Source organism: Mytilus californianus, unplaced genomic scaffold (genome assembly GCF_021869535.1).
Source record: "Mytilus californianus isolate M0D057914Y unplaced genomic scaffold, xbMytCali1.0.p SCAF_10, whole genome shotgun sequence".
Taxonomy (NCBI): Eukaryota; Metazoa; Mollusca; class Bivalvia; order Mytilida; family Mytilidae; genus Mytilus; species Mytilus californianus.
The window spans coordinates 7,965,825-8,106,285 of record NW_026262582.1 but is presented as its reverse complement, the minus strand read 5'-3'; the positions used below and the strand labels follow the sequence as shown (position 1 = coordinate 8,106,285).

General features: G+C 31.9%; 2 protein-coding genes and 1 long non-coding RNA gene across 3 annotated transcripts; all 3 read right to left on the bottom strand.

The window, feature by feature from the left end:
• Positions 1–21,132: 21,132 nt before the first annotated feature.
• On the bottom strand, positions 21,133–56,552 carry LOC127717549 (uncharacterized). Its single transcript, XM_052223234.1, has 10 exons — positions 56,500–56,552; positions 56,241–56,265; positions 54,120–54,380; positions 42,386–43,090; positions 42,066–42,172; positions 38,778–40,022; positions 37,868–37,898; positions 35,918–36,186; positions 35,140–35,167; positions 21,133–30,040 (listed from the first exon to the last, which is right to left on the bottom strand). Exons 3-10 carry the CDS (start codon positions 54,280–54,282, stop codon positions 29,727–29,729), a joined length of 2,862 nt encoding a protein of 953 aa, XP_052079194.1. The 5' UTR covers positions 54,283–54,380; positions 56,241–56,265; positions 56,500–56,552; the 3' UTR covers positions 21,133–29,726.
• Positions 56,553–77,348: 20,796 nt separating this feature from the next.
• LOC127718661 (ankyrin-3-like) lies at positions 77,349–133,121 on the bottom strand. Its single transcript, XM_052224712.1, has 15 exons — positions 132,830–133,121; positions 130,908–131,111; positions 130,353–130,405; positions 128,798–128,866; positions 126,235–126,259; positions 100,972–101,018; positions 100,364–100,450; positions 99,736–99,834; positions 91,876–91,974; positions 89,995–90,093; positions 89,631–89,732; positions 87,392–87,490; positions 84,975–85,073; positions 82,150–82,248; positions 77,349–77,414 (listed from the first exon to the last, which is right to left on the bottom strand). Exons 1-15 carry the CDS (start codon positions 133,077–133,079, stop codon positions 77,349–77,351), a joined length of 1,497 nt encoding a protein of 498 aa, XP_052080672.1. The 5' UTR covers positions 133,080–133,121.
• Positions 133,122–137,546: 4,425 nt separating this feature from the next.
• On the bottom strand, positions 137,547–140,051 carry LOC127717550 (uncharacterized). The gene is made up of 3 exons (XR_007989230.1): positions 139,920–140,051; positions 138,511–139,089; positions 137,547–137,638 (listed from the first exon to the last, which is right to left on the bottom strand). It is a non-coding gene; the product is annotated as an uncharacterized LOC127717550 (long non-coding RNA).
• Positions 140,052–140,461: the final 410 nt, after the last annotated feature.

The following is a 140,461-nucleotide window of genomic DNA, read 5'->3' as shown; positions in this document are numbered from 1 at the left end:
GAGATGCACCACCGAAGAGATATTTATTGAAGAAATGTGCATCCGCTGCAGTAAAATTGGTACCGTTAATGTACCTGTGGACTGATAGTCCTCGAAGATATCACCAGTCATGTAGCCAGTACTGTGTAACTGGCATGACAATACAGATAATTGTTGGATTGAAATTTGCTGTTATCTCATTTTGAAAGTCACTAAAGATTAAGTAAAAGCTCCTTCGTACAAAGCTCTGCTTCCTTTTCCTTGTCCTATACTTAAGGGGCTTTTCGTTTAATCAGGTCTCCAACGTTTTTATAAGTTTTGGTTTTCAAAAAACCATTGGTTTCGAGCATCACTGAATAATCATTTATTGTCGAAAAGCGCATCTGGTGCAATACAATATGGTGCCATTAATGTTATTTGAATGTAATTAAAATTTGATCCAGCAATTCAAATTATGCACAGACAACGAAATTTTGAAATTATCGAATAATGCGGCTATTATGTTAAAAAGTGAATGTAAACTTTACACATGGTTTTAACATATATGTTCGTCCTTAGTTCTCAGATTCAATAAGCAACCTCCGTACGTAATGGCAATGAGCACCCCCTATTTAACCCTCTATTTGAATTTCCTATTTCCTGAGGAGAAAAAAAAGCAATATGGAACTTAGCTTCGCTTCATTCCATATACTTGCAGAGACTTAAACTTTCATATGATCCTCAGTCCCAATAAATATTTATTGAATATAATACAGAAATTCCATTGAATAATATTTTTGTTCGTGACATTGCTGTATGAAATCTACTCTGAAATTAAGCCAATGATTTGTGTATTAGAGTGTAAGACATCCTGTTGACATATTAGCAAGTTATGGACTTTGAAATTTCTTTTAGTAACTGCCATCATTCTTTGGTTGGGTATTGTTTATTATTGTTTTGCTTGTACTTCAGGTTTTGTTTTCGATTAAACTCTTTTTAAATCTTCCTTTTCACCTAAATTAGTTTGTTTCTTGTGCAATTTGTATGTGTCATGTGTATGACATATGGTTCATGTGTATTACATATGGTTCATGTGTATTACATATGGTTCATGTGTATGACATATGCTTCATGTGTATGATTTATGGTTCATGTGTATGACATATGTTTCATGTGTATGACATATGTTTCATGTGTATGACATATGGTTCATGAGTATGACATATGTTTCATGTGTATGACATATTTTTCATGTGTATGACATATGTTTCATGTGTATGACATGTCTATGACATTTGTACAGAGGGAATGACAGGTATATGTCAATGAAAAGCAACTCTATGCAAGACATAACACTTAAAAAAACTTCAATTTGATATGAATTAGTTTTTGAAACAAGACATGTTTAATAGCAAATATCATTATTACCACGGAATGACACCAATTATATTTAATTGAAACCATCAAAGACCTTTTTATAGAAGATATTTCCCTTGAAAGACAATTTTTGACAAGTTTTGTTTTTTTCTTTTATTATAACTTTTATGAATAGGCAGAAACTGTACAAAAATATCATCACGGCATCATACCGATCTGATGAGTCGAGCCATATCCATCTGATTTTTACAGTTTGTTATTTTGTTGTGCTGTTGCACTTATCTCCTAAGTTAGGGACAAATTTGAGAGCTCTTAAATATAATCAACACAGCTATATTCTATTTATGCCTGTTACAAGTGAAGAGCCTGTAATTCAGTCATTGTCGTTTGTTGCTGTCTGTCTTATTTGTTTTTCGTACATTGTTTTGTCAAAAAACAGGCCGTTGTTTTTTTTTTTTTTTTTATTGTTTGAGATTTTGTCATGTCGGATTTTTTATAGCTGAATATATGGTTTAGCTTTGTTCAAATTTGTTATATAACTTTTGAAATTAGTTCGAATATACTTTTTTGGGAAATTACAGATATTATTCAGATTCATAATAATTGAATGGAAATTTCAGTACAGTACGTACGATTTTGGTTTTAAATATTATTTCATGATTTAAATCCACTATTCGTTTAATTTTAATTTTCGGTTGTTTCTTGTAAATCATTCAAGATAATTAGGTGCCACTAGTTAATATTTGAACTAACTGATAATAAGGCACAATTAATGAAAGAACTAATTTTGAAAAGACGTCTCAACAATAGTTTGCATAATTGACACAATGGATAAGCATGGTTAGTGGTATCTTTTTAACGAACCAATGCTTATCCAATGTATCTACATTATATACATTCCACAACAAAAATGTTTTATTAGACATGCATCTTATTATCCAAATAAACATGGTAACTATTCTAAAAGTATTATTGCTCAGAAAAAGTTCTTCGTGATCTGATTTTAATTTTGCATTAGTAAGTCGCCCGATGTTTTCTTATCCTTGGTCAACTTGTAACTCCTCAATTCTAAAATTAAACATACATCGTTCATGTTTTCTGCAATATAGTTCCGATGATGAAGAACTCATGATGTATAGTCTATATTCTGAGTGATATATATAAATCAATTTCTGGAGAGGAGATAATCTGTTCTCCTATTTCTAAAAGTTGCCTTTAGTCTCTGGTGGATACAATTCAAAGTTAAATAAAAGAGTAATAATTTTCCTTTTAGATTTCAACGACAAGGTTAAAAAAAGTGTACTGTTACAAAATTCTGAATCTCTTTATTCCATATAAATTCTGTTTATAATATTGTACAAATATTGTTTCTTTGATTCAACATAGATATCACCTATTACCAATGCTAGTGTTAAATTTGCATATAATTGTTTGATAAATCATGAAAGTTATTATTTCGCAAGGGAGGCTACTCATTCAGCACGAACATTTCATTTTCAGAGAAGAATGTTTGTCTTATAAAAAGAATGGCACAATCCAAATCAAAACTTGAAAAGAAAAAAATACAAACATCATTATACAACACAGCCCATTGTACACTTTACACATGATAATCTGCAAATATGCAGCTATGATACTGTGAATTTTAGTACGGGTTGAAAAGAACTTTTTGAAAAACTACAATTCCACAATAAATCCAGATTAATTTACCCACCCTCTTTATTTTTTTTTGTTTTTAAAATAAGGGACAAAGTTGCTGCATGTTTGCTACATGAGGTACTGTTAAGCCCTGTATATCACATCTGAGCACTAACACTTTTATTCAATGTAACAAGAGGACAATAAAGAACTCAATTTCGTACAGGAGATAGTCTCATCTCCACATGGTAATACTTTATTTTTCTGTTTGGTAGTTGAAGTGGTCTGTTTCGCTCAACAGCAAATGAAAACGATTAACACATATTTATATATATAAACGAAAACGTGACAGAAAGTTCATTATTTCAGAATTTCAAATATTCTCATCATATAAAAAAAATTCACTCTAATTTTGAAAAAAAAAAAAAAAAATTTTTTTGGATACTGAATATGTCTGACATATTATTCAATATATTTTGTAAGAATAATATTCAATTGTCTGATTAATATTTTCTTTTTTTAACAAGGGACACTTGTGTGCAATAGAGGAAGAGGTATGATATAGCACTTGAAATGGAAAAATGGTTAAAGTGCCTATCCTTTCAAACTAGTGTTAGTTTGGATAATTAATGAATAAGGAGATATAATATTTGACACATCAGATCAGACAGTAACATGTCGGACTTGACATATTTGTTGAAAATGGTAATTTAACACATAAAGCGTCTTGCAGCACAATGTTATATTTGTGTAAAGTCTTGAATGTTGTTTTTTTGGGGGGCAGAATCAGCAACTTTGCATCACATGCAAGAACTTTTTTATCTTTATTCATGCAAGATATTGAAACTTTAAAGCGACTGTGTACGACACGATTAAGGCAGATTAACTGTATACCGCCACCTTGGATTGTACAAAAACAGTTCACAATCGGTCTAGTTCTTTGCTTAAATCTTCAAATATTGAGACAGATTGGCTATTATGTGTAAAACTGTTTATTGGAATAAAGAAAAATAAGTGATTTATTGCATTATCCATACTGATTTAACAAATACAAAATATGTTTAATAAAATTGTCAACTTAGCCATTTAAAGGGAGATCACTAAAATAGTAAAATTTGTATACGGAATGATAGAGAAATTTTCAATTTTTACTTGTAGCAAGAAAACAAGGTCGGTGACACCACATTTTTTCTTTATTTTTTTTTCTTAAACCTATTTCAAAACCTATCTCCTTATATTTAAAAAAAAAATTTCTATCTCATAGATTCCTTTTTATTCACAAAAAAGTTTTTTTTTTTAATGAACAATCTATGCAAATTTTGGCAATTTTGTACGACTTGTAGCTTGAAAAATAGCACGGTGACTCATACCTTTTATTATGTTTTTGAAAAAATCTACATTTTGGCAAAGTATAAGAAAATTCTATCCCATGAAATAAATACCAATGATACACCTTAAACAGTAAAATATTGAAGTCTGACAGACTATTGTCTGTGAACATTTAAAGGATGTTATTGGATATATTTATAATACTAGTAGATTTTAAAACCGAGCAGGCCAACACTGGCCATGTCATACTTTTGCCTTAATTTAACAAGTCTTAGACTAATTCATCCTTGCTGTAGTATATTTAGTGTGTCCTGTGTAAATGCACTTGATATGTCTGAAGATTAGCGGTTTTGTGGTCCCATCAATATGAGTTCCTTAAATGTTATATAATAGTCAGTTGTTACTTCAAACGTAAAGGTCAATGCAAGTGTATCGAAAAGGCCCGTTTTACGATGTGAATTATATGATTGAATTTTCTTGCTGTTCCAATTTGTATTTTGGGGGTGAAAGGATGATCTAAGCGGCACACTCTCAGACAACCTTAATATGTCAAGTTATCCCATTTTTCCGTCCATAACCTTTAAATGAATGATTTCATTACAAAATGACAGATACAAAACATTTCAAAGATGTTTTGTTTTTTGATTTGTTTCTGATCAGAACTTTATTTTAAAAAAGTCGATTTAAATAGAAACTTTGTTAATTAGAAAGCAATTAGACATTTGACTAAATGTGTATGTGCTATTACGTGCATGTTCCTAATGTAGGAAATCACGAGAGCATTCTTTTTGTTTTTTTATTTCTAGTCGATTTGGGATTGCTCCGCGCTGCATATTGATCTATTATTTCGTGTCAGAAATTAAACGACATGAAAGTGCTGACAGAAAAACAGATTTTTTTTTCAGTTTATAAGGGATACAATTCTCCAAGGCAGAAATAACCGTTTTGACAATTTTGGAAGACTAGGTCGTTTTCGGTTTTAGGCTCATAAGTGTTTAATTTCTCGAGCGTACCTGATGAAGTTACACATGTAAGCATGCCTTTTAGAAAACTTACTGAAAGTAGCATCACACGTTTGTATTACATATCACGTATACATATGTACATATTATGAATCAGATTTTAGACAAAATATATATTTTGATATTCACAATTTCCACACAATATGTGTTAAATGTACATAGTATTTTTGGTAGCAATCTTTTTTTTTTCAGAGATTAATTTCGAATAAGTGTAGTTAAAGGAAAAAGGTGACAATATGTTTTAAAATTTATGAAATCTTAAAAAATCCATCGTTTTCCAACAAAAGGACCGCATAGATTTTCTTCAAATATTTTACGAATGACCTATATCTCAGATATCGCCACCGTATGCATATTGGACTTAATTCTCAAAATTAAACATTTTAAACAGAAAACGTCGACTTTGTATATGAATTTTATCTTTGACCACAAAATATGTGTAATTGCAGACTATAATATATTACACTTTTAAACATTTTATTTTTTACTCAATCTATAGCGGTTAAAAAAGGAATTGTGACTGATGGACCCTATGTCTATATACAAACGGGGTTAACACCTATTCCGGTGTTAATAAGCAGACGTGCATTTCGGAAAATGTTGTTCCTTTAGCAGTTCATCGTTGCACAGGAGATAATCTAACCTCCTTTTTCTCAAAGTTATGTCTATATATACAACCTCTGTTAAGGTGAAGGTCACACAAATATTTTACTAGAGTTGTTTAAAACAGGATGACACAGTACATTTTTCACAAAAATTTTAAATTCAAAATTTTGATAACAAGGACCCTGTTTTCTATCGAATTTGGTCTGTTAAAGACTTAATCCATAGACTGAGCAAGAACCAATTGATTGCATTGTTTAAATTGGATTGCTAGTATGTTATACATTATGTTTTAAAATTACTAAAGGGAGATAAATCCTTATCGATTATTTTCTACCTTTGATTGATTGATTGATTGATTAATTGGTAATTAACGATACTTTCAACACTATTGTGCTATTTCGTGACGGTCAGCTTTTATTAATGGAGGAAGCCGGAATGCGCGGAGAGAACCACTGAACTTTGGTAGGAAAACTGACAATCACTGTCAATTTAGATTGGAGTCGAGTGCAGACGAGTGCACCTGCCAAGTGCAGGATTCCAACTCACAACCTCAGTGTTGACAGGCTAATGATACAGTAGTTCGATTACTTAGACCACTCGGCCACCGAGGCCCCTTTCTTTTGAGCTAAACAATACAAGACAGTCCTAATAATTTCATCATGGCTTAATTGACTAATCACAGTAATTCGGCGATTAATCACAGAGGCGGATTCCGGATTCTTTTTTTTTTTACAGAGGGGCGTAATTTTATAAAACTTAATAAATCCCATGTAATTTTGACGTTTTTATGCAATAAAAAAAAAATCGATCAAAAGGGCAGGGACTTTCGCCACCAAATCATTTTTATGGTATATTTTGTTATTTTTGAAGTTATAACATCATTATTTTGATACAGATATTTTACCGACATCGATACAAATTATAATCAATCGAATACTTTTGCAACGATTATGCGAACGAGTGGTGAACAATCAAATAAAATGTTTTGTGCTAATCATAATTTTTGGTTTTAAATCTTTCACACAAACAAACTTTTATTTGAGAATAACTACTGTATTAAAAATGAAAAAGAAAAGAAAGAAAAACGAATTGACTGACTATGCAGTATTGTTTTTTTTTTCATTGTTGAAGGCCGTACGGTGACGTGAAATTGCTATTATCTTCCGTATTTGAACTCAAATGGATAGTTGTCTTATTGGCAATTATACCATATCCACTTATTTTGATTCTTATTAAACATTGTTTTCAAGTCCTGACGAGGTTTCATTTACTTATGTCTTTCCCATTTTAGCTCGTCTTAGCGCAGAAAGAATAACGTGCGTGTGTGAGAGAGTATATAAGGGTTCTTCATTTCTGTTTTCTATATTTTTTTAGCTGATTTTTCTCTATTTTTTATTTTTGGGTTCTTTATTCTGGACTTTTTGCCCATTTGCTCTATTCTCTAAACCCCACCCAGACCCTCATGAACCTTTTCAGTACACATATCATCACTGTCTGCGTTTTAAGGCAATTAAAACACTAACATTAAAAAACTTATAACATTATTTATTTAAGTTAATTAGTAATTTAAAAACTCTTCTTGTTAAAGTCCTTATTAATATAATGATCATTATAAACACCTAGGAACGAGCGGCATTGATGTAAATATTGTGCCAAGTACTATCCCTTACAGATATAACTGGACAAAGTAGTCCTGTGTTCTTTTCAAAATGTAATCGAGAGTAAGTTTACTCCTCTCAAACCTAAAAGTTCTTACTTTCTTGGTATGGGTTTTGCTCGCTGGCCTGTTCAAATGACGTATGACATAACTATACTTCAAAGGTACACTTAAGAGATTCGATTTAGAGTGCAGAATTACTACTATTTCAAATGAAAAAACATTTTGCTTCCATTCTGCAACTTAATCATTGCTCTATATGCTTTTCTATTATAAATAACTAAAATCCAATGTGGTCTTTCTCTTAGAATTGTAAAGAACACAATTCAACAAAATTTTCAGGGCGATTACTAATGAGTGACTTGTATTATATATATAATTATTTCTGCCTTTGTTCTAAAATGATATTGCAAAAGTGTATACACAGCTCTGAATAGATTCAAAAATTACTGGAGTCGATTTTATGTAAGATGACGTCCATATTTATGCCATGATTTCAATGCTATTGAGGAGATTATGTGTTCAAATTAATGTGTAATAAATGTAATAGTTGTAGGAACATCACTAGTGGACCCTTCAAAAGCACCTGTGTTTTGTTGGAGTTTATGTTGCTCAATCTTTTGTTTTTTTATGTATTGTTTTGTGGACTGTTTCATCGTTTTTATTTTTGCCACAGACGGGTGTATATGAAAATAAGGAGATGTGGTTTGATTGCCAATGAGACAACTATCAACTTAAGTTCAAATGGAATGGATTTAAGCAATTATAGGCAACCGTACGGCCTTCAACAATGAGAAAAACCCATACCGTATAGTCGGCTATAAAAGGTCCCGACTCGAAAAATATGAAACAATTCAATTGAGAAAACTAACGGCCTAATCTATAACAAAATAATTTACGAAAAACAAATATGACAGATATGAACCAACGATAACCACTGAACTACAGGCTCCTGACTTGGGACAGGCACATAAAGAATGTGGCGGGGTTAAACATGTTTTTGAGCGCTCAACCCTCCCCTAACCTTGGACAGTGGTGCAACAGCACAACATAAGAACAAAATATAAAAATCAGTTGAAAAAGGCCTAACTTATCAGATCGATACAATGAAATCCATCAAACAAAAACACAGACAGGACGTGGCAGGGTATATATACATCCCTCATCCCTAACAACAAAAAATACATTAAGTACAGATCTGAGAGTACTTACAGTTACTGACAGCTAGTTTAAAGCCAATACCAACTAATAAAAAAAATCATATATCTAAGACTAAAGTTTGTTTTATATAATGACTTAAAATATAACTTTAACACGCACATGAGAGTAGTTATATTTTATAAATTCACGCAATATTTTGCTAGAAAAAACTAGTTTTATCCGGCGCGTACAGCCATCCATGTAAAATCGGATGCTGATAAGAAATTATTGCAGCTTATCATACATTTCGATTAAACGTATTTTTGGAGCTTTTTTTAATTTGCACATTTCGTTTAAAAGATCAAAAACAGATTAATTGTGTTATTTAAATTGTATGAAGTTTAAGTTTTATTACTTTGATTTATGATAGAATTGTTTTTCATCTCTCTCATTCAGTCCATCAAGTTTAGTACGTAGAAGCTGGTGCACCCAACAAATCTCTCTCTCTCTCTCTCTCTCTCTCTCTCTCTCTCTCTCTTTTGTGTCCCAATTATGGTTAACCTCTATTATTATTTGAAAGATGATGTTTACAAAAAAATGTCACGTTCTTAAGAAGAAGTGTTTCGTGATTAGGCAGTTTCTTCCTTTTGTATACAAAAGTAAGAATATAAAAACTTGATATATGCATTAGTTTTTTTTAAAAGTGAATGACCTGTAGGAGATTTAAATCAGCTTATATCCTACTGGTTATAATATCCGGTGTAGCCTATGACAAAGACCTAAAAATAAACACTGTTTTCAACTGTTTACACCAGAATTAAAGAGCGTTGTGCTCATTTTGATCGCCTTCACATTATAAACAATATGAATAACAATTATATTTCATTAAATACACATACGTATGGTTCAAGAACGTAATAGTTTCTTGATAAACTTAAAGTTATGAGCAACTTAAACTGGTCGCCATTCCATCTAAAGCTTCGCATGTTAGTGTAGCGAGAAGTGAACACAATAGTTTACCTTTTGCAATTTCATTGTTCTTGTTTACTTATTTCATGTAAAAAGATAGCATTTGAATTAGTAGTTCAGACATATATATTACAGTAAAATGAAACAGAATCCTTATTAATTTGTCTTGTATATATGAATTAAAGGAGATGTAGGTTATATGTGAATGAGACAGTTACTCGACAACAAAGATAATCGAAAGACATTTAGAGGGCAACACACATGTTTAAAGGTAGCCATGTGTCCACACAATATATCTAGCACAAAATATTTCCGAGTCTTTAAAAGATGTGAATAAATTTTAAAAAACAATCACATACCTGCCATCAATAGGTCATTTCGCTATTTTTATACTTGTGTATTATCATTACATTAAAACGGTAAACTTTACAAATACCAAACTTTCATGCCAGCTTTAAATCATGGTTTGTTTTATGTTTCGTATTCTGTTGCTTTCTTCAAATCCTTTTCTTTTATTAAAAGTTGACACCATAAATAATTTCATAAAAATTTGATAAATTATTCGACCCAAAACTAAACTTAAAACGATCTACCAGACTTTAGGAAGTGCTTGCAATGATCTGTTATAATGCTTTCGTTCCTGTTTAAATTATTATTAGCACCAATCATCCACTTTTCTATATACATGTAAGTACTTTCTATGTTTACAAGTTATTCTGAGCTTATGTCGATTGCAGTGACCCTCAGATTTAATACAACTGTATATATTGAACCATAAATGGGATTGAAAAGCAGACAGATGGCACCAACTCTAAAATGACATTTTGTGTAACCTCTATACAATCGAGTGGGTATCTAAAAAAACACACAATCTGCTTAAACGCAAAAACCCTTGTCCAGGCTGATAAAAGAGAACAACACAACTTTCTCTACCTTTGCTGGTGCTATTTTCAAGGTTTGGTCAGCTTCTAGTATTTTGTTACTTATAGTATAACATGTATAAGGGTATGAGATAAGAAAGTTGTGTTCAAAAATGGTTGAAACAATTTGCCAAATAACCAGTCTGACTTAGCCTGTAAATCTAATTTGTTTTTCATTTACTTTGTTATAGATATTTCATATCTTTTGGATAGTTTTGTGGTGTTTCGTAAATTATACCATAGTTTTTTGTTGAAAGCCCCGGCCTTAACCTCACGAGACCGAAGGTCGAGTGAGGTTGCCGGGGGTTTCAACAAAAACTATGGTATAATTTACGAAACACCACAAAACTATCCAAAAGATATGAAATATCTGTTTTAACCTATAGCATCTTTTCATGTTTAAAATTTTATACTTCATTTTTTTTTGTATGTTTAATTTAAAAATAATTTTGATAAGAATCAGCTAAATAACCCTTTTCGGGCCTTACACACAAAGCTCCGCCTACTTTCTTAAATAAGCACGGGATTCTGAAACCGCGGGAATATCAGTTAGACCTGAATTTTTGACACCGAAGGATGCACAATTACATTGGTGGCGGATAACGTTACAGATCTAGACGAAAACATGGCGAAGGAATTAGATTTTCTGGATATGGACGCAGGATAAGTCACAGATTTTCTGATATTTGGAAGCTCTCTTGAATCCCAGATTTAGAGTTAGTTTTTATTTATTTCATCTCAACGATCGAAATGTTGAATTGTTTTTATTATTAAGGATTATGTACCCTTGTGTTGATTCAATGCTAAACATATGGAAATTTTATAGAAAATCCACAGTCTTTCCACTTGTACTCTCATATTTGGCAATTCGGTGCTTGATAGAAAGAGGATTATTGCATGGAGTACTAGCAATGATTTCCTTAAAAAAAGTTGATAAATTTAGATATTAATTGAAACAAATATAAATATGGACAAATTCAAGTAAACCTTCTAGGGTGCGCCCGACTTTATTGACTCGGCACGAGGTTTTTTTTAAATTTAAAGATTGTTTAGGACTTTTTGTAAACAATTAACGCTAGCACATCATAGAAAAACAAGTGAGTAATTTATGTTTAAAATTTTATATAAATAATCTCTGTATTAAAGTCTGTGGATTTTTTACAAATATCTTGGTTTTATTTTCCACAAAATCCTCTTTTTATATTAATTGCAATGAATCAATAAATAATAATACTTTGCACGAAGTTACCCCTTAGTATATGTACAATATGACCCATCTCTATTATTCATTATCTTTGCTGTTTTGAGACTTGCAGTTTGAAAATTTCGTAATTCACATGGCTACAGAAGGGGTCATAAACCTTAATTTTTAATAACAAGGAAATTAATTTCACCAGAGCTTTTAAAGTCATACATTAATTAAAAGGGAACCCGGATTTCAAAATTATCACGATTATAATCATGCACATGTTGATTATAGGTAATTTATAAAAAAAGTTGTGCATTTTGAGTAACCAGTTGCTATCTAATTTTAACGGTCCAACATTATTGTTATAAATAGTCTAATGTATATATCATATATATGAAGCTCCTTAAAAGGGGCGTGCCACCTTTTCCATCCCTCTTAAAAAAAAAGCCTCGGCAAATTTAAATCTAGACACGTAGCTGTACAGTGGAGCCTATGAGGATACAATCTAAGTATATATTTCAATAACTGAAAATCAGCTGATATTTTCAAGTAATATAGATTATATATATTTTTTAAACTATTCGTTTGGTTGTTTTGAGAGGATATGTTTGTTTATTTTAAAATATAGGACACTGGAGTTGGTGTACGTGGATTCGATTCCCACCCTAGGCATTCATTTAAATCGGCTGGTGCAAAGTGGGCAGTTTAGCTTAGTGGCCCCGCACTAACTCTGTTGTTCTTGTGTCAAAAAATTCAAGAGACCAAAGCCAGGTCTCCCTATCTTTCTTTTTCTTTTCGAAGACCATATCCAACAAAACCATGGTATAATTGTGAAAATTATACCATAGATAGCTATGGTATAATTTTCGGTTATTGGGATTTATACTCTTGTTGCATTCCCATAGGTTACATTGTACAGCTATAGGTTAAATTATAATTACATAACATGTATGTTTCATTAGAATTCGTAATTTTGATTGGCTGACAACAATCGCGAGGCACTCCAATATCATATTTTATGTAAAAGTTATTAGCCGATAACAGTCCAATCTGTAAAATATTAAACATTGTAAAACTTGTCAAAGAAGCTGGAAAAGCAAGCAAATACAAACTGTTGTTAATACTTATTTTCATCTGGTGTGTTAATTGTTTTGAATAAACTTTATTAATTTTATCCTGCATGTTGGCCCCTTTAAACAGTAGCTTTACTTAAACAATAGAAAAAATAAAGTACAGTTGAAGGTAAACTATATGTATAGTTACATGGAGACACAGTACATCTGTATCATGCTTTTTGCGTGCGCTAGGACTACATTATATATTTTTTATGAATACCTTCACATGCATGTGGTGTCTCAAAATGGATAAAGACGATGAAAGTATATTCTAAATGCAAAATTCTTTCCGACAAGAAGATAGTGATGTCAAAATAGTGATTGTGTTGTTTCAAACTTTGGATTAAAATCACATCTGTGTTCAGATATATCCGATTTCAGTGCGTACAACGAGGAGTATTTAGTTATAGTAGCTAATAATGACAAGTTTTATATATTTTAAAAAATATAGTTCTCTCCTATTAATTCCCTTATTCTTGTGGGGTTTCATTTCTTATTAGACGAATGAGAAAGAAAAAAAATGAAAAGCACATGAAGCCTGAAGACAGGTTCACTTTGCAGAAAAAGGTTCAACCATATCGAGTGCAACGCAGCCGATTTTATTTGAAATACATCACTATAAAATATAATGAATGAGCACAAATGAAGAGATAGCAAGCGTGTAAGCAATTTAAATTCTTTTGCTGTTCATCGGAATTTTCCACTCTATTATTATTTCAATGATTTTTAAGAGAATTATGATCCAAATATTGTATCTTTTATTTGTAAAAATGAATTTATATCTTTTATTTGTAAAAACGAATTTATATAATTATTATATCAAAATTCATCGCCATGAAATATCCGGAGTACAAAAAAACGATCAGACGAATTCACCTACTATACATGAACAAAATGTATTCATAATTTCCCCGTATGACGAAGGTCCCCTCTTTCCTTCCTTGTTCACCGAAATTGACATTGACTCGGAGGTTGTCTTGTAAGTGACAGTTATTGTTTACCCAAACCGGACCATCTGAATACCACCCCCACCCCCTCCCCCTTTCCGATTTTTCTGCAAGGTTCATGTTGCTCTTCTTTTAAGGTTATTTGCGTATTGCTGTCCTTTGTGGTTTTTTCATGTTGTACCTAAATATATATTTTTGTCCCTCGATTTCCCTTTGCAAATGATGCTTTCTTTCTTTTTTTCTTTCAAAACAAAGCATTGTAAGTGCACATCCTTATTTCTGTGCTTAATGTATAATTATTGTATTCGATCAATTTAACTTTTGAGATATAAACTAAAGCGAAGTGTTTGAAACTGTTCATAAATACATAGGAAAGAAACAAATTTAATTTGTATTTTGACCTTATATATACATGTAGTAAAATTACTTTTAATAATAGCTCCCTCTTTTCAATCAATGCAATGCAGAAAAGTGTTTTATGTTCAAATTTATATAACACAATAAAAAACTATCTAAAAACTTATTTAACAAACATATGATTAAATCTAGCACCTCATTTATCTACTTTCAAGAGACTACATCGGTTTCAGTATAAAAAAAAAAAAAACAAAAAACGATCACTACCTGTATAGTGCGAATCGGACACACGATTGATTTCTTTAACCTGCGGTAACGTGTTCCTTTTATCTGTTTCTTATATTCATCGTCGTTGATAAGCGAATGTTTGCATTATATTCCTATACAGGCAATACTATCAGATTATTTTAAACAAGAAACTTGCAAATGAACGCCGACACCTGAAAATTATAAAAACTGTTGTAGCCCCCTAGTTCATGAAGCAAGTTCTCGATTTGCACTTTATACACAGGGTGAGGTTTTAAGGTTGTTAATCAAATTCTTTATTAGCTATTTTGTCCAAGGAACAATCAATGGCTTGCACATACACACTTAGTAAAACATCTACTTCAGATAAACGATTTTCTCCTAATTATGATAATAAAACTATTTCACTTGTGGTCCTCGTATTGTTGCATGATCTATCAAGAGTTACAAGCATTATTTTATCTTTCCATTTTAATTGTAGCTGAAAATGAGAGCACCTCAGAGGTCGAGTTTTATAACCAAAGACAGACGAGGATGTAAAAAATCTTATATGCAAAAAGAAATACCTTAAAACACCAAAAACAAAACTTACAACGTACATTGTCAACTAAATTGGTGCTAAATGAGAAAACCTAAAACATGAGAAAACCTAAAACATGAGAAAAATGGCCGTGAAATAAGTATTGATACTGTCTGTGTATAAATCAATTTGAAAGTTTTGAAACTGTCTTGATGAGTGACGAAATTATTGTATTGGAAGGTGACCTTAATAAAAAATGTTTTGTATAATTGTCATTTGTTCTTTCAAAATGAAGAAACAAATTGTGTGAATTGATGGATTTGTTTCAGTCCTTTTTGATTTATCATTTACTTGTAAGAATCAATTATGCTTCATTCAGCTGTCCAATATTTTTAAGAAGAAGTTATTCTTTAAAACTATTGGACAGTTAAAGGTAACATAATGGTTTCATACAGGTAAATGATAGTCTAATCACTGAAATAAAGAACGGGTACAACAATAGAATGACGTCACAACAATGTTTTAATTCAGTATTAAATACAGCAGTTATGACTGCACGTGCTATCCGTGAGACTGGTGAAATAATACATTAAAAACAAACGAAAAGCTTGATATAACTCTCAATTTCATGGTTGTAGCATAAAACTGAAATAACAATAATTGAATGCTTCTTTTTATAATTTTATAGGGGTGCAAAAGCGTTTATCGTGCGCACCTTTTAAATATGAGGCGATTTCGCGCTTCATACAAAATGTGCTTAGATCAACTCTTTTACACCCAAAAAAAATTATAAAAAGAAGCATTCAATTCTTAAATAAAAATAATTACTGTTAAAAAAACAAGCAAACAAACACACAAATTGTCCAGGATCTAAAGTTTTGCACACATAAAGTCATCAGCGAATAGTAGACGTGCATTTACATTTGACAACCACCAAACGACACAAAACCCAAAAGACATCTAGTTAGGGGGTCGATATACGGTCTTTAAAAAAGATAATGTCTAAACAATGTATCACGCTCTAAATCGACCAAATACCAGAAAGTTTATTTTTACACACACACATATATATATGTTTTTACAAGTCAGGCATACAACATCAGACATTTTATAAACATGCATACAACTTCAGACATTTTATACATTAAAAACGTACATCTTACAATAGATTACATATTTAAGACATGTATTCAACGCACATTTTAGTAGGTCTATAGCGGATAAAAAATTCGATGATAAACAGGAGCAACATTATATAGAAATAGGCATCTTCGAAGAGGTAACATTATGATCTAGTGCGTCTTAATTTTCTGTATTATGTACACATATGTAAAACCTCCGCCTTGTGAGTTCGTGTAATTTATTATTTTTCATCTGTGGTAGGATATATTACGTAAGATTTACATACATAAACAGTCGTTGCTAATTTTCTGTGTTTGAAAAATGTAATAGCAATATCCCTGACGTTATTGAATGAATCATTTCAACAATTTACTACCATCATCGAAGGTCTTTAAAAGTTTTTTTTTTTTAAATACAAATTTCAAAATTGAATTTTGTTGCAAACATGCATCTTTCGTTTCATACCATGCCTGATGTTTGGCATTGTTTAGCTGGTGAAATTAGTTTTAGTTGTATTTGCAATATCTGGAAGACTACTTGTCTCCTAAGGGTCTGAAGTTTTCCTCTACATGTCAAACTGTACGCTCCCACTCTCTCTACGATATTAACCAGAAACGATAAATTAAAAGTTTAAGTTGAAAGTTTGGTTGAGGTGACACACAAATCATATCTTACATCAATTAAGAATGTTATAGGTCGATTTGTTCTGTTTTACTCATCTTTTTTTGTATCATATGAACTAAAAATTAAAGTAAACTTAGCTGCAGTTTGCTGATATCTGGGACTCTACTTTTTTCCCCAAATTTATATCAGATGTTTTGTAATGGGATAAATGGTGTCTGTCAGATGGATTTTATATTCTAAAAGATGCTGATTACTGCTCATCATGACTGTGTCCGAATTTAGTGGAATAGTTTTAGAAAATAAATCACGCGATACCCACCTTACATAACATCATTTTCACAATTCTATACTCGTTTTTAGTAACTTTATTCTCACTGTTAGAACTCGATACTCATTCGTTTACTCGAAACTCACTTGTTCTCAATCGATACTTCTGATACTTGACAAAACAGAAATCCTCCCGACAAAGAGAGGCGGAAGATAACAAGGAGATACTCAATCTCATAAGCCGATAACAAACTGACAACGCCATGTCAAAAAACGAATAACGATGAAAAGACAAACAGTCTACAAAGCACAACATAGAAAAAACTAAAGACTGAGTTACATAAACTCAACCAAAAACCGGGGATGATTTTAGGTAATTCGAAGGGGTAAGCAGATTCTGCTCCTCAAGTAGGTCCGTAGTGTTGCTCATGTAAGTATATATTGAGAGAAAAACCTTCTTCGGTGATGTCAAATTCGAGGAAAAGAGGAAAGGGCTTGTGCTTACAATAATTTGGAACATATCCGTGATCATCCGTACCTCAGATGTTCAATAACAGTCAAGAAACTCGTGATAGCGTCCGTAACATTTTAAAATGAATTACTTCAACTTTACCCCTTGAAACCCTCAATTTATTAGCTTCATTGTAAACTAGCAATCCTCTATCATGTTAATCGTGATAGAAAACGTAAGCTCTTGAATACCGTATTAACAAAATTAGTCCGACAACTCTTAGTTATACTCAGAGCGTTGTTCGTTCGTACCTGTTCCTTGTTCTGAAATCCATCGATCCAAAACCATAAATGTCACCATAACTTCATGCTCACGAGACTTGAATCTTGACGAGTACATTGTGTGGCCTCTGCTGCTGTAGGAATAAGTCATCAGAACTTGTGATAGACCCATATGATAAGTAGCTTCTCTCTGGTCGCTAAATTGGATGGTTGGATCTCTCTCAGTGGTTATATTGGACGGTTGAATTTCTCTGGCCATTATATGGGACGATTGAATCCCTCTGAGCCGTTGAATTGGACGGTTGAACATATCCGGCCGTTATATGGGAAGGTTGAACATCTCTGGCCGTTATTTGGGACAACTGATCTCTCTGAGCCGCTATATGGGAAAGTTGAATCTCCCTGACCGTTATATGGGACTTTTGAATCTCTCCGGCCGTTATCTGGAACGGTTGTATATCTCCGGCCGTTATATCGGACGGTTTTATCTCCATGGGCGTTATATTGGATAGTTGAATCTCTCTGAGCCGTTTTACAGGACGATTAAATATCTCTGGACTGTTATAGTGGGCGGTTGCATCTCTCTGGACCGTTATATGGTACGGTTGAATCTCTCTGGGCCGTTATATGGGACGGTTGAACTCTCTGACCGTTAAATGGGACGGTTGAAACTCTTTTTACGATTTGGAATATAATTCATCCCGTAATATATTGGCAATTGTGAGATACAAGTTACACAGTGTGCTATGTACTATATGAAACCTTGGAGACCACTTCGACCGTTTTTATGGTAGGGATGAGCAGTTGAAACTTCAAGTAGCCCACCTTTTTCATATATTTTGAACAACAGAAAGACATACCGTATCATATATGATTTTTACCAAGAACATACCTATGATATTATGATCCAATCATCAATCGTGTCCTTTATTTCATCTTAATTTCTCGTCCTTGTCATATATCATGAAGCTTGAAATGAATATATATTGTTCCTACCTAGTTCTATTACACTACATAAAAGTATTGAAAGTAAAAATAATTCAAAGCCTTGCTTCATTCACAAGTAATCCAAAGTTTTCTTCGTCCGCTTTTTCGCTGACTGGAGGCCGAGTGAATATATATATGTGTGCAGTGAACTCTTTGTGGTTGTCCTCTTTATTCCTATTTATAGGCTGTCAGCTTTAGAAATGAAGTATTATAACTAGTATATAATGAGACACGACGTTTTGCACACACTGAATTTAAATTGGTTTTTTTTTAATAATTTTTATTCTCCGTGAGAAAAGAAGAAATGGAAACTACTGAGCATTTACATATGGACCTATGTAGTTTGTATTCAGAATAATATCCATATACATGTTTTATTTCGAAAAAAAAAACTTGAAAAAACCCTCTATTCTTATTTTCTTTATTACTGCAAGTTTACATTGGCAGGAACCATTTTAAAATCTTTTCTGAACATAGTAAAATGATAATCCAACAACATATATCGTACTGTACATGTATATGATATTTGCCGCTTGAATAAAACATTATATACTTCTTCATACCAAAATGTTTTTATTTGTTGGTTGAAACTGAAAAGCCTACCTCACTGTAAACAAACTTTTAAGCCCTTCTTAAAATTCTCTAAATTCATTTCACCAGCGATGTCAAAAAGAATTCACATAGTCGCAGTGCCATAGAATTCACAGTATCGCAGAGTCATATATTCTCAGTATCACTGTGTCATTTAATTCACAGTACCGCGATGCTAGAGTATTTACAATAAAACAGTGCCATAGAATTTACAGTATCACTGTGTCAGACAATTCACAGTACCATAGTGCCTTAGCATTCACAGTATCATAGTGTCATAGAATTCACAATATCACTGTTTCAGAGAATTCACAGTACCATAGTGCCTAAGCATTGCACAAGGCCATGTTTTTCTTTGACTGCTAATGACGTCTTAACACTAAATTCATTGGATGTTGGATGTGTACTGATTGATATTTTATTTTTAGATACATGATTTTTTTTAGTTGTTTTTGGCTTTGAACCAGCTGTTAGTAAATGCGAGTACTCTCAGAGCAGTACTTAGTGTCGTTTTTGTTATTGGGATGTATTAATAACCTTCCACGTCCGGTATGTGTGTTTGTTCGTTGTTTTTCGGCTTTGTATCGATCTGATGAGTTAAGCCCTTTTCAACCGATTTTTATATGTTGTTCTTATGTTGTACTATTATCATGATTATACCACTGTTCCAGGTAAGGGGGAGGGTTTGGCGCGCCTGCAAACATGTTTAACCCCGCCACATTCTGTATGTGCCTGTCTCAAGTCAGGAGCCTGTAAATCAGTGGTTGTCATTTGTTGCAGTATATCATATTTGTTTTTCGTTCATTGTTTTGTACATAAATCATGCCGTAAGTTGTTTTACATTTGTCCTTTCGGGGCCTTTTATAGTATGCTATACGGTATGGGTTTTGCTCATTGTTAATGTCAGTACAGCGACCTATAGTTGTTAACATCATCTGATGTTTATATATCCTATATGTGTAACCATGTTCTTTCACTAGACCGGTATCAAATTTCACCACATACTGGCGTATTTATTTTTGCTTAATTTAATAAACTGGGACCATCAGTGGCTGAAATCAATGATATGCTATCAATACTTTTTAGTCCCATTTAAAACCAAAAATATAATTACATTGAACTATTTTTTCCCAAGTTAAAGGATTTATAACTTACTGTTTAATCTACCTATGTGAAACCATACTAATTATGCTTTAATTTCTAACCTCTAACATCATACATGTACACGTCTCTCTTTTGCAGTTGTGTGTATGGAGCATAAATTACTGTTCCCTTTGCAACTGTTCCTATTTCTTACTATCGTTCAAAAATTTGTTATACTTTTATTGATTGTGTCCTATTTCCGATAATGGCATTTTGAATGAGTGTGGATTTGAGTGACGTGTAATCCATTCATTGCATGAGACTCTTACCTGTGTGACGCACCTGACGAAGCTCATTTTGGAGTTCAAACGATTATCTAAGTTGTGTTTGCAACCTTCGTTTGTCTTCTTAATCGATTTTATAAGCTTTGAACTTCGGTAAACTGTTGTTGCACCAATTTCAACCGTATAATGTTTTATATGTGCAATCCAGTTTGTTGTCATGTGTGTAACGCATTTTAAAAAAGATAGCAACACTTAGTAATTTGTTCACAATTGAAGAAAATATAGTTCATCCTTCGTCGTCATTAGAACACGTCCATTTTTTGAAGGTTGATGTACGACGGGGTTTGATAGTGCATATTTGTTTTTGTACAACGCCAAGTGTTCCTTTTGTCCAGTTTTAACGATAATAAAAAAAAAAAAAAAAATGAAAACAAAAAGCACATAAAAAGAAACTGGATAAACAACAATTTATTTCTAAAATGTGTATATTAATTTTTTTTAATCACTTGTTTATTTAGAGTAATTCTAAAAACTTTATCTATAATTCAAATGCTACACATCTGCACAAATACAATGTTATTGTTTCTCAGTATTGCGGTAAACATTAGAAAAAATATATGTTTCAAAGTAAAAAAGAAAATATAGAGTATTCTCAAAATTTCAATAATTGATGATACATTTATAAAAATATGTATAAGATTACTTAATACATATATATTGTTAAATAATGTTTCATAGAAATATGATAAAAAATGTCCTTGTTTGAAAACCTCATTGTTTTAAACTAACATCAAATTGGAGTTAACAAATTCATATATCTTCCTACTTTTTAGAAGACTTATTCAAACAAATAAAGAATGAAAAAACGATAAGGAAGCGCTAAATTTGTTGACATATATCTTAAGGAAGTTCGCTACTCAGTTTCAAAATAACAAGCTTTTCATAACATTAGTATAAATTGATAGGGGATTAATAAAGAAACAAAAACAGCAAAAATAAAATATAGGTCAATGTGCTTGTTTTCGAGATATTAGCCATTGAAATTTTGCCGGGACAAAATCCTCTCTTGATTTTTCATAGCTTTATCATTGACAAGTTAAAGTTCTCAAAAACTATTAAAAAATAATTAAGATTTTATAAGACTTTTACAGATGGCTTATAATTATACATGTAAAAGATTTTTAAAAAGAAAAATGGGGATAAATGTGTAAAATTTTTTAAGGCATTCAAATAGATAAAACCAGAGGATTCCGAAAATCTGACAAAAATTCCAAAACATGACAAGCAAACTTCCTTAAATTAATAAGTCTTTGAATTAGTTCGTCTTGTTATTTGATTATTTGGTCTACTGATTAAATTACATGTAAACCAAATGTAACGCTTAGGCCAAGTTCACCTCTTTTTCGATAAGGTGTGGATCTGACAATCTGAATGAATGTTTCAGTAGTCTGTTGTGTAGTTAATCACTATGTTAAAAAAAATAAAAGGAGGGAGTGCCTGCAATTACTTATAATACTTAACCGTTGATGGGGCTTTCTTGAAAAACAAAAATTGTCCAGTTAAAATATGTGAGAAAAGCTTTTATTGCGTTTACAATCATATGCAACATTGAAATCATAACTATTTGGTTAACATGGTTAACATGAACATCCTATACAACACAATGCTATACAGTTAGGAGAATGAATTCTGAACATACAAATCAAACAAGACAAAATAAAAGAAATGTACATAACAATTGATATTCAACAGCAAGTATAATTACTTGTTTAGACAAAAATACAAACATCTGTCAAAATAATGCAATGTATGTACCTTGTTGGTTTGGCGTTTCTTTTGAGATTACAACTTTGATATTTTAACAGTACAAATAGACATGGATAGCGGCAAAATTAAATTCTGAGGAAGACCCAAAGTAAAAAGTAGGGTTAGTACAAAATTTAGTATGAGTTAAAACTCTCAGAAGTTACTTTTAAATTTATTTTTTTTAAAAGAGATGCAATCATATAGCCCTTACATGCTTTATGAACTACTTTCCTACTACCTCTTAGCTTGTATTTAAATGTATTTTGTTTGTGTTGATTTGCTTGAAGTTTAACTTGTGCATGGCAAGAGCTTTTTAAATTAGCTGCTATTAATTCTCAGTTACTTATACATGATTTCCTATGCTCTTGGTGTAAATATTATGAAGTGTGTGTTCACTGCTTTAAAAAAAAAAGAAGAAAAAAAAAAACACCTGCAAAATGTTGGAAATGTTAACACTACATGAATAATATATATAAAGAAAACAAATCTATTGATTTAACTGAAAACCAAACATCTGTTTGTACATGTTGTAAGCAAAAACTAAATATACACATATTTCCTATCTCCATATATTGAAATAATCCATTATTTCTTTGGGTTTGACTCATTTGAATTGAAACAAAACAAAAACGTATTAAAACAGTTGATATTTAATGCATTTAGATTTTGATATGAAAACACATTATATAAGGGATATAATTTTTATTAAAATTTCAGTTAGATAGAATAATCTCCCTTTGTATACAATATTTCTGTATTAAAAAAAATTTGAACACAAGTGGATATGTTACTCTTCACTACAATAATAATTTGTTTTTAATTATTGTTAGATGTTTGTTGTTTACACTATGATCTAAAATTTTCTTTCTTTTTGTTTCTTTTATTTTTTATGTTTCTTTTTCATTTTGGCCCATTATTACTTATTGTACAGCAATTATGATGCATTTAGGATACAGCAGGAAAGTAATGCAGACAAGTTAGAGGAGGTCAGACATTTCAGAGTTCCTTTGTCACTTACTTATATAATACATTATTGAAGAATAAGGTCGAAATACACATCAAACTTAAATTTTTTGTTTAGCTATAAAAATAAATATTTAATAAATGAGTGATAATGGTATAAAAATTGTTTCATACAATTGTCAAGGTTTAAATTCAAAGGAGAAGAGAAGAGATGTTTTTGATTATCTTAAAGCAAAAAATTGCCACATATATTGTTTGCAAGATACACATTTTTCAGAAAAAGAAGAAATATCAATAAAAAATCTATGGGGAGGAGACTGTATTTTCAATTCCTTTGCAACAAACAAAAGAGGGGTAGCACTATTTTTTATCAAAAAACTTTGAATACAAGATACATAGAATAAAAAAAGATGATCAAGGGAATCTGTTAGGAATTGATATTGAAACTGAAGGAAAAAGAATAACTTTAATAAGCTTATATGGTCCAAATAAAGATTCACCTGAATTTTATTCTAGAGTTAGTGACACAATAGAAAACTTAAACAACCAATCAGTTATAATAACTGGAGATTATAATTTAGTCCAAAACCAAAATCTTGATACTTATAATTATCAAAATGTAAATAACCCGAAAGCCAAAGAGAAAGTTTTAGATATAATAGAAAATTATGATTTAACAGATCCCTATAGGGAACTGTATCCTGAACTAAACAAAATTACATGGAGAAAAAATAATCCCATTAAACAAGCAAGATTGGTTTTCTTTTTAATATCACAAGGCCTTAATTAACATGTACATGGTGTACACTTTTTTAACAGTTATAGATCTGATCACTCCCCAATAATGTTACACTTAAAGATGAATAACTTTATAATTGGTAAAGGTCTATGGAAATTTAACAATTCACTTTTACATGACATTGAATATTCAGCTGCTGTTAAAGAGACTATAAATAAGGTAAAAGAACAATATGCATCATTAGTATACAACAGAGAAACATTAGAAAAGATAAATGACTTAGAAATTCAATTTACTATAAACGATCAACTCTTTTTAGAAACTTTATTAACAGAAATTAGAGGAAAATCAATTTCATATGCTTCTTTTAGGAAGAAACAAAAAGATAAAAAAGAAAGAATATTATTAGAAGATGTTAAAAAACTAGAAGAACAAATCTTGTCAGAAGAAATCTTTACTGAAATTGAAAAAAAGAAAAACTGATCTAAAAGTATTAAGGCAAGAAAAAATGAGGGGGTCCTACATCAGATCCAAAATGCAATGGATAGAAGAAGAAGAAAAACCTACAAACTTTTTTCAAAATTGAGAAACCAAACATTGTATACATAAAACTATTCCCAAATTAGTCAATGAAAAAGGGGACACTATCAGTGAGCAAGATAAAATATTAAAGGAGGCAAACAATTATTACAAAAGGCTATATACCAAAACAGAAAGCTTGAATAATGTTAACCTTAATTGTGAAATCCCTTATACTGATATTAAAAAACTAAATAATACCATAAAAGAATCTTTAGAGGGTGAAATTACTTATAATGAATTAACATCAGCTTTGCGAAAAACGAAAAATGAAAAAAGCCCTGGGTCAGATGGTTTCACAAATGAATTTTTCAAGTTTTTTTGGATAGATATAGGGAAATTTGTATTTCGCTCTATAATTTATGGTTACAAAAAGGGGGAATTATTTATTACTCAAAGACAAGGTATTATAACATGTATACCAAAGGGAGATAAACCAAGACAGTTCATGAAAAACTGGCGACCAATAAGTCTACTAAATACCACATATAAATTAGCATCAAGCTGCATAGCTGAGCGTATAAAATTAGTTCTTCCTCAAATTATAAACAGTGATCAGACCGGTTTCATTCCTGGTAGATTTATAGGGGAAAATACTCGTCTTATTTATGATATTTTATTTCATACAGAACTTAATGATTTACCAGGACTGCTCCTTCTCATAGATTTTGAAAAAGCTTTTGATTCTGTATCATGGAATTTCCTTGAAAATGTTTTAGACTTTTTCAATTTTGGCCCTTCTATAAAACACTGGGTAAGAACCTTTTACAAAAATATAAGTTCTGCAGTTTCTCAAAATTGTTTTTTATCTGAATTCTTTGAAATTCAAAGAGGTTGTTGACAAGGGGATCTTTTATCACCTTATATATTTCTTTTATGTGCAGAAATACTTGGAATATTAATTAGAAAAAATAAAGAAATAAAGGGAATTGAAATAGATGATACCGAATATTTGATCTCTCAATATGCTGATGACACTTCAATTATTCTTGACGGTACACCAGAATCTCTTGATGCATCTCTACGCCTATTACATAAATATGCTGAAATGTCTGGTCTCCATATGAACTTTGACAAGACAAAGGTGGTGTGGATAGGGAAGACAAAATATAGTCAAGACACCAGGTGTGTAAAGTGGGGATTGGAATAGGGTTCCAGTAGGTTTAAACTACTTGGAATAAACTTTTCGGTCAATTTGCAAGAAATGGAATTTTGAACTATTATCCTAAAATAAAAGAAATTGAAAATATAATTAATATTTGGTCTAAACAAACACTTACTCCAGTGGGAAAGATAACAATTATCAAGACACTAATTATTTCAAAATTAAATCATCTGTTTTTAACATTACAAGCACCATGCTATACTACTCTTAAACAACTTATTCATACAATATATTCATTTATTTGGGAAAACAAGCCTGACAAGATTAAAAGAGAAATATTATGTCTGGAATATAAATTTGGGGGGGCTGAAAGTGCTAGATATTGAAGAATATATTAAAGGGTTAAAACTAACGTGGGTCCGACGGTTGCTAAAAAACAATACAAAACTCAAAAAGCTAAAAGAAAGCACAGAAAATATTAATATTGAAAAACTAGTTTTTCTAAGTCCACCCAACAGATGTAAAAACCCCTTTTGGAAAGAGGTTTTTCAAGCATGGACAGAAATGCAAAATAAACTTATACCAAAAAATGAAGACGAATTTTTAACAGACTCACTTTGGAAAAATGGAAGTATTAAAATAGGTAACGCATCTGTTTTCTTTAAAGACTGGGCTGATAATGGTATTTTGTTGATTAATGATCTGGTAGATAATGAGGGTAAATTAATGTCTTTTGAGCAATGCAAAAATATTTATGAAATTAAATCTAACTTTCTAGTTTATAATGGGGTTATATCAGCAATAAAATCATATCAAAATTCTCTTAAACATAATAGCTATATAGACAATCTTTATAAAATTTATGGACCAATTCTTCCAAATAACATAAGAACATTTTTTTTTATCAAATAAAGGGTCAAAAGATATGTATAATGTTTTATTAGAAAAAAATAGTACAAGGCCTAGATGTGAAGATAAATGGTCTCTAAGATTAAACAAAACATTTGATTGGAAAAAAGTGCATAATATGTCTTTTTACACCACAAAAAGCTCTAAACTTCATTGGTTCCAATACAGAATAGTATACAGAACCATAGGCACAAATGGATTTTTATTCAAAATTAAGATAAAACAAACAGATAAATGTACTCTCTGTAATGAAGCTATTGAAGATATTGAGCACATATTTTGGACATGCTATAAAATTTCAGATTTATGGATTGAACTTGGTGATTGGATTTATAACCAAACACAAATATTAATTTCATTTAATATAGATATTATTTTATTTGGAAATTTAAGTACCGGTAACAAAGGAAATAATATGATAAAAAACTTAATAATACTCCTTACAAAATTCTATATTTATAGAACAAACTCTGTGAAAATAAGGTAAATTTTACAGGACTTAAAAATTACCTGAAAGAATCTCTGGCACTAGAAAAGAATATATTTTTTAAAAGAAACCCTTTTCATATGGCCAATATCTGCTAGGACCCCTGGCTTCCAATATTAGAAGAATAATGTTTTATTATACAAAAAATAGGTACATTGTGTACCGGAACTACTTTCACTTACATTTCTTTACCTTATCCACATCACCATCCATGTTATGATTTAATACTATTATATGTTGGTTTATATGTATGCTTGATGTTTTTTTCTATGTTTATAACTACATTTATGTTCCTCTTAGTTATTGCCTGTACGAAAATATCTGAAAAAAATCCTTTGCAAGCTGTATTATGAATACTGTAAGTAAGATATATCTTTTTGTTTTTTGTTTTTTTCTGTTTTTGCTTTTTCCAAAATTCCAAATTTTTGTGAATTTTTATTTATTTATTCTTTTATTTTTCTATTCTATTCAGATATATGGATCATTCTATATTGATAATGTATTAGTTGGATATATTATAATTTATAAATGTATATATTACAGATAAAATAAACTAACAAGTACTAACCAAATTGATTATATACCACTAACGGTTAACGAGGCCGGGATAAAGTACCGGTATTTGATGTATCCACTAACAAATGTCAAAACTACCAATAAAGTATGATTTACTAAAAAAAAAAAAAAAAAAAAAATCTCTGAAGTTCGAGGCATTTATGTTGAAAATATACCCCACAGCCCTATGTCTTGACCTTTGAAAAAAATATTAGTGCATATATGAACTTTCCATTCTAGGATTTATTTTTTTTACGAAACTTATGATAAAAGTGGCACAGTTTTAGTCGTAAGAGTTCCTATGGAAAATTGCATTTTCTATATTTACAGAAGTGCAACCTTTAACGTTTGTAATGTCATATTCAAAATCATCAAATTTGGAGATTCTGTTTGTTCACTCATGCCTTTGTGCATGCATCTGTGTATTAAGATCAAATACAGCGATTGTTTTGTCTAAAGGTCTTACATTGTAACTGATACTGGATTTAAGTGTTTTAGTCCTGCCATGGAAATACGCCGAAAACTATACCAAAGGAATTTCTGGTTAAATATCATATGTGGAGTAGTGCTGCAGTTTTCCCCTTTGGGCAAAGTGATTTTTTGTATTAAAATAAGACTCCATCGAGTGGAGATTTTTTATTTCGATATTGCTTTTGCTCTTTTGATACCATGGGGTTTCCCTTAATTAATATCGAGAACTATTGTTTTGAAATGCGCTGATCGTCCATTCGATTACATTTGACATCATAAGCTTTCCATTTATCAAAATGTTTATAATCAATAAAAATAGATTGTTTTTAAATATTTTTACAAGCTTAACTAATTTTTGTAGTACACTGTATTCGAATATATTTTTCAAATAGGATATAATGCCTGTTGCACTCTATAACCCTAACATTTTAGATACTGTCTCTTAAAAGTCCTTGTATATTTTCCAAGGCTGCATACTCTTGAAATTAACAGTCGATGATGCTTCTAGCGCCGCCATTTCAAAGGAAAATTAAACAACGACTGGTATCTATTCATTCAGTGCGAAAACCGTTATTCACAATTAGGTTTTATGAAAAGTTGTGTAAGCATTACCGAACTAAATATTCAATCCAAACAACACAATTATTGTCATGTTGTTCTGCAACAAGAGTAGAAGACGGTAGTTTCCAATTGGAAAGTATATAACAGCGCTTTTCTAAAGTAGGGTTTCACTTATAGTTAGAAATTAATGATTCTCACTTTAATTTATTTTGATTCAATTATATGTATCAATACTATTACGATATACAGGTTTCTGGGAACTGCCTTTTCGTTTGAGATTCCGAATTGCATTTACCATTCGAACGGACTTAAACGAGAAAAAAAATAACATATTATCGATTTCTTTCGAAAAAACTATGGAATATTAAGGGAAAATAGTTATTTAAAATCAGATTTAAAAATTAGTCTGTGCATTACAATATATATCAGTCTTATAATACATACTTGATCATTCAAGATCCTTTTGTGGTCTTCAGCACTTTTGATGTCTCGATATTTTCAATCCTTACCTTACGAATATTATGTTTTGAGCGTTCCTGATGAAGGTAAATCCAGAAAAGCGCGTCGGACGTATACAATTTATACAGTGTTATTTCATTTTCTGTTTTGTTTTTATTGACCGAAACGCAACGTACCAATTGAACTGTGCCAGTATATAGTATATGCATTCCGATAATTACTGTTTCTTTTGTGATGATCTAGGCTAAATATTCTGGAAATGCAAAGCCTATAACATATATGAAGAGCTAATATAACTTACAACAACAAAATCATATTTATAGGTGATTAGCTTGGAACAGTTAATGTGTATACCAAGTTAAAATTTAGGTATTCTAGAATATTTCTAATATGATTCTGGAATGAGAAAAAGTCAAAACATGTCTGATAATGAATCTTCAACAATTTGTATGTGCTTGCCAATGTTCCTAAATGCCTGTGCGATTTTTCTCAAAGTTGGTTTCAGATTATGCATCTTACAAAAATTGGTTCTCCATTCTTCTAAGATATCTTTGTTAAGTTTTACCAAATCTCTTTCAGTTGTTTGCCTATAGCTTAACCGTTCCCACGTCTCGAACTCCATTTCAAGTTCAATCAGAAATTGTAGGGAGTTATTTCCAATTTTTGGAGCTAATTTGTCAATGTGTTTCTCTGTAGGTACAACGTCCCACTTCTCAGGTTCTCTATCTATATTTTGAAATAATAAGAAAGTATTGTTTTTCATTCGAGGTTGGAATTATAAGTTCAATAACAATAATATAATGTAAGCAATTATATGAAACAAGAAATAAACAATTTAGACAAATGAACACAACGTCAATAAATGTCGACATCAGAAGTCAATATACAAACAATGTCCATCTTTGTCTGGTATCCTTGATGAGTTTTTACCGAAATCACTTTAATGCTGTATTTATGATAACGCTATTGTCTTTGTACATGTATATCATATCTCAGGAATACATTTTACCCTCACTTACTACATCGTTCGTTATTCTGTTGTTTTTTTTCAGAAAATTGACGTCTCAATGACTTTCTGATAAAGTGTTGTTCATAGTTAGACTTATTGACTCGGTTACTAGAAACCAATTTTACAAATGAAAATGGTATAGTCTAAACCTGATGAAGCATGCATAAGAGGAGATTCTTACCATGTCGATGCACAAGGTCTAGCACCATTTTGAGTTCGCGCTATAAACTCAGTTATTGTTTGTGACACTGATTTGTATCTTCTAAATCGATTGATGAAATTGGAATATCGTACTCTTCTGGTGTCTACTGATGCACCAATAATTTTTCTCGAGTGTCCGATACAGGTTCGAATAGAAGAGAATTGCGGATCAATCAAAAGTTGATAGGTTAAATTATCTAAGACAATGGACGAAGTTGACTGGAATGCACTTCTTCATGATAGTAAGGATGTAGATGTAATTTTACTAAAACATTAAAAAATATCGAGAGGGCGTGCATTCTAGCTTAATAAGTTACTATACGTAATTCTGATAAACCATGGTTTAATGAAGAAATAAAAAGAGAAATTCGAAAACGAGACCGTTTTGGAAATTTTCCGTGACATATAAAAAGGGAATCGTATATATTATGCAGTAGAAGAAACAGTGAAAATGAGTTAGCAATTTTAAAAGAATCGACAAAGAAAGATAAAAATTTATTTTTATAATATTATATTGGAAAATCATGAAACGAATTGTTTTTAAACATGTATATAATAATTTACATATGAGTAACATAATTTATGAATATCTTTTTGTTTGTTTTGGTCAAAGTAATCAACGGTACATCAGCTAATATAAATGTATAATTGTATTCTTAACTCACTGTACATGCTTAAAAAGAAGGAAATAAATTGTTTTATCTATTGCAATTTTTCATGCTAAGGGAAAACATGGTAATCAACTTAACTTATTTGATAGTTATCTTGGTAATAGACAAAAATAAAAACTTGTGATTAATAAATTATAATTCTCATTTTACAGTCTTGCAGCTTGCGTTCATCAAGGATCGGTACTTGGTCCCTTGTTATTTATAATATATATATAAATGACATGACAGATAAACTCAAATCTTTGATCCCATGCGGATGACATTTTTTTTTAATTACTCGTGGCACGATGAAGGACATATAAAAACTGTTTTTGTTTTGGAAATGAGGGAGCTGAACGAACGTCAAGAAGGTTACTTATGTCTTTAAAAGACACACCAGATCTTGAATTTTCTTTAAATGATAAAGGAATCCTTGTTACAAAATGCCAAAATCATCCTGAAATAATAATTTGCTCCGATGTTCGGTGCAATTGCCATATTGACAATGTTATTACCAGTGTTACAAACCATTTAAATATACATAGAAAACTTTCTATGAAAAAGTTAGTATTCATCTGACCAATTTTTGAATTTGCAACTGAAGTTTGAGATAATTGTGGGATAGGATATGTTAATAAACTGGATTGTTTACAGCTAAAAGCTGCTAGAATACATTTGTAGTTACTAGTTTGCCTCTATTTACAAGAACTGGAAGTCTGTATGAAAAAGTTGTGTGGGAAACTTTAGCTGACAAAAGGAGAAGACGAAAATACAAATATCTTTCAATATTCAACATAAACAAGCTCCGGATTATCTAATAGTATGTAATCTTGTTCAACCCTGTGTACAGAGCACAACTATAAATCCTTTACGAAATGGCAATGATATTATTGTTTCTTTTTGTAGATGATACCTTCGTTAGAAATTTTTTATATCATCAACTATGAGACTATGGAATTATAATGATTCATCCCTTCGAAAACCAGAATCAATTAAAAATTTTACAATCCAATTGAAAAGGCTAAACACTTTAAATACAAATGTACCTAAGCACTATTTATATGGAACGAGGAGATGGAATTTAATTCTTATTCAATTAAGATGCTCCTCAAATGTAGCGCGCCTCATTTTCCCTCAATCATGACTTGTTTAGAGTCAATATAATTGTTTACCTATCTTGTCTTTGTGTATGCAACATTGAAACTGTACACAATTTCCTCTATGACTGCCCTTTATATTCATACCAGAGAGATATTCCGATGAAAAATCTTAGATGGCTACCTGGTGACCTTATATTGAAATTTAAGTTACTAACACCTGTTCATCCGAACCTCTCGTATGAACAAAACGTCTAGATATTTAAACTGTATTCGAATTTATCAACAGGTTTGATTGATTGATTGTCATATGATACCAAATACAAGTAGTGTATTCACATCATCATAATTACCAATTCTTCAGTTATCATTATTATCATCTTTTTTTTTAATAACTAGACTCGTAAAGTATTGTATATTTTAAAATATTGCATGCTGATATTAACATTTTATTGATATACATTGTAATTCGGAGCGGATTTCATAAGTATTGTTTGTCAAATCCATTTTATATTGAGTAAATCAAATATGTTTAAACTAAACTACTGTTGCCTGAACTTATCCCTATTTTTTTACAACTTTCTGGATTTTGTAATATTTTCAATGCTCTTGAACTACTCTTCATGGTATCTCTGTTAATTCCCTTCTGCCATTTCCATAAAAAAAACGTTGGCTATTCATCACATTCGAATAAAGCATAAAAACTTTAGAAATTTCATTCTCTGTGCAACTTATGTTACAAACCCGCTTTCAAACCGATACAAACTTACAGCTATCATCTCGGATATTGCAATAGACAGACTTATCAAATCAGTTCGCATTTAGAAAAGATGAGGAGAAAAGATCCCTTCTTAAACTTTCCTTTGCGAACAGAAGTCTCGATGCCATTAAATTCATTCATCATAAATCAGTTCACTCGAAAAACCTCTCTATTTTAAAGACCAGTCTGTACCTGTCATTTCTTATACCTTACCAAATCAATTGCAGATAAAACCCCAAACAATATCGGGTTTGTGGGAAAATCACATTACATAAACTGCTTGATAAATGAATTATGTATTAACAATCCACTTGGAAACTAAACATATACCCCCACGACATTTACCAAGGAGGAAATCCTGAATAATGATAGGTCAATTCTATGTTCCTTGGGAATTTCAGGTAAAGATAAAGAACTGGATCTTCTGTCATTGCATTGGATACCTAAATTACACAAGTGTCCTTACAAACAACGTTAAATTGCTGGTTTTCCTCTTTCTAAATTATTAACACCAATTTTATCAGAGCAATATTCAAAATAATTGTGACATTACCTATTCTAGAATCGGCGTTAATTAGATATGGATACGAAAAAAATCCAAAAATCTGTTGAAGTACATACGATCTAAAACTAACTCTTTTATCTTGCAATAGTATTAAAACATTAGACTGTCCTACCGTTTACACAAGTATTCCAAACTAAAAGACAAATTGAAAAAATTGATCCTGTTTTGTTTCAAAAAAAAGAATGACCAGCGTAGATACAAGTGTCTTGTCTTAGGGAGGGATAATTAGTACTTTGTAAAAAAACACCCGGATTCAAACAAATCATTCTCTGAAACTAACATTATCAATATGCTTGATTTTTTTATCGACAACATATTCGTTACGTTTGTATGACATATTTTTAGAACAAACATTCGATCGGTCCATGGGAACCAAAGGTCCTTCTCTTACTTCCGACTTGTTCCTTTATTCATTTGAGGCTTACTTCAAACAGAAGCTGCTTAGAAAGAATAATAAGAAGATAGCAGTATCCTCTAACTTCACTTTCCACTATGTAGATGATGTCACCCCATGACATAATTTTTGTGACTTGTTACACGTATCTATTTTATCGAACTTTACATTAAGGATACACCGGATACAGTTAAGTCTGCCACATATCTTTACTTACATCTAGAAATTGACAATGAGGTTCAGTTGAGAACAAAACTGTACAACGAAAGAGATGATTTCATTTTCCAAATTGTTACCTTTCCATTTCTATGTAGCAACAATCAAGCAGCGCATACATTTGGGATATATATCTCCCGGTTGATACGATATTCCAGTGCAAGCATTTCCGATTATTACTTACTTGATAGAGAGTTGTTGTTCACAAGGAAGCTTTTAAACCAAAAGTTCCATGTGGGAAGTTGAAATCAAAACCGAAATATATTCCAGCACCATCACGAGTTGGTTGACCGTTATGGAATATCCGTTTCACAAATGACAACTAATACAATCAATGTTATAACCCGAATAACTTGATAACTCCACGAAATTGATCGCTCCTACTTGCGAGGGCTTGAATTCCTAACACGCTTACAGCTTTTCACGAATCCTGGATTTTGATTGGTGTATTGTAGGAGAGGTGACCAATCAGCAGTCAGCTCAATTTTATCGAGATAGGTATATCACGAACTAATTCCGAATTACTACTAAGGGGTGTTTAACTACCTTGACTATCCATGAGGTTCTCGCACGGTCGGTGTGATTGATTGACGATTGTTCATTGTCTATGCATTCAGATGTTAATGTAGTAATCGTAGATCAGCGGGATATAACGAGCGAATTATTTTTGGGTTATTGATATTATTGAACACGCCAGATCACCTTACATACAGCGTTCTTATTTTTCCGATCGATTTAGCATAAGTATCGTGTAATGTCATACATGATTTTTAGTATTTTTATTTTTTACTGTGTACCTTAGTCGCATTAAATTGATGAGGTTCAATATTCATAGGTAAAGCTACTGTACACATTTAAAATCATGAATTTCTAATTAAAGAATAGTAATGTATATCATCGATCGATTGCTTATATTTAAAACACATGACTTACCAAAATCAATAGAACCTCCTTTAACAAGCTGTAAAAGAAGAGCAGACATATTTGGATAATGTCATTTGTCATCATAAACTGAAAAGAGTTTCTGAGTTAAACTGTCGAATTTAAAATATTTTCAGTATTTTTCGTAATAGACAGATAATACAAAACACGTATCAGAAATTAAATGTATAACCATTTGATGCATTCTGAATAACATGATAAGTGCAGTGGACAGCAACACAACGATAACAATAAATAAAACACATCTAGATGACATCATACAGTCGTCAATAATAGATTGGAGTATATTCACTATGTTATCCCCAAAATCATCTATGGTCTGTTAAACTTGCGACGAAAACAATCAAAGATTTGCACTTATCACTCAATTCTCCAGATACCGTAATTATAAAATTTTAATAAACGACAAGTACAAAAATGCACCAGATTCCTGGCTATGAACAGATGCATGTTCTGCTCTTTTGTCGGGTTGTTATCTCTTTGACACATTCCCCGTTTCCGTTCTCAATCTTACATGTAGATGTGGTTGTATTAAACTGGTGTTTGCACTGATACGTTTAGTTTTACCTTTAGCAGGTATTTCTGTTTTATAATTAGTAAGTTGCTCTAGCAAACAATAATACGAACTGTTTGTATTGGTAGCTTTTGATATCATTTGTGTATTCCATGTACATAAAGATTTAATATAATCAAAATATTAAGAAACAAATCAAACTGATATGACTAAATGATTAGGCAAAACTTTGATTTATCATATATCTTTTTGTACCTTGCAAAGTCTATGTATGTTTTCTATCTTGCCATTTTCAGATGCTTCTCTGATATGTTTAAATGTCAATAAAAAACTGTCCCGACATTTTCTGACGACTTCAAATTTCCATGTCACTGTATCATCGATGTGTAATAGGTTGTCGAAATCTGCGGAATTCATCCCAAATAGTAGTGCTAGTTCCCTAATCTCATTTGTATTGTACAATAATGATAAGCGTCGTAGGTGTAGGTCTGTTGGTCGTTCTTTCAAAAACTCTTCATTTGTAACTGTAATGACAAACTGCATATTATCAAATAGCAGTATTTAACATAAACATGTATCAATAAAAAATCTAAAACTGTGTTATCAGATTCTCTTAAAGATTTTCATGTGTTCTTTTATCAAATCATCTTCACATAAAACAGTACTGAAACAGTTCTTATCAGAGATATGGATATACGTCACCAAACTCGTAGCGGACATCCGCTCATTATGACAGTTGTTTTTTTACAAATTGTTTCTCTTTTCTGTCTCTTTGCATTTAACTATGGTATTCATCTTAGAGTTTAAATTGCTCCTTAAATATCTTTCAATTTTTAAATTATCTGTAATATCAGCGTAAATAGAATCTAAGTGCAGGGGTCGATACGTGTTTTAAAGGGCTTTATTTGCAGGAGTGTTTTCTTAACACAAAAACTGCTCAAACAAAGATATAAGAAAGAATGACTTAAATCGGCACTACAATAATGTTACGGTCACCATCACGAATTGTTCGACCAATGTGATATGCCTGTTTCTCAACTCTCTAGCGATATGTTTTGTAGTCGTAGATTTGTCATACCAGAATTATCATTAATTTTATCGATTTTGTCCATTTCCCGAAAATGACTTTTTTACTGGATGTGGGTCCGCATGGCCAATGATACATGCATACCAGGATATCAGGTCTCGGTCTGTTTGGAGTTATTGCGATTTTTTTGTAATTGTTTTGTTACCTTGATTGGACTTCTTAATCGATCGATGAGATATGAACAGTGGTAAACTATTCATGACTATTCGAGTTAAGATTAGCTTTCTTTAGTTACTTCACCAAGTCAGGAATATGGCCATTGTTTTTTAGTTGTTCCGTTGATTGATGGCGTTTGATTTTGTCTGTGTTTTTGGACTTCCCCCTTTTTGAATATGCCTTGGAGTTTGATATTTTTGTTATACTTTTTTACATTTGTAATTTGTAATTTTGTTAACTGTAATAGGTCTACACAGACCAGCCATACAATATATTAATATATTTTATTGTATCCCTTTCAATTTCCCTACTTTTAGAATTCATCCTATTCCCTCAGAGTTTCTTTTTACCTTGATTAGTATCTTCGTTGTGGATTTACGAGATTTGAACATCAGTAAACTACTGGTGCCCTGAATTCATTTTCTCATTTTCATGCAAAGTTAACTAAAACATTACAATCAATCTAATCATGTGTACATATCCGAATTTAGCTTATGAAATTAGATATCAAATGAAAATAGAATAACAAAAAATATGGTACGATACCAATCAGACAACTATTTACAAGATACAAAATGAAGCGTAGGTAAGCAATCGTAAGTTTTTATGCGGCCTTCAACAATAGACAAAACTACTCTGACATGACAAGTAAAAAAAAAAAACAAAAAAAAAAAATATTACAAAAGCAACCAATGATTACCACATAATCTCAAGCTAGAAAAAGAGAGGATGAAACCGAATTAATAATCGTCCTGCATGTTAATTCGGATCATATTTGTCTGTCATTTATCATTCCACTGAAATTTGCATGGATCATGGAAGATAAGTTATTTTACCTGAAAAACAATTGATGACTTCACCTACTTGTCTTCATACCCAAATAATTTGTATATTTAAACTTATAAAAATACATAAAAACACCAAAAGGTATTGTCCTCTATTGCTCACTTAAAATAGCATACCTGGGCACTCTGGTTCACATATGTCTTGATCCTGCAAGAAATAAAAATGATGTTAGCGATTCATTCATCATAGACTGAAAATATAGATGAAATAAATACATTGTTACAACATTCTTTCTTTCTCGGGTTGTATTCCAGTGAGATTTATTATGGGGAAACATTATTTTTTTACAAAAATGTAATAGCTGTAATTTGCGTTGAACTAGCTTTCAGTAACTGCGAGTACTCGTATATCGGTGCTTTTGGTCTATTGTTGTTTTTTAACGTTAGTTGATTTATTTGTACTTCGTACCTATTTATTGCATTAAGCCATTTGTACCGATTTTTACTATTTGCTCTTAGGTTGTGATGTAACACCACTGTCCCAGGCTAGAGGGAGGGTTAGGCGCTCACAAACACGTGTAACGCCGCCACATTCAGTATGTGCCTGTCCGAAGTTAGGAGCCTGTAATTCAGTGGTTGCAGTTGGTTCGTGTCTGTCATATTGGTTTCGTAAAGTGTATTGTATAAATTAGGCCGTAAGTTTTCTCTTTTGAATTATTTCATATTTTTTATGTCGGAGCCTTTTATAGATGACTATATGGTATGGGTTTTTCTCATTGTTGAAGGCCGTTTGATTACACATTATCTTCGTCATTTGACCTTGGGATACAACTGTCTTGTGTCATGTAACAGCTTTAATATGTTATACAAACACAAGATATTTAAAGATACTTGCAATGGACTGCATCGTAACCATATATGTTAATATTGTGTTAAGACTTTTTTAATTCGATAAATTCCTTATCGGTTTTATTGGGAAAACCGTAAGTTTTTTTTTATATTTATTGATTCGATTAGGTTTGTAATATTCCATCATGTAAGTTGTATAAAATTACATTTGATATGCACAAATTTTTTGTATATATACCTTTCGTGGGAACCACGATGTGATTGTATGGATTTTGTGTCCAATGCCATGAGATGGACATATCCATTCTGTGCCTATGTTTGCTAGTTTGTTGACTTCGAGGATACATTGGTTATCTGGTGAGTTACAACATATGTTGGTTATAAAGGATGCATCATTCGTTTGGTTGTAGTTACTGCTAATTCTGATATACAACTGACTTATTTTCTGCAAGGCAGATGTTAAACATTCATTGATGCTGGAAGCCATATCCCTCATTATAAGGGTGTTTGTTCGAGCATGAACAAGACGAACTATGATCCTCTCATCTTCACAGATAATGTACATATCCAAAGAAGGATCAAGAGTGAACACCCCTGACCTATGAAACAGCATGGCCTTGTCGGTCTCTCTGTTTGTTTTTACCGCCCAGACATAAAGACAGTAACCTATAAATCTAAAGGATAATGCAGGAGGTATTATCAATGATGAAGATCGAAAGACTATGGCAATACTTCTGTGTTGGAAGCCAGCTGACTGAAGATATCCAGAATCATCTTTAGCTCGTACCATACTTGCAACATAGTAGAAGTCAGCAGGAATACGTGTGTGGTCGGAGTCGTATCTCTTGGGTTCTACCAATATATCCAGGTGGGTCATGACATCCAGTAAATAATCCTTGTTTTTGTGAAATTCACGATATTGTTTTTTCTTCCAAATATTTTGGATTGCCGTTTTTGAGACAACTCCTTTCTTATCCATTTCATCCCACAACGCTTCTCTTTCTGTGTCACCTTCACAGAATTTTCTATCAGTAACAATAGATTTAAAAGCATCAATGAGGAAGGTTGGAGACAAAATAACATGTGTATTCAATTTTTCTTCATCGAAGTACAAAACCTTGCCAATAGAATGCTGAAATTTCAGAAATACCTTTAACTCAGTTTCCGACAGTGGTCTAATAGATTGCAATGAATTAATTGCCTGTAGATGCTCTAGTGTAATCAGAGGAATGCTGCGTTTGATAAGCGATGCAAATTCTAATTCTAGAGTGATAAAACACTTCGGTAGAGGTTCACCCCATGTAGGTTGTTTCTCTGATTCGCTCCTGATAACATCCTTAATCTTTGCCATCTCCGAGTCATCTTTATCTTTAGCGTTTACAAATATGAAACCATCAACCACCAAATGTTGCTTTAATGGTGTGTGTTCAAAGATCTGACTAATCTCGTTAAATAGTTCACGTCTTCTGTGTTCAACTTTATTCTAAACAAAATATTTTTTTTTTCTGTTAAAATTATATTTGACAAAACTTATCTTTATTGAAATAACATTGTCAATTAGACAACTATCCACTAGAGTTCAAATAAGCAGATACAGGCAACTATAGATCACCATACTGCCTTCATCAATAAGACAAAACCATACCGTATAGTCGGCTATAAACATGACAAAAGGCCCCGACATAAAAACATAATTCAAACGAGAAAACTTACGGCCTAATTTATAACAAACAATTTACAAAAAAAAATTAAAATTTGACAGACAGAACTTCTGTCTCATAACTAAAGCAGACACATGCAGGATGTGACGGGGATACATTTTTGTGAGAGCGCGCAATCACAATAACCTGGGACAGTAGTGTAACGGTGCATCATAAGATCAAACTTTAATAATCAGTTAAAACACATCTTTAACTGCACCAATTACATTATTACAATCCCTGAATTGCTCGAAGTTACAAAACAAATATACAAGGACCAGTTGAACAATTTCTAACTGAAAAAGTTTAAATTAAGGAATAATGACATTAACGGTATTAATTTTACTGCACCAGATGCTCGATTTCGACAATGAATGTCTCTACATTCATGCTCAGGACAAAATATTTGAAAATTCAAAAAACTTGAAGAGGTATAAAACCAAAATAGAACAAAAAGTATAACCAAAGCCTGGCCAGGAATCCGAGCTTTGCATGACAGGGATATATGTCTTAATCAAAAATAATTTCCAACATTTTTAACAGCAAATTTCAATAACACAATATCCGTTATTTAATGTCAGTACCGGAATACTGGCTACTGGGTTGGTGAAAAACTCTGGGACTTCAATTCAACTGACAGAGGTATCGACATGGTGGTAATAATAAATTTAACACTATCTATTTACTGCATAAGGTGCGCATTTTGACAATAAATGTCTTTTAAGTGAAGATCAAGGCCAAACTATTTGAAAATCCTATAAAATAAAATGAAGAGCTAAGAAATAACAAAAACACGTATGGCAAAGGCCAGGTTATGTATCTGAGCTGTGCATGAGGGAGATATATTGCTCAATTTGATATAATTTCGAAAACACAATGAAAATAATTGATTTATCACAAAATAGTCTTATTTAATCAAAAACACGTTCCTGGTGTAGAAAAAAAATTTAACCCGGTGAGGGTTTGTAGAGCTAGTTACTTGTATATATCATTATACGTAATTATATAACACTTTGTATTTTCTTCAGAAATCGGAAGTGGAAATTCAATTTTGTTCTAAGGTTTGTTTTCTATAACAATATTTAACTGTATTTATACACAACACATAGTTACTTTTGTGTTGCAATGAATTATCATTGATTTGGTCATAATCATAAATCAACTGTTAACAAAATTTTTCGAATACTAGGGATTTCCTACCCCAGGAATAGATAGCCTTATCTATTTAGCTGTATTTGGAAAATCTTTCGGATTTTTAGGTTCTCAATGATCTTCAACTTAGTACTTTATTTGAACTTTTTTTTTTTTTTTTTTTTTTTATTCGAGCGTCACTGATGAGTCTTTTGTAGATCAAACGCGCGTCTGACGTACAAATTTCAATCCTGGTACCTATGCTGAGATTATTAATATATTTTGTCGAATTAGATTAACATCTGGCCAGATACATAGATTGAAGCCAAACACGGATGTAACCACCAGTCAGGATGAAAGACTGTGGAGTGTTTATCACAGTGTTTGTGCATATCAAAATATAAATAACATGAGGTGCAAATTTTCTCAGATAAACTCTTTTTTTTGATTGCTTTAAATATTCACGCTATTAACAACGTTGTTGAGCAATATATGATGTTTTGCATACACTAAAACTTAATGCATCGATTTTAAACAGTAAAATAACGATTATCTAAAAAAAAAAACTATATATGTTCTCCTCTTTTTTGCAATACACCATTTACTTGTTTACACTACACTTTCATTCTGTTCGAAATCAAAACTGTTCATATTTTTAACTGAAGTAAATGCTTGTTTAAGTATTGTATACTTACAGGTTGAACCTTGTCTTTATGCGTTAGAACAATCATAATTTTTGGAAAACCCTGAATACTTCCTTTGCAGTATGTTACGATTGTGTTGATCCAGAATAGCAGATAATCTGTCAGAATAAAAAAAAAATAAAAATCAGAAAAGCCACCTGTTTAAAAATCTAAAGAAAATTTCCCTAGAAATATCTTTATTCTTATTAACAAACATCTGACCGACTCTTACATTAATAGGCGTAAATTTGAATTGTCTTTAAGATTCAGGTTGTATTCATGAAGAATATATTACAAATTTCGATTGAAAATGAATATATGTTTATTAATACCTCTTGCTGTTTTATGTCCACTTTTTCCTGGGAGATAATGTTCATACAGACAGGGATCATCGAGATTTCTACTTCCATCCAATACAATCATGTAAATAGCTCTGTATGTGAGAAATGTCTGATGAGTTGAATAGAAAACATCCTGTCCTCCAAAGTCCCAGATAATTACAGGTGCTATCTTTTTATTGTGTAACATCTTTTTCCCAACTTTAGAAACCATTTGAAAGAATTTGTCTTTTGTGATAGTCACTTTGACTTCTTCTACTTTTTTGGTAACTCCAAAAAAGTGTTTCAGCTTTCTGATAGATCCAGGTTTAGTGACAGTTTGTATATGCATGTCACCTGTGGGACTTGACTTCGAACAAGCATCATCTGGGTCTTTTGTTGGTTTGTTTGTATCAAACGGAGCTTGACTAAGGTTTTCGTCTTTCGAAGCATCAGTACTACCCTCTCCAGTTGGATAATATTGTACGACTTGTTCGTTCCGATAGCTAAAGCCATCTGAACTTTTTCTATCAGAAACTAATCTCCGTAATTCTGAATTAGGGATTTTGTCTTGTATACCTGTCGTATACGTGTCATCGTCTTCTGGCATGCAAAATACATCTTGACTGCTTGGCGTTGTATTTTGTGAATTAACTCTTTTCTTTATTCTGACTTTATGTAAAAGGGATCTACTAGTGGTAATTTCTTCCAGGGAAAAATCTATGATAAATGAATAGTTCAAATTATTTTCAAAAACCTATGACCTCTGATTCAAGTTTAATATGCGAACATGTTTACAAAACAATTAAGCAAAGAAGTATTTTTGTTTGTACAAATTAACAGGTTTTACAACTGATTCCTAGTATATTACTTTATTTTAATAGATCGCTTTTTAGCTTTTATTTCTTGAACGTGTCTCACATTTATCATAAATGTAGTGTTGTCCCTGGCAGACCAAATCCTAAACAATTAGTTTGCGTTTATGATTATAGTTAAACTGCTTGATAAAGAAATTTGAAGTTGATAATAATTGACATAGGAACCAAACATTTACTCCGGTGATATTCACTAAAGACGAGTCCATCCCCCCCCCCCCCCCCCTAACACAATTGCCGGTTCCTTTGAATTTTCAATCAAAGATTAACAATTAGATTTATTTTTAAATGTACTAGAAAAATAATTTACATTTCTGTCCATATAAACAACTTAATATTGATAGGTCTGCCAAATGCTACACACAAACCTCTTTCAAAATAACGACATGAATTATATAAGCAAGAGCAAGTAGTAAATCAATATTGACGGTCAAACTTCAAAGGGATTTGTAAAATAACTTTTAGTCACTTATCTCGTAGAAAAATACACAACATATGACCTTTGAACTCTTTCTATATGCATTTCCATTCTGAACTTATACTTAGAATGAACGAATCCAACTTAAAAACTAATAAGCTGTTTTTGTGAGGGACCGTCTTTAGTGACTTTGTAAGGAATCACTCCGATTGAAAACAAACAATCAAGATGCTGGTTTTTTTTATTGACATTATAGTCGTTACATCGGAAAGAAGTGTTTTTCAACAGTCAATGGGCATATTTATTGACATCAGCTGTGTCTTTCTGCATCCGCACATTTGTTTTATGCTTATCATGCAGCCATTTAAAATGAACCATTTATAACTTCTAGAAATGAGTCTGAATCATAATATTGTCATGCTATCAAAAAAAAGTGTTGGAACAAAGTCAACGGAGTGACGTATCACAAAAAAAGTCATTATAATACGTAATTTTGGTTTCCTTCCCCCAAGAACATCAAATGCCCCTGTCAAACTGACAATGTCATAGCAAAATATGAAAACGACAAAAAGACCAACAGTACACCAAACACATCAAAGAGACTTATCAACACGAACCCCACCAAAAAAAACGGGGGTGTTCTCAGGTGCTCAGGAAGAGTTAGCAGATCCTGCTCCACATGTGGCACTCGTCGTGTTGCACATACATGTAAGTACAAATCCGGCGATAAGTCATATTTGGTAGGTCACATTAAAGGAAAACAGGACGGGATTGGGGTTACGAAAAAAATTGGAACATAGCCGTAGTCATCTGTTAAACAGATATTCCACAACGGTCAACCAACTCGCGATGACGTCCGTACACTTTGCGAAGGGATGATTTCAACTTCAACACTTGGCACTCTTGGATTATTAGCCTCTCTGTAAGCAGCAACCCTCTATCAAGGAAATCACGATAGGAAATGCAAGCTCTGATAAGGATATTTGTAGCATGAAAATTCATTGACCCATTACATTTTTTATTTGTATTAACGACCTTACATCTTAAACTTATTCACGTGTTTTCAATTGCTTTATAAAGGCTTACGATATTTAAGCCCCTTGGTTAACATATTTCGCAGAGAAGTTTACATGGGGGCCATGTTCAGGTAACCATCAATAACTTGAGCAGCCGGTTTCTATATAATAGAGAACTAGAACAGATGTAATCAGGAGGTTCAGACTTAAAGTCGTCAATATTAAGATCCAGCAGCACTAATATGTAGTTAAAAACTGTAGTCGAAATAGTTGTGGCAAATGTATTAGAGATAATAAGAACTAACTGATCCTTAAAGTAGGTAGGTAATTGCGATTGAACTGATGTATGATGAAGGATGATATTCCATAAATTGACCGCATCGTTACCTTTGTTTGAAAGTTTTAGAATGGATACTTGTAAATGTGAAACGCTATAAATATTTTTTGACGGGCAGTATTATATAAGACAGCTGTAACTGTGTACAGGTTTGAAAGGGGATTCATAGCAGGGATTTCCGATCATAAGTTGTACAGAGAATATATTTTGAAAGTGATGATAGTTATTACTAGTAGCAAGATGTCAGTCTAGGACGGTCACTTTGGTCCCATCAAGTCTAAATCGACTGAATTTACCGCGATAGAAGAACATTTTCTTCAGACTTTCAGACGCCGTTCCGATTGATAGTGACGACTAGCATTTCAGTCCGTTAGGTCATGTCAAGATAAACAAGACGTTCTAGCGTTCGATTTAGATCTGTTAAGACGGTTTTGGGAGAAATCAGACCAATCAAACATAAATAATAACGTTCAAAGTTGTCAGGTACGACGTGTTCTGATCCGTTCAGCATGCCAGTATGATACTAGGAGTTATGCCCCTTCTGGTTGATAATACTTTTTAAATAATGTATATGTTTTGAAAAATCACAATAAAATCATTGTTGATTTTTTATTTCTGTTTTTTTTTTCTTTTCAAAAGAAATTATTAAATTAATCTATCTATAGTTTTTTTTTTTTTTTTTTTGAGGAATTAAGAAATTATTCGTCTACAAATTATTCTAGTTTTATTTTTTTAATCTATGTTAATTTATTTATGTATTTACTTATTGAAGTCTTATGTCACGTCAAATTTAAAAAAAAAGTTGAATATGTTTTATATACTTAAATGGCTTAGTTTTACTATAAAACGAGTGTACGTGAACTTTCTTGTAAAAGAAAATCCTCTGTATTATTAAAATCTTCAAAGATGAACTGCTATTGAATTATTGTACACTAATTCGCCGATATTTTCCCGTATTCAGGGACCTTAACCACGACCTCTAGTTAGAACATCATCCACCGCACAGCGCAAGTGCGAGGTGGGAAACCGTGAAAGAATGTAAACAAACGTGCACTGGAAGGTGAATAGTAATAACTGATTCTTAAAGAACAAATTTAATACAACAAATCATTTAACAACTGTTGTGGAAAAGCTAAATTAACAAATGGGAACGCATGGAAAATATTTAAAAAACAATTATCTTGGCTCTATTAATTCACTTATGTGTCACGTACTCCAAATGCTCTGTATTAATTGTTTATTAATGTCACGATACGGTAAACCTCGGCAATAAACTCGAATGTTTATTAGCTTGCGATCGACAATCACTGAATGAAATATTATTTGTCAATAATACGTTATAGATTCGCAAATAAATATAAAAAAAAACGTGCATGCAGGACTTAGTTTAGAATATATGCATGCAATGGTTTAACAATTTCAATAACACTAAAAGTACAAGAAACAGGTTTTCTAATACTTAAATTGTATATTGAAGAATCTGTTAATTTTCACAAATATTTTCTAAAACCTGTATTTTATGATAAAGAATTTGTACATGTATATTAAATAATAGTTATAATAGTTATCAACGGTACAGGATTATAATCTAATACGCCAGACGCGCAATTCGTCTACATAAGACTCATCAGTGACGCTTAGATCAAAATAGTTATGAAGCCAAACAAGTACAAAGTTGAAGAGCATTGAGGACCAAGAATTTGTGCCAAGTACGGCTAAGGTAATCTATTCCTGGGATAAGAAAATCCTTAATTTTTCGAAAAATTCAAAGTTTTGTCAATAGGAAATTTATAAAAATGACCATATAATTAATATAAAAGTGACATTATTATAACAAACGATAATTGCGTGTATTGGAGAAATCAGTTTCATGTGTAATCGTTGCTAAAAAAAACATGCGTGTTATAGGTAGCTTAGCTTCAAAATGGTGTTAACCCGGCAGGAAAAACACGAAGTCCTTAACCCAAATTAAACATGTAAAATGTGTAAGGTAATGGTTTTTCATCTTTGACAAGAAGTAATTGCAAATTTTAAACTTAACAAGTATGTTTTATGTCACTCTGTTTCCTGTTTAACTTAATAATTGTTTCGAAGCATTTATTGGTTATTGTCGTGAGGATTGTTTTGTGAAACTTGGACAAGCGAATATATTCTTAGCTTTGTAACATATTTAACAACAACATTTAATTGAAATAGTGGTGCGTCTCACAAAGGCCGCATTAGTTCACTAAGCTCCTGAAACTGCGTTAAGTCCGTGCCGGGACAGTGTTTAAATAAAAAAAACACAGCATCGGATAAAGCTTTTCAGTAAAAACCTGAAATTTAAGTTCAGTACCCATAGAAGTTGGCGTAATTTAATATTTTCTGTTTTTAAAGATTATGTTTGGATGCACGTGCCAGTAATCAACAGGTAATTAAAATCAATTATACATAAAGTATAAGAGACATGGCAATTACATGACTTTTTCAGAATTGCACATGCCATAGATTCAGAGTTCTGTATGTGCAGTTTAGGGTTTTAATAATATTATGATGGCTAATTTTAAAACACTGCAGACGACAAAGTTAAAACTATCTGAAGATATCGCAAAACCGCAATTTTGAGTAGTAATTAGAAAGAATTTACGAGAATGAAATTGTTAACCAGAATTCTTTAGAAATTAGTATATATTGTCTTTCGGATACATCTTTTTCTTTTTGTCTATATATGGATGTTCTTTGATACCTAATTTGAACAAAAACATGTAAAACTTTGAAATTTGTATAAAAAGTATTTCACAAGCAACTTGTTGACATAAATTTTGATTACCTAAAACTACGTAAAATTCGATGTTTTATATATATGACAAATGTAAAATTGATGTTCAAAGTCCAGTATGATTTGGCAGTTATAAGATTTTGACTCTATGAATAAAACAATGACTGGTGAAATTGGCCCTACTATAAGATTTCACTTTTATTTTGAAATTCCAGTAAATGATTTGAAAGGGGGAATTGGCCCTACTATAACTTACCTCCGCCCGTTTCAGGCTTGCAATACAAATGCTTACTCATAAATATCAGATAAAATTGAAATCTTTAGACTGCAAATGATCCGTAAATATTGGATAAATAAATCTTCTTCAGTTGAAATTGACGGTTTTCGATGTTAACCTATCATATTATCGTATGGTATAATTGAATGTTAACATGACAGGAGCTTGACGCATGACTTATTTGTTTTTTTCTCTTTTTGTGTTTGAGATTATTTTTATTAATTTTCTTTAATATTTCGAAATAATTTTCCCTTCAACAATCAATCAAATCATTTCGTCCGTTTGTCATTCTGTCCGTCAGTCTCGTTCTTGTCATCGCAACTCCTCTGAAACCACAAATCAGAATTTCATGAAACTGTGTGTAGATAATAAGGACATACTATTTAGATGTGCATATCGATAGGAAATTATAATTCATTTTTTTTTCTAGGAGTTATGGCCCTATGAACTTAGAGTTGTGGCCTTAATATACTATTGTAACAGTTTGTCATCGCAACTCCTTTGAGACCACAATCTAGAATTTCATGAAACTGTGTAGTTAATGCGGACATAATATGTAGATGTGCATATTCTCACAAATTTTTTATCAGTTGATTTTTGTAGGTGTTATGAATCTTTGAACTGAGGAATCTGGTGAACATTTTTATACAGTGACAATGTGGGGGCGCGGGGTATGTGAGCGTGCTCACAAAGTTTCTTTAATTTCTTAATTACAGGACTAGTATCATTAACATCTTAATGTTACTGCCCGTAATTAACTGGATTAACATGTGAAATATATCAACCAAAAACGGTGTTTAAAGCATAAGGTAAAAATAAATGTTTAGTGTCAAGGAACTTGATCCTGATTGATATGTCTAATGCAGTAACATTTAACAAAACACTCACATTTCGGAGAAAAGAGTGTATTCAAACGAATCATGAGACAATGTAAGTAGAAACCAGTATTAGGGGAGGATTGCTGCATTCCTCACCGCTACATTTGGTATGTGCCAGTTCCAAGTCAGGAGCCTGTATTTCCGTGATTGTCGTTGGTTCGTGTCTGTCATTTTCGTTTTTCGAAAATTGTCTTGTTAAGAATTAGGCCGTTAGTTTTCTCAGTTGAATTGTTTTACATTTTTCATGTCCGGTCGTTTACAGCCGACTAATCGGTATCAGTTTTCTATTAACTAAAGGTTGTCTATACTCTCCGACAATTTTCAATGGAACCATCCCCACCACACACACCAAATAAATGGTAGTTGACAAAATATTGAACCATTAAAATGAGACCTTCTTCGTTAGTAACATATACATTTGTATGTACATTTTTCTTGTTTCAATTACCATACATGAAAGTAATGCATGGGTTAACAGAAGAGAGGAATGAATCAAATGAGGAAAGTTAAGAGATTGATTGATTGTTGGTTGCTTAACGTCCAGTGACAACTAGTTCATGCATGTTCAGGACGAAAGATAAGAGAAGAACTGGATAAAAACATAAAGAAAACAGAATGAAAAGGTGCTGAAATATCAAGAATAGAAAAAAAAATTGAGAGAAAAACTATCAATATATCCATATCTGAACAACTAAATAAAATCATGGTCTCCCTCCCCAGCCACAGAGGTTCTGGATCTATCCCTGCCTCTCAGCTACTTTTTTCATTTACATTGAAATAAAAGATTATGTACTTACAAATCATGTTATCTTGTTGGAAAGAAATAAAAAAAATTGTAGTTTGTTTCTTTTTTGTTTGCCAATCCAATTCACACGGAAAATCACTGACCTCTGAATCATCACCAAATTTAAGACAATTTACTTTCAAACAATTTTCATACTATAAATCTATTCCAACAATATGATCTTTGGCTCGCATATGAAACCTTTTCCTTAGTATAGAGATACACATGTTTGTTCCCCATATTATATTTCATACCGTATTTAATTTGCTTAGATACATCTCTCGGATATTCAAGAAATCATTAATACACACTTCAAATTTTGTATTACCATTCATTGATACGGATGACAACACCAGATAACAGTAAATATCATAATTTTCAGTGTAAGTTTCAAGTGGATGCCAAGAGGTGTGAATAATATCAGTAAACTTTTCTGTTGACACAAAACTATCTTGATACATTGGTAAAAAAAGTTTCAAGTGGATGCCAAGAGGTGTGAATAATTTCAGAAATCTTTTCTGTTGACACAAAATTATCTTGATACATTGGTAAAAAAACTGAACGATTTCCCTGAAAAGTTAATTCTAAGTCAATTTTCACAAAGGAATTATATAACAATTTCGTGAATTAACATAGAAACAAATCTACGTGACATTAAATTTCATGATTTCCAATGGATATTTAGTGAAACAGATTTTTTATTAAATTTTTTTACATATTGATTGATTGATTGATCGGTATTTAGCGCCAATTTCAGCACTATTATGCTATGTCGTGGCGTTTCGGTTTTATTGGTGTATTTTGACTTATAAATTGCCATCTGAAGTTTACAATATAGTTATTGATACCACGACTTTCCTGTGACTCTGTGACTGATTACCGACCAATATTGCTTGATATTCGGCTGGTGTGATATACATCAAAATAATTAGAGTATACAATCGTGAAATTAGAGCACTCCTCAAACATGTTAAAATTAAAATCATTTTGTGTAAAGAGCCGTATACCTGATCTTTTTCATAAGATTTGCCGACGTACTGATTGTTTCATTTAGCAATGTTAAGAGATGGAAATTACGCTTGTTGTAACCATTTTAATATCTATTTGTGTAGACATGCATTAGAGCTGCAGTATAGAAACAATAGTAGATCGATGTAAGAAAATATGCACTTGCTTTGAATTCAGCACGAAACTATTGAAGGACTCGGTATGGGATTGAACATTGTTTTAGGACGGGCCAGGATGATTGTGAATACGAATAACTTGGCATGGTAAATTAACAACTTTGCACAAATCAGGATTAAAAAAGAATATTCTGCATCATAAAATTCAGGAAACAAATGTAAGCAAAAGGGAACAATCATTCTGCTCCCCCTCGAATATCAAATAGACGTTCCCTCATCCTCGTCACGACCTAATATTGTATACAATGTATACGTATTTCTCATAAGCATACAGTATTTTTTGGAGGAACAGTTCATGTTGAGGTGTCTTGTTCAAGCAATTCAAGCAATGTCGGCATAACTATGCATGATTTTAAGGGAAAAACATGGACCAATCAATAAAAGTGTTAATCCATTAGTGCAATTTTCATGTAAATCCAGCTATTTATGATAGTCTTATGATATCTGTCGGTGAATGAATGAACCAGATAATTTACACAACTATGCAAACAGAAAATATTAAGCAAAAAAAAACCAAATTATACAAATGTATATACATCAGGTGTACAGTAAGATATAATAAGTTGTCCCGGTATAGAAAGATAACATCCAGTGGCACATTTCAAGTACTATTATCATTGTTAAAGGATCATCCCTAAATGTGTTTATATTTGGTCTTTAATGTAGGGAGATTAGGATGCGAGTAAAAGTTTTCCAATTTGTCTCCTATTACGTAGTACACTGTGCAACCTGTTTCTAATCAGCAACACAGATTTCTGTTTAGTGTTTATACATTCGTAGAAATAATAAGAAAAATCAGATTTTGACAGAGTATTCATATTATAATTCATCTATATCTCAAACTCTTTCATGTTAAGCTGTGTACTTTTCTGTATTTTGTTCTAATGTTCAAATTTTCTCTTTAAGACAATTACGCTATAAATATGAAAACAAAATAAACAAACTTATTGTTATACTTCGCAAACAAATCAACTTTCTGAATGAGAGAAATGAAAAACCGTTGTATCAAAAATCAATAAATAAATCTTGAACGTCATTAACCTGGATGGCTGCACGCGCCTGATGAAGGTATTTCTCTTAACGAAATATTACGTGAATATACAAAATATAACAATTATGTTTATAACACTCATCAGCGAATTAAAGTTCCATCCTTAGGCATTTATACATATTTATATGTTATCATGTAAATCCATATTGGTATGGTGCTGGACACAGTGCATGCACGATTTCTCAGATGCAGGGGCTCGAATCCCGCTAAGGGAAGAACAAATATGTGCTAGCGAACATTTTCAGTTCAAAAAGTGTTTGGCTAAATTTGAGGAGAAGTATATATAAAGTATGGTGTTAGTAGATATAAGAAGATGTGGTATGAGTGCCAATGAGACAACTCTCCATCCAAGTCAAAATTTATAAAAGTAAACCATTATAGGTCACAGTACGGTCTTCAACACGGAGCTATGGCTCAAACCGAACAGTAAGCTATAAAGGGCCTCCAAAATTACTAGTGTAAAACCATTCAAACGGGAAAACCAACGGTCTTATCTATATAAAAAACGAGAAACGAGAAACCTGTATAACCACAGGTTATTAGATGGAGAACGTCTGTCGTAAGTTGTAACATATTTAGACGTATATGTATATATGTATATAAGACACGGAGGTGCGATTAGGACGCTATAGTGCGATGGTTACGCTAAAGTTCGATGCTCCTCGCTGAAGCACGTTGGTCCGTGCCGCAAGATATGTGCAAAGAAAATAATTGAATGCGTGATGCATGGCATTAAGGAATCGATAATACAAATGATACTTTTTTATTTTGTAAAAATACAAAACTGTTAAAAATTTAGTTATTTCTATACTTACAAACGTTGGCGTTTGCGCTACTTACATATTGGCGCGCTATTACAGTTTTCCATGATGCAATATTGTGAAGTTTTTAAATGCAACGTTATTTAAAAAAAGCATGGATTCGCAGGCAGGAGGATACGATTTAGTAGATGAAGGTTTCATGCTCACAAAGGTAAGAACAACGAAAGTAACGAAAAATTCAAGTCCGGAACAGTGTTGAGCAGTGCAGATTGTGGTTGCAAAAATATGTTTAACAAAGTCAGGCAGCAAATCATTAGGAAAAAGCGGATGAAAGATAAAATTTATCTGCACATTGGCGGAACTAGTATTTGGAAGTTAGCCGCAAACTTTTTGTACGGCAAATACAATGTATTGATCTAACTGATTTTTTTTATATCATGTCGAGATAAGCTGTTTTATTCTTGAGATTAACCGACATTATAAGCATACTTTTATTGTGCTTATAGTATAAATCTTAGAAACCCGACTAGTCCCTACGTGTATATTTCAACTTTTCCCTATAAGCGGGGAAGCAGCTAATTTTAACACGCAACACGTCTCGCTATAAGTCAAGCATAAGTGTACTTGGCGGCATGTATATTTCTTATAACACAGTTCTGACATCAGATAAAGGTATCAATGATTGTTTTGGACAATTTCTAAGCTGTTCAATGACATGAACTCGTTATATTTGATAAAATGAGATAGACTCTGCTTAGTACTATAGACCTAAACGCTGAACCCTCGTTTAATTGCACATAGACACTCCATAACAACACACCTTCTCCTAGAACCCATTATACTTAATCAGAGCCATTCAATATATTTGCTGACTCCATACTGCTAGGTGCCACGTGGAGAATTAGCAAATTTGAATTTTAAAGTCTGCATGACCTGACCATTTAGTTCTGACTTCCGACCAACGCACTTAAGCTAGTATACACCAATCAACGTCAACGTCACAGTAAGACCATCGCCATTCTAGGTCGTTATCGGCGCGTTAACCAACGCACTTCTGCGCGGACCATGGCACTTCGGCGTGACCATCGCAGTTCGGAGTAGCATCGCGTTACAGCATCCTACATATATATATTTGTGGAACTTGCAAGCTGCAATATGTTGGCGATCAGAAACTAAGTTCAACATCAGACTTAATAATCACCGATCATGTTATACCTAAGGTAGAAACTGCCTAATCACGAGACACTTTTTAAGAACATATCACCTTTCAAATAATAGAGGTAAACCAAAATTGGGACAATTTAACGTAATAATGGACAAGTTGGCAGTTAACTATGTGAATGATGACTGATGCAATGTATCTTAACGTACATTTCTATGTTTATTGTTTCAGTTAGGTTAAAGACGTACCTTGCTCTCCAACAAGCCAGGTCATAGTTTCACGGTTGATATATGAAAGACCATTGGTTAATTCTATTCCATCGGTTGACTTTATCTTGGGTTTCGTGGGACGTTTTCCTACAAGATATCTTGCTATCGTTGTCTTCCCTGTACCATGTTCGCCAACTAACATGACTCTTGACTCATAGTGGGGATAATTTTCTTGTTCCAATAGACTAGCAAACACTTGCGCAGATTTCTTATCGAATTTCTTAACTTCAACAGGAAGACCTAAAGTCAGAATAATATAACGGTCAGCTTTACATACAGTTCAAGAATTTTCAGGAGACATTTTTACTTAATGTGATTTGATTAGGAAAGAATATAAATATGAGAAATAGCAAATCAGACTGGCGAAACATACTATATTATCTATCATGACCAGTGATACAGACTTTTGTTTACCAAGCAAAAGGACAAAACTGTCAAAGGCAAGGCATGTTCTAAATTCCGCTTATGAGACGTTATACTGTGAAGAGTCCATTAGAAGTTTTGGCTTTTTTACTGTCTTTTTATAAAGAAAGAACTTCCGTATGAAAATATTTTGTTTGAAGTGTGTGCATTTGTTACGTGATTAATCAACATCAACAACGAATTCATAATTGGACATTGATAGTATTGTTATCTGTTTGAAGCATTATTGGCCTTGTTTTTCTTGTCTTTGTTAAATTGCAATATTAAAAAAACTTTAATATTTTCAAAGTTACTAGCTACTCTGAGCTATTTTATCACATTGTTAACGAATTTAGAGCACCACTACGTGAATATTATTGCTACATATAGGGATACTATAAAACTCTGCTAAAAAAAAAAACCAAAATAGCATTTGTACTTTAGTTTCTGGTAATCATGAAATTCTTACGAAACACAAGGACTGCTCTAACCCTAAACAATAGACCACTTTCGAGTTATGTCCTTCATCGGAAAAGTTCGTCAATTATGCGCGCCTTTATGACGTCATTTACCAGATAGAGGGGACCGCCTGTATCCCTGCACTATTAAAGTTCATCAAGCGTCTCCTGATCGTCATAATGCAGGATAAACTAAAAATAATGTTTGTTCTGTAGGTACTTAATCACAGTGCCTTAATGACAGCAGGGCTGATTATCAATTATAAGAATTTAATTTGCCTAAAAATTCGTGTAATATAGCTTCATGTTTTCAATCGCTCGCTCAATATGGGAAGAAAGCGACGAAGCCCCTAAACGCTCGAATGATGTTCACCAAAACCAAAGTTTTTGACGGAAATGCTACGAAATCGAAAGTGGTATATTGTTATACACATAATTGTACTTAAAAGGGACAAAATGAACCAGATATATTTGAACAATGATCTCTCTCTATAATGCCACACTTGTTTCATTTGAGATTTAGAAAATTGTGATCCGACAAATGTTGTTTCGTGTAACGTATAATGCATCATGGAAGATCTGTTATCACACGATAAAGTACAGTGTTTATTTGACAGTTTAGCCTTGTCGTGGTCGTTAGGGATAGAGGTGGAATATGTCGCATTTCTACCAGACTGACGACGATTGATTAGACATGATAATCGAACGCACTGATAGAGGTTAATCGTTATGTTTAAGCAGTTGTTTGACGTGCACGTTGCTATGATTGTTTGAAATTTCATTAACTATTAAGCTTAACCATGTTAACCATTAAACCCTCTGAAAATAGATATATAATTTTAAATTTGTTGCTCTAAAAGAAAAGTTTGATCAATTTACTAAATCTCTCAAATTGAAAAATCGTTTTTAATCATAAAAATGATACTTATTAGTTCGGACTTTCGACATAACTTTGAAATGTTTAACACCTAATCGTTCAGTTACCATCAGTTTTAGACACACAAATGAATGTACAGACGTAAAAGGAATATGTCATTGGCTAAGGAATATGATTTCAATTATGTTTTCAAAAAACGAAATATCAATAAAAAAAAATTCTACATTTCAAAAGCATTAAACGCAAATAAGATAGATCAGATACTTTTGTTCCGGGAGTTTCTAATACGAAGATTTTGGTTTTCTGCTCAGTTTCATTCAACAACTAAGAAAATCCATCGTTCCATTGTTAAAAAACACTCACCAGGTAAAAGAGTCTTTTCAAAAACCTGCAAACCAGAATTAAGATACATGAGGTATGATTAAACGTTACTTTATCGATAATTTAAAAACGGAATTTTGCATAATATTGATGATAAGATCTTACATATACTTTGATTCAGTAACACAATTCCGATAAATGTTCCATTATATTACTTGTTGAAAAACTTTTAAAAATGAAAATACTTTATGCATTTTTTTTTATTAGTATCTACTAAAAAGAACAAACAGTTTTGTATTACCTTAAATAACTTTTTATTTGGCTCATAACATGCCACTTCTATTGGCTTCTTCCCCTGAATCACAAACATATGTTATGTATTAAAAATTATAACAATATTTTGATATTTGTTTAATTGTTTTCCCCTTTACAATAATTCTTTCAATACCAGGCCGAAAACTATATTTAATTTTGATTACACTATTATTCATGAACACAATGTTATCAATCAATTGATGTCCATCATTTATATTTGATAAAGGTGAAATCAAAGAACATGACTATATATTAACTTAAGGAAAAAGTTGGTCAGTTTCTGAAAAAAAGTGTAAGATATAAGTGAATCGTTTGAAACAGTTTCAAATGAGAGTATCAAAGGAACAAATATAATGAGAAACATTGTACGCTGTTATCCAGAGTGCTTTTTTTTCTTAAATTAAGCAACTTAAACCCAATCAGTCTTATGTATTCTTTTCAGTGCAAAAACCAGATATATTGCTGAAATATTGCTATATTTGTTTTCTGTATTTACATTTTACAGTATTACCCCACTGTTGTTCAAGGTTATAACACCTTAGATGTAAATTTTATCTCAACAACAAATTCGATAAACAGATAAGTATGTTCATAAGATTAATATGTATTAGCCATTTATGGATGGCACACTTCCGTTTTTTTTCTCACTAATATGGTTTTTCACAGAATGTATACCGTCTACTCATTAAATATAACAGTTGTTTCCATTCTTTTTCCAAACGTTTCTGCATGTTTCAACCTCAAACGCTATCATTCGAGTGTATTTGGTTAGGAATGCCACATGCTCTGGTTTAATAATATGTGCATGTCATAGGGTTAGAACTTTTTTCGACAAGGCGCAAGGGTTAATAACAATTTAAATAAACTTTACCATATACAATTCAATCGTTAGAAGTATACCATTAAGTTATGATTTTTTACTATTTACGATAAAATTTGCCCGACAATGAAAACGCCTTATTGGTTGTCTTGACTTCGCGATTCGATAGTGCGATTATGTTCATATTTTGCATTGTTAAATTTAGGATTGATATAACTTTTTGTCCACATTTTATCTTCTGATTAACATTTTATATGTCACGTTATTTTTTTCATATTCGCATTTGACTTATTTCAAGATATGTTTATACAGCTTTAATTCAATAGAAAAATACTTTGAAGGTTCCACATTCTCCTTTTTATTGTATTTTAGATTTAATGTTGGAACCCCAAATTTTTTTTGCCTTAATGATTCAAAATCTGATTTTTATTTTTAGTTTAGTAAAGAGATTTTCTGTTAATGATTGGCATTTCTACCATTTTATTTCTTCTGATAGTATCTTTGTCTGTTTACCTTTTTGCTTTTTGCATAAAGGAAGCATATGAAATTGATTTTTCTTTAATTTCTTTTAATACAGTTTTTTTTTATTAAGATGAAGAAGTGTTCATTTATAGGTTAAAGTTAATGTAACAATAGAGATTTGTAATATCTTAATATGAATACATCAATTTATGGATTTGTTAAAACGAGGAAAAAATACCCTTTTTCTGGTACTCACCTCTGTATTCAGTATGTTTGGATCACAATCTCTGTTTAGCATATACGAAACAATCTGCTCGTGGTCAGTTTTGGCAACTATATGTAGCGCAGTATTGCCATTCTAAAAAAAATAATGAATGATTGTGTTCGTTTAATATTTTAGTATAATCTTTTGTTTTAAACAGCTTCTTTCATATGTTAGTGTGCCATTTTTTGTCAGATTTTAATGATATTATGATGGTTGAATGTGCATTATTCAAATAATCATAATAATAACATTGAACAAGAAATATCCAACGCCCATTAACATTTATAGCATCTTCTTCTGTTGCTATATCAAACATGTTATTATCATTTCCGTTCCGTTTGATATGTACGTTTTAAGAATATCTGAATCCATATATTTTATTTTGGCATTACACAACTCATATCTTCTTTGACTCTCCGAGGCGTTAAAACACTAAATCCCTGGGATGTGTTTTAATTGATTTAAGTCTCTGATGCATGATTTTTTATTGAAAATTGTTTTTGGCTTTTAACTAACTTTCAGTAAATGCGAGTACTCTCAAATCGTACTTTCGTGTTAATTTGACCTGTTGACGCAATTTGTAATGCATTTCAATAATTCAATGTTTACTTATTTTTTGTTATATCTCGTCTCGCTATTTTTAATATGTACCACCTTTGATATGTATTTAGTATGACGATATATTTTCACTTCTGTACTCTGTTTTATTTAACGCCATTTTGTCCCAGGTAAGAGTTGTCTTATTGACACTCTTCCTACATCTTTTTTATTACTACCTGTAATGTCTATGTTATATAGGCACTTACGTTTTAATATTGTATTTATATTGTGTCATAGATCAAACTTATTCATTCAGTGTATGTTTACTTGTTTTTGTTTAAATGTCTACTTGATCGTGTTAAGCCATTTCAATTGATATTTTATAGTGTGTCTTTTTATGTTGTAATGTTACACTACTGTCTCAAGTTAGGGTGAAGGTTGGCGCCTGTTAAAACGTTTAAAACCCGGTGCATTTTTATGCACCTGTCCTAAGTCAGGAGCCTGTTTTTCAGTGGTTGTCGTTTTGTTGATGTGGTTCATAAGTGTTTCTCGTTTCTCGTTTTTTATATAGATTAAGACAGCTGGTTTTCCTGTTTGAATTGTTTTACGACAGTCATTTTGGGGATCGTTATAGCTTCCTGTTGGGTGTGAGCCAAGGCTCCGTGTTGAAGGCCGTACTTTGACCTATAATTGTTTACTTTTTATACATTGTGACTTGGATGGAGAGTTGTCTCATTGGCATCCATACCACATCTTCTTATTTATACTTTCATAGTTTTTGCTACATAAACTGTGGTTGAACAACGTGTACTGTGTCTGGAAATCCATCTGACTGATACATGTACATAATATAGGTGACAGAAATGTAGTACTCTAAAAAAAACACGTCATATTTTTTAACTTCATTGCTTCATTTTTCCAGCATTGTACCGACATTTGCATCCCATTTCCATGGTTTTTTAAGATTAATATTATTTCACACATGTTAACCAAAAGTCAATCTAGTGGACCAAATGTAAAAACCTATATCTATGATCTTAAATATGCGAATTAAGATAATCTAGACTCTCTTGTTGTCTGCTGTATGTTTTGGCAATGTTGACAGCTGACAAAGGATGACATTTTACAAGTTTGTAGCTAAATTGCCTATTTTTATGCATTTGTAACGTGTATCGCCTTCTAAGAAAAAAACATTGGCCACACCCTTCGACAAAAATGAAATTGTTATAAAAAGACGTATACGGGTCAGATACACATTTTAACAAAGATCTATTGGTCCGTGCATGTGACCAATGTCGTTGGAAGCAAAAACTATTAACATTTAGGCAAAACGTTGTCCAAACTTGATTTTCCAATTAGAGGGCACAATTATGACATCACAATTATTCTAATGCGTCAGTTTTTGTTGAATTTGTATTGTCCGATATTTTTACATATTTCGTCATCACGTTATATTTCTATTACTACATTTAAATTTCACAGAACATTGGGGCCAATATCGATACCCTGTGTGAACCTTTTCCTTTGCTGCAAAGTATATATCTCTCTAGTACACGAAAATCGAATTCATGAAAAATGAAGATGTCTATGTTATGTTAACATGATTTTACAATTGCAAAACGAAATCATCGTATTGAAGATCAAAGTGAAATGAATAAAGGCGAAAACGAGAAAATAAAGTACTCAACAGAAGTGTTTCATCGTAGTGAAACCAGTTCTAAATAACTTTAAGTAAATTGAATAAAGACGAAAAAAGAAAAAAAAAAGGAAAGAAATTAAATCAGACTTATTATATAGCTATTAAAATTGCTATAAATATGTTGTTTAATTCGTTCTAATTGGGTTAGTTATATTTATAAATGCATAGGATATATAGAATCTACACCTCTATCCATAACTGTCAAATGACATTTCACTCAAGTTTAATTGAATACAAGATTTTGACTTTGACCTTACCAGAGAGATATTGTTCCACATTAAAATTTATTATATAGATATATGCAAACGATGTAGAAAAGTATCGTTGGGGCGGACATTATTTTGGCATTTTGCTGTTTTACAAGAAAGGCAATAAGTTTCAAGTCCTTATTCAAATACGTTAGACAAACATTGACAATATCCTAACTGTTAGCTGAATAATCTGACATATGTTTTTTTAACACAATATAATCATTATAAATGTTAAAGATAGCAACAATGTGACTTTATCATTCCTGTTCCGTTTACCTTACAATGGTTTGAGATATTGGTCCCTCGTGCAAAACTCTGATTCCTTACCAGGCGTTGGCTTTTCGGTTTGTCTTTTTAAAATTTTTAAATTGTTACTATATGTTACTGTATAAGCAACGATTTTCTATCGAGGATACCATAAAAGACAACCTGTAGAATAGTTTTGTAATGATGTTTTCTCATAAAATCTGAAGGACTAGTTATCGCTATATAATACCTTTGGACGGATTAATTTGAATTATGATAAAATGCATGAAATATAAATAGGAGGGCATATGTTGTCTGTTTCTCAGTTCCGAAGTACCTGTGATGGTATCTCCGAAGTTTAGTGAACCAACACGCCCTTTTAATGCCCCATCAGGTTTGATGGTTTTATTGTCAGAATAAGACAGTTTACGATATTGCTTTGTCATTAAACGACGAATTCTCCATTTGCCACTAGGACAAAAGAGGAGCATACATGTTTTAATAGGCTTTAGGGCCATACATTAATGGTGTTTCTCCTCAAGAAAAAAAAAACAACAATAATTCATCTAGTAAATACTTACAATGTTCTGCATATTCTTTTCACACCCTTTGTCAATTAAAATCTGTACTGATTGTATTAGATTTTTATCAGCAGCATAATGTAATGCAGTGTTTCCCATCTTGATTAAAACAAAACAATCATTTCTAAGGTAGGCAGTTATAAATATAACTAATATTCATTATAAAGACTAATAAATCATAATACAAACGTGTGCCGTCGAACAAGTAGAGCCAGTATACACATTAAAAGAGAATAAAGAAGAATTTAGAATCGGAAGATTTCAAAGGGATATTCAAACCCACTAGTCGAAGACAAACTGACAGAGCGGATAATTAAATACTTTTACAGTTTTCAGTTTGCTTTAATAAGCACACTTCAAATTACTTCTGATCTATAATTTAGCTCTTAATTAAACATACATCCATCACACAGCACCCAACTCCACCAACAATTACCTCCGTATTTATTACACGTATGTCTTAATTACAATCTATGTGACAAACTGCTTGCCGTTATTTTTTACAGCTTTATGTGGCACAGTATTTCCATTCTTAGAAAAAAACTGTATTAATTGAAAGTTCAAATGCACCTGTCTGCATATTAGTGGGTAGAGAAAATGAGATGACAACGATGTTTTATTTCCACACTTATTAAAAGATGCTCATGCTCGTGATTTTTTGTTGCTATATTCGATCTCATGCGTAAAGAATTGTTTCCGAAAAAATCACATGTATTATAACACAAATGAAATCATTCTGGTCAAACTTTTGTTTGGATTTCGTCCCTAATATTACGGCTTCATGTATGAAACCCAATACGTCGTGAGGATAATGCTAAATTTGCTGCAAAATATATGTGAGAAGGATTAAATAACTTTTGTAAAACTATGCTATCTGGTCGATATATATCAAAATAAAGAATACATTCTAGCCCGTGTGTTTGTGCATACTATGAATACCAGACATCATGTGTCTTGGTATATAATTCAAATTTCCGTTGCAAAGTCTGTCTTGGCGAAAACATTTCCACTAGCACTGTCCCTCAACCAGGAAGAGGATGCAAGTTAATATATAAGCACTACATGTTTTTATTATGGCATTCTCTATATTTTTTATATTCCATTTAATTGCTTTCGTAATTGTATATGAACCGTAAAATTGTTCTAGGGTAAGAAAAAGTTAACTTAAATTGGGTTTCGTTTTTTTTTCTTTAATTGTATAGCACTGTTTTTTACAAACATAATGGTCTTGTTACATTTACTTTCAAATAAAAAAAAATCAGTATTTCTTTAAGTATTACACAAATTAATTTGAACGAATCAAATGTTTATGACCTGATAAAAAAATTTTCAGTTTACATATCATAAAAAAAGTAAAATGACAACAGGAACGTTGGCTATATTAAATAAAGGATAACGACGCTATTGAACAAAAAGAAGGTCGACATTAATTTTTCGTGTATACCCAAAAAAATAATCGTGTTGCTTTTACGGGAAAAGTCTGTGATCTTATCATTTTATTTTTTATCATTGCTTTCCTTAAAAATGGGTACGCAACATCCAATTAACAAAAAAAAAAATGCCTCGGTTAGATGATTAATTAACGAAACTAGAAAATGTGATGTCAATAATTTTGTTTTTATGTTTATTGAATATTGTGTTATACTTAAAATGTGTATATGAAATAGAATAATATATCGAAACCAATGTCGATGACCCTTATTTATTTTATAATATGTTATGTATGTATCCCAATAGTTCATGACTTGCTACAAGATAAAACATTGTTTGCTGTTAGCTTTCGCATTAGTTTGTCGTATTTAGCATATAATCATATTTGGAAGCTCGATCGATTCTTCCCTCTTCAGTTTTTTTATTTCCTGACTCATTCATAGTAGTACTTATAGTCGACGTAGACGCACTCATGGTTATAGCCATTACACATTATGAACCCTACTGGATGTATCTATATCGTCTGATATTTAATTTAAAAAAAAACATTGGGTTAACATCACATCTACACAAAGCTAGTGTTATTGACTAACCCTTTTGAAAGGTCACTATTCCTCACTGTCCATATACGGGCTCTAATTTGTTCAAACTTTCACTGATTATCTCGCATTTTGCCTGTCACAGACTTTAACACATATTGGCAATGGATAAGCTGTACTTTGTAACAATCTTTGTAAAACTTTCCCAACAAAGGTAAATTCTAGGTACGATTTTGGTCTTTATTATTGGATATTGTTGGCATTGAATATATGTTCCAATTTTGCAGCTTTCCATGCTTTCTAATTGGAATACAATGCAGTTTACTTCGGAGGGACATTACTCGATAATTCGACCATTATTTGGCCCTGATATTTGAATATATAAAACAAAATTGAAGAGGTTATCAGCGGGGTTATTTAGGGTTTTTTTTATAGAATTACTGATAATCTGTTAACATATCGACCGTCCTTTTATCAAATTTAATAGTAATATTAGTCCCGAAATAAAACCACGTAAAGAGATATCAGTGATTGAACGAAATGTTTTGTAACAAAAGTATCATTAATAATTGTCGAGGTTGGACAGTCTTATGACCAACATATAGTTCGAGAACATCCCATGGGCGAAGACAGGGGTAACTTATCAGGATTACATTTCAAATAAATAAGTAAACACATTAATCATGATTACCAATATAAGAATAAGATGGAGTGGTATGATTATCAATGAGATACATTTCCACCAGAGACAATATGAATTAAAGTTATCAACCATAATTCACCAAACGTTCATCAACCTTCAGCAAAAAACCATACCACGTATCATGCACTAAGAGGGCTCAACATAACAAATGTAACAATATTCAGACGAGAACATAACGGACCAGGTTCAATTACAAATCCTGCTACGAAAAACAAATAGCCATAACCCATAACCCTCGACAGAAATGTATAAGCATAACATAGAACAGACTATAACAACTAGTGGAAAACGGCTTGATTCAACAGATTGAAACAGAGCACACAAAATTAAACCATCCAAAAGTTTAATGACACGCAGTACCGATCTGAGAGTACTCGCAGTTACTGAACGTTAGTTCAAATTCGTTAACAACTGATAACACAATCAAGTATCCAAGACCTAAATATCAATTAGCACACATCAATTGGATTTAGACAAATACGTCATGAAACGTCTGAAAAACATATGATATTGATCAATGCCAAAATATAAGTGTCGACAGAATGTAGGACAGTAAACGACCATAGCTGTATAGTCATAATATGAAATGTTATGTTTTGATTTATTTATACGAAAATCAATGTTTGTTCCAATAATAACAATATTTAAAGGTCTCATTACAATATATAACCTTTCAGAACACGTTTATTTAAAATACACGAGCACATGAATATCCCCCTAGGTTTATTATGGAGTTCGTGTTAATAAGTCGTTAGTTGTCAATATTGTGTTTGGTGGACTGTTGCTCTTCTTAGCCTACTTTCCGTTTTTTACTATGGCTTTTTAATTTGTCTTTGACTTATGAGGTTTAATATCCTTTGGTATCTTCTATATCTCCTTTACATGGATCATAACTATATTTAAGGGCAATATAAACAACATCACAGTTAAAAATAATAAGCTATATTCCGTCTGCAGTACACGATACAGCCAAACTTTCAACCCAATTATTTGTGTCTGTGGAAGAATTTTGTTAAGATTTAAAGAAAAATTACTGACTTAATAATTTACCAATTGAACATAGATTACGTAGGTTGCTCGTGTGCCCAGGCAGTTTATGTCATAATACAATCATTGATGATAACATAAACGGTACCATTTAGTCGGCACCAGATGCGCATTTCAACAAGAAATGTCTCTTCAGGAACGCTCGAAACAAAAATATTTGAAAATCGAAAACTAAAGTAAGTAAACGAAAAGCTTATAATTCTAAAAGGATAATAAGTATAGACAAAGCCGGGAAAGGAATCAGAACTTTGATAACAGTTACGATGAAAAATGTTAAAATGATGCAAATAAAATGCACTTCCTGTAGTTATACAATAAAAGGCAAGTCTTTCAATTGTTGGTCTGATTTTTCTTGAGAATGTAGACATACATTTCAATCCGTCCATTAAAGTCTCATCAGTGACGCTCGAATAAAAAAGTTTAAAAGGCAAAATAAAGAGAGTGGTTGCTGCTGCTGATTTTGCATCATTGCAATACTATTACTATATAGCACACTTAATATATTCTTCTGTCGTCGTCGCTAATCGTTCCACTGTTGTTTTTCTTTCCCTGTCCTGCATTTATATGAATCAAAACGCTCAAAATCAATTGAATGCTTGTTTCGTTTACTAGCACTGGTTTGATACTGCTGCTATCTTGTTAATGGTATTGGTCACACGTGCAGCCAAATTTACCCAAGAAAGAGAATTCTTATTGTAGTCTGTAATATTTTGACAAAAACACCTAATGAAGCACAAAGTATTGGTTACCATTTTTCAGGGTACGAAACGTTGCATTTGACTTACATTTTCTATCTTGTATGTACTGAAATGATTTTAAGCAAGTTCGTTAGTATGCATGTTTAGAAATAACAAAAAATAATGCTCTTCACATGACTCAGGAGTCGGTGCTTTGGTATTGGTATTATTGATAACATATACTTATCAAAAATTCCTCGCTCATAAATTAATATATATGACACTAAGGTTCAAACTCTCCCAGGCAAAGTTGACCTTAGATGAATTTGGCTATTATGTAAAGGTCCTTTTTTGGAATAAAGCTCCTAACGTTGAGTAATTTACGCATCCCTGGCTTCAAATGTTCAGGTTGAGCGCTACTGACAATAGTAAATCTTGAAAACCGCTTCGGATACACGAACTTAATAAAGTGTTTATTCCAATAAATGTGTCCATGGTTATAAATAATTCATTTGTTTGCTTATACCCAGCTTGAAGTGCCAATAAGGCTATGTAACCATAATCTTAACCAACACTCATATAAGTTGAAATTTAGGCAATGACGTAATATCCATGGCCGTCAGTGTGCCTTTATAATTAAGGCAATAGTGAATTGGATGTTCATTCTCAGGAAATTTCGTCTAGGGCGATTTCGATATTTTGATATGCGCACATGGCACTGATGCTTTAGATTCCAAATTTGACATCTCAAAATCTAGTGCAACAACATAAGGTTACAAAGAAAGGACAAACAAAACCGGATCCCCGTTTTTTTTGCGTCAATAATTGACTGACTTGCCACTATACGTATCACCGGACACATCAATGACTTATATTGTTCAGTCTTAGAAAATTTCGTCTACGGGAAGCGACAGCAGTGGTTATTGATATGTTCATATACGCACAATGACACTGATGTTGAAGATTCCAAAATTGAAATGTACAAATCTAGTTTAACAAAATAATTTTGCAAAGAAAGGACAAACAAAATCAATTCCCCTCTTTTTGCATCATTAATTGCCTGACTTGACACTATTTGTACCACCCGACACATTATTTACATGGTCGTCAGACTTGATGTTGAAAAACAACTGTACTTATGTTCGAATATTAGTGTATGCTATCACCTCTTAGTACAAATCGGACATTTCTGTCCACGTCCCAACAGCATCCAAAGAAAACACAAATGCCTATTACACCCATTACAAAGTTATAAACTCGAATGTGTAGAAGACGTTTAAATACCAAAAGAATGTATAAGATACAAAATCATTTTAAACACGGAACTGGACATACATTCCATAACATTGTAAATTGAATCAACCCTAACAATGCATCGAACAAGTAGTCATTTCTAATCAGACTATAGGTTGCACTTCTGTTAATATAGACAATGCAATTTCCCATAGGAACTCCTTTTATGGCTAGAATTGTGCCACTTTTACTAAGGAGTTTCGTAAAAAATTATATCCTGGAATGGAAAGTTTATATCCACTACTATTTTTTTTCAAAGGTCAAAACATAGGGCTGTGTGGCATATTTTCAACATTTATATGTTTCAAACTTCTAAGAGTTTAAATTTATACAAAAATTCTGTACTACCCCCCCCCCCCCCCCCCCCCCCCCCCCCCCCTCCTACTTTGGGTCTTCCACATAATTCAATTTAGCCGATATCCATGTGTATTTATACTGGTAACATTCTGAAGTTGTGTCTTCACGAGATTAAGCATAAAGATCATACCTGGGAACCAGTAGGTACACAATACAAAATATCTATGAATATTAAATTTCTCCCCAAAAGAGGCGTGGGTTGTGAAACAGCTGTATTTACAAGGTACAACCTTTAGTTTTCAATATGTGAATGATGGTTAATTGATAAGTGACAAAATACATGAGTTTTATTTGTTATAAACATCCTATTGATCGATTTCACAAGCCGAATTTGACCTTATATTATATCAGTTTCTATGTGTTCAACTGTTCTTTTTGTTGTATTGCTATCTGAGAACCTACCAGAAATCTATGAAAGAAAAACTGCATATTTTATACGCACATTCAATGTAAACTAGGACTTTTAATTGACATTTCTTTCAATTACATGCTTTTCGGTATTTTTTTTAATATCTGTTATCCATGCATGCTTCAGGTGTGTCCAAATTTAACTTTTGTCAATGGAATTAATGAATTGTATCTGAAGTCCAGCATTTTCGGAGTAAACGGAACTAATTCTAGTGATTCTAGATCTTACAAAACTTTTAGCACAATATAATCATCGAGATCATAGATACTGAACTGCTGAAACATTAACAATGTTCTCTGTGTGTTCGACATTAATTTTGGTCATTAACGGGGTCTAGTTGAATAACTTAATGTCTATTTTTCTATTCGATGAATATTTCAAAATCAGAAATGAAAATGTTTTCTTAACGTTCATTTGATTTAAGAATTTCAAGAAAAGAACAAGTACAAGAAAGAGAAGACACATTCTATAGGAATAGATGTATTAAAAAAATATCAGCAGGACTTGATACGGTCATTAAATTCTGAAACTTGTTTCACCTTTCTGCTAAGGTTTATGATTTAAAAATAATATAAGGTTTTATCAGGTAAGGAATAGTACGGACAACGTTATGATGTTGTCATGTGTCCTGACATTTGGATATCGCCAGTGTTCGCATCTCTTGACATGACGCCAAACAAAAGAGCATATTAGTCTCAGACATTTTTTATTAGTAGTTATTGACTTTAACTAGCTTTCAGTTAACTGTAAATATACTTAGATCTGTACTAATGTCTTTTGTATTTATTTTATGGTTTGTATGTGCTTTGTATATTATTATTAACCCTAAAATAATACAAAAAGTGTACCTTAACTTAATGGTTGCATACGGTTTAGTATACCACGGAAAAAATTATATCAGGATTAATAATCAACAATTGTCGAAATTACTTAAAACCTTGATAGTTGAGTTGTTGTTATTTTCATTTTTGAAACATTCAAATATATACAAGTTTGAGTCGAATTGGAATTCTGCATACACATAAGTTTTGACAATTAAAGTTATGAACAAACCTTTATATTGTTTGTCATGTCAGTGTTTTATAGCTTACTATACGATATGGGTTCGTTCATTGTTAAAAGCCATACGGTAACCTACCATTACAAAAATATAAGTCATTTACTATTTGTAGAACTTATATCAAATGTTCTTACTTTTTTAGACTAATAGACAGTGTCTGTACAATAAATAAAATTTTGAATTGCAGGGTCTTAAGACGTTTATGAACTATATGTCTGATACTTACATACTGTTGTGTCCACATATTATGGAACACTTATCAATTTAGATCAAAATTAAGAAGTGCAGTACATGTATAATGTTATTACTCCAGCAGAGATTTTGTGCAAAAAATTTCAAAATAATTGACTTGTATTGCATGTTAGGCTTTATCAATTTTATATACAATTGTGAGAAATAGAAATTGAATTATGTCTTTGATTTTCCATTCATAAAGTAATTTCTGATTCCCAAAAATTTTATTGTAGAAATTAAGAAGTATCTGTTTTATACCAAATTCTTTATTTTCTGTTGATATGTGTAGAATTCTGGGTGGAGAAGTAAAAGATACTTCGACTTCTTACTCTATATGGCTTGAAAATTGAATAATTATTGATGCATGTAAAGCATACAACATTCAACTTATGAGTCCCTGATCTCACTTTATACGTCTTCCGATTAAAGCTTTTTACCGGTTGATGTGTGCATGTTAATCTCAGGAAGTGAATTTAAATCAGTATGCTACTATCGTATGAACAAGCTCTAGACTGTGTTTGTCTCGCTAATTCGTTTTTTAAAAGAGGTTTCAAATTTTATCGATTTGTGGACCATGGCATTATGTTATACAAACACAAATAAGGCGCTCTTTTTTACCTACAATAACGTGCAAGTAATATGTGACATACATGTTACATCAAACGTTAGGGGCTAAATTCTGGCAAACATACACATTTTCTGTCTTATGTTTTTTGATGAAAAGTAAATACGTATCTAGAAAAGTAAATAAATAAAAAGTCAAAACGGATACAAACAGATAGCAAGTTCTAGATAGAAAGCTCATGTTCTCATCAACAATTACAGATTGAACGATATTTGCAGGTTGCGTACATATATATACGATTTATGCGTTTTAACAGCAATTGAAAGCAAGAAAAAATATACGAATGCACTTATTTTCTGCAAAATAATATTTGATAATTGATGAGTTAATCAGAAACTGGCACTGTTTTGTCTTGTAGACTATAATGTTTGCCACCAAATAACTTGATATGAAATTGATATTTTATTAGAATACAGCTTTTAATTTATTAAACGTATTATCCACTACTTACCTTGGTTTGTAAATTAAGATCAATGCCTTTGTCAATCAGCAGTTGCAACAGTTCTCCTTTTTCGTGCAATGAACACGTGTGAAGAGCAGTCAGTCCATACTAAAAAAAGGAGTACGTGTCAATTATAGGAAAACCATGTTAGATGAAAACAAAGAAATTACACCAGTGGAGCTTTAGGTTACTTATTATCGGATTAATTTTAAAGATTAGAAGACGTGGTATGATTGCGAATGAGACAACTCTCCACAAGAGCCCAAATTACACAGAAATTTACAACTATAGGTCACCAAACGGCCATCAACAATGAGCAAAGCCCATACCGCGTAGTCAGATACAAAAAGCTCCGAAATGACAAATGTAAAACAATTCAAACGAGAAAACTAACGGCCTAATTTATGTACTAAATACTGAACGAAAAAGAAATATGTTACACAGCAGCAAACGACAACCACTGAATTACAGGCGTCTGACTTGCGACAGGCACATACAGAATGTGGCGGGGTTTAACTCTTTTAAAGGCGCCAACCCTCCCCTAACCTGGGACAGTGGTGAAACAGTACAACATACGAACAAACTATAAAAGTCAGTTGAAAAATGCTTAACTCATCGGATGGATACAAATAGAAATACATCTAACAAAAACACAGAGTGGACGTGGATGGGTGCTTATACATCCACACAACATAAAGACACTAAGAACAGATTTAGTTTAAACATATTTTATTTGAATAAACATAAATTGGATGCGACACAAGTCAAACAGACTTATGAAGTCTTCTCCATCTAACATATTTAACAATACAATATATAACAGCATGCAAACATTACATATTATTTCAACATTTGTATAAATTGGACAGCAAAATTAAGTGGCACAAAAGAAGTAGAGAGAAAAAAAAAAAACAACACAAAAAAACAACAAGGCAATAAATTATTAAACAAAACAAAACAAAAAAACAAATAAAAAAACAAAAAAAACAAAAACAAAAACAGAACAGAAGTATTATATTGCAACCATTACGTAGTGCATCAACAGTCATACTTTGGATTGTTGGATGAATTAAATTACTCAAATATTCTGGTACAATATTTTGTGTAATACTATAAAACATTTGAATTTTTCTTCTTTCTCTTCTTTCTGCAAACGTTTCCCACCCAAGTTCCATGTAAATGACCCTTGAGCTTATAAAAATAGGTTAACCCGTTACTACTCATGCAACTTGAAGCTGTTATTGCTCCAGCTTATTAATATTACCCAATCCCATATTATCCCGAACTTTACTGACATATTCAAATAAAGGTCTTATAAAAACTAGATAGTTTTTCTAAAATTTTTCTACTAAGTCTATATTTTAGTTTCCTAAGCATATTTATATGTTTAGATACACTTAAAATAATATTGTCAATATGAACATTCCATTTAGCATCATTGCTAAATGTAACCCCTAAGTGTTTATGATTATTAATTACTGGTATGTTTTTTCCATTAAATCTAAAATTCATTTCTGGGATTTCAACATTTAAAAATAACATAATTTCTGTTTTATCAGGATTAAAAGACATTAACCACTTTTTAAACCATTCGTTCAACTCATCCAGGTCGTGATATTCTATCTGCAATGCATCATGATCTGCATAGCTGAACGATGTGTCATCTCCAAGGAGTCTGCAGAGAGAAGAAAGTGTTTCCGCAATATAATTTATGTAAATTATAAATAGCAATGGTCCGAGGATATAACCTCGTGGAACCCCTGCAGAAATATTGCAAAGTGTTGAAGAAGACTGTTTAATAAACACTCTTTGTTTTCGATCATTCAGATAGCTTTTAAACCATTTTAATAGATTACTATTTGTACCATTAGCCTTCATTTTATGTGTAAGTCTATCATGCCAAATTTTATCAAAGGCTTTTGAAAAATCGCAAAATACAAAACAAGTAATCTCCTTCTTTTCAAGCGAGTTCAAAATGCAATTATATATTTCTAATAGTTGATGAACAGTTGAGCATTTAAGGAGAAAACCAGACTGATATGCACATATTAATTTATTTTTTTGTAAGTGGTTGAAAACATGTTTATATATAACACGTTCCATGATTTTACCTTTACAACTAATGAATGATATTGGTCGATAATTGGATGGTAATGAATTGTCACCCTTGTTAAATAAAGCTATTACATTTGCAATTTTCCAGCTAGATGGATACGTTCACTGCTGTAATGGTTTATTAAATATCATACTTAGTGGAATTGCAATTTTGTCGGGACAAATTTTGAGTATCTAATGACTTATGATGTCGGGACCTGGTGCTTTGTTGGGATTTAGAAGTTTGATGATATCAACAATTTCATTATTATTAATCGCTTTATCTGTCAATAGATTGTAAGTTTTTTCTTCAAAATCGGGTAATAGCATCAATTCCTTCCAACGAAGAAATACTTATTAAGGAGGTCGCATTTCTCGTCGTCGCCATAGGCAAATTTATCAAAACTGTCATCGTTTAAAATATTTTGGAGTGGGGTATATTACAAGAACCTTGATTGGGTTAAAACAGCATCTTCATAATTTTCCAGTAAGTTTTAGGATTGCCGGCATTATCTAATATTATATTTTCCAATTGTTTTTTCCAAATTTTCTTTTTTCATATTATTCACTTTGTTTCTCTGTTTTTTATATGTATTAGTATCGGTTACTTTTTTAGATTTGAATGCCTTTTTTCGAAGTACATCTCTTGTGCGAATTGATTTTCTAATTTTATTATTGAACCAGGGTTTATCGTTGCCACGTATTGTTACAATTTGAGTTGGAATGCTCTCTCTTGCAATGTCAATGTTTTAGTAAATATACTGACCAATTCATCAACGTCCTGAACACAATAAAAGAGTTCATTCCAATCAACTGAATTTAAAATGTTATTAAAAATATATATCTACGTTTGCTTTTTCATACAGCCATATTTCCCTTTTGAACGACTTTGTTACAAATTTTTGACATTGTAAAAAAATAATTGGAGCATAGTGATCACTAATGTCTGTAGGTACGCTAAGTACATCCGAAAAAGAAAACTGCATTGCATCACTTAGAATGATCTGATCGAGCAATGTGCTACTGTGATCAGTTACCCTTGTTGGTTTATTAATTGCATTATTAAGATTAAAATGATTGATTGTATCATATAATTTATTGTTGTTATAAGAGAATAAATCCGAATTTAAATCTCTAGAAATCACAATGTTTTGAGAAAACTGATAACCCAGTTAAATAGCAAGTCGTGTCCAATATTCGACACCTGACCAATCGGGTCTGTAAGTACAGCATAATGCAAATTGTTGACCTTTACCTCTGATCTCGACCCATAAAGTCTCGTCGGTGTGGTTTTCGAGTACACCTTTTCTGGTAACTAATATATAATCTTTACTATATATGAGTATACCACCACCGGCATTATTTCGATCTTTACGGATTATATTTTCTGAGAGGAAATCCATTATTAGTTCATCTTTATTTATATTTGAATCTAAGTGTGTTTCAGTGACTGTTACAATATCGAACTCTTCAATGAAATTTTGAAGGACCCAATTTTATTTCTTAGACTACGAATGTTAATGTTGCATATTGAAATTGAGTTATTAGAATTACCGGAATGGTCAGTGTCATTTCTTGGACCGGGATTTTGTTCAACATTACCAATTATAAGAATAAAATGCAAAACAAAAAGTAGAAATATAACATTTATATTCGGATCAAGGCTCTGTAACAAGGTCAAGGAGCCAACGATAAATGTACAACGAAAATTTGTAAGTAGTATTCCTTTAAACAATTCTTCGTTAAAATCAATATTAGCTATTGGGAAGAACGGTATTTGCATGTATTGAATAACCTATGGCTACCCTGTACTGTTCAATAAAATAACCTATTAGGAAAAAGTACAACAATCATATATCTATCAAAAGACAGGTAGCCATTCAGGTAAAACAAAGGTAAACAAAGACCACATACATCATCATCTAAAATAATACATAAATAATTCAGATATACACGCAAAAAACAAAAATACATTACAAAGAAAAAAAAGGAATTCATTTTCAAGTCTGAGAACGGAAAAATTTAGTTCTAATTTTACTTGTAAAACTCACATGTACTTTTATACTGTGAACAATAGTAAAGTCTCTGTTTTATATCTAATCTGTCTGTGACAATTAAAATCTTACAAATTTCCATTTTTTCTTAATTCATTTCATCTGAATATTTTAATTGCAATTTTGTATACACTAATGTTCTTGGTCGATTTTTGAAAGAAGTAGAAAGACGCGACTTGAAGCTGACTTCTAACGCATTGACAACATTATTGTATTGGACATAAGTATCAATATTTGTAAAGACGATAACATTTTTCGAATTCACAATTTAATCCAATTATTTTATAATTGTTCATCGTGTTATAAGACTAAATTGTTTGTTGAATTTTTTTGGTCGGTGATTAGACGATGCTATACTTTTTTTCACCACAATCGCTTTCAGGATCGTATGGTTGTAGAAAATCAATAAAGTATTACGCATATGTTGACTAGAAAAATGTGTACCTGTATCAAAATCTGGAGAGGTTCGTTAAAGGTGATCCCGTAACCGAGTAAAAGGATCTATACATGAATATATTCATATAAGAAGGGTAAAAAAACACGTTTAAACAGGATAGTCAGTTGAAAAAGTACCGAATCAAGTTATATAATAGAAATATATACATTTAAAATGTAGATTAGTTTATTATTTGTAATATGATAAAGTGTGGGATCATTTAATGGGATTTTATGTAAATTTGTTTACATTACCCATGTATAGGTCGGATTTAATAATGAGGATACGATCTTCAATTACTTCATTACTAAGCTTTTTTGCTTTTGTTTTATAGGGAAGACCCTTGAGTATTTTACATATTTTCGAATTATGATCGGAAATCGCAAATTTTGTTATGTATTTTTTTTTTTTTTTTTTTTTGTTAGCATACTTTAATACAAAGATACCAAATGAATAGTTTAGCAATTTTAAGAATACGTTAAAGGAAAGTTTTTATATACATAAGAGACATTTAAAAAAACAAAAGAAAAAAATTAACTACTGTTAAAGACATATAAAGTCAACTTTTGAATTGTCACTAGTTACTTTACAATGATGTATTGGTCTTACTTAAATGTAAACAATCCAAAAGCCAGGTTAAAATTATTAGAAAATATGGATAATCAAAGTATGGTTGACCCATACAGGGAACTATATCCAGATAGAAGACGTTACACTTGGAGAAACAAGCCACCACTGAAACAGTCAAGGATGGACTTCTTTCTCATATCTGATGTGTTATTACTTTCGTTAAAAGATTCATATATAAAATCAAGCTATCGATCCATTCCATTATAGTTTTGCATTTAGTATTTAATGATTTCAAAAGGGAAAAAGGACTCTGGAAGTTTAATAACTCGTTGCTTTTTGACCAAGAATATTTAGACACAATAAATATAAAAATTGAATATATAAAAAATCAGTATTCTGCTAATCCACATTCAGAAAAGCAGAACATTATGAATTCAGTTTTTTGTTTTGAAAACCCTGTTAATGGAAATAAAAGGTAAAGCTATAGCATTTAGTAGCTACAAAAAAAGAAAAGAGAGGGATACAGTAGTAAATCTTCCAAAGAGATTCAAAGGGCAGAAGAAAACAGCAATACTGACTTCCAGAGTCTTAAGGAAAAAAGAAGAACTTGAAGATATTAAAGGGAAAAAATTAAGAGGGAGTGTACTAAAATCCAAGTCATCATGCATCTCAGAAGGTGAAAACCTAGTGAATATTTTTGTAATTTGGAATCTAGAAACTTTACGAATAAATTATTCCTAAAGTACAAAAAGAAGATGGAGAAATGATTAGTAATCAAAAAGATATTCTCAAAGAAGTTAAACATTTTTATCAAGAGTTGTACTCAAAAAAAAATATTGTTACAGATAAGATTAAGAATTTAGATACTGATTTTGATAAATGCAATGTTCACAAATTAACAAATGAGGAGTCAGATAAGCTAGAGGGTCCCTTCTGTCTACATGAGGCATTAAATGTTTTAAAAGCAATGAAAAATGATAAAAGTCCCGGATCATCAGGTTTTACAGCTGAATTTTTCAAAGTTTTCTGGGGAAAAATTGGTCCGTTTGTTGTAAGATCCATAAATTATTGTTTTGAAAAAGGTCAACTCTCAATTACGCAGAGACAAGGTATAATCACATGTATACCTAAAGGTGACAAACCACGACAGTTTCTTAAAAACTGGAGGCCAATTACTCTTCTAAATACTTCTCACAAAATTGCATTAGGGTTATTGCCAATCGATTAAAACAAGTATTGGGAAATTTGATTGATCCTGATCAAACTGGTTTTGTTCTAGGTATATTTATAGGAGAAAACACAAGATTGTTATATGACTTGATGCAAATTGCAGAAGAAAAAAACATACCAGGACTTTTCCTATTTGTCGACTTCGAAAAAGCTTTCGATTCATTATCATGGGATTTTCTACAAGAAGTATTAAAATTTTTCAATTTTGGACAATCTATTCGAAATTGGGTGAGAATTTTCTACTCTAACATTCATTCAGCTGTAAACCAAGGGGGTAATTTATCAGATTTTTTTTTAATATTGAACGGGGTTGTAGACAAGGTGATCCGCTTTCTCCTAATTTGTTTATATTGTGTGCTGAAATACTAGCTATTAAGCTTCACAACAATAAGAAAATAAGAGGCTTAAAATCTACTAGTTTTGAAAATAAATTGTCTCAATTTGCTGATGATACTGCTATTATTTTAGATGGATCTGAAGAATCTCTAATGGAAAGCGTGAAAGACCTTAATTATTTTTGGGAAATCTGAGGTTTAAAAATTAACTACAGTAAAACCCAGGTTGTATGGATTGGCAGTATGAAATACAGTCAAAAAGTACTTTGTACTAGCTTAAACTTATCATGGGGTAAAAGTAATTTTTCGTACCTTGGAATAGACTTTGATGTAGATTTATCCAAGATGATACGATTAAATTATGATAAAAAATATTGGAGATTGAATCTCTTTTAAAGCAGTGGTGCAAGAGAAACCTAACTCCAATTGGGCGTATTACAGTGTTAAAACATTGGCATTCCCAAAGCTTATCCATCTGTTTTCATCATTGCCAAATCCGGACTACAGAATCAATCAAAAACTTAATAACTTGTTTTTTAGTTTTGTTTGGCAAAAACCAGTTGGTAAAGTTTAGAGAGAAACATTAGTGAAAGATTATTTGGAAGGGGGTCTAAAACCTTTCATAAATTCACTGAAATCTACATAGGTTTGAAGGTTGATCAATAATAAAAAATTACAGGAAATCCTTGCTTTCCACAGGATTGATTTTGATTTACTAGAAAATACAGGCGTCAAAAACATAGAAAATAGTATGACTGTACAAATCAATTTTGGAAAGATGTTTTGAGTGCCTGGAAAGAAATTATTGCTGTAAATATTGAATACACATGGAAATATTTTTTGAATATGCCTTTATGGTTTAAAGAGAAAATTAAAATAGAAAATGATGTTGTTTTTGTCATATAGCTCTTCAACTGTTTCGGTACTTATACATCCTCGGATTTCAAATGTTTGGCTTTGAGCGTTCCTGATGAAGGTAAATCCAGAAAAGCGCTTCGGACGCATGAAATTATTAAACGTGTTGTTTTCAATTTTTTTGTAAATAATTTATTAAATGAAGCTGGAGAATTTTCTTCCCTGACCAAATTCCAGGAGGTGTATCACATACGTACAGACTTTCTGAAATATTATGGCTTAATAAATTGTGTTACACAGTATTCCCAAAATTTTGTTAAAAATGCTGCATCTCCAATAAAGAATTGTTACCCAAGCATTCCTAACAATATCAAGATTTTTTTAAATATAAACAAGGTTCTAAAGATATGTACTTCATACTGAGAAAAAATCATACTCTACCAACAAATAAAAAGAAAATTATGGAAAAGTTTGGTGTCACTGATGATGAAATGAAACTCATTTATAAACTTCCATTTAAAATTACACCAAATAGTAGAGCACAGTGGTTCCAATATAGGATAAACCACTTAGTTTTGACTACTAATTATTTCCTGGAATAGATAAAACTTCTACATATCCCTCTTTGTACGTTTTGTAATATACAACCAGAAACCATTATACACTTATTGTGGGAATGTGGAGAAGTACAAATTCTGTTGGAAGTTTTTGATACATGGACTTCATCTACAGCACACATAACAATTATAATTGTAAGACTTTTGTATTTGGTATTTTTGATGTTAGAAACTGTATTGTACAAAATAAGATATTACTTTGTATTAAATATCATATCTATTCATGTCGATGATTGGAAAAAGTTCTATCACTACAGGCACTCAAACAAAAGTTAAATGATCTGTACTGTACTGAAAAAACTGTAGCTATTTTTAAACAAAAACAAGAACAGTTTGAGAGAGAATGGAATAACTGGCACTTTCTGTGTTTATACTGAAGAACAATCACACAAATACATGAGCCTTTTGTTTTTTAAATTTGCTAATGAAACCTATAAATCTGGCTCATTTCTTTCCATCCGTCTCGAATCAAGTACCATTTAAATGCAGTGATATATAGAGCAAATCATTGATGACTAATTTTCCTTCTTTTTTTTCTAAAAATTTCAAACTTGTTTTTCGATTTTTTTTTTTTTTAATTTTGACAAATTTTTTTTTTTTTTTTTTTCTTTTAATTTCCTATCCCAATTATTTTTTTCTTCTTCAAAATTTTACTATAGAAATAAAACAAAACATAGACAAGTTAGTTTGCAGCAGAAAACTCAAACTGTTCTTAAGAAAATAGTAATTGTAAGAATTGTTAAAGTTAACTTAATTATAGATATTTGACATTGTATTATCTGCACTGTAAAGAATAATTTATATACCTTTGTATATTATCAGCATTATGCCTTATGTGTTTTGAAAAAATAAAATAAATATAAAAAAAAATCTTGTCTTGGTCTTCAGCGTGGCTGCGGCTGTGGTCATTGTTGGAACAATCTGGACTTTGTTCTTGATTCTGACGATCTGTGCTTCTTTCAAGAGCTTTGATATCATCATATTTTGTGATAAGCTATTTGCTGCTGTTCTCATTTTTTTTTTGGCAAAGATACTACCGTCGGAAGTCCAGTACGTATATATTGTGCGGTCTAAGTACAGATCTGAGAGTACTCGCAGTTACTGACAGCTAGTTCAAAGCTAATAACAACTAATGAAAATAATCATGCATCTAAGACTAAAATATCAATCAGTACACATCCAACATCCTGCCGTCAAGCCGGTAACTGATATAAAATGCGCACGGGAAACTGTTTATAACTTACAGCTACTACACTATATGTTGACAAAATGAAGACCTCTAACCGAACAAGACATCCTTGTCCTCAAAGAAAATGGTATGGATGGATTTTTACAGAATACTGCATATTGGCCGAAAATAAAAAGAATAAAGAAAAAAGACCAAAAAACATTAAGAATAGAAAATAATGTGGTGCAAAATAAAAAAATTATTAATTTTAATACTGATTACAGAAATGAATAATGTACAGAATAAAAAAAATTATCTAATTACAAAAGTCACAACAATGATTTGTTGATAAGTATAAAGCAAATGACATTCGAAACTGAAAGATTATTATCAATATATCAAAATGCACCCTTCCAATCCTTTCAACACATTAGTGTTTCATATGCTAGATGTCAGTACTTATATCTTCGAATCTTGTTTAACATATCTTAGTTAATGTACTTCAAACTTTTGACATTTAATGAGTTTTTTTTAATAAAACTAGACCTTCACAAACTCCTCAAAAAATCACATTGAAAACATTATCATGGACAAGTCGGCTTTTAACAGTTCATTGAACATTTTTCAGATCAGACCAGACCTTTTATGTAATAGTTATCTTTTTTTTTTCATTACAGCAAAATGCTATATTTTGTATATACTTAATTTATATTAGAAATATTTAGTTCATTGATGCACAACCTTGTATTACCAAACTAATAGTTATGTTTGTACAGTTATATGATAACTACTGAACAGATCTTAATTGACTCCAAGGGAATCAATTGTCAAAATATTAATGACTAAAGCAAAAGCAGGGGGTTTGTTTGGATTTGCCTTTTTCTTTTTTTTTTTTTATTTGTTTATGCTTGTTTATTTTATTTCTTTTTCTTTTTAATTTAAAAAATAAGTTTTTTAATTTCATGAAAGTATCATGCCCAAGTCTGTTACCTAGTAGACGCTTGTTAATTGTATCAGCGCTTTAACTTTCGTATTCTGTTTTTACTTTTCAAATATAACGATGTCGAACATCACTGAACACATATTAATTTTTTAAGTGCAAATCTGGTGCTGTAAAATTGGTAATAGTCATGTCTGACTGTGACATGTGATGGAAAATATTCAAATGTGATTTATCATCCGTTTACCTTGTCTTGTAAATTCAGGTTGATACTCTTGTCAAGTAGTATTTGGGCCAATTGTTTTTGTCCGTTCCATGCGGCATGGTGAAGTGCAGATTGATCATCCTGGCGATAGAAATAAATAAAAAGATTAGCAAAACACTAAACTATAAATAAAGCAAGCATTTTATGAAACAAGATTGGACTTTTTCAAGCAACTCAGGCCCTACAGGGTAATTGAAGTAATTAAAAGTCTTGCCAAGTCACACATCTTAACTGAGCTGTTATTTATTGTTTGTTGTTCCGACGTTAACAATGAAAACAGTCAGTAAAATGTAAGCGAAGATATAAATAAACTGTACTAGCCCCCTATTGATCACCAACTTTGTCATGTTTTGATATGAGACTGATAATGTACAAAATGGACATCTGTTGCAGTACAAATGCTACCGTTTGTGCTATTTATGTTGCTATATTGAGAAAACGAAGGCCGTAGAAAGTTTTTAGCTGGAGTAAACATCAATTCATCAAAATCAATTCTGCTTATTTTCCAATTTTGACATGCAATGACACGATATACAACCATTAATTATGATTAAATTGAAAAATTGTAATATACCTCTATTATTTTTAATAATCATAGTAGTGTTAGACATTTTCATATCAGTTAAAAGTCAAATAACAAAAATACGGAACTCCAAGGAAAATTCAAATCGGAAAGTCTCTGTTCAAATGGCAAAATATAATTGTTCAGCAGGCTAATGTTTTTTTCATTTTAAACAATTTTCGTAAATAGAAATAGATTTCGTCTTTTTTTCGTTTTGTGTCATGGCGTTGTCAGTTTTGCATCAATTATACGTTTTAATGTCCTTTTTGGTATCTGCAGCCTCAACGTGTAAATGAATTTTAATCTTAAACGGTCATTTTGATCTTTAAAATTATGGAAACATTCCGAAGAATAAATGATTAAGTTATTCAGTCCTTTAGTCAATTTCAGACTTATCAACTAGGGTATTTTGTACTTTTCAGAAAATTTACTTGAAAGACAACAGTGACCTCTGCTCTACCTACACTAACGTTTTTGGTAGAAAGAATTAAGATAAGCAGACTTGCTGTATACCAGCATATTGAAAATGCGCCATGGTATATTCATCGTTTCATTAACAAAGCATTACTTTTTTAAAAATATTGAAAATTTTGAAACCGGTCTATATAATTTTGGGTCGCTACACAGAATAAAGAAGTCCGGGGGGAAATATCATGTAATCAAATTACACTTTTCATGAAACGTAATATCAAAACATAAGTGAATTCAGCAGACGCGGTTTTTTGCTATCCTGAAGATTTAAATATTTGCCTTTGAAGAGATTTATATGTGACCAATTATAAAAGTCAATTATTTTTTTACTTTTGTATATATCATATAAACAACTTACTTTGTCCTGTAAATTGATATCTATATGATGGTCAATAAGCAGACGTGCTATTTCTGTATTCCCATTATTTGCAGCAAGATGAAGAGCGGACGATCCATCCTTGATACAAAAACACGTTACAGTTATAAATAGTCATAGTATACATATAAATATAAAGACATCAATAGAGGTAAAGGAACTTAGTGTCGGAGCGGAATTGTGTTCCTCTACTCCTATAACTAAGAGTCAATTTTTAACAATTATTCTTAAGCAAGGAAACACATTTTGAAAGGTACTCATGTTCAACTCCATTAATGTGTTTTTCTTTCCTTGATGGTTCTCACGTAAACATCACATATTTTAATATCCATTCTAAAAATCGTTTAAATATAGCAAAACCTCTTTGGCAGATATAAATTACTGCCCAAACTGTAACTATGGTTTAATGATATATAAAGAGACTGTTTTTGGAAGTTGGATTTCCTTAAAAATAAATGATATTTTAGTGATATTTTCATTGCAGCAAAGCAGCCACCAATATGTTGAAATGACGTAAATTTGACACCGAAGTTTTTAATGAAACTGTAATCTTTTGCATCCAAATACTTTGCTTCACTGAGAGTCAAACTAGAAACAATCATGTCACTGCTATATCTCCTCCAAGGTCTTCTTCTAAACATTAGAACATGGTGAAGGTCCGTACTATGTGCTGCCTACATAATGTACACTAATAAAAACAAATCAAATATCGTTTTATTTCAGTTTCAGTGTTTTACAACAAATCTGTCTTATAAGTTATTTGGTTCCCTTACAAAAATTAAAGACCATGTTATTTACCTATGTAACAACAGGAAAACAGCATAGAAAAAAAAACTTTTTGGGGGGATTGTGGAAACATGCGTTGATGTTCGAGATGTATTACAAGCTTTTGTGCTCCTCTTTACTCAATTGATAGTTATGCAATTTATAAAGTGTTGTTTCCATTTTGTTTACAACACACTGGGTCGATGCTGTTTCTGGTGCATTATCCCCGAGGGTATCATTAGGTCAGCAGTCAGTATTTCGGTACTGACATGGTTAAAAACAATCTTTTCTTACATTGTCCGTTTATAAATTCATAAACTATTAAGAAACTAAAGTTTGAACTCCCTCATGCAAAGTAGATCGTAGTTGGATAATACTTTTATTTTAGATCCTATTTGATCGTATAGCTTTTCAACTGTTTCGGTTCTTATACATCCTGGGCTTTCAAATATTCAGCTTTGAGCGTTCCAGATGAAGGAAAATCAAGAAAAACGCTGCAAACGCATACAATTTATAAAGTGCTGTTTTCCTTTTTACAGCATATTCTCGATACCGCTGCTGATAGACTATCATGCCCCGAGGGTATCCTCAGCTCATTAGTTGGTACTTCGTTTCTGACATGATTTCTAACATTTATTTCTTAAATTTCTTAAATTGTCCGTTTATAGATTTATAAACTATTAAGAAACTAAGGTTTCAATTCCCTAAAGCAACGCTGGCTTTAGATGGATTTGGCTTTTATTTCAGGTCCTTGTTACTCAATTGTGTCGGTTATTATACATTTTCGGATTTTAAATATTCTGCTCATTCTCGTTCCGGATGAAGGTTAATATAGAAAAGATCTTTAAACGAATGCAATTAGTAATGTGTTATTTTCATTTGTTACCATACTGGGTCGATAACGCTGCCGATCAACTATCAGTTCCAGAGGAACACAGTAGTCAGTCTTTCGGACCTGACATAACTAATAACAAACTGTTCATAAATTGTCCGTTTATAAATTGATGCAGAAAATACCAAAAGGACAATAGAAATCGTTAGTCATCAAATAAACTATATATACCGAGATGTTTGCGACAGAGGTTAAAAAATTTCTAAAATATTTACCTAAAAAGTAAAGTTTTTAACCAAGATTGAAATGCAGGCTATTATCGACAACTATAAGATCCTACTATGTACTGGTGTTCTTAATACCACATATCCTTGACTAATTCAGTACGTATTTATATCCAGTTATTGTTGGATTATGATTGTTTTATTCTTGATACCAAACATGCAGAAGCCCGACATTACATACTATGACAAAGCTAGGTATATATATATATATATATATTACGCGGGTGCCTTGAATTCGCCACTTTATGTTGATGGTAAGTGCAACTTTGATGAGAGTTAGTCTCTACATTATACACAGCACATACAACTTGGTATGTATGTCTACATGGTCTACGTATGATATCAATCTGCATGTATACCGAACCCCAAGGAAAATTCAAAACGGAAAGTCCCTGAACAAATAGCAAAATCAAAAGCCCAAACACACATCAATCGAATGGAAAACAACTGTCATATTCCAAACTTGGTATTGGGATTTTAGCCTATCAAATACAAAAATGTTGATATTTTTGAACATTGGTCACAAATTGATTTTAAACTAAAGTCATAATTGATATAACAGAGCATCCAGATGTAAGCACAGCAGTAACACTAGTCAGCCCGTTATTGCGTGCGAATGTTGTTGACATGAAAAGAGTTTAAAAAAAGGGCCAAAGTAAGTACGAAGTTGAAGAGCACTGCAAATCAAAATGTCGGAATGTTTCGCTAAATACAGATAGGTAATATATTCCTGGGGTAGAACATCCTTGTTATTTTGACATGTTTGAAAAGTTAAAACAAAAGGATATCAAGTCGTTGATTAATTAAGCAAACGCCTGAATATTGTTTTGACCTGTAGACTACAATGTTTGACACGTAAGAGATTGCCATCGATCATTTATTTTGATAAAGCTTTTAATTTATCATATACCATATCCATCACTTACCTTCGCCTTTAAATTGATTTTAATGCCTTTTTCAATAAGTAGATGTACGATTTCTGTTTTCCCGAACCATGCACCACTGTGAAGTGCGGTCCAACCATGCTGATTAAAGAATTACATGACAATTATAAAATGACAGGATTAGACCAAAACTACGAATCTAAAGACTTGACTTGACTTGAAGTTAAGTTTCCAAAAATTGGAATAAGCGTATTGTCAAGCCGGTAGCCATATGTCGACTATTACAATCTACTTAAATATATTTTGACAAACTAAAAACCTAAAAAAGCAAGACATCCTTAATGAAAGGCAAACATGTATTACAAAAGCCAATATATTGTACTACTGCATTTATGAGTAATTGTCATTCTAAACTCGTTCAAATATGTGTTCAACTATACTATCTACCTACAAGATGACGTAAAGACATGATGTAAACGCTATGAAATGAGAGTTATCCTTTTGTCTATTAAATATTGTTTTATACAATATTTCAAAGTTAGAACCTAAAGTATCTAAACGATAGTATAACAAAATATAGAAAAAAAATATTGACTAGTTTAAACTATCAAACCTTTGAAATAACAAATATTTTAAATCTATATTGAGTAAAATTATCAAAATCTTGCAAATGATGCAATTATGTTATAGATAATGCATATGTTAGGGTTTTTCTTGTCGTATACCATACAGAGATGAGTCAGTCAAATGAAAGACCGATCGTAAGGAGGTCTTTCTTTTTGCATTCCAGACACCATAATATGTGGGTAAGACAAGAAAAACCTGAACATATTTATTATCTGACTTATATACCGTCATAAAATATCATTTTCTGCACAGATTTGCAGAAAATTGTTTCCTCTTTTACCGATCGCATAAATGTGGGAGATTCCTTTCTAATGCATTTATGTTTGTCTACGCCAAACTGCTCAACTATAATGATAAATCAAATTCACTAATCAAGATAAAATCGTAAGTAATTACTGTCCAGTTAAATTAAAATTCCACTGTTATCGCATAGAGCAAGAAAAAAAAATGAAAGTTTCGGTTGATGAAAAATACAATGTACTTTATAGGGGTTATATGTTTTGTACCGAAGAAAAACATATCATTGTTCAATAATGTTAAACAAACTTATTTAAAATAATAGTTTTCTATGTTTTGCCTGGTACTACAATTTTTCTTCAAAAAATAAAAATAAAAATTAGGGTAGAATATAATAGCCCTTCCATTGATATTTAATTATGTTTCTTTTCCCCTGTAGACAATGAGGTAACTTGATAGTGCAAAAGTTCTGGTAATCAAGTTAACTTGGTGTTGAGTTCAGGACAGCACCCATATGCACATTGACTTTTGGATATATTTTCTTTATATGTGTGAAGCACATCTGATTAAAAAATATTTTCCTGTGAAACTATAAGATTTCTGGTGCAAAATATCGGAAATGATTACGTGTAAAATAAAACCTATGATTGTACTTTGTATTTCCCTGGGAAACTTTTCATAAATACCAGTTGAATATGTATAGTTTCCCAGGAAATGTTTTTGTTTTCTATTGAAATTATGAATTTTCGGAAAACGAATATTTTCTTTTTGGCTATTCTTTTTCATAAAAAATAATGCTATATGATATATTCCTTTTTGTATCACTTCTAAATCAATCTAATTGATTGTTCGTGTAATCCTCTGAAATTATACTTGCACTGTTATGATGATTTCAATAAGTCATATTACATCATGTTTAGAAATCTGCGCATCCTTTTACACTGTATGTGGAAAAAAGTCGAATTTCTATTGTTTCCAAAGCAAAACACGTTCAACTTGGAAATCATTCACTTTGTTAACAACAACGACGTATATGAAGCATATTTTTAATATTCTTTTTTTTTCATGCAACAATTTTTAATTTGAATTACAATTGACAATAGTTAAAGTACTTAAATCAGATCTATCTACTAATTTCATCTTGACAAGCTCCAATGCAGACTCATATACCTCCCGAAATCATGTCTAGAAAGAGAGCTTGCCGAGTACGTAAGATACAAAAATGCCACAGTGATGTCCATTATACCTATATTTTTGTTTCTGTAATATGTTACGTAATTGTGGCATCATAAATAAAGACAGCAGTAGCATACCGCTGTTCAATGGTTTTAATTATCGCAAACATAAGCAGTTTCCAACTTATCTTTTAGTAAAGAAAAGAAAATGCGTATTTAAAAAAGTGAAAACAAAGACTTGGAGTATACATTAAATGGCAAATGCCTGTCTGAAAAACTATCGTTCCATCAGGAATTGGTTAAAATATTGGACTTAGGAATTTTGTTTCTCAATAGAAAAAAAATGTTTGAGATTGCCGTGTGACAGATCGCCAATTACAATTTAGTTTTTAGTTTGTTATATTGTTATATACAAATTACCATTTCCTGTAAGTTCATATTAATATCCTTGTCGAAAAGCAAATGGACAATTTTTGTATTTCCTTCTATTGTAGCAATATGTAGTGCGGTCAAACCATCCTAGAAAGAGAAACACATTACAGTTATACAACTAGCATTACCATTTAAAACAATCATTTGCAATCGAAGAGACACGGGACTCATTTTGATTTCGCCTGGTGAATCTTTCTTCTTTTGAGTATAGTGCTCCTCTGTCATCAGAGCATAATATTTCAATTGTCATATCAATAACTGGTAGACATTTATTCTTGTTTTTGTATTATACAAATGAATACTTGTGTATAGTAAGTTCAGTTAATTAAACCTGTTTTACTAATCAAGGTATATTTCAATTATGTACGCCATTATTCACAAGCTGCCCAATTGTGGCGTGATATTGTGAAATGTACAATATATACTATTTGGCACTGTTTTGAACTGTTTCACGCAGACAATGAGGACGCATTACGCGAACGATACGTAATGATGAGACTAGTAAATGTATTGCTGTTATTACCGTTAATTTGATCTTAACATGATCTTAAAAGTCTGAACCTGTAAGTGTCTGCAAGAGTTAATGTAATTTCTAAGACATTTTCTGGTTGTAATTTTAGACTGTTCGAATAATATGCTTTCATTCAATCCCTCCACTGCTCAGTGGCTATTCAATGATTGTTTTGTAGAGGTAGATAACACCTGAATAGATCTTAATCGACTGCAAAAAAATTATCTGAACAATGTTGAAGTTGATAAGAGTGAAAATTGACCGAAAGATTGAACAAGACTTACTACTTTATTGGTCAGCCTGTTGAGAGCTACATGTGTTCAGACTTAAATTTGAAGCTTCAATTCAAAATTTATTGGATTTGTATTCTTACTAAAAACAAATACTCTTTTTATATAATAAATCCATAACACTTTTTAGCGTGCATGTTTCGGGAAGTATAAATAGCTTCAATTCGTATGTTCTGCATCTAACTGTGATATAAGATTAAAATTCAGTCTTCGACCAAAGCTATACAAAAGGGTTAAAACATACTCCGTTTCAATACAAGTGATAGCTACAAACTTGGTTATGAAAACATGGCATACACTGTGCATGTACCGATCCAATGATCTAATTTAGTTTACACAGAATTCTATGCGACTGTTATACAAGTGAGAAGTTTAACTAGCTATAAAACCAGATTTAATGTACCATTTTCTACATAAGGAAATGCCTGTACCAGGTCAGAAATATGACAGATGTTTTCCGTTCGTTTGGTGTGTTTGAGCTTTTGATAAGGGACTTTCCGTTTTGAATTTTCATTGGAGGTCGGTTTTTTTGTTATTTTACTTTTTGCGAAATAGTAAAGTAATGTTTGTTTCTGAATTGCTATGGTTACTGTTATTTTAGGAAGCTGGAATGCTGACACATATCTTTTACTCAATTTCAAAGAAAGAAGCCAATGTATATTGTTGTCTGGAACTTACTATTATGTTAGCTACAAAAAGGAGAACAACGAATTTTTTTCTTACTACAATAACGGTATGGGGTTTATGAAGTACATATTGCATCATATATAATGATTCAATTATAATTAAATTTAACATATACATGACTACTAATTAAAGCCAGTTAGAACTTGCTTATACCTTTATATATATATATATAAATATGTGTTTATCTTCAACTCCAATTTCAATTAGGTGACTTAGTAACATCCGCAAGCAGACATCTCACTAAGAATCTTTGTAGTATCTGTGTATATGTGTGACGTGTTGGGATAGGCCAGTTACAGCTGGCATGCTAATTTGTTAAACAAGGGCTGTTTTTAATATTGCACTTTAAATGTATATTGTGAACATTTCGATTCAACAAATATGTTTACGTCAGTTGAAACGATGATTGTGTAGTTTTATGTGATTGGACGTTTTTTTTGTCATACAATGACATATCATTACATCAATGAATAAAGCAAAACAGGGAATTTGTGTCGTTTCGTTTTTTGTTCTCGTTTTGTGTGGGGAGTTAAAATTTCAGACATAAGTTTTAAATTCATGCATAGTTCTGTTTCTTTGTCCGTTTCTTGTTAGTTTTTTCAGCACTTCCACGTTTGTATTATGTTTTTTAATTTTCATATATTTTGGTGTTGTGTATTATTGAAGTAATATTTATGTTCGAAATGCAAATCTGGTGCAGTAAAACTGATATTTGTCAATGTGATTATCATTCATTTACCTTGTTCTGTAAATTGAGATTCATACCCGTGCCGCAAATCAACAAATTTGCAATTTTTGTATCTCCGTATTTTGTAGCAGCATGTAGTGCGGTCAAACCATCCTAGATTGAGAAACACAATGCAGTTATAAAATCACCAATACTATCCAAACAAAAGGGGTTATTAAAATAATTTAAACAAAAATAAGTAAAATGGGACACACTACGCTTTCGCCTAGTGAATCTTTTCTTTCTAGAATGAAATATACTTTTACCATAAAATATATCCAGTTTTCGAAAAGCAAATTAGATAAATTGGTATTTGTCGTGTCAGATTTTGACATGTGATTGAATTTTTTTTTTATGTGATTAGTCATCAGTTTACCTTGTCCTGTAAATTGAGATCAATGCCACCTTCAATTAGTAATTTGACGATTTCTGTTTTCCTGTTCAATGTAGCTTGGTGAAGTGCAGATTTTCCATCCTGAAGAGAAGATCGCATAATAATGTTAACATGGCATTGCATCATAAATGGGAACTGGCGTTATCAAAGAAAGAAAACAACTTACTTAGGGTCGCACTGAGCGTGTATTCAACACAATAAAAACACATGAGAGATACTAGGCTTATACTTTTGTACGCTAGACACGCGTTTCGTCTATAAAAGAATCATGAGTGACGCTTGAATCGAAAACAATATTAGGCAAAATAAAAAACCAGGTTGAAGAGCGTTGAGGTAAAAAAAAGTCCGAAAGATTTTGCCAAAGATGATAAAGGTCATCTATGACTGGGACGGAAATTCATTATTTCGAACTATTGAACGTTGTGTAAACAGTTAATTTATTAATACTATTTTATTAATGAAAAGTGATGTCAACACAAAAGTGCTGACTACTGAGCTGGTGGTAACCGTAATATTTGTACTTACTGCACTTATGTATTTTAATATTATTAACAGAAAGCAATCAGCCATCGATATCATAACATGTATACCTTAAAATATCATCATTTTCTTTTTTTCTCGCGGAACTTAGTGTAACATCAAAAAGTCTGTTTTACACAAAAGTAAACGACAACAAAGCAGTATAACAATGATAAAAATCCACACATATGCAACAATGAATATGCTAAATATTTATTAAAATATGAAATAGAACATTAATGTTGTTGTGTCGCAAAAGAGATGTACGGTCAGTTTTTAGACTGTAACGATACTTAATGTATTTATGATTTTGCTTAGTTTCTTCTGTTACATATGTTAACATCGGACTCGGACTTCTTTTAAACTGAGTTTTACTGTGCGTATTGCTGTTTGTTTGTTTATTCCACATTGGCTTAAGGTACAGTTGGGGGGTTGAGATATACAAAAAAATAAGTTTAACCCCGCCGCATTTATGCGATTCTCCAAATTTAGGAACGTCTAGCCTTTGTTTATCCGGTGTTTTTTTTTTAAATTCTAGGTCATTTATATTTTTCGGAGTTAAGTGTCGGGTCCATTTTTCTGAATTAGTATACATTTTTGTAAAGAGGCCAGCAGAAGCCCGCTTCCGATTGCGGGATTTTCCCGTTGCATTGAAGACCCATTGGTGGCCTTGGGCTGTTTTCTGCTCTTTGGTCGGGTTGTTGTCTCTTTGACACATTCCCTGTGTCCATTCTCAGTTCTATTTATCTTTGAATTTAAAAATCAAACGTATAACACTTCGTAAGTTTTAGACACAGATTGTTGTAGAAACGATACATTCTTCTTGTCCTAGGTTTTGACATTACCAAAGGAGATCAATCAACACAATTGTTTTCACCTTGAGAAATACAATGGGTGCCAAACGTAGAGCTTACCCTACCAGTCACAACTAAAGAATGGTGAAATGATAAATTTTTGTTTGAATTTGTATGTGTTTTGTCTTACCATTCTAAAATAATGTACAATGTTTGACTTTGTCTCAACATATTCTTAAATTCTTAATTATTCTTAAATTTCATTCTAAATTCTAAATTTGTCAAAACAGATTCTTCACATTCTGAATTTGTTCTATCAGATTCGTTTCATTCAAATTTTGTCCCAACATTTTTTCAACATTCTGGGTTTTTCTTAACAAATTCGTTACATTGAAAAAAAAGTCTTTTTGAAAACACTAGACTTTTGTCATAACGCAAATGCTTTTAATTATCATATCAAATTTTCGAAATGCAAATCTGGTGCAATAAAATTAGTATTTGTCAGTCAGACTTTGACATATTTGGTCAATGTGGTTTATCATTCGTTTACCTTGTCCTGTAAATTGCGATTAATATCACTTTCAATTAGTAATTTAATGATTGTTGTTTTCTTGTTCGATGTAGCAGAGTGAAGTGCAGATTCTCCATCCTGAATAGAACATGAGAAGACCACATAATAATGTTAACATAGCATTGAATGATCAAAATAATTAAAACAACTTACTTAGTGTCGCAATAAGACATTTTTATTCTTTTTTAATTCACGCATGTATTTTGATATACAATATAATAAACAAAAAGCATCAGCAATCCATTTTATAAATTTAAATGCATCATATATTTAAAGTGACGAAACAACTACGTGATTTGCTTTAGAATGGCATACGTAAATAACGTATACAGTACTGTTTGATATGACCTTGCTTGATCGGTGGCTGATCGGTGATGAAAAATTGACTGGTCTTTGAATGATAGATGATCGGTACAATAAAGCTTATTTGACTTCTCTGACGGATTATTTGTAACAGTTACCGTGACATCAGCGATCGATCAGTCAATAAATCAGATGCATGGATCGGATGTATACATATATAATTGAAATACGTATGTGAAACGAACCCCGCTTTATTACATAGGATAAACGCGGACCGCGACGAAGACACATTTACCCCATAATTTTTATTCAGCAAATTGCAATGTGATATAAAACAAATAATCATTTAAAAGCGACAAATTGTTATCATTTGAAATCAGTTTCCTCTTTAGCAAATATGCATTTAAATGCTATCAAATGAGTTCGTTTTCCTAGAATGTAAATAATTTAGGAGTAAAGATACTTAAAGTTTTGTTTGTGTTGAATAATAGTGGAATTTCTTCTTCAGTTTAACGGAAATGATATACCGTCATCGTTTTAACATTCTTTTAAAATGCCCGTATTTCTTCTTTTTATAAATTTAATGCACCGTTACCTGTAATCAGTCATTTGCAATGCCTCTTGGTGATGCATTTGTTTTTCAAATATAAATAATATCAGAAAAGAAGATACTTAAACATTGTTTGTGTTGATGACATGTTCAATTATTTCTTAATTTTAATGAAATTATGGACAGCCATTGTTTTTAAGTACTGTTTGTACATTAACAATGGTTGCTTTTCATTATTTAATGAATATCAGATGAACGTTACTACATTTTTTTTAAGTATTCATTATTTGGTTAAGAATGCCCATATTTCGTCGTTTTATTTAAATTCATGTACCCTTTTTTAGTTGTAATGTAGTACATAAATGGGACCTTTTGTTCTCTCGTTTGAACTGTTTTAATTTTCGTCATGTCAAGGCTTAGTGATATTTGAGACATAAACAACTAGTATTGTATTACATTTGATATATATTAATCATAATTGTTTTTTAAATTAGATAATTTATCATATATTGTATGAATGAACAAAATAACACAACGTTATATAAAGAAACATATCGCACCTGTATGGTATTGAAAAAAATATGTGTTTGATTGAAACAGAAAGCAAATTGTTAGCCCTCCGCCCATGAAGGGACCTTTTGTTCTCTCGTTTGAACTGTTTTAATTTTCGTCATGTCAAGGCTTAGTGATATTTGAGACATAAACAACTAGTATTGTATTACATTTGATATATATTAATCATAATTGTTTTTTAAATTAGATAATTTATCATATATTGTATGAATGAACAAAATAACACAACGTTATATAAAGAAACATATCGCACCTGTATGGTATTGAAAAAAAAATATGTGTTTGATTGAAACAGAAAGCAAATTGTTAGCCCTCCGCCCATGAAACACATTTCCACATCCCTCTCAACCCCGAAAAAGGCTGGTCGTAAAAACACAGTACTTTTCATTTGTATCATACTGGTGGTAGTATCACACAAAGATGACAGTTCTTATATTATTCATATTTTATACAAAATAACTCTTAAAGAGGCTTTTATTACTTGATTTATTTCACTTGACTGGGCGGGATTTAACCGGTTCGCTTATCATAAACCAGTCCATCTATAGACAGGTGTGTTTGGATAAATTCATCAATGAAGTGTCAAGTTATGGTCATTGATCCAGTTAAAATATGTAAACACTATAGTGAGACACAGCAGTTGGAATTCTTGTGTATAAGCATGTAAAAAAAATTGGAATTTGTGGGTATGCAGGTGTAACTATGATGACTGCAGTTACAAAATATGCATATGTCGTTACTCTATAACTTTTGATATACTTTTTTTCTTCCTTTCTTCCAAATGATTTTTTGGGGGGAGGGGGGCACTGGGATAAGTTGCAAATGGTACTTCGACCTTATTGATTTCCTTTGTTTTATAAACTTATAAATATTTAACTATTTTATTCATGCCATATCATACACTCGGTTCTTTTGAATATACGTTTGCTGACACTGATGGTGATTAGAAATCAGTAATAATATATTATAACGTGAATCATCCTTATCACACACATCTTCAAATAGACTGTACTTATGCAAATTAAAATGTAACCTCCGCCCGATCAGTTGAAAAATCATTGGTAATAGAATAACAAATTGCAAATAATGGTACATAGATTTTGATAAAAGAAGAAGGCATTGTTAAACAATGCAAAACACACTGTAAGTATCTTTTCTATTATATTCATCACATTTTATGATAAAATCCTACTGATACAGATGTACCAAAAGTACTACGAAAAAATGATGACTGTCTTCATCATCACAAACAAAAGTTTAAATGTCTTTACTCTTATACTATTCTCATTTTATAAAAATGTTTATTAAAATGCATGATCGCCAGTGAGTGTAAAAGCAAACACTTCCACTAAATTTGATATTCCTGACTTGAGATATAGAATGTGGTGGGGTTCAGCTTGTTTTAAGAGCACTCAACATGCTCACTAATCTGAGAAAGTCGTGTAACTGCACAACATATGTACACATTATATAATCCAGGTGAAAAGGACAACTACATTACAAACTAAAGAAGGAAATAAAATAGAAAGCAACCACTTCCACTAAATTGCATATTCCTGCCTCGAGGCTGGCACATACAGAATGTGGTGGGGTTTAGCTTGTTTTACGAGCGCTTAATATTTTACTAATCTGAGAACGTGTTGTACATATACAACATATTTACACCTTATAAAATTCAGGTGAAAAGGACTACTACATTACAAACTAAAAAAAGGAAATATAATAAAAATCAACCACTTCCACTAAATTGCATATTCCTGACTGGAGATAGGCACACAAGTGGTGGGATTCAGCTTGTTTCACGAGCGCTCAACATTTACACAAATCTGGGAAAGTGGTGTAAATGCACAACATATGTACACACAATACAATTCAGGTAACATTTAATTAAAACTGCAGTTTTTGTAGCAAATTTTGGACATCAGCGTACTCGACTGATTTTTTCCGCTAGGAAATACGTTAAGAGATTTTAATATATGAGTCGCCGTTCCAACTGATAGTGCCTGCATGCAACCAAGACATGTTAAGATATTTTTAAAAAAGGAGCCAAATTAAGACTAGATCAGGCACGTGGAAAGCGAATCATACCAAAGATCAAACATACTGTTAAAATTGTGTAAGATTGTGCTCAGCCGAGTTAACATTTCCAATATACTGACGGACTTTAGAAACGCAACACCTAAATAGATTAGACGTTATTAAATTAAATAAATGATACATTATACAAATTCATGGTACATACGAATATGTAATCAATCTTTCAACGTTACAGACTCAATTTACTGTCAATCGAGAAACCAATGACGTAATGTTCCGCGTTTAAGTACTGTGGTACACACTAACAGTCTGGTTTTCAATCTTTAGTATCATGTATGGCCACCGTTGTTCCGTAGGACAGCTTTTTATCTTGATTGCATTGATTGACAAAGGCTTCTGACTGGTGTGCGTGGAATGTTTTGCCATTCCTGTTGTAATGCGAGACCAAGTTCATCCGGGGTAGTCGGCGGATTCGGACGAGAACGCACGCGTCTGCCCAACTCATCCCACATGTGTTTCGATGGGATTTAAGTATGGAGAAAAAGCAGGCTATTCAAGCACATCTACTCCATCAAAATTCATATAGTTTTGAGTCAATCCAGCGGTGTGCGCACGTGCATTATCATGCTGGAACGTCAATTGATTTATGTGGCCATGCCGTCGTATCTCTGGCATTACAACTGGCTGCAAAATTCATCAATGTAGCGTCTAGCTGTTAATGTGCCATTGACAATAACCAACTGTATTCGAAAACTGGTGTTAATAGCGCCCTATACCATTACACCTTCGCCACCAAATCTGTCTCGTTGAAGTACACAGTTACCGGCGTATCGTTCATTTTCTCTTCTGTATATTCCCGTCTTACCGTCCGCAAAATTGACATTAAACCGTGATTCATTGGAAAACACAACGCGATTCCAGTTTTGCCTCTGCTGCAGTTGTTGCCTGACCCATTGTTGTCGATTTCGTCTATGACGCGGAGTCAAAATCAGTCCTTTATTTGGTCTCCTACAGTGAATTTGACGACGTTTCAGTAAACGGGACACAGTTTTAGCATTAATAGCTCTGCCATGGCGTCCAATTTTTTGGTTTGCAGTTGACTTCGCCGTCATGAATCGATTCCGCAAATGGCGCAGTCTGATGTCATTTCGTTGATGCGGCGTCATTACTTGTGGTTGGACGGGTGTAGGACGATATTTTACTGCTCCTGTTAATCTGTAGCGTTGAAATAAACGACTTATTGTTGAGCTGCTAACATTAAAATGTCTTGAAACAGCACGTTGACTCATTCCTGTCTGTAACATTCCGATGGTTTGATTGCGATTTTTATCACTGAGTCGCGGCATTTCGAAATCCAAAAAAGTTCAATTGGTTAAAGGAAGGGAAATAATGTAACACATATTTTAGACAAGAAAAAACCGGTATAAAATTTATTCAGCTGCCCGAAATCCCGCGTCACATATTCATGCTCCCCTCGTCCCGTAGTTACCTGAACTCCACAGGTAAGGCAATGATTGATTTTTAGTAACCAGATAGATGTACGACGAGCGTAAATGACAAAAAAAATATTTTTTTTACCATTGTCGAAGAAAATTTAGAAAAATAGTGTTGCGTTTCTAAATTCGGTCAGTGTAAAAAATGAAGCTATATATGCGAAATTAGTGAAATCTACAAATAGAATATATAATTCTAATACGTAAGAATAATACCTAATTTAGATTATTGTTATAAAATTTTGCGTCGTTTGAGGTCTTTTGATCCTAAGTTTAACTCCAAAATTTGAGCAAGTAAATTATTATTATGAGTTCAAATTTTACATTTTACATCTCGTTTTCTTTTGTCATAAACTATATTTTTAATTCTTTAGATTGAATGTTCTAAGGTGACTTGGCTGCGAACTTTAACATTTTAGTTTGATATTTCAATAACGTTATTTGAGTAGACCATATTGAAGGCAAAGATGAACGTTGAAACAAAACACAAACACGTGCACAATATAAACATCAAAGGGTGTATATAAAGCTAAATAAGAATATCAAAGCTCTGTCATTTTCGTTTCTGTTTTCTTTTAATTTATTTGGATGTACAGCATAAACACTTAAAAGAAATAACTGTTACTGATCGGAAACATTTTTTCATTTCCGTAGTTTACGACAGGAAACAAATTAGAAAATTATTGCACGTATCTTGCTCTCCCTACATGATAGACCAAGCGTACGGACATTTCGCGAACGACCTTTGGAAACAATATAGTTCTTGCAATGCATTAATTGATGTCATCTATCCATACTAGATTTTATTTCACTTTCTTACAGTACACCTGGTGTATTTGCATGTAGTTCGTTTCTCGCTTCAGATGTATTGTTGGCGTAGTTGTGTAAATATAAAAAAAGAAGATGTAGTATGATTGCCAATGAGACAACTCTCCACAAGAGACCAAAATGACACAGAAATTAACAACCATAGGTCACCGTACGGCCTTCAACAATGAGCAAAGTCCATACCGCATAGTCAGCTATAAAAGACCCCGAAATGACAAATGTAAAACAATTCAAACGAGAAAACTAACGGCCTCATTTATGTACAAAATTATGAATGAAAAACAAATATGTAACACAGCAACAAACGACAACCACTGAAATACAGGCTCCTGACTTGGGACAGGCACATACAGAATGTGGCGGGGTTAAACATGTTAGCGGGCATGTTAAACATGTTAAAGTATATTTCACATTCAAACTGAACTGTACGCTCATTTAAATACATATATACAATATTAGGAAAGAGCCGTTTAAAGTTTCGTGCCAAACACTAACAAAGTTTATATATATTTATGACATTGCTCTCATTTTGTTTTCATACTGCGGTCTCTGGCTATATTTATAGCTATTGTAATTGTAAAACATAACATTAGTTTCCCTCCCTACATGAACGTCTAATTGGGAATAACATGGACGTAATATATGATTTGAATTGTGAAGAAAAAAATCCCTTTGTTAATATTTAAAGGCAATAAATTCATCAGGAAGTGTTAAAGTTAATAGGATAATTTATTCTTAAAGTTCAGTTAAACAACTAATACACAATATCGAATAAATGAAAATATTATAACTGAAAGCAAATTTCTTTAGGGGACTACACTGTGCAACAACCAACGTATCAATCGCATGACCGGACAATCATTATTATAAAAAAGTAGCTTGTTTCTTTATGTATCGGCATATACCAAACATGCACAGAGATAGGTCTTTGTTTTCATCGACGTTTTAAAAGCCGAAATAAAAAAAAAAATTTGAAAACATCCGTACCAATTTCAATAATAACAGATCACACTAAACCTTAAGTCTCGAACACAGAATCAAAATATGAAAATATGAAGATGTGCCGGATCTGTTTGCCAATAAGCAAACTGTCCGCCAGACCAAATAACCAGATGTAAGCAACACCGTACGGTATTAAATAATTAGCACAGCATATGTAATAATTCAAACGAGGAAAAAAACGTACTTCAGTTTCATCGGGAGAAAAAAAATGGATTAAGAAATGTTCTAGCTGTTATCAAATAGTCCGTTTCTATGTATGTTCGCGTTTGTTTTTGTTGCAGTTCAGTGTTTATGTTGTTCCATTGTTTTCCTCTTAAAGTTGATGTGTTTCCCTCGGTTTTAGTTTGTAACCCAGATTTGTTTTCGCTTAATCGATTTATGACTATTGAACAGCGGTATACTACTGTTGCCTTTCTATATGCCTTAGAGTAAACTCCCATTTATACTTAAACATCGAGAGAGTTTGTTGAAAAATAAAGTTTTATGACAGAAAAAAGACACTGTTTTATCCAATTAACTAACCCAGCACTGTGTTTATAAGCTTTACGCTAAACTGATCACACTTCTTTTGTTATAAGAAGTGTACCTACGTATCGCTTCGCTCGTTGGCATCTGAAAAAGACTCTCTCCAACAAGTTCGCGTTCGGATGTTGTCAAATACCCGTCAATGCGATCGTGTTTAAGACGAAGAACACGCGCTCGTCGTTAGCAAGTCCGTCATAAATGAGTACTGTAAAAGAGACGAGCCACCTGTAGCACTTAATAAGGAAAAAGACAAATGTATAACGAAGTCTTGACCGTAGAATTATGTTATGTACAAACAGGACAATATCGACTTCTGCTTATTCTACATCATGATATGTGACGTACATGTTACATTATAGTAACGTTTAATTTTGTTACGTTTTATGAACTTCCTCTTTTTGAATTTCACTTTTGAGTTCTTTTTTTTTTCGTCAATACTTTTGTATAAATAAGGCATTAAGTTATAGGCGAACTAAAACATGGAATGTATGATTGATACTATTTCAGTGTAATTTATCATCCACTTACCCAGTTCTTCAAATTACAATCGATACCCCGTTCAATAAGCAACTTGACGAATTTTGGCAGCTCGTTCCATGCAGCACGATGAAGGGCAGAACTACCATTCTGGATATATAAAACATGACAATATTTAGATAACTTTTATTGATAAAGGAAGTAGAACATGTCATCAAAAAAGTAAAACAACTCAGCGTAACAAATCAACACGGAAGTCGATATCAACGTTTAAACGGGGAAATTAGTTTGAGCACATTCTGTTTTGTACGATATAATAAGAAAATCAATCTCTTATCGATATTATAAACTGAATCCTGTTTTCTTTCAAATTACGGACAATTGGCAATTTGCAGTTCAGACTATGATTGTGAGATTTATATTCACTCTGATTTACTCTCTGACATGTTTATGGATTGATAATTGATTAACATGTATTTCTAACATCATATCCTCCTTCTTAACAGTACAAACCAAAATCGGATGGAATTTTTAAGTATTTAAATTCAGTTCTCAAAATGAGACTATATTGACAGTTTAAGAAATTTCAAATACAATATTAAAGTACTAACTGAATCAATAAGGAACAAAAAAATCAAACAATTGAAAAGTTTAATTTTTAAATATTCACATTACTCACCCTGCCTTGGTAGTTTATTTTTGCGCCTTTTTCTAAACACAGTTGAAATTTCTCCTCGTCTCCACAAAAAACAGCATTCAGTAGATCCTGTACAACATGATACAAATTATTCATAGTTGCTACAACGAAGATACAGATCACATATTCAGGCGGATATTTAGTTGAAATAAATTAAAGAAATGGAAATCTTTATTAGAGAAGGTAAAACAGGCCAAAAGATGTAGTTGAATTGTTTACATAGATCTGTTTCTATGGGCTTCAAAAGATTTATGAAGGTGCATAATTTAGGATGTTATGCATCTTATATACGTCTTTTTACTTAAATTATAGTATGGAGCTTCGAGATAATGTAAACTTTTAAATCATAGACAAATTTTCACAAAACAGTCGATTGTGGTAGGTGTGAATACATGTGGATCTTTTTTGTGCATAAGCATAAATTCCGCCAAAAAAAAATCAACAAAAAATATAATAGATAATTCCGTGAATTTGTCTTTAGTTTATGAGTAGGATCATTACTTGCTATGCTGCAATCATTAATAAAAAGCGTAACCTTTTACAAACATAGTATTTTCAATTTCTACCAAAGCACTAAGTATTTGTTTTACCTCGCCAAGCTGTTTCTGTCTTTGTGATGAGATCATTGTTAAACAATCTGTAAATAAAGATGATATATATTGATGTATATTGAAAATTGTCTTTTTTTACTTTCCATTATTTCGCCAATAGAATAGAAAGGAATACATGGGATCGAAGTAAGACTATCAATTAAATAGACTGAGCATTAATCAAGAAATTGAGATTTCTATAATTATAAACTACTTAAACAAACTATATATTAATCAATCAGCAGTGATAAATATGCAACAAACTGATACTTGTAGATATGTTTCATAGAAAGAATCAGTTATTCTGGCACAGTACAAGATATTCACACATTACAATGAAGTTAACACACATTACACATTTCTCAACATTTCATTCAAAAATGAATGATAACATTGTACATGTTGTACAGATGGATAACATATTAAATAACAACTTATTCATTAAATAAGTTTATAACACTATTTATATGTCAACAGTAAATCCTGCAGAATGATTTGAATTACACAGAAATGTAATGTTTTTTGGCATTTACAGTCACATTGCAGGGGTGTGCATGAATTTCAATGAAAAGAAGAAATGGGAATTATTTTTTAAATGTGAGCATTTTATTATTTGTAAAAAGTAACTCTTATATTCATCATTAGTTAAAAAGAAAAAAAAAACAGATTCACAAAACTGTTATTATCCAATGACGATTGATGATTTTCCTTATATCAAAAACAAAAACAACTACACTTTTATTGAACTCAAAGAAAAGTTTAAGAACCTGTCTCCTTATAATCTTTGATTATTTTCACATTTCATTAAATCAAAACTCTTCAAGAGGAACTAAAATGACGAATTTCAAATAACTGTGTATGACTTCAAATAAAATGGAAAAAAAGTTGACATATCGCAACTTATCTTGAGAACTAAAATGATTGATTGCACACATTTTTACATGATTTTCAAAAAAGGAAGCACCATAAGCGCTATAACACAATGGAAGCATACGTGTATTAGAAGTATCTTATTTGTTCTTATTTTGATCACATAAAATAAAAAAATAACCCACAGTGTGAACACGAAGTATCTCGTTTAGTATCGTGTCATTTCATTTTTTTATTTTATTTTATTTTTTCTGTATGTGATTTATACAACTACAGATACTTTTTATTCTTTTCTCCGTGGGATATATACAACTAAAGATACTATTTTCATTTTCTTCTGTGTGTGATTTATACAACGACAGATACTATTTGTATAACATTCATTAAGAGCGTCTAGGATTGAATTGCAATTATGAACCGTCAACAGTTATTTGTAATTTGTTTATATAATATATCAATTCTGGACAAAAGAGGATATACATTACCAGTGGAGGTGTCTTCCTCGAGGTCAACCTTTGTCGCGTGTGCATGTACATAAGATTGATTAAATATTGTGAATGTTTTTTTTTTATTTTGTAACAAATATATACGTTTTATTCCTCAATTTTTTCTGTATACAATTGCCTTAGGTGTCCAGGTAGCAGAAGGCAAAAGATCCCTGGTTACGAAAAATAGCCATCGATCCAAGGAAAATAGAAGCTTTAACATGAAGTCTATTTTTTTATCTTGGATTTACAATTAAGTTTCAAAAATATATCTATGAATAGCTTGTGGCGTTACTGAAATTTTGATGTATTTTATAGAAGTTTTAGAAATATTGATTGATTGTGTTTTGAAAATTGTCATATTTTAATTTCCGTGTGTTAATTGCTAATAGTGTGTCCTTTTCAACAATTGGATCTGTATGATAAGATAAGTATTTCTGATAGCTTCTTTAAAATTAACTTTGATGTACTGCAACTAAAAAATAAGTATTGCAGAATTTATGTGTTATTGTCATTTTGACACATATGGCAGTTTCCATTTGATAGTTTTTATATTTTACCTGTAGTATATAGTCTAAATTCGTTTACTTTATATTCAATGATAATTTGTTTTAATCCCGACCACAAATTTGGAGATACATCTTCATTTAATAACGTACGAATATATTGCAGATTGAGCTTTAACGGTTTTCTTATTTGGTTGATCAAGTTCATAATCTCAAAGTCATTTGACAGCTTTAGTTTTTTTTTCATTATGCAAATTCTTGTTTCCGTAATATTTCAAAATTGGAACGATATTTTTAGGACTTGCTTTTTATTGCTTGAAAATTTGGAAATACAGTATCTCCTATCAATAAGCTTTCTATAAATTTCATTACAGCTTATAAAATCAGTAGTTTTTTCAATTCGAAATGTCCCTGATAGTTTTGATTTTGCTTTTAAAAGATAAAATGTATAACAATGGTTCAACAAAATAGAAGAGTTTCCAAATATATTCGTATCTAAAACATGGTGTATTGATATTTTGTATGAAACATGATTTTGTATTTTTTAATTTTATGATGAAATTGTGTTAATTGATTCATATCTTAACCATTCAAATTTAAATATGTACATAAACAAAGGGCATCATTGTATTTTTCATCAAATTTCTGTAGCCAATACTTAACAATTACATTTCAGCTTTCCAATTGTTCCTGCAGTCAGGATATACAAGTTTTGTTTGTTTATTTTAATGAACAGATTTATGTTAACCATACTCATCCTTCCTTTTATTTTAAAATTTTGCAAAAAGTCAGATAAAAAATTCAAAATCATATTATTTGGCTCGTCAGTACATTAATCCAGAATTCCTCGTATTTCATATTCTTAAGGTGCAACACCACTAACTGAAGCCCGGTTAGAAAGCACATACCAGAAAGTAGTACATATTTAACAGAAATTCGTTCATGGTATCAAATGGTATCAAATGAAAGCTGAATGAATGGTTAGCATTGTAGAACACCTTTTGACTTATGAAATGAATGAAATAAAAATTGCATGAAATTTAAAAAGAAGTATACATTTTTGCCTGTTTGTCAGATCTGAAGTACCTGTTTTGGTACATCCGAAGTTCCGGGAACCAGTTTTCTCTTAAATGCAATTAAAGGTATGTTGATTTTTTCAGTACAAGACATCATAAGGTGTTGCTTTGACATGCAATAATTGTCACTGTATTGAACTTAAGACAAAAGAGCTGTACCTGCTTAAAATAGGGGAATTTAACATACTAGTAGAAAGCAACGTGGCCATTAGTGATGTACTTCCTATTACAGAAAATCATCAGGAATTCAATGTTTAGAAGTTGCACCCATTCCTATGAAAATTGGTCATATTTTATGTCAGTTATCATGTTTTGTCAATTTTTTTGGATGTACAATTCTGTTTATTGGAAATGGCAGCTTTAAATTGCTACAATAAGGTATTTCAGCCTTTTTTGGTCATACAACATGCATATATTTAAGACTTAACCTAACGTGCCAATTTTGGCATCATTTTGATTGAAAACAATGAAACATATATGTTTTAACTTTTTTATAGTAAAAAGATAGCTCTTGTTCAAATAATCCTATGCTTGTTCAAGTTTTATTGGTTTTCTTATGGTAGTATTCCATAATTTAGGCAATTGGTTTATACTCATATTTGAATTTCAAAATGTCACTTTACATGTAATTTGAACCAGTTTAGCAAGTTATTCAGCTGAGTGATATATAAAATGCTCTTAATAATCAACGAAATACCACAGAATTATGGTTTATACCACAAATGTCCCTTTTCCAATTAAAAGAAAAGGGGGGGGGGGACAATATTCTCAATTATGTCTTAGGTTTGGACTAATATATTTTTATTTAATGAACAATTTCTGATAAAAATATGACTATTGGTAAGAACATTGTTTTCCTTGTAGAAATGAACAAATTATAACTGCTGATATGAAAAAAAAAACATATTGGCCATTGGTAATATCCATATGCAGTTTTCTTTGCTTAACCCATATGTTACTACCAGTCCAATTTGAGCTTAAAATTAGTAAATTGGTTTCGACTAAAGCTTTATATGTTTTTTATTGATAGAAGTAGATCATAGAATGCAATTAAGTAATGCAGAAGTCAAAATAGCAAATTTGGTTCTGTTACAGATGTAACACCACTAATTCGGGCCCGGTCATAAATCACCTACCAGAAAGTAGTACATATTTAACATCAAATAATTCCTACGCATGGGTGTAACGTTCAATATATGTAGAATATTTTGGTAACTTTGGTATGAAATGAAAGCTCAATGACTGGTTATCACTGTAAAACACTTTTAAACTGATAGTTTTGAATATTTAAAAAAAAGCATGAAATTAAAAAGGAGGGTACATTTTGCCTATTTGTCAGATCTGAAGTACCTTTTTTGGTTCATCCGAAGTTTCGGGAACCAATTTTCTCTTAAATGCAATTAAATCATGTTGGATTTTTCAGTACAAGACACCATAAGGTGTTTCCTTGACATGCTCTTATTGTCACTTTATTTGAACTTAAGATAAAAGAGCTGTACCTGCTTAAAATTGAGTAATTTAACATAGAAAACAATGGGTCCATGAATTAATGGCGTACTTCCTTAAGAATAGATATAAATTATGATATTTTTAACTATTTATCATGCGGTTCTGCGGTTTACATGTTGTAGTGTACTATTGTATTATTTATTTATGTATTTCTCTGTCCTGAATGTTCTTGCGTTTATTTGTACTGTATTCCTGTCACGAAGTGTTGTCATTTTAACGTATTTTTAGCGTTGCCATATAAGCAGGAGGTTTGGCTAGCCATAAAACCCGGTCCAACCCACCATTTTGTCTTAAAATGTCCTGTACTAAGTCAGAAATATGGCAGTTGTTATTAAATACTCCGTTTCTATGTATGTTGGCGTTCGTATTTGTTGCAGTTCAGTGTTTTTGTTGTTCCGTTGTTTTCCTCTTATAGTTGAAGTGTTTCCCTCGGTTTCAGTGTGTTACCCGGATATGTTTTCGCTTAATCGATTTATAACTATTGAACAGCGGCATACTGCTGTTGCCTTTATTCATAAACAAATAAGGGACGTAAATACCTTACATGTTACCTTTCAAGGCTAGCGTATATCGTCATTGTGAGAACGAGATTATCAGTAACGGTGTGTCAAAATCTAGATACAAAGTAATAAGAAGCCGATGAAATACTTTTTGCATAAATGTATTTTAATATTTTGGTATCCACGTTACGTTCCCTCCTACACGAGATCGTGCTTTTTGTCAGTATATACCTACTAAATATGCCCCCAAAAAACCTTGTTCACCTATGTATCCCAATCCGCTAGATGAGTAACGTATATATCATGTGTAGTGTAGCATGCATTTCATACCATAGGTATTTGATACTAGTTTGGAGATAAATGAAACACAAATAATAGCAAATCTCATAATGGCGTCGATTTTATTATTCTGGTCACGTGATTTTCAATTTTTTAGCAACGGCAATGACGCCACTAAATCGACGGCGTAAAGACATGTTATGTATTAACCATATATATCATTTGATACGGCGGCACTTTCACTGCGTTATTCTTTTAAGCATAACAATGTGAAATTTCCTTGATAATTTGATAGGCAAAGATGAAAAACGTGCCGCGTCAGTGACACTTGTAAGTAAATAAATGTAAATTGAAATGACACACGGAATGGTAACGTGTTTTCTTAAGAGGGATGATACCTCCTGATAATATGATTATGAAAAGCCTTTTGCTTTCAAAATTCACCAGGTAAACCGGCCGTGTGTCAATTCAAAAGGTCCATTGTTGCCAACCGACCAAATGGATATAACTCAAATGATAACTCGTTCAAGGGACGGCTGATCAGAAACGAGTGAAAATAAGTATTTCGGTCAATTTTAGTAAGGGAAACAGTATTTCTGATGCATAATATCCAATAATGTATCTGATTGCGGTAGTAAAATGTGTAAATATGAAAAATATCTTGGAATTTATTATTAATCATTTACATGAGGGCACATTACGAGTTTTAGGAATTGAACAGTGAGGAGAAAGTCTTGTCTGTTTTGTTTCTTGTTTTGTTAGATAACTATTTAATCGAAATACTCCCAATTATTTTTCTTTTCCTTGTCATCTGGAAATCATGGATTTGGCAAGGGAAATTGTCAATTATCACATTAAGATTTTTATTATCAGTTTAGAAAAGAATTCGTGGTTTTTAAGAACTATAATACTTCACATAATTAGTTTCAAAGGAAATAAAAAGAAGCATGTGATAAGAAATATTTACATAAAGTGCGGGATTCTGGACCAGAAAATTATTTGAAAATAAAATACTGATCCCAAGCTCAGGTAAAAAAATTCCATGAATGAAGGGGGAAAATGTTTCAGCATTTTTTCCCTGATTGTTTGTTTATCTTTATTTTGTCATACTTTGATAGAAAAAATTGTTTCAAGGCATACATCTCCTTAGAAGAATTCTGTATTATCCATGGATACACATAAATACTTCATAAATACTTTTTTCTTTGGAAATCTACATGAACAAATATTATGGTTATGAAAAGTACATGTTTTGTATATTCCATTCTATTTTATTCCAAAGTAATATTTTTAGAGAATTTCTATTAAGACCCATTGTCAGTTATATCTGTGAGCTAAAGTTTTTTGTCATTATAAATATATACAATAGTTAAATAAAGATTTTGAATCTGAGGTCTAATAATGAACTGAAATGTATGACTGGCCACTGGCATATGATGCCCATGACAATGTTTATTACAAATGAAAATATCAAGGTACTCTACAAAAAGCTTCCCCATTCATCGAAAATGTGATTTCTATGTGTATGTAGGTAGCAATATTACAAGGTAATAAAAATGTAGAAAAAATAATAAATAATAAATCAAAAATATAATCAGGGCTTCATTTTGAGACTGAGTGAAAAGTGAAATATTTTCCTTATTTTCTTTCCTTTGTATGACTATAAAAAGGAGCTTGATTATGCTAAGTTGGACAAATTAATGTCAGAATTGGATTTTTTCTATGAATAATTTTTTCTTTGCAGAGGTGTTTCATTCTAATTCTATTTTAACATTTGGCCTAACAGGAATGCAAACCTGTCATTTGTTTTGTGGTTTGTTGTCTCATTTCAGAATAGGTGGATTGTAAAAACAACATTTACAAATGAAGTTTTTTCTGTGTTTAATCATTCAGAACTTGTCAGGACTTACGAGTAATAAAGCTTGGCATAAGACATGAATACCCATCCACCATGTACACTCCCCCTTGAGTTGTCGTGCCTGTATTAAACAAGATAAATTGAATTTTCAATGTTTCAACATAAAATGAAAACCAACTCTTATTATCAAATGAAATCACCAGTCCCTTAATTGTTGAAAGCTCAATAATAGGATAAAAACAAGCACGTTCAGGCTCCAATAGAAATGTCAAATTACTTTGTAGAACATGTGTAATTATATAAGCAATAACAGTTATTGTCAATGCCAAAAGTATCAGGATGTAATCTGGGTGTGACAGCTACAAAGTATTTGTCAACTTAAAACCCAATCCCCAATCACGTATATCAATTAAGGTGGCTCTGGTGTCTTCCTCCATATTGGATTTTGAAATAGCAGATAACAATGGGTCTAGATCATTAATGATATGTGCAAATTGTGAGAGTAGTATGTGATTCATGTGTAAGACTTTTCATGTAAATATAGAAAACTATGTGTTTTATCATATTTTATTGCTGTATAGAATATTTGTGTTTGATTAATTTTTTTTCAACTTTGCCACATAAGGGGAGATAACTCATATAAAGTAATTTTATTAATAGAATGTGTTATGAATTTCCCTATTTTATTATGTAGCAAGAAAACGAGTCCGGTGACCCCATTTTTTCTTTTTCTTATCTGAAAGCATATTATAAGAGCTATCTTCTCATATCTTATCTTTAAATTCTATGGTGCAGTTTTCTTTTTATCACACAAAATTGGGTTTTCCATGCATAATCTATACAAAATCCGACAATTTTGCACAATCATTAATGTGAAAAAAAGCCCGGTGACCCATACTTTTTATTATATATTTGAAAAAAGCATGATACAAACTACATTTTGACAAATTATTAAAAAATTCTATGGATTTTAATTTAGACCCCCACCCCCCCCCCCCCCCCCCCCACTACCTTCACTTAATATTGCAAAACATGCAATAAACATGATAAAGTAAAATCCCAATATACTATTAGTTATCTTGGTGTAATCAGGGCAGTACATTTAATTCTTTTTTTCTTTATTTTTTGCGAAATTTTATTTTTTGGAATTTTTGGCAAAATTTTATTTATCCCGGGTTGAACAAGGGTCGGGTGTTATTTACACCGGGGTAATTAACCAATCAGATTGTAGGATTTTTGCTGCATAAGAAATAATGTAAAATATCTAATAATATGTAGTTTTGTATCTTTCAGTGGATATAAATGTAATAAAAATCAATTTAAAATTCACAACATAAAACAAGGCCATGGGTGTGAAAATTAATTATGTAATGGTTATAAAAACCTTTTCTTTAAATTGTACCATCCGAAACATATAAAACCATCTCTGGAAATATAAATATATATATGTGGAAATGTCAAATAAATTAGCAATTTATTAAAAATTACCATGTTGACCTGATATATGATTCCTCTTTAAGTGCATGTGCATGCAGCTGAACAATTGTAAACAACGAAAGGACTAAGTCATCATAAATAGGGATTTAATTAGGTAAACTGGGCGTAGATTGAACAACGTAATAAGGATTGATTGTAGAAGGCGAACAGGCAATTAGCACAAACAATTATATTTTGATGTAATATCATCTTTATTCTTTTGCAATTTCATCTATACGCTACAAAATGAGGATCTGAGTGGTCAAATTGTTTTCCTCGGTCTTTTATTTATGATGTATCAGATCATTGGATGTTTACACTGGGGTCATGTCATCCAGAACAAATCCTGATATGTTAACAGATCACAATAATTTACAACTGAACTTCCCAAAAAGAATGCACTGATTTAAAGATATGATTGGGAGGTTTATAAACATATTCTTATATATGTGCTAAATTAAGAATATCTGTGTGATTTTTAAGAAATTAGACAACTAAATTAAATGTTCATATTTTGTAATTTTGTGTACTGAAAAAAAACACTGAGGCATGGAAAGGGAAAATAAATCACAAAGCATAAACGATTTATTTATTTCATTGACAACTCTCTTTTCCTCTGTGACAAGTTTGTTATAATTCTGAGCTGTTTTGGTCAAGAGCAGAGATAGAAAATAATAGGGAGTCCTTGCTCGGCCTTACCAACTTGTGTATTGCAATTGTACTCGTATGTAAACAACGAATGGTAACGTCATGTGACCATTCCATTTCTTTTCTTCATATCCGAGTTTACCAAAATAAACCATTCACATTTATTTTTCCTAGCTATATATAGGTATACCGGGCCTTTGTCAATTCGTCCTGAGCTGAAAATTTGTCATTGGCAGTCGAAGTTGAAAAATGACAGTCCCGAAAACTAAACCATAATGTCTTGAAATTCTTTTTTGTAACGATTAAAAACTTTATCTTTTTATGTTTTTCATATAATAAAAAAAACTATGATATCATGTAAACCGCTTATGATACTACTGAGACGTCCTTCGCGGGGATTTATTTTTCGGCGCAGCAAAATCTATTGAATTTTTTTTTTGAATTATGCGGGATTTGAACAGACAAATCAGGGATTTGCTATCAGGCTGTAAATTCATCATGTTCACAGTTTCATCTTTAGCGGAAGAGCAGCTATCAATCACTTCCGAGGTTGAACTCACTCCCGATTTTTGTAGAGATGAATTGAAAGAGGTGTTTACTGGTGTGCAAATCTCGCTAAAACAGGTTTACAGTACACTCATTGTAAGAACTAGAGGCTCTCAAGAGCCTGTGTCGCTCACCTGATTCTACTTTGGTTTTGGAAATCATGTAAAAATAGATTAAAATCATAACAGATACCCTAATAATGAGTGAGGCCAAATTTGGTTTTATATTGGTCCTGTAATTTAATAAAAAAAATCCTGGTGTCCATCTTGAACAGTAAATCGGCAACAAAGTAGCAACACTTAATCAGCACCTCATAAGAAACATTTATGCCATGTTTTGGTTTCATTCCATTCAGTGCACCTCTAGAAGAAGCATTTGTATGTATTTCCCATAGGGTCTTATGTTAAAGGAAGTCCCCCAATTGGCGGCCATCATGGATGAACGATCAGCTTCAAAGTAACAAAACTTAGTCAGCACCTCATAAGGAACATTCATGCCATGTTTGGTTTCAATCCATTCAGTATGTGGTTCTCTAAAAGAAGACATTTGTATGTATTGTCCATAGGGTCCTTTGTTAAACATTGTCCCCATCTGGCAGCTATCATGGATTAAGGATCAGCTTCAAAGGTAACAACACTTGGTCAGCACGTCAAAAGGAACATGCATGCCATGTTTGGTTTCATTCCATTCAATGGTTCTCTAAAAGAAAACATTTGTACGTATTTCTCATAGGGTCCTATGTTAAACTAAGTCCTCCGCTGGCGGCCATCTTGGATTATTGATCGGCTTCATAGTAACAACACTTGGTCAGCACCTCATAAGGAACATTCATGCCATGTTTGGTTTCATTGCATTCAGTGGTTCTCTAAAAGAAGACATTTGTATGTATTTCCCATAGGGTCCAATGTTCAACTAAGTCCCCTGCTGGCGGCCATCTTGGATGATGGATCAGCTTCATAGTAACAACACTCGGTCAGCACCTCATAAGGAACATTCACGCCATGTTTGGTTTCATTCCATTCAGTGGTTCTCTAAAAGAAGACATTTGTATGTATTTCCCATAGGGTCCCATGTTTAACTAAGTCCCCCGCTGGCGGCCATCTTGGATTATGGATTGGCTTCAAAGTAACAACACTCGGTCAGCACCTCATAAGGAACATTCAAACCATGTTTGGTTTCATTCCATTCAGTGGTTCTCTAAAAGAAGACATTTGTATGTATTTCCCATAGGGTCCCATGTTAAACTAAGTCCCCCGCTGGCAGCCATCTTGGATTATGGATCGGCTTCAAAGTAACAACACTCGGTCAGCACCTCATAAGGAACATTCATACCATGTTTGGTTTCATTCCATTCAGTGGTTCTCTAAAAGAAGACATTTGTATGTATTTCCCATAGGGTCCTATGTTAAACTAAGTCCCCCACTGGCGGCCATCTTGGATGATGGATCCGCTACAAAGTAACAACACTTGGTCAGCACCTCATAAGGTAAATTCATGCCATGTTTGGTTTCATTCCATTCAGTGGTTCTCTAGAAGAAGTTCAAAATGTATAAAGTTAACGCCGACGACGGACGACGCTGGACGACGACGGACGACGCCGGACGACGCCGCACGACGGACGACGGACGCCAAGTGATGAGAAAAGCTTCGGGCCAGGTGAGCTTAAAACTGAGGAAAATGCTAGATCCTCAAAAGATCAACCGATACCGGGTGAATCGCCAGGGTAAGTCTATTCTGTTATTAGTGCATCGTCAGTCATACGATTCCAGACGTTATTATGTCAAGACAGAGACTATTACCCATTTTTAAAGATCAGACGACTATCATCTTTTAGGTGTATTCCTGCGTTGTGTAAATTATAGGCTTTCTTCTTCTTAAAAGAGAGGCGAAAAATACAAAAGGGACATTCAAACTGAGCAACACGAACCAAACAATAAACTGGGGGTGATCTCAGGTGCTACGGAAGGATAATCAGATCCTGCTCCACATGTGGCACCGGTCTTGTTGCTCATCTTAACCCTGTTGTGGCAGTTTTATGTGAACACTATTTCCCTAGGAATAAGGTCCTTGTAGTGTGAACATGTATTCGCCGTAAATTTCAATTAATACATAAGATGCCTACAATGGAGCAGGGTATTATACTTCACTTGCAAAATGGAAATCGAACCGTGGAAACTGAAACATATAACTAATGAACAAACTACTTGTAGAGACCAACTCACATGAATGAATACAACGTCAACGCATGTTGCTGACCTTGGACAGGCACCAAATGTATGTGGCGGGTTGTGTTTAACGCCACTCTCAACACTATTGGCTATTTCATGGAGGTTAGATTTTGATGGTGGAGGAAGCTGTAGCGCCCTAAGAAAACCACCGACTTTCGGCAGGAAAACTGACAATCTTAGCCAATCAAGAATAATGTCAAACGCACCTGGCATGTGCAAGCCTCGGACAGGTCGAACACACAACCTCAGTATTGATGAGCTAGTTATATAGTAGTTGAACTACTTAGACCACGCGGCCACTGATGCCCCTTTAACATAGGTAGGTCTCCTTGTTAATAAAGACTTTGTTTTCTATTTTTCACTGCTTTTGACCAAATAGTTAATAGATATAAGAAGATGTGGTATGAGTGCCAATGAAACAACTCTCCATCCAAGTCAAAATTTATAAATGTAAGCTCATTATACATTCACTTTTAACCGGACATAATGTTGGATATCTCTTAATAAAGAACTGTTAGAGAATAAACAATTTAAAACCAATTTATTAATAGTATTACAAGTATTAACGCATCTTTTCTCCAGTATTTCTCATTTGAAACTTAAGAGGAGCAGTTGTAGATTGAACGAATAAGTCAAACCCTGTGACCTAAGAAGAAGTGCCAACTTAGATACAGACGTCATCTTTTGTTTCGGGGGGGGGGGGGGGGGGGGGGGGGGGAGGACAAATCCCACTATTAAATAACCACTATAACTAGAACAAATCGTTCTATCAAACTGACAGAGTGTATGCATATTGTCTTGTAATTCATGACAGTAGTTGAGAATCGGTCTTAGTAAGTTCGGCAAAACAAAACAATGAACAAAATTGTGTTTGGATCCAATGTCTTATAACAGACAAAACAAGGATTGAAATTAATGCAAAACTTAAAAGAATGTTCGTCCTATTTTCACCAAACAAAAAACAATATAAGAGAGTATGTTCCATTCTTTAAAAGTTCCCTATTCAGCTCTCCAAATTCTGACAAAAAATGATGTTTTCCGTTTTGACTTCGACTATTTAAACTCATGATATTTACCAGGATTAAAATTTTGTTTGGCAGTTAAAAAGGCCAAATAAAATACTAAGTTGAAGAGCATTCAGAATCCAAAAATTAAGAAAGGTTTTGCCAAATACAGCCATGGTAACTTATAGGATTCTGATATTGCAGTGATTGAATGGTTGCTAGGCTAAACTTGTTTTATAATAAGAGGCGAAATACAAATCTTTTTTCGAAGGAGAAGTGTGTGATACTTTGCAGTGTTTGGGCTGACATACTACAATCTACTTCGCAGCACTGTAGCAGATTTAGATAAGATAAAAACTTTTCTCATTTAAAAAAACTATGCGGTTGAGATCATTATGATGGCGTGATAACTATTTTGAAGAGTTACAACAAGACAAACAAGTTTGTTAAAGGTTTATTACTTATTCATTGTAAAGAGTTCATTAAACTTTCAATCGAAGCTTATGTATTCATACTCAGGTTTATTTAGTACAAATACCTTAAAAGAAAAAGTCCAGTGTAGCAATTGTAAAGTCAACAGCTTTGTTAAGACATCTAACGTAATTAAAGATGTGCATTACACAAGCAATTATTGCTAACGTAAATTTCACAAGGATCTCACGTGAAATTCATTTGACAAATTTCATGTGCAATTCACCACAAACGAGCTTATACGTGAAACTCACGTGAACATGTTCACGTTAATTTCATATATATTAAGATTGAGTGAACTTTAATAAATTGTGTTTTTGATAATTTTAATCAAATTTGAAAATTAAGATGTTAGCTAAATAATGTTTTGCTTGAAAATTTACGTGAATTTCACGTGGAAAACATGCATGTGATTTTCACTTGAGTTTCACGTATAAGCTCGTTTTAGATGAGAGACATGTGCATTTCACGTGAAATTCACGTGAGTGAAATTTATCTGTGTACACAGTGACTTTATTAATTAAAAATAAAATGAACTATGTTGGACATATTGACTGATTTCTTAAACAATGTGAAGCATCAACAGTTAATGTCAAGAATGCAATATATATACAGAACTCTCAAATATGTAAATACATCAAATGAAAGTTTTTACGATCTTATCATAAACCTGCTGATGTTTAAAAAATGAGAAACTGAATATTATAAAGTAATTATAAATGAGGTATACCAGTTTGAGTTATAAGTTTCTTTTTACTTTGTCAGAGAGTCACCTATGGCGTTTGGAATATAGAATGTTAATTCCCTGGGTCTTCCCTACTTCCTGTCAGTTAACTGCAAATCTATTAAATATGTAGTTGCCAGTTGGCTTTTATTATCTGTTTAATATGTTAATTCGCAAACAATCATAAGAGTAGATATATATATACATCAAATGGAAGTTTATATATATATATAGATTAAGGCCAATCAGAATAAATCGACCTGCCACCCCAACGGAAATCGTCCCGCCTCGAATTCCTGATTTTGTTCATGACCGTTACCCTAGTATTTTCAACACTTTGTGAGTTTTCATTTTACTCTGTACTCATAATACGCGCATTTTAAACCAATGCATATGCTTCATTTATGGGCACTATGGAAAAGGTTTAAGAGGAAATAACAAATTAAAAATTAAATCCTCCTACCTGCCCCATGTTTTAAGAAGCTGGATGAAAATCTGCTAATTAATTCTAGTTGGCCTTATACAAACATTCCTATCGTTAATCTATCAATACAATCACTATAAAGCTCCTTGGAATTATATTTTTCAGTTGACCTAGATAGAATGATTAATTTTAAATTATAGGCCAGTGTTAGATAATAGAGACAACACTTTGAAAAAATGGTCAAAACACTATCTCACCCCCTTTGAAAAGATTACCATTTTAAAAACTTTGGTCATATCTAAATTAAATCATCTGTTTCTAACTATCCTTAGTCCAGATGAAAATATGTTACGTAATTTAACAAATAAAATGAATGCTTTTATCTGGGATAATAAACCAGATAAGGTCAAGCGAGATCTTTTATGTCAAGATTATTATATTGGTGTTTTACAAATGCTAAATTTAAAAGCATTTATACAGGGACTGAAACATGTGAAACTTACATGGATAAGACGGCTGTATAACTCAAATTCAAGTGGGTGAGATTAGTTTCGATTGTGGGGCAAATAAATTTTATTGAACTAAGTTACATTGGGCCCATGAAAAGGTCATCAAATAAATGTTGGCAAGAGCTTTTGATGCTTGGAAAACCCTTAATCAAATTAGAATTCAAGATGTATTGATGAAGTTCTATCTTATCCTTTATGGGAAGGAGAAAACATTAAAATTGGTGGTTCAATTGTTTATTATAAAAACTGGGCTAAAGCTGGAATTTGGACAGTGCATGACTTGTTAGATAATCTGGGCAAAATTATGTCATTTCAAAATTTCCAACAATTATATCAATTTAGGCCACATTTTTTACATTATTATAGAAGAGCACACTCGCTTGAAGAGTGGTTAAACACGATCAATATTGATGTAAAGGAGAAAAAAATTCAAGCAATGCTACCTTTCAATATAAGTACTTTCTTTGAATCAAAGAAAGGTTCAAAGGACATGTACAGACTATTGAATGAGAAATATATTACTTTTGCTGCAAAGGAAAAATGGGAAAACCATTTTAATATGACTGGTAGTAACTGGAAAAAAATACACACTTCGTGTACAAAATGTACTAGAAGCACTAAGCTTTGTTGGTTCCAATATAGAATTATTCATAGAATTCTGGAAACTAATACACTACTGTACAAGATGAAAATAAATAGTAGCAACATATGTAAAGTTTGCAAAGAAGAACCAGATACCATTGAACATCTATTTTGGAGCTGTCATATGGTCTCCAGTCTCTAGCATGCACTAAACAACAGCATTTTTGAAATGACAAATATTGAACTGCCTTTGAATATTAAAATTATTCTATTTGGTAACTACGAAAATATTATATTGAATTTTGTTAAAAATAAGGTTATTTTGCTTACAAAATACCATAGTTACCTAACAAAATTCCCAAGTATTCCCAAATTTAAAAACTTTAAAAAATCATTTAAAAGAACACATGCACTTAGAGAAATACATTTCATTTAAAACCCTCTCTGATGGAATATAAAAATTCTGGAGCCCCTGACTCCCTATTATAGATTAATTAATAAATGTCGGATTTTTGTTCATCAATTTGGATCTAAACACCACAAATAAATATTCTGAGAACGAATTAAGATTCCATTGTTATTAGATAATTATTTATGTTTAACCTAATGTTGCACTATTATATATTTGATTGTTGATTTTGATTTAAAACTTCCTTGCTGTGAATATGCAATTCTATATACCTTTGTTCATACATGTTGTGCTTGTATATTTGTTACAATAAAGCAATTTCATTATAGAAAAAAATACATCCTCTATATGTTGGATGGGTACTTAAATGGATAACCTACTGAAGAATATGTATGACAGGTAAAGTATACAGAGAACATTGTAATTATGGTGAAACTAATACTGCTCAGTATTTGAAATGTATGCAAAATTCTTTATACATGTATTTACATGAAATATGCTTGATATTTTCCATGCATATGAAGAACACATTACGAAAGGGTTTAAGAGGAAATAAAAAATAAAATATTAAATCCTCCTACCTGCACATTTTTTAAGAAGCTAGATGAAAATCTGCTAATTAATTTTAGTTGGCCTTATACAAACATTCCTATCGTTAATCTATCAATACAATCACTATATGTTGGATGGGTATTTAAATGGATAACTTACTAAAGAATATGTATGACAGGTAAAGAATACAGACAACATTGTAATTATGGTGAAACTAATACTGCTCAGTATTTGATACCGTTGATATTCTGTCGATAAGGTATGTCTCATTTAAAAAGATAAAATAACTAAATAAATTTCTAAAGGTATCATCATCTCGTGGTTTTCGGTTTGGTCTTTTTTTCACCATGCAAATTTTATTCTGTATTATATTAGTAAATGCCGGCAAGCAATATTTGATAAGATTGATATTGTTTTGGGGAAACTTAGAATAAGACGAATGAAAGCTTTCCTATCAAAATATAATCGAAAGATACCAAAGGGTCATTCAAACTCACAAGTCGCAATCAAACTAACAATGCAATGGCAATAAATCGAAAAAAACGACGACATGACAAACAACAGTAAAAAAACACAACATAGTATCTTACGACTGAACAACAAGATTTCCAACAAAACCCGGGATTGATATTCAGGTGCTCCAGAAGGATAAAGATTCTAGTGAGCAACGCTGCACTAATTTTACAGACATATAAATGTATCATATATACTATTATATTAACGCATTATAATTAGACAATATAAGTATTGACCCAGACTCAAATCATCAAGATCAAGATGAGAAAGAATTCGATCCGATTAAGATCTGTTTTTACATTTTGTTTTTTAAATGTAAAAACAAGTCGTTGTAGACGGCAGTTAAAGAAGAGGAAAATTAAAACTTAAAAGGAGGTGACATCTGACTTAGTGTAAAATCACATGAATGATACATGCTTAGCATGAGACGCTTAACCGGTTCACACATCCATTCTAACTCCTTTTTGAGTTCATTCGATTCCCTCATTTTACTTTTTGTTTTTGTTACCTTGATTTCTTTATTTTTTTATCAATTAACGAGGTTTGAATTCCAGTAAACTACTGTCGCCTTAATATGCACAGATTAACACTGATATTCAAAATCAACTTGACGATTTTGCTTATGCTATGACGACTTCAAAGTTTTGATCAGTTTACAGACTTATTATATCTTTCCATTTTTTCCGTTGAAAGACCTATTGGTTTTGTTCTGATTATAGGTCTTTCCACTTTTCCGTGGAAAGACCACTTGTTTTTGTTCTGATTATGTTTTTCTTCTTCTGCCAAATTCGTTTCTTGCTTGTTATTTTTGTTTCGCAACATGTCGCTTAGATATTTGGTATATGTTATTGTACAGTTATTGCGCTTTTGCAACTCATCCTGTTTAATTAATTTATTTTCATTGTAAGAGTTATCTTCCCAAACACTGTTTTACTTGTTCCTACGTCTCCTCCGTAACCACAAAAGATATCGACAAAATAATTTTTCTAAATTGTGGGTTACATCCTCAGAAAGTTTCGACTGATTTGAACCAAAGCGATCCACTTACATCTGATAGGAGTTATCTACCCTTCACAATTAAATTTGTCGGTATGGTTATGTAACTCATAAAGCGTAAGCCGTATAAACCTAGGGTCTTTATATTTGAAAAAGTCATGTTCTAAATTTTGACCTTGCTTGCTTCTGGATCACCTCTGAAACTTTTAAAGATGGATATAAAATAACTAGTGCAAAATGTTTGTTTTATAGTGATGAAAATATGATACATTTGGTCTTAAACAATCCAATGATATCTTATAGGAGTTATTGCCCCTGAAATGTTTTAATTTAAGGTTAATTATTCAAGATGTTACATGATAAAGCAATAGGGACTATTGCAATATGTTGGTTGGAATATGACCTTGAATAAGGTCAACCGACAATGACCTTGAGAAAACCGGAAGAACATTTTTGCACTTTCTTCAAAGAAAAGTTCCCAGAAACCATATTTTTGTTGAAATCGGCATCCATTATCCTATCATTTTAGACTGGAAGTGACATTCTAAAAACCGGAAGTAGCTAATTATTGCCTTTAGTATAGGCAAAAGTATATAGAAACCATATATATATATTTAATAATAGTACGGAAGCACATGTATTTGTTTTGGTAAAACACGTGTGTTTGTTTACATCAACACATGTTTTTAGAATACCTGTAATGTTTACAATGTATTTCAATGGATAAAATTCGTCGCATTGCGAATTTAAAACAGGTATTCTATGTATCGTATGATTTTGGCTCGTGTTTCTCGTGCTTGCTGTTTGATATAAATTAAATGTAATTTATAATGTTATTATTCGAAGACCTGCCTTACGCTGAGTAGCATACTCCGTACTACTGCCTTGCCTGTATTAAGCCCACACCCCCACCCACCATCATCAAGACCATCTATTGTTTTTATGTGGAAAGTAATGTTTTACTTATAATGATTTATTTAAGTTGTATTTCTTGTTTTGTAGATTGGTGTATATTTGTATGTATTAATGGATGGCTGACTGTGATCGAGCCTGTATGACTGTTTTTATACCTAATTAATAACCACTGAGAATAAGCCGTAGTGTGCTTAAAAATGAACTTTGAAACAAACTGTTTGAATCATATTATATATTGGTTAATAAAAAGTATGCTACCCTCACAAGGAGAGCTCATTTCTGATACATGTGTTGAGTTTTATTGCATAAATAATTTATGTTCGTTTAAGTCTGGCGAATTAGAACATAAATTTTGGAATCAGTGTTAATACAGCAATCAAATGAGACTGGAAGTGACATTAATATGCCGAAAGTTGAAAACCATCTCACTAATTTCAGGCAAAAGGTATCTAAAAACCATATATTTTTGGAATCGGTGTAAATAAATCTATCATATGAAGCCGGAGATGACATTTTCTCAACCAGAAGTGGCAAATTATCCCTTATTTTAGGCAAAAGTATATAGAAACCATATATTTTTGGAATCAGCATGAACAAAGCTATCATACGAGACCGATTGAGACATTTTCTAAACCAGAAGTTATCTTCCTAATTTCAGATAGAAAAATATAGAAACAATATATTTTTTGAAACCTATGATTAGACATCAATAGTAACTTTGAGTAGACCGGAAGTAGCTTCTTATCAATTATTTAGACATTTAATGTGGAAAGACCTTCTATTATTCGCTGGCAATTGGCCTATAAATAGGTCTTTCCATTTTTCCTTGGAATACATTTGTTTTGTAATTGTGAATAGGTTTCCAGCTGATAATTAAATCACTTATCAACTGCCATGTCCACACATGGCATATATCATTAAGAAAAAGCAACTTTTTCTCACGAAATTGATGAGTCAACATTATGATATGCTCTTACGCAACATAACTAACACTTGTAAACAAATTTTGATCTGAAACGGTCATTGTGATCTGAACCGCTCTTAAACGACTGAATTACTACTACTAGGTGGTTTTTAAACAAACTTGACTGGCTGTTAAGTCTTCGTACGGTCGTCTCGGTGCCCTAAAGCGTTTGGTGAGCATTAAAAGTGTTGTTGTTGTAAGTTCAATTGTTATGATGATGTTAAGCTGCAATCCTACAAAAATGGGTAGTGTGAAGTTAAATTATCATGACATCAACTTGATGAAGCTTTACTAAATAAATCCTTAACACAAACAATGAAAAAAAAGTTTTGAGGGCCAAACTGTAGCTGAAAATTTTGAAATAAGACAACTCCGTTCCATGTATGCTAAACAATGAGATGTTTAGTTTATGTTGTTTTTTTTTTGAAAAGGTGAGGGGAGGGGGATAGTAAGTTAATTTGCCTCTATTGGTTTATAGTGATGTGATTTATGAATGTGTATTGACATGTTTTATGAACATGTCGTATGAATTACATTTTCTAATGCAAGGTTTATAGAATAAATAATCAAAACAACAACGTATGCATCTTTATTAACAACATATACAGTAAACCATAGAATTTGAACTCGTGATACACACAGAAACGTAGACAAAAGAAATGAGCAGTGCCTTTTCCTTTCATAAAAAAATGCCCTGCCCTCCACTGGCACCCTGTCCCGTTTGATTCCTAGCTGGAGCACTGTTGTTGTTGTCAAGTTGGAAAAAGGCAGCCATTTTGGCTTTACGTGGATCGATTTGGTTTGTTGACTATTATGGTTTGGTTTGAGGCATACTGTCTTCACAACGGCTGTTTTCTGGGCCAGGTTGATCAGCAGGGCAGCCCGCTAACTACGTCGATGTTTTACTGGTCGATTAATCGTGGACACAGTAATGAATATCTACAGAAAGCCTGTTCAGGATCAGTGTGGTAGCTCGATATCACGCAATGTATCTAGGCTTAGGTTGGGTACTACCACGGTGGAAAACTGGTCCATTACCCAACACCACGGATACATAGCCCTTGGACGTCGGACGACATAGCATATCCCCATCGAATATGGGTTTTGGAGTGCATGCCGAAGCGGACTATTTTATGTTGTACTCTACGGCGTTGAGTTAGATTGCTGTAAACATGGAGTAGATTGTCGTTGAACCATAAGGTCAACGTAACATCTTGTAGTTAGCAGATAATATCTTATCATGACGGACAAACATCAACGAGAGTAACAATGCATGGATATGAAGAGCTCACTACGACGGACAAAAATCATCACGAGTAGAAATGTAATGATATATAGAGCCCACCAGGACGGACACACATCAACGCAGGTCGCCATGGAGTGATATGAAAAGCTCACCATGACAGACAAACATCAACGCGAGAAGCCATGTGTAGTGATTTGTAGAGCTGACAATGACGAACAAACATCAACGCAAGTAGCCATGTAATGATATGTAGAGCTAACCATGACTGACAAACATCAACGCTAGTAGCCATGTAGTGACATGTAAAGCTCGCCATGACGAACAAACATCAACGCAAGTAGTCATGTAGTGATATATCACTACAAACCAGTAAAAGTCTGAAATGGCCTTTATCTGTACTCGACTATATTGATTTTTACTCGACCAGTCTGAATAGGTCTGAAATGTACTCGATATTACTCGACTGTAGTCTGAACCATACTTAACAGTCTGAACTTGTTCTCGACCTTTACTCGAGTACGTTATCATTTTATAAGTATCTGAACCATTCTCGACCAAGTCTGAACCATGCTCGACCTAGTCTGCACCATTCTCGACCTAGTCTGAACCATACTCGACCTTGTCTGAACCATACTCGACCAAGTCTTAACCAACCTAGACATATTTTTGTCATGCTTACCATTTTCGGAAGCTGACTCTTCCTTTTCAGTGAGTGCATTTACATTTCAAGACAACACATGTTGTTAGTGTGGTCTTTATTCGTATAAACACACAACATATTAAGTCTGTTAAAGTCTGTAGTTAAATGTGTCGTTTTGCATTTGGTGGATGGATGGATGGATGTTTTTTAACGGCAAAATAACTTCATATTCGGAACGAGAACGTGTTAATGTGATTTGAATATGAAACCTTATCCTGTACTAGTAGTCCAGCGGCTAAGTCTAATATTTTGGCACAATTGGTCAATTTATGGTAAAAGCATGACATTTTGCACAGCGTTAGTTATGGTGCTCATGCACATTTTTGGATAAGGAGCAATTTATTAAAAAATCCTTAATGACCGCCAATAGTCAAGAGGTTAAGTCCTATATATTGATATGATTGATCACGTTAAAGTAAAATCATGAAACTTTGCACAGTGCTAGCTTTGACACTGAACACTCATTTTAAGATAAGGAATTATCTAAATATTTTCCATAATGAACGCTAAATTCAAAATGGCCACCAATAGTCAAGAGGCTAAGTCCAATACATTGGTACAATTGATCACTTTATTGTAAAATTTATAGTACTTTGCACATTGCTAGTTATGATGCTGATAAACTCAGGCAAAGTTGGCCTTTGGATGGATTTGGCTATTTTTTTAGGTCCTACTTGGTTTTAAAGCTCTTCAACGTTTTCTGTCCTTATACATCCTTGGCTTTCAAATATTTGGCTTTGAGCGTTCCTGATGAAGGTAAATCCAGAAAAGCGCTTCGAACGCATGAAATTTATAACGTGTTGTTTTCATTTTTTTACATATGGAGTCATCTTTAAAAATCGATAATGGCCGCCAAATTCAAAGTTGGCAGCCAATAGTCAATAGACTAAGTCCAATACATGGATATAATTGACCTTTTCAGTAAAGCATGAAACTTTGCACAGCGCTTGTTGTGTTGCTTATAAGAAATTTTGGATATTGAGCCATCTAAACAAATTCCAAAATGGCCATCTAAATCAAAATGGCCGCAAATTGTCAAGAGGCTAAGTCCAATATATTGATATAATTTACCACTCTAAAGTAAAAACGTGAAACTTTGCACAGTGTTTGTTATAATCCTAATGAACATTTTTGAATATGTAGCCATCTAAAAAAGTTCACAAGAAGCTTTAGGATCCTAGTCACTTCTTTCTTTGGTCAGTATGATTTAGTCTGATCCCAACATTCAGGTTCGTTCATATTCGCAGTCGAAATTAACAATAACACAGCTTCTGATGTATAGTTGTACAAAGAAACAATCCAATTGTCTCATGAAAGACGATTCACCCCCAGTTTGTACTTATTTTGGAATCATGATCCATTGTGAGACTAGCAAACGTGATCTAGTTGACACTTTCTCCAAACTTGAACTATTTGTTTCCTACGACAGCATGTTAGAAATTTCTACTTTGTTGGCCAATGATGCTTGTCGTCGTTATATCCTGGTAGATATTGTTTGCCCTACCCATCTACTGCAAACTGTATTAACTTTGCCTGCTGTAGAAAACATTCAAAAGATTCATTTCGTGGAAACGTTATATCTTTATTCTGACATATTTCGAACGATGTTTAATGAGTTTTGCAAATATTTGACCAATCTGAAGCTACTTTAAAATGCCAGTCACAGACAGCCTTCTATTTAGCAGAGAGTTTTTTGAATATTTCACCAGCTGTATTGAGATTCAGCGAACTAGATATTCCATATTGTTCTTTATTTTCAATACTGTGTATTGCTTGTCAATCAAGATATGGAAACATCGCTCAGTCAAAATTGTACGACCAATCTAGGAACAAAAGCTGACTTTCTGTCAAAATGTCTAGATATGTTGTCGCCTCCAATAGATGTCCAACATGTAGTGATTTCTATTATTCTTGGTGGATCTGTGGTTGTTAATATGCTTAAGCCAACCAATGTCAAAATATTTAATGAATACCTTTTCAAAAGTGTTCATACCCAATATTCTGAATATTTGAAAAGATGGACAAAGAATTGACATTGTGTTTGACACGTATGCCATTTTGAATTTGGACGCCATTTTGATTAATTATGTATTTATAAAGTTGTGCAAAATAATTATTGGCAATTCTTAAAAGTATTTCCTTAATTTTTTTACGTCTATTGAACTCATTCATATAGGTAGATTTCATCATGGGTATGATGTTGTGTTTCCAATACATTATGTCGGCCATCTATAATTTTGCGGCCAAATTGGATTTTTTATCATGGCTCCATATCTGAATTTTGTTTATACCCCTTTATATTTCACTAGGCCAAATGTCATGCTTTTACCATAAAGTGATCAATTATTCTTTTATCCGCTGGACTATAGACATACACATTGAACCGGATTTTTTTAGTCTGCATGAAGACATGTGACGCTACACGGACACGTTTTTCTGACTCCGGTCCAAACAGTCTTTGTTCTTATTCCTAAATGCCGCGTGCTTAGCGGATAAGCAGTAAATTTCAATTTTAAAGACTTTTATTTGACACGACTGTGGTTCTCGCATTCGTCGCAAGCAGAGGTGGTGTCATTTTGCATCGGGCACGCTCAAATGAAAATATTAAAAACAGGGATGTCTCAATAATAGAAAGTAGAAAAAACAAATGATTTTAACTGTAATATTTTAATTTTATTTGTTTTAATTGCATGGCTGTAATGACAATTTATGAGACCTGCATTCTCATGCTTCATTCTTAAGCAAGTCTAGATTTCAATGGAAGTCAAACTATATAACTGAATAAAAGAAGGTGTCGGTTTCACGTTAATAATCTAGCAAACAAACCACAAAAACTACCAAAAGACATATCTATAAAACCATTTATAATCCACCATTTTCTACATAAGGAAATGTCTATACTAAGTCAGGAATATGACAGTTGTTTTCCATTCGTTTAATTTGTTTAAGCTTTTCATTTTGCCATTTGATAGGGGACTTTGCGTTTCTAATTTTCCTTCAAGTTCGATATTTTTGTTATTTTACTTCTTGATATTAACAACAGTATTTGAGAGTTCATTTGGAGACATGCAAGGTAAACCTCGTACTTTTAATTCTGGTTTTTTGTGTATCTGATATGAATATACAGAAATGAAGACGCGAGGGATACATCAAATGACCGACATATGTGAGATAGGTCAGATAGTACGTTCTAATATGAAGATATGTGTGTTATTCAGTTTTACTCATCATCTTACAAGATCCATTTAGCCATAGTAGAAAATCACTCACCAAGGAAATAAGTCTTTTCATACTGCTGCAAAAAAGAATTAAGGAATGAATTTCTGATGTCATTTTATTAATTAGTAAGTATGTACTTGAAAAAAACAGGGTTGAAATGATAGCATTATTAACTGAAGGTTATATGTTATTCAAATTGTTGTAAATCTTCATCAAATTTTTAATGTGAACATACTTTTTGCATATGTTTTTTTAATCAAAATATTAGCAACACCGAATTCAACTGAACGTGATAAATTTTGTATAGCAGCTTTTGTCTTAAAGGATCCCAAAAGTTAAAGCCTGCATTCATAGTTAATGGTTTAACTGTAGCTTTGTATAATGCATTGGTTTGCTTGTGTTTTCTGATTTAAATTAATGGTGCCTTATCAAAACAAATTAGTTGGTTCCTTTTACGCAAAGTTGTCTGTTGTAATAATCATCATTTTGCTCCGTAGGTGAAAGCAATACCTTTGCTACTTGTGCATATTTTAAATGTTTTTTTCTATTATCATATATTCCCAAATTGAATAAGTTACCACAAATCTAAAACAGCATAAATATATTTAATCGTGTGATATGGCAATTTACTTCCTGCTTTGTGGTGTGTAAATTTTTGCCGAGACTTGATTCTTACTTGGATAAATGCATTTAAAATAGGGACACTTAAGATGTAGACGCATTCACTTAGGGTCGATTTTGGTAGGTATGCACATCCGATAACTGATAGATCTTATACTATGGTGATTTGTCAACGTATCTAGTATGATCCTTACATATAGAAATATAAACATAAGGTTTGGAAGAGACACTAAGCTTACTTAATAGAATAAATGAATTAATGTTGAAGAGGAAAAAAGGAAAGAAATGAAAAATAAATAAATAGATAAATAAATAAACACTAAATAAAACAAAAATTAAGAAAATTTCAAACAAAACGGTGAGTGTCACTGATATATTTCTGAACAGAATTAAAAATAGCAATATTCATATCATATGAAAATAATCTGTTTCCAAAAAGTAAAAGGTCAATATTTATGTCAACATTATCAACAATTGAGTAAACTGAATCGAGTAAAATCTGTCTAACATCATTGTACTGAGGGCAAATGAAAAAGAAATGCTAGTTATCCTCAACAGGGTGATTACAGTTTGCACAAATAGTGTTCTCTGATAAGAACTAATTAAAACAAATGAGATTTTTGTTGCTAGCATTATTTCTGAGTTGACAATGACTTGTATTATGTTTCCGTATCCCATGATTGAAAGGTTTAAATATTTCATCAGTCCTATAAATCTTGTCCAGTCTACCTTTAAATATACTTTGGTATTTTTGTATACTTAGAGGAAGACTATTCCAACGTTTTATAGTGAACTAGTTCTAGCAAGAGGAGGGTGAAAAGTATTATTTTCATTCCTCAAAGTATAAGTGTTTGTCTAGGAAAATATGACTGGACTAACACATATAAGTATGCAGGTGTCATCCCATTTAATATTTTATAAAACAGAATAAGCATATGTTTATTCCGTCTATTCTCCAGAGTTTCAAATCCTAATTCAATATAAAGTTATTGTCTTGAGGAATTACGCTGTACTCAAGTAATAATTCTAGCAGCTTCTATTTGAATATTTTGTAGAAGCTCAGACTCATGCTGGGAGCCATTTCCCCAAACAACATCACCATACTCTAATATAGGTCTAATAAAAGCATAATAAATACGTATAAGTGAACTTCTGTCTAATAAAATTGAGAATGGAAATGGGGAACGTGTCAAAGAGACAACAACCCGACCATAGATACATGTTTAAATTGACGAAGCACAGAAATACGAGAGCATGATTTTTTTTAAATATTATCAATATGTGTGTTCCATGAAACTGATGACTGAAATGTTATCCCAAGATGACAGTGAATATTTATTTTCTCAACCTCTTCACCATTTATCCTAAAAAAAAACACAGTTGGATGCTCCCTTTCCTCTCTAGTAAATACAATATTTTTGTTTTCTTTTGGGTTTAATTAAACAGCCGATAAACATCATCCGAAAAGTACTATTTTTTCGTAAAACGTCCGTAGCTATTTTACCTGTGTATGCAAATGAAACAAAACTAAACTGTATTTTTTTTTCTTTCCTCCTTACATACGGGCAAAAGGAGCAACTCGTCATAGTTTGTAAAGCTACCAAAAAAAAATCGTTTGTTATCAATAAATTGGCAAATCAACACAGAGTATGTATTGGCAAATTGTACTTGCTTTCAGACATTATTCATGCCAAATAAACGATGCTTTAGATGTATATGATTGGCTTTCCTTGTCAAATTTCGTTATACAAGCATTAACTAGTCCGTGTAGTTCTAGTCTACACATTCCCGTTGATGTTCACGTTCGTTTTACTTTACATTTTAAAAAATAAGATATCAGACGTTTCGGATATAGAAATATACATAACGACGCATACATCATCAGAACGGTTTCAACTTAGTCTGCAATGTATCAAACGAATTTCTAGTTGTTTCATTAAGAATTTGGTATTAAGCATACTATGCAGAGATAAGCTGTATGAGACAGCAGTACCTGTTCTTCCTTTTCGTGTTTTACATCTACTTCAGAATGTTCAGGATCGTGTCTGGTGTCTGTATTTTCCTGAAGTAAAACAGAAATATTGATATGTTAGCTCTCATGGTGTATGATTCGTTGTCTGTGTTTTTGAAATATTAAACCTTTTTGTTCGTCTATTGTTACAATGAATATGTATCAAAATACAAACCAGTTACATGGAAACTCCATGAAGTGTCAAAATTATTAATGTTTAATATGTAAAAGACATATGGAAGTCGTCATAATTTTAGATATCCTTTGTTTTTCAGTCTTTAGAAAAAAACAAACACGAAGAGAAAACTTAAATTGAGCAGCACGTATCCTCTCAAAAATCGGGTGAACTCTGTCGCTCCGGAAAGATAAGCAGTTCTTGCTCTTTTAGTGACCTGTCTTGTTATTTATTGCATGTAAAGATATGGTGTCTCGTGTAGCATTGTGTAATGTCACAATCGAGGAAAAGCGAATGAGAATGTGGTAATGTTAGATTGAACATATATAATACATATCCTAATTACAGTCAAGCAAATCACGATGGGATCCGTAAACCTTAAAAAAAAGTTGATTTCAAAATACAAGATTTCTATTTGTACATTTAGAAATATTTACTTTCTTCCTTAAATATTGTCAACAGATGCACCTCGTCAAGTTTTGTTAAAGCTGCCAGAATTTTTGTCATTTCCATTCCTAAACTTGCAAAATTAACACAAAAAACATGTATTTGCAAAATGTACTCGCTTGATGACATGTCAGTGAATCGAAACATTACACGCATATAGTTTATTTTCCTTATCACATTGCTTAGTAAAAGCATTAACTAGTCCATGTAGTTGTATCTATACATACTCGTTCATGTACACGTACGTTTTACTTAACATTTCAAGTATTTAGATTCCAGACTTTCAGGATATTGAAAGAAACAGAATGACGCATACATCATCGAAAACATTTCCAACTTAGTCTGAAATGTATCAAACGAATTTATAGTTGTTTCATTAAGAATTTGGTATTAATCATAGAATTCAGAGATAAGCTGTAGCGACAGCAGTACCTGTTCTTCCTTTTCGTATTTTACATCCACTTCAGAATGTTCAGATTCGTGTTTGGTGTCTGTATTTTCCTAAAGTAATCTAATGTTAACTAATGTTAGCTGTCATGGCGTATGATTCGCTTGTCCGTGTTTAGGAAACATGCAGAATCGTATTGTTAGTTTATTGTTACACAAGATATGTATCTTAATACAATCCTGGTACAAAGAGAGCTATGGTGTGTCAATATTATTAATGTTTGATATTTAAAAACATATGAAAGTCGTCATACTTGTCGATAACTCGTTCTTAATATATAAAAATGTTAAAATTACGTTCGTCTGAACTGCAAAACTTGTAGTGCTTATGAAATCAATGTAAACCAAATATAATACAAATAGAAAAAAGTCCTTAATTGTAAAGCGTTTTGTAATAATTCCATTTACAGTTGATAATGAATATAACGTTTTAATCCGCTTATAATTAAAAAACTATATAATATTAACCTGATTTGATTTATCGTATTCTTTAAGTTCGGAAACAATTTCTGCTTCGAAGTCTGCAAGTGAAAATAACATACACTAAAGCTAAATAAGATATAAAGGTATAGCGTTGTTAACTTAAGATATCCTTATTGCCTTGACAGATATAAGAACCAAACTTATTCTTGACGATGCTTCAATGGCGGATACAATTCTTTTTATTGAAACAATGATGATGTGAGTCTCTCGACGCATCTCTACGTAACAATACGACTTCTCTTCAGAAATATTACAAAAATAGTCACTTGTTGACATGAATTTTTTCAGAATAACTGCAACCAAAACGCTAAGATGAACTTGTTAAAAAACAATATGTATGTAGCAGGGTCCATACTTTGTTTTATAATTTCATTTAATTGCCTACAATTTCGCACTTGAAGCTTGAGTTACCACAGGATCATTGATATTCGTTGACGTTTCCTATGCTCATTTCTATTTCAAATTGTGTTGAAATTAGCAGTAACCCTGTTCATGTTTTCTGTTAGAAAAACGCTTAATAATTTTGATATTTATAGTTACCGAATTCCAAAGGCATAACTTTTGCTTTGATTTCGCCTTTTTTTCCACTGCCGTTTGATTTCTTATAAACGTTTTCAACAATATCAATAAGTGCTGCTTTCATTTTTTCATCAGTTTCAAAATGACTAGCATCAATATCGAAATCGAGGTTAACAACAGATGAAGTAATCGTTTCTTTCTTTGTCTTCTCGAAAAAAGTGTTTTCTGAAGAAATAAAATAAGACGTTTGTGACATAAACATGGTTTTTGCTAGCTTCTCTTGGAAACTGGTAAATGTGTTATACAGGGATCGATCAGGTCCAAAAATATCATTTTCCTTTTATTAGAGTGTTAAACTTCATATCCGTATTTCATTAAAAGTTACTTTCTAAGGTTAACTTTAAAATTGACTGGTGCCATCGAAGATGAGCATGTGAATATTGAATGGTAGGAAACTGATTTTTACATAATTAATACATGGAAATGATATTAAGTAAGCCTTCTCTGAAATCATAAAATGACCTTGAACAATGTTGGGATTTAAAGTGTTTATGAATTCAATCCGTTAACATTGTGCAATGACAAACACTGTCATTAAAGTGTCTTATGATAGATTTTTGTTTATTTACATCCCCACACAGGTATTTCAATCTAATGTTAAATGTCGGCCTTTAGTTTCATCACCATGCGGTCATCTAGCTATCGAAAATAATACATACATTTGAAATGATTTTGTCAAGATGAAGTAAAAAAAACCTTGTCAAAAATCCCCGGTTTTTACTTCAGTACGCTAAAAATGCATTGTTTCGAAAATAGACAAAGTGACACTCGAATAAAAATTTAGTGATCTAGAAACAACAAACGGCCCTAAATTAAAGATACCGTGTTCTTATCATGCGTATTACTTTGAATTGTAAAAGGTACACCAGACAGCATTATATCTCCAAAAAGTAAAATAACAAAAATACCGAACTCCGAGAAAAATTCTATACGGAAACTCCCTAAGCAAATGGCAAAATCAAAAGCTCAAACACATCAAACGAACGGATAACAGCTGTCATATTCCTGAATTGGTACAGGCATTTTCTTATGTAGAAAATGGTGGATTAAACCTGGTTTTATAGCTAGCTAAACCTCTCACTTGTATGACAGTCGCATAAAATTCCATAATATTGACAACGATGTGTGAACTAAACAAACAGAAATAAAAGGTAAAAATGTCAAAAATAGGGGTACAGCAGTCAACATTATATTATAGTCTTAATCACTATAAAACAAACAAATATGCCAACAAAGAAAAAAAAAATGGCATATAGACAAAGCACATTAGCAAAAACGAAAGACAAGAATACATTTTTTTTTACCATAGTACAATAACACAATGACGGGATGTATAAGTACCGAGCCACGTCAAAAGGATATTACCAAATAGAGACTAAACAGTTAAAGTAATAATTAACAAAGACAAATAAAAGAATACTATAACACGTTATTAAGATGATAAACAAGTCAGTACCTAGAATCTATACTTCAAGACTATCTTGTATTATTTGTAAAGTTGATACGGAATATTTATCAACAAGCTCTTGGTATCTTCCGATGAACTTTAAAAAAAAAAGAGGACGAGACGTTTTTTAACATAACCCTGGTTCATCAACTTTCTGCTTAGACACTGGTTACGGTTTAGTTAAAGTCTGAGTAGCAGCTGCAAGCTCTTGAATACCGAATGATTTGGGAAATGTATATCTCATATGCAGGTAAAGTTGATTTATTGTTACTAAGGTGGGGGAAATTGATTATTTCAAAATTAAAATCGTCTCGTTTGTCATACATTCTGGTACTGAGATGACCGCTTATTGTCTTTCAAAAGAGTCTTGTATGATTGATTTGTGTAACAAAACAATTTAGATAGAAATTATAGCATAGTAACTAAAGTGTTTTACCCTCAGAATGTATCAACACTACATCCACATATCCAGTTGAGGAAACGACAACAGTTTTTGTCTCGATTATTCTGTTTATAAACGAGTATATTACAAGTTGCATTGTTTCATCTGTTTGCATTTCCTTAACCAGTATATCCACACAAAAAACTATACTTCCAGAAGAGGCAAATACGAAGTCTATTCCTTTTAATCCTTGATTAATTTCATCTCTGAGGGAGTTCAGGATGCTAACTGTTTTGTCATTCATGTCACTCTCATTTTGCAAGACTATTTGTACACGAAATTTTTCATTTCCTTAAAAAAGACAAATAACATTTGGTTTAAGAGAGCATTGTCAGATATTAAACATCTTTGAAATAATAAATTAATACATTAACATGAACAAAGCATGCCACGGAGTTAACTTTTTATGTCAATCCATTCCAATACTGAGATTAAACATTTAATGGCAAGTTTAACAGCTTTAACAACCATTGTAAGTTTACTATATGATATAAGGTCAGCAATAGCCGACGTTTTGTGACTAATAATGATATATCATTATATTAATCTTCATACTGATTATAACATTATAACTATTCAATGTTTTCCATGTTTTAAGTACCTTTATTTGTTTTTATTAGTTTCTTAATATATAAAAGAAGAACTTTGGAAAAATATCCAAAAAAAAAAGATCATGTCAGTAGCCAATCCCTGACTACTGAGATGATGATATCCTCCTGGACTATCAGTCCATAAGAAGTGGTATCGACCCAGTGCTAGTAAATGAAAACAACACTGTATATACTGTGTACGCCCGAAGCTTTTTTTTTAATTTATTTATGGCATTACAGTACTTGCAACCTCAGGCGTTACTGTTTGACTGATCGATGAATGATTTGTGATCGATGACCCATAGAACCCGTCAGGTTCGTCAAACAAGTTATGTGAGGGTTATCGTGACAACAATCAACGATCGATCATTCAAATAAGTATATGCACGGATCGGACGGATACATATATAATTTAAATTCTAATTTAATAAAATTCTGTAATATTTACATGCGATAAACATGGAACTCTACGAGGACACCGTTACCCGATAATTTGTTATAAAGTTGGTCGAAATCACATTTTAGAGAAATATATAATTATTTATAACGCATTATATGTACTTTTTTATTGTTAGTTCTTTTATTTTTCTGCTAAAAAAATTACATAATTTCAGAATAGTGACATGCTCAAAATGTTTCTGTATCACTAAAAAAAGATAAAATGTTAAAATAATAAAATGAATAGTCTAAGGATAATGATGCCTTATCTATGTATGTTTTGAAAAAGAATGCAATTACTTCTTTATTTTAATAGAAATTATAAACAGTCATTGTTTTTTTAGTACTTTTTGTGCATCAGCATGATCAGATTGGGTTGTTATTTATAAGATGGAACAAATATCAGAGAAAAGATACTAAAATACTGTTTGCAATGTTTACAAAATACCACTATTTCTTTTTAGTAAAAATTATGCACTGTTGCAATCAGTTATTTCAAATGTCTGTGGATAATTAATTTTCTAAAAAATTCAATAATATAAGATAAGAACTTTTGTTTGTGCTGGACTAGGAATGTACTAGTAATCATTTCTTTATTTTAATAGAAATTATAAACAGTCATTGGATTTAAGTCCTTTTTGTACATCAGGTTTGGTTATTTTCCATAAATTATGATAAATTTCAGAGAAAGATACTACAATTTTGTTCGCATAGTTAAAAAATGCCAATATTTCTTCTTTTTATCAAGAAAAAAAAAAATACGCTGTTGTAAGCAATCGGTTATTTTAATTTGTTTTTGATAAGTTACTTTTAAACAAATATATGAATAATATAGGGATCAAGATACTTAAACGTTTCTTTGTCTTGAATGAGAGAGTATTTTTTCTTTATTTTAATAGAAATTATGAACCGCCATTGGATGTTAGTACTTTTGTACATCATGATTGGTTGTCTTACATAGAACAAGATAAATTTCAGAGAAAAAAACGTAAAATGTTCATCGCATTGGTTGAAAATGCCAATATTTCTTTCCTTTATCAAAACTTATGCACTGTTGTTTGCAATCAGTTATAGTTAATGCCTGTGTATAAGTTAGTTTTGATAAAAATTGAATGATATAAGGATAATATACTTTAGTTTGTGTTGAATTTGAAGGAATTATTTTATATTTTGATATAGAAATTATGAATCGCCTTTGGATTATAGTTTTTTATGTACATATCAGGATTGATTGTATATCATAAAATAGGATCAATTTCAAAGAAAAGATATTTAAATGTTGTTCGAATTGTTAAAAAATGATCAAAGAAAAGATACTAAATTACTGTTCGCAATGTTTTGAAATACCAATATATTTTTCTTTTTATAAAATATAATGCAATGTTTGTTTTGTATTCAGGTAGTTCAAATGCTTCTGAAAAAGTTTTTTTTTCTACAAAATTTCAATAATATAAGGATAAAAGTATTAAAATTTTTGTTTATGTTGAATAAGAATGCAATTATTTCTTCTTTTTTTTTTTAAATATAAAGTATGAGTCGCGATTGGATTTCAGTACTTTTGTACATGTGGATTGATTGTTTTTCATAAAATATGATGAATTCCAAAGAAAGGACATTACGATTTAAGTTTAAATGTCCCAATATTTCTTCTTCTTTAATGTCGTAAATAAGACAACGTGGTATGCAATCAGTTATTGTAAATGCCTCTAGATAAGTATTTTTTTTTATAAAATGTGAATAATATATGAGGATACTTAAACTTTTGTTTTTGTTGAATGAGAATGCAATCATTTTTTTTTTATTCAAATGGAAAGGCATTGGTATTTAAAACTGTTTGTACATCAGGATTTGTTGTTTTTTCACAAATAATAATAAATATCAGAGAAAAGATACTACAATGTTGTATGAATTGTTCAAATATGCCATTATGTCTTCTTTCAATAAAAAATAATGCAATGTTTTTTGCAATCAGTCATTTAAAATTACTCTGAATAAGTTCTTATTTCATAAAATGTGCATAATATATAAAGGGATAATTTTGTGCACACTTTTGTTTTTTTTTAAATATCATGGAAATTATGAACAGCTCTTGGATTTTTGAACATCAGGATGGAGTGTATTCCATAAGATATGATGAATATCAGAGAAAAGATACTAAAATTTTGTTCGCATTGTTTGAATATGCCAATGTTTCTTATTTTGTTAAAAAATAATGCACTGTTGTTAGCAATAAGTTAATATAGGGATAAAGATACTTAAACCTTTCTTTGTTTTGTCAACTTTTGAATAAGAATGCACTAATTTCTTCATTTCATCAAGTTTAATTGAAACCATAACCATCATCGGATTTAATTATTTTTGTTTGGTTGTTCCACAAAAAAAATGATGAATTTGAAGGAGAAATATACTTTATATTTTGATTGCATTTAATTAGAGTGTCCCTCTTGCATATTTCTTTATTTTACTGACAATAATTCATCGATATTAGCAATTATTGATCATTTTATTTCATTTTTAGAGCATTTTCGGCAATTTTAGTAGATTTAACAATCGTTATAAACATAATTTTGATCTCTAATCGGGTTTGAAATAACAATACTTTAATATCAAAGACAATGACAATTCTTTAATAATATTCAAATTCTTATTGTTTATCTGCATGATACTCTTCTGTTATATCAAACGCAAAATTTTTAAGTTCTTACAACTTTGCTGAATGATCAATAATAAAATATCTGGCTTCCGTAATTGCAAACAAACGTGTTTTTCCGGGGCGCCACTTTAATCAAAATGAAACGAAACTAGGATTTGGTATTTTTTATGAGTTCAATATATGACGTAGTAGAGTTCAATCCGTCAGAAAGATATATCCGTCCGATCTGTCCGATCAGTCAAAGATTTTTACTATAAGTCTGACGGATTGGTGGCGTGAGTTAGACGCGAACTTAACTTCACTCATCAGATTGGCAAGAAGCACAACAACTACAAACAACAAGACGGAGACAAACACATAAAGTATTGATCTAAGAGTACATGCAACTACATGTATTTTAATCTTTTTTTCAACATTTGAGTAGACTATTTTCTGTGTATGAAATATGAATCAGTTCAAATCTAACGGATAACAAAATGCATATTAAGTAAATGTTGTACTCTCTTTGTATTTTTACGTCCTTTGTCTTTGACCAAATTTGACCATTATACATAGGTATCGCCAACAATACTATTTAACGCTATATAACCTGATAAAAGGTACGGTATTTTTAATAAAACTATGGTCCTGCATATTTATGATGAAAGCATTGACTACAATTAAGGCATCAGCTAATCCTATAACAATATTCATGTTTGGTCAAAACTTTATTAGCTTAATGTGGCATTATATTTACTCATGATTGATATCAATTCGATGTCGTGTCGACATAGACGACATCGACTTCTAGTTGAGTCATGATCGTCGTCATTGATATTGATATCAGTTTATAAGTTGAGGATCTGTATGCTGTTTTCCGGGAAAGGATTTTTTTTTATATGTGTTTTGACTCAGACAACTGAGCACCCACCTATCGCACAGTTAGGTCACGATCAGCCTTTTTTATTTTATCTGAAAAGTTTATGAAATCCTTAAATACATGAACATTGGTGAATTTTAACTTTAGAGAAAATACTAACTTACCTTCTAATTTTTCGTGCCTAAACATCGTTTGGAGATTCATAAGATTTTTTTCAAAAGTGTCGCCCCAGTAAAAGTTTACTGGCTTACGTTTGTAATGCACTATAAAATCGAAAAATATGGTAGAAGTCACATTGTATAGTAAATGATAAAAACAGTGAAATATTAATATCAGTACATTCTACATTCTTTTAATAATATACATGTCCATTTAAATTGTCTGTTGTACCAAAGGAACAAAAATATCCTTATACATTAATAGCATGCAGAAATAATAGGACATCGTTTCATCTTATGCGTTTATGGTTTTATCACTATTATCTCATTGTATTGCATTTCTCATTATTTCTATAAAGAGTTATTTTTGATGATCTTTAGTTGTAAAAATAAAATAACAAAAAATACCGAGCTCCAAGAAAAATTCAAAAAGGAAAGTCCCTTATTAAATAGCAAAATTAAAGGCTCGAACACATCAAACGAATGAAAATAACTGTCATATTCCTAACTTGGAACAGGCATTTCCTTATGTAAATGGTCGATTAAACCTGGTTTTATAGATAGCTAAACTTTCACTTGTATGATAGTCATCTAGAATTCCATTGTAATGACAACAATGTGTGAGCAAAACAAACAGACATAATAGGCAAATGTCAAAAATTGTCAAACAAATATGTAAAAACAGCAGTCAACATTGTGCTAATCACTATAAAAACAAACAACTATTTCAACAAAAGAACAACAAAATTGCATATAGACACTATATAGCCAAAGTACATAAGCAAAAATGAAAGACAAGAATACAAAAGACAAACATATATTTCTAAAATTTTCGTGTCTGTTATCGGAATCATTTGCTTCTGATTCAAATACAAATATATTTCCGTTTTCTTATTAGTTTGGTTATGTTTTAAGTTTTGGACATCAATAAAATTTGAATTAAGTTTCTGTTTCAATATTTGTTATATATAACTTACGTTTTAGATTCTCTAATTCTTTGACAGCATTTTCGTACTTTGTCTGCATTTTGATATCCATCGAACACATCCTGCAGTCAATCACTTTCTGTTCATAGCTTGTATGTCCGGTAAAATGAATATCAATTCTTTCACCGATGTCACTAAATCTTACAAAGAAGGCATCACACGTATTCTTGTCAATATTTGCATCCCATCTATGTGCTATTTCATTTCGTAACGTTCGGATACGTTCAACGTCATCCGCAATTAGACGATCAGTAGGATCAGGAGCTTTTCCCCATCCCTTCGATGGAGGGGATATTAATGAAAAGTATCTTAAAAGTTTATAAATGATAGGTATATCTAAGGAAGAAAATGAATTCTTAAGTTTTAATGTCCTCAAATAATTTTGTTGGTCGGAATAGCATAAACTAAGAAAAGCTTTGTCGCATTTCTTGTACAAGTCTTGTGGAGAAATCGTCGACTGAATTATGTCTCTAAGAATATCGGGAAATATGTCAATGATTACAATTGCAATTCTTGAGTATAATTCCCTCATCATGGTCTTCCCGACAGTTGTCATTATGGATGGAATCACTGTGAAAAGCCAAAGAACAACAAAATCATTTTAGAAGGGTTTCAATAATATATTAAATTGAAGTCGAGTTCGATCAACTGAAAATATCAAACTGTTACTTAAGTAATGCTTCAACTTTGGCTTCTTTGAAATGGGTCTAATGTACGTTCTCTCTGTGAAGATTTATATGCCTGTCATTTCGTATGACGCACAGTTGTATAAGGGGTATTATCAATATTAGATAAGTGTTACCTTTTTTATTTCTGTTTACAGTTATTTTCTCTAATTCTTACTCGATTTATACTTTTCCCGACCTGATGATTATTTTTTTTTAATCAACGTGTGGTTCGTTTGATCTCAGTTTGCCATTGGTCAAAATTCGATTATGACTTCTAATTTTCTTGCTTTCCTCTGAAATTCCCATTGTGACGTCATGAAAAAAGGCGACCATGCCTTATGACGTCACATAGAAGGAACACATCTGTTTGCAGATCATTCGAAAAGAAGGATAATGATTGTCTGCATATCGTCTAAAAATCATTAGAGAAACAGATTCCACCACCAAATATCGTATCACACTTGATGCAGTGGTAGAATCTATATTTATACATTAGTCATTGTCCTAATAGCATTTGTAGGACAAGTTTCCAAAAAACATATATAAAAGTTATTGTACAAGATGAAAAAAAAGTTCATGTTGCACTACTTTCCTACATATGGAGCTGAATTTTGTTGTTGCAGTACTGTACTGTACTAAGAAAATTTAGGAAACCCGTATATTACATGAAGCATTACAAGGCAGTGTAGAGTTACATAAGGGAATATTATTCCTATTTGTTTTTAATCTTACCCTTTATTGGCTGTTTTTTCATTATTTCCTCGAGGATCTCAAGTAGCTCAGATACAGCTATTTGCTGAATATGCAGATTTTGATACGATTGCTGACAAGTATCTCCATTTAGGTATACATCAACTCTTTCAATTATCCTTTTTACATTGTTTTCAAATGAATTATGGAAAATCTGTGTAATCTCATGTGAAGTTTTGGTAATAACTTCATTCGAAGCATTAAGTATCCTTTGAATATCATCAGCAATTTCAATTTCTGTTTCATGCGGAATGTTGCCCCATTTACACTTTGGTTCCCCAATTAAATTTTCAAACCGAAGTATTTTATAACAAATTTCTATCGTGAAACTATCCATATTTGGAAGCATTTTCATTAAATCAATATCAGTATCCGTTAGCGCTGTATCCACTGTTTTGTCTAAAAACATTCTTTTAAGTTTTCCTGGTGTAATATTGTCTTTTAAAATCAACTGTACAATCGTTGGAAACAGTCTCAGAACAAAAACCCCCAATTGTGCATGTCGTTCTTTTGCACCATTCATC

Coding starts and splice junctions, on each gene's coding strand:
- LOC127718661 (XM_052224712.1), bottom strand. CDS start 133,079: ATGAATGACAAAACAGTTAGCATCCTGAACTCCCTCAGAGATGAAATT. Junction 131,112..132,829: donor AGTGTTGATACATTCTGAGG/GTAAAACACTTT, acceptor TTATTTCTTCAG/AAAACACTTTTTTCGAGAAG. Junction 126,260..128,797: donor AACACGAAAAGGAAGAACAG/GTACTGCTGTCT, acceptor TCTTTTTTGCAG/CAGTATGAAAAGACTTATTT.
- LOC127717549 (XM_052223234.1), bottom strand. CDS start 54,282: ATGTTAGTTGGCGAACATGGTACAGGGAAGACAACGATAGCAAGATAT. Junction 36,187..37,867: donor ATGTGAACCAGAGTGCCCAG/GTATGCTATTTT, acceptor TTGTCATTACAG/TTACAAATGAAGAGTTTTTG. Junction 35,168..35,917: donor ACATACATAGACTTTGCAAG/GTACAAAAAGAT, acceptor CTTCTTTTACAG/CTTGTTAAAGGAGGTTCTAT.